This window comes from Elephas maximus, chromosome 4 (genome assembly GCF_024166365.1).
Source record: "Elephas maximus indicus isolate mEleMax1 chromosome 4, mEleMax1 primary haplotype, whole genome shotgun sequence".
In the NCBI taxonomy this organism is placed as follows: domain Eukaryota; kingdom Metazoa; phylum Chordata; class Mammalia; order Proboscidea; family Elephantidae; genus Elephas; species Elephas maximus.
In genome coordinates this window covers 42,882,602-43,026,780 of record NC_064822.1, presented here as the reverse complement: position 1 = coordinate 43,026,780, position 144,179 = coordinate 42,882,602, and positions in this window count along the sequence as shown.

Here is a 144,179-nt window from a genome sequence, read left to right as displayed (position 1 = left end):
TCTAAAACGTACTTACAAATTGTTCATTTTTTATTAGAAATATTTTTGTTGCAAATATTTGTAATAAAAATATAAATAAAGGTATGAGATGGTAAATACCAAATTCAGGATAGTGCTTACCTCGGAGAGGAGGCATAGAAAGATGCAATTGGAGAAGGTACCCAGCGGCTTCTACTGTGTTATCAGTGTTTTAGTTCTTACTCTGCGTGATAGAGAGATCTATGTTCTTTATATGTTTTTGTATGCCTGCAATAAGTCATGATAAATAAAAACATTTTAACAAATTAGTCATTTTACATAAAACTCAGCTCTGCTTGGAAACTCTTTGATGGAAACCTTTGAAGCTTTTATAGGCTCTTAGATGTCCCTGGACGCAGCTCGTAAACCTGAGCATGGGACTTGCCTGATGATCTCATTGGGCTTCTCTATAAAAAAAGGCACATTTATCCCCTGTTAGTCTATCGAGAAGGAGCCCTGGTGGTTCAGTGGTTAAGCGCTCGGCTGCTAGCTGAAAGGTTGGAGGTTCAAACCCACCAGCTGTTCTGTGAGAGAAAGAATGTGGCAGTCTCCTCCTGTAAGGATCACAGCCTTGGAAACCCTATGGGGCAGTTCTACTCTGCCCTATGGGGTCGCTATGAGTCAAAATTGACCCGACGACACACAACAACAGCAATAAATCTATCAAGACTTTTCATGAAAACATTAGTCAGTAAAGCAGAACAAACTTTGCTGCACTCTAGATAGGTATTTTCTTAAAGCCGATACACTTTTATTAAAGGATTTGGTTTTACTGCTGTTGTTGGTTCACTTGTCTGATAAAGGAAAATCTCCTGGATATACAGCTAAGGGACACAGTTTCACTGACAAAACTTGCCAACCCTTGAAGCCTAGGAGTTTAATGTTGGAAAGCTGCAGCAAAAGTCTAAACTGAATCTAACATGGAGTTGCAAAACAACTCCCAGTGTGCTCCCTGGAAGAGGATCAGAACAGTCTACTTAGTGGTCATCCGTTGATTTCTCCAAGGTTGTGGGACCTGCACCTTTCACAGAGAGCCTTTGAATCTTCTCCGTGATTCCTTACATATCTCTGCACCCAAAAGGAGCCCGGGATCTACTGTTATCTGACTCGCTCTGCATTTTTCTTACCGAGGAATTAGACCATTGTTATCTGCATATCACACTCAGAATACCACCAACCACAATAAAAATTTGGAAGACGTTTGGTGTAATGGAAAGAGTGTGGGTTTTGCAGTCAGATAGGAGTTCAGATCCTGGCTTTTAATGCTAGAGCATCACACCCCAAAAGTCAATGGCAGCAGTTGAGACTGGACAGACAGGCACAGGTCTGATTATGAAGGGCATTGGATACCATAAAACCAAAACCAAACTCACTGCTGTCAAGTTGATCCTGACTCATAGAGAATACCATAGCAGAGAGTAAAGTTTTTTTTTCCCCCCCTAGGCAATGAGAGCAGTTAGAAAAGAATTTTAAGAAGAAAGATGACATGATCAGATTTGTTTAACAACAATAGCTCTATCAGCAATGAAATGACAGATTAGAGGGAGTGAGCCTTGGATTCCAGAAGCCCAGCCAGGAGACTATAGCAATAATTTAATCAAAAGATAGCCATATGCTGGGGAGATTGGAACTCTTGGCCATTGCTGGTGGGACTGTAAAATGGTACAACCACTATGGAAAATGGTATGGTGCTTCCTCAAAAACTTAGAAATAAAACTACCTTATGATCCAGCAATACCACTCCTAGGTATACATATAACCTAGAGACCTGAAAATAATGACAAGAACAGATGTACACACACCCATGTTTACTGCTGCTATTTTCACAATAGCAAATAATGGAAACTACCAAAGTGCTCATCAATGGATATAAATGGATAAGCAAATTGTGGTACATACATACAATGGAATACTACACAACCATAAAGAACAATGACGAGTCTGCGAAACGTATTATTACGTGGATGGACCTGGAGGACATAATGCTAAGTGAAATAAGTCAAGCATATAAGGCCAAATATTGTATGATCTCTCTTGTAAGAAGAATAGATATATATACAGAGATCAATGTTCATTGTGGTTACCAGGGAGAGGAGGATGGGAGGAGAAAGTACGCTTTAGATCATAGAGACTTATTATTTTGGTAATGGGGAGAGTGACACCAAATGTGGACATAGTGAACCAAAGTAAAAATGAGTGAGCACATACGGATGGGTATAAGAATATTGGTGCACAGGTAGTGACAGGTGTATACCTAGGTGAGAACAGATAGAAGTATCTATAAAAACCAAACCCACTGCCGTCGAGTCGATTCCAACTCATAGCGACCCTATAGGATAGAGTAGAACTGCCCCATAGAGTTTCCAAGGAGTGCCTGGCGGATTTGAACTGCCAACTTCTTGGTTAGCAGCTGTAGCACTTAACCACTATGCCACCAGGGTTTCCAGAAGTATCCATAAAAAAAAAGGTATGTGTAAATAAAATATGTGGGCACAACCACACGTATTCACTGAAGACACAAATACGGATACTCCTCAGACATAACGAAACACCTTCCAAAACTGGTTTTCTGGATTTGAAAGCTTAGGACCATAGTCTCATGGGACAAGTCAGTCAATTGGCTTAGCATAGTTCAGAATAATCATGATTTGCATCCCAGTGAAGTGAAATAAGTAGCGTCTCTTTTTTTTTCTGGTCTTAAAGGCTTGCAAGCGGCTATCTAAGATAAAACTACTGGTCTCTACTCATCAAGAACAAAACAGAAAGAAGGTAACCAAAAGCTCAGAGAGAAAACAAGTCTACATGAGCCACGACCTCATCTACGCTGAGACCAGAGGAACTAGATGGTGCCTGGCTACCGCCATTGACCATTCTGACTGGCGTCACAGTAGATGGTCCCAGAGAGAATGGGAGAAAAATGCGAAATAAAGCTCAAATTAAAAAAAAAAAAAAATAGGAAAAAAAAAAAAGCCAGACAAACTGGAACAGTAGACAACAGAGGACTATCACCCTGAGATACTCTTTAAACCTAGAATTGAGGCTATCCCCTGAGATCATCTTTTAGAGAAATAGAGTGGCACACGAAATAAAGGATATTACGGGGTTTCCCATAAGATCAGTGCACTATTTAAAAACCACCTGTATGATACCAAAAGGTCAACAATTACTCAAAAGCAAAAATGAGAAGATAAGGGGGCAGGGAAACTAGAGTAATGAAAATGGAATAAACAGAACTCAGTTAAATTAACACATTGTGATAAATGTAACTATCGTTACTGAGCAATATGTCTGAAAATTGTCAAATAGGAGTCTAGCTTGCTGTGTAAACTTTCACTAAAAACTCAATAAAATATTGTTTAAAAATATATATATAGCCACATGCACCAGAATTGTTACCACATGGATGAAGAGGGAGGGACAGATACAAGATATATTGAAGAGTCGAAATAACAGTAGGGGAAACTAATTGGATGTGAAGACTAAGGCGAAAAGAGGAGGATGTAAAGACCCTGAGTCTCCCTGGGTGGTGCAAACTGTTAAAGTATTCAGCTGCTAAGTAGAAGGTTGGTGGTTTTAGTCTATCCAGAGGCACCTCAGAAGAAAGGCCTGGCAATCTACTTCTGAGAAATCAGCCATTGAAAACTCTATGGAGCATAGTTCTAGTCTGGCACACAAAAGTCAGGGCCAACTCAACAGCAACTGGTTTGGTTTTGGTTTGGTAAAGAGCCCAGGTCTCTGACTTGTGTGCCTGGATGGAGTAGCTTTCCATTCAGTGAGATAAGAGACATAGACAGAGGAGCAATTTGAGGGGGAAAACAGTGATTTCGTGAGTTAAAAATGTCTGTGGATCATTCAGGTGTTGATGAAAAAAACCAAACAAAACAACTTGGGTGTGTAGCCATGAAACTCAAGCGAGAGGTCGAGGCCAAGGGTGGAGATTTTGGAAGCCTCAGCCTAACAGGGGTCGGCAAGGCCAAGAAACTGACGAGGTTGTTTGGGGAGAGTAGAGAAAAACGGCCTTTCAGCTGAGCATGCCACTACAAAGAGTGCCCTGGTATCTGCAACAACTAGCTAAAGAAAATCCCAACAGGAATGCAATTAAGCAAAGCGGAAACTCTGAATCCATGCTTTGAATGGCAAAAAAGAGAAAGTCAAGACTAGTGTTGAATTGAATGGGAGAAAAGTGTAGTAAACAACCAAGTTAACCACTTAGTCCTGCTCGGTTCCTCCTTTGTCCCACACCAGCCCTTTGACCTGACCTTCTGTCCCTTCTGGACCATGGCCATGCTGAGCTAATTCATTCTTTGTGCGTGACCATCAGTTTGAGTATGGAGGTCGAAGCACTCCAGGCATTCATCCCACCAGATATGCTTGTACTGGAGACCCCAGGCTGTGCCAAAATCCCTATTATAAAATAGCACTAGGGGAGAGACTACATTGTCAAAATAAGCTGCAAGGACTGCAATTGCAATTCACCAGTATTAGATGAATTCCAGCTTTATGGCTTTTATAGTCAGGGTCAATAAGTGAGTGAGGACCGCCCTGTCCAGGGGAGTGGCCACTAACCACATATGGCTGTTGAGCACTTGAAACATGGTCTGAATTGAGATGTGCTATTTTTTTTTTATAAGTATAAATGAAGACTTAGTGTAAAAAAAAAGAAAAGAAAGCGATCTCACTCATGATTTTATATTGATTACATGATGAAATAATACTATATCGAATATATTTGGTTATATTGTTACAATTACTTTTGCCTGTTTCCTTTCACTTTTTCTTTAATGTGGCTACCAGAAGATTCAAAATTACCGACGTAGCTCACATGGTGGCTCGAATTATATTTCTATTAGACAGCACTGAAAGAACTTACATACTCTTTACTCTAGGCATATATGATGGCATATACGAGGCATGTGTGGAAACCCTGGTGGTGTGGTGATTGAAAGTTATGGCTGCTATCCAAAAGGTAGGCAGTTGGAGTCCACCAGGCGCTCCTTGGAAGCCATATGGGGCAGTTTTACTCTGTCCCGTAGGGTCTCTATGAGTCCGAAACGACTTGACTGCAATGGGTTGCGTTTGGTTTGGTTTTATACTAGACATATGTGCAATGCTTCATTGTCTTATTTATCTCTAAAATTCGAAACAGGAAAGCAACTCAGAGTATGTTTTAATATCCTTCGAAGCTAACCATGATAAATATACCCTAACCAAGAGCTATCCATGATTTACTCAGCCTGTAATCTGACTTAAAATCTGCTTTGGAACCTGTTGAACACCCAGGTGATGAAAACAGTTACTGTGCTTGTCTGCTAACCGAAAGTCTGGATGTTTGAGTCTACCCAGAGGAACCTCTGAAGAAAGGCCTGGCGATCCGAAGGATCAGGCATTGAAAACCCTGCGAAACACACTGGAGTCGCCATGAGTTGGAATCTCCATGGAGTCTGACTCCATGCGTCAACGAGAGACTGAATCGGCTCAACCACAACTTGTTTAGAGCCTGTCGGGTAGCATGTAAATGCTGCCCCAACCCCACTACATGTTCTAGCATAACTATTGGAATCCCCTTCGAAAGCATCAGCTTTGAAAGTGAATGACAGCTACAAGACACACACACACACACACATACACACATATACATACGAAGGCTAAATATGAATTTTCACACACAATTTTTTATAGTGAAAAGCAAAATCGAATGCCTGTGTATGTACTTGTGGCTAGCCTAGTCATCGAGACTAATCCCTGTAAGTGAGGGCATTGGTCTTTACCATGTTTCATCCTATACTGCATTTTCTAAGCTGGTTTCCCTAGTGTTAAATACAGTGCTTAAGCTTTGAAATATTAAGAAAAAATGACTTAATTCCAGTTGCCCCATTTATAAAAAATGCCCATGTTCACGCTCTTTGTGTAAGATAAAGGGGGCCTTATGAGGCTTAATAGGATCCTCCTTAAGGCACTTTCATCCCTTCAAGACACTAGTTTTTACCATTAACATAATTCTTTTGAATATCAATGTGGAGTTAATTTACCCAATTGCCCTCACCCATTTGTGTTAAAAGCATCACACTTAGCAAAAAGTAATGCGTCCATTGGAAAAATTATTTTCTCCTGCTTCAAGCTCACAGAGCTTGGGCGCTGATTTGTTTTTAAGAGAAAGTGATTGGCTTGCTTTATCTTATTTGTGGGCCCTTCGTTAACACTTTTCTTTTTGTTTGTAAAATCTTGACAGAAGGAACCATGTTTATAGGCGGACACTTTCTATAAAAAAAAAAGCACTTAATAAATCCTTGTGGGATGAATAAGTAAATGAGAGAGAAGATCTCCCAGATTATTTTGCCTTCTCAACATCTTTGCTACAAGGAGTTATCTTTCCCCCTTTCTTGGGATGTAGCAAACAGGTCTGACAGGAAAACGAACAGAATTACCACAAATAAATCAAATCCCCAATTTAACACACAACAGAAACCCTCATCTTGTCCCTTCCCCCCGCCCCCATTGCCTTACATTTACCCGCCACATTCATAAGCCAGTTCACTGTAAACATGAGGTCAGTGGCTTTGGGCTTCTCATCCTTTTTCTTTTTACCAATCGAAAATCTCCCTCTGCAAGTTTAGCTTGGTGTTCCAAGTCCTGGGAGTGGCTAGCTGGGGCCCCATTATCCCTGTCTGATGATGCCAGTGGCTCCTGTATTCTCTTGTTCCACAGAGGAATACAGACAGCTTCCACAGTGACTTAAAACAGTCTTCTGGGCCCACAGGATTTTTGATAGCTTGCTTTCTTTTGCTATAGCAAAAGCTTTCAACTAACCATGCTTCAAAAACCGGTAACCATGTTGGCACTCGTGGTCTGTTCCTGGCTCTTTCATCTACCTTCTGGGGCCTAGAACAAGCCTTGCACCCTGTATTTGCCAAAGTCTAGTCTTCAGGTAGAGTCCCTGGGTGGTGCAAATGTTTAACATACTCAGCTGCTAACCAAAATGTTCGTTTGAGCCCACCCACAGGCACCTTAGAAGAAAGGCCTGGCAAACTACCTCCAAAAAATCAGCCATTGAAAACCCTGTGGAGCAGAGTTCTACTCTGACGCACATGAGGCTGCCATTGAGTCTGAGTTGACCCGATGGTTTGGTTTGGTTTTTAGTCTTAAAGCACTAAGAGATCTTAGGGGGTGGAGGTGGGAGGCGTCCCTGCTGGGATTCACTGCCTCCTGCCTCTTCTTCCTGCTGCTCTTCTTCCCCACAGTCTGCGATGAGCCCCGCAGGGTCCTGCACCCCAGGTAATTCTGAAGCCAGCTTCTGCAGCTCCTGTAATGTGGTTTTGTCAGGAATCAAGCTATTTCAGGATTCACATGGTTAAAAATTAATGAACAGATAGATTTAACAGTAAGCTAATATTGCACATTTCAACTTCCCATTGTTCCCAGTTTATAATAAGGTGATGGAATAGCTCAGCTCTCAGCCTGTTTTCTTCTTTACTCTTCACTTCTAAGTTGGGTACAGAGGCAGTGTGGGGATGGCGGGAGGCTAAAGTAGGGGAGAGTGGGCCTGGAGCCTGAGAGCTTTGGGCTCATATACTTGCCTTCCCCACTCAGTATCTCTGCAGCTCTGAGGAACTCAGTCTCTTGGAGGCTCTGTTTCCTCAGTGATAAAATGAGCTTTGAAAATTCTTATAAGGATTGGAGATAAACTACCTTGGCTTTATAGCAAATTCTCAATAAATGGCAATTACTACTTAAAATTATTAAAATATTATTATATTATTCAATATATTACATATTAATATTTTATAAAAATATACCAATATATTATGTTGTATTGATACACTATGTTAATGGTTATGACCAATACCAATATCTTATAACCAATACATTAAATTGCCACATTAACATATTAAAAAAATACAAACAAACAAACAAAAGAACCATTGCTGTTGAGTTGATTCTAACTCAGCAACCCTATAGGACAGAGTAGAGCTGCCCCATAGGGTTTCCAAGGCTGTAATTTTTACGGATGCAGACTGCCACATCTTTGTCCCACAGAGTGGCTGGTGGGTTTGAGCTGCCAACCTTTTGGTTAGCAGCCAAGAGCTTAACCACTGCACCACCAGGGCTCCTTTCTAAAATATATATACTATAACATATATTCAATATTACTATATTACATTAAAATATAGTAATCATATTTCAATATAACTATTATAAAAATTATATATTATTATTATTGTTGTTAGTGCAAAGTTAACTTCAAAATATTAATATTGTTTTGTAACCAATGCAAGAAATTTACTTGCGTTTTTCATTTTTAGGTAGTTTACTCTCCCTATTGAGACACATTGGCAGTACACGAAAATAAAGTCAGCATTTTTTCCCACTTGCCTAGGAAAAAACACAGGGTTGTTTCACCTGGAAAAGAGTCACTTGCAATGAAAGCAAAGTTGTTAAAACGTTTTGGAATCCAGAGTTCTGAATACATGTCAGGGATAACAATGGACCCAAAGTGAAGTCAGTGTTAACGTTTAGTCACAGTTCTCTTCCGGTTAGAGTCTGTATCAGGTTAGAGATGCCCCAGAAGGTGCTGACTTGGTGCTTACTGGAATGCCATAGCTTGGCAATTAAGAGTCTGGCTCTGGAAACAGATGAGCATGGGTTAGAGCCCTGGCTACAGGTGACCTCCGGAGTATGATTAAAAAAAAAAAAAAAAATGATTAGCCTCTCTATATTGCAGTTTCCTTTATCTGTAAGACAGTTTCTCTGTCTGTACCTATCTCAGAGGGTTGTTTTGAGGATTAAATGAAATGTATATGAAAACCTCCTAGTCCTGTCAGCTACTGAAACACTCGGCCAATGTTAGCCATTAGCACTAACCAGGAAAGCCTGGGTAGCAAAAAAAGAAAAAAAGGCAAACATGACCTAGCCAGTACTCGCCTCTGCAAATCCTGCCTTAGAGGTCCCACCCTGTGGAATTTGCCCGTGCTTCTCCATTTTTTTTTTCCTCGATGGGCTCTAACCAACTACCCTGACTGCCTGATGTCGTCTGCTCATTGCCCAATATTTATTAAATCTACATGAGTTTGTCAGGAGAGGCTTGCGCATTGCTAAGATGCTGAGTAGGTTTCAATGGCGTCTTCTAGACGAAGATGGACTAGGAAGAAAGGCCTGCCGATTTACCTTAGAAACTCAGTCGGTGAAAACCCTATGGATCACAATGGTCCGATCTACAACTGATCATGGGAATGGCACAGGACCGAGCAGCATTTTGTTCTGCTGTGCAAGGGGTTGTCCTAAGTCAGGGACCAACTGGATAGCAGCTAGCAACAACAATGAGACCTTAGCTAACATATAACTGCTTTGCTTTCATGCATTGAGTCAATGAATATGGACAATTTTGCAGACACCCTGCTATGTCCTAATGTCCTAGGCACAAGAATTAACAAGATACAGAGAAGCCTGTTTCAAGAGGCTCACAGTCTAGTGGAAATGGCAGCAAATAAACGGGTGGTTACACAAAGTGTAAAGAGCCCTGGTGGTCCAGTAGTTAAGCACTGTAACTGAAGGGTCAGCAGTTCAAACCCACCAGCCGCTCCATGGGAGAAAGATGTGGCAGTCTGCTTCTGTAAAAGCTTACAGGCTTGGAAACCCTACGGGCAGCTCTACTCTGTCCTATAGGGTCACTATGAGTCAGAATCCACTCGGGCGGCAACAGGTGTGTCTTGGTTTTTGGTTACACAAAATGTGAGGAATGCTTGGACCACAGTAAACAGAGCAGGCTATGGACACTCAACCTAGTCTCGGGACTTCAAAGATTCCTCAGAGGAAGTAGTATCCAACCCGCAACACGGGGAGTAAGTTCGAGTCAGCCCGGGGTGCATGGTGGTAGAGTGTATCAGCCAGAAAGGTCTGGAGAGTGAGAAAGCACAGGATGGTCAGGGATCTCCCAGCCATTCCCTGTGGCGAGGGAGTCCACGGAAACATGGTGAAAGGATCACCTGTTTCCAAGTCTTCCAGCCTTTTTTTTTTTTAATGTTGGTTTGGGGGCTCCACCCCAGACTTGCTGAATCAGGATCTCTGGAAGAGAGGTCCGAGAATCTGTACTTCAAACACATTTGACTGATTTGAATACTCGCCGAGGCCAGAGAACTGCTAATGTTGAGTATCAGAATGAAGGGAAGTGGGGTGGAACAAGTGAGTGAGGGTCAGGTCATGAAAAGCCATGTAAATCCAGGTAAGACATCTGGAATTTCTCACGAGGGAAACTGGCAGTGGTGTGCTGGTAGATGGTGAGCAACTGGCTCTCAGAGTGGGGCCTGGGGGAGCCCCGATTTGTAGCTTGCTGAATTCTGGGTTGGAACTACTGTCGTGAGGGTCACATGTGATAATGTAGGTCAGCATTAGTCTGCAAGACATAAAGCACTAAAGAAAGAAAAGTTGTTATTCTTTTATTAAGGCGTGAGTTAGGAGATGACAAAACCAAAGACCGGAGAAGAAAAGTGATTTCCTCAAGGCAGCTGAGAAGAAGCCTTTTTGGCTTCGGCTGAATGCACAGTCTTTTCTTCTCAATGCTAGACCCACCTATCATAATTATTTGTTGTGAAAGGCGTCACTGTAATGAGGGCTCATGAATGCTACAAAGGCATCTGTTGGATTCCTCCCTCTCCCAGCTCCACCTTGACAGGCAAGGACCTGACTTGACAGGGATCTCTGCAGGCAGGAGGAGCTTTCCTGGAGTTTCAGCATCTTCAAGACAGTGTCTGCTTGTATTCATGACTGTGACATTTCCCCCCAACAGCGGTAATGAGATTTGCATCTCTCCATTTATCATTCATACACCCGTTCATACAAGTGATAGTTAACATTTATTATAGTGTGCTAAGACTTTATAGGCATTAACTTATTCTCACAACAACCTATGAAATAGGTCCTATTATTTTTTGCATTTTACATATGAGGAAACCATGGCTCAATAAAGTTACAGTATAGTAAGTGGGAGTGGAGCTAGTATTCGAACCCATGTAATCTGATAGGCAGGAGTCCCTTGGTGGTGCAAACAGTTAAATGCTCAGCTACTAAGCAAAAGACTGGAGGTTTGAGTCCACCCAGAGGTGTCTTGGAAGAAAAATCGGCCCTTGAAAACCCTGTGACACGCTGACACCAATGGTGTCGCCATGAGCTGGAATTAACTCACGGTAACTGGCTTAGTCTCACTGGGATAGGTTATAGTACCTCATACATCTTTTTTCATTAATCAGATAAATTGTCTTACAGTCCCCCTTCCTTCCCACAACTTACAGATGCTTTGAAAGGGAATATTTTGAAAAAGAATAAAGTTGCTTCCTGTTTGTACCTGAGTTCAGCTGGTTCAATAAATACATTACAGTAGCTCTTTGTAAGAAAAGCTGATGCATGCTTCACGAACAAACCTATTTCTGGTTTTATTGGCTTTATGGTAAAAATTTCACGGCACTATAAAAATATTGGGTGTCTTCACCAGCTCCATCTGGCTTCTCAGGTAGGCTCATGCTTACCTGTCTTAGAGGCCTCCGGATTAGAAACGGTCTCAACCTTGCGCAAGAAAACATTTCAATGTCAAGAAACATTTCCTTGAATTTAATCTAAACCTGTCATGCCTCAGCTCCACCAAGTTTCCTCTTAGCCAAGCCTCCATTAGGATAAAACATAGCCTGTCATCAGCTTGTGCATAATCTTGGGAATAGTGATATTTAATGTATTTGAAAATGTTTGTCAAGTCCCCCTTCATCTTACTCTCCTCAGGCTAAACAATTCTTTAGCCCTTACTGATTTCGGTTCACAGAACTCTTTAAAAGGAAGATCCAATGTTTTACCAAAATGCATGTGTAAAGCGGAAACCCTGGTGGCATAGTCATTGAGAGCTACAGCTGCTAACCAAAAGGCCGGCAGTTCAAATCCACCAGGCAATCCTTGGAAAGCTTGTGGGGCAGTTCTACTCTGTCCTATAGGGTCGCTAAGAGTCAGAATCAACTTGACAGCAATGGTTTTTTTTTTTTTTTTAACGTATAAAGTAGGTGGAACATGATGGATCATTTCTGGCACTATTCTCCGCGGAGTCCTGGCAAAGTTTCAAGCAGATTTCCCATAATTCTAAGTGATTGTAAGGTTTCTGCATACTGCATGATAAAAAAACAATGATAAGTGATCTAGAGAGTTATAGAGACTTTGACTGGATTCTTGATCCTTTTGCTATCTATATTGTCTGTAATTTTATAATTTGGACATCTTACTTGCAATGAGCAAGACTTGAGCTAACTGTAGATACCTGTGACATGTGGCAGGTATCCCAGGGTACACAAGACCTAGCCTCACAGGACACAATTCTTGTGATAGTTTCAATGAGCCTTCTCTATAAGCTGAACTTCCATTTTCCCTTAAGCATCCCTTCCATGAAACGGCCTGATCCTTTTGGAAGACTTCCTTGGAACAGTTTCTTTATGTCACAACAAGAAGTCATTCCGTTAAAAAAGTAGCTGAAGTGCAGTTAATGACACAATGTCTTTGTGGCAGAAATAAGACAGGTTCAGACAGATAAAAAGAATCTTTCCTGATGAGTTCACTAATTGTAAGCCAAAAGCAACAGTAAGGATATTCTAAAAATCCAGCTAGCACACAAAGTATTTACTGAGTTGAGAAATTAAACTTTTTTAAAAGTTCATATGTCATTCTTTCTAGAGTGGTTAATTTCAATCTATTCTCCAATTATTGCACAAACATTTGGTAAAAAAAAATCTGTAACCCTGTCTAGATATGAAAGATGGACATTCAACCAACTCTTCTTTCCTCTATTCTCCCCTCCCCTCACTTCCCCTCCTCTTCTCTCCTCTCCTCTCTTCTTCCTTCCCTCCCTCCTTCCCTCCCTCCTTTCCTTCTCTCCCTCCCTCCCTCCCTCCCTCCCTTCCTTCCTTCTCTCCCTCCCTCCCTTCTCTCCCTCCCTCCTTTCCTTCTTTCTCTTCCTCCCTCCCTTCCTCCCTTCTCTCCCTCCCTCCCTCCTTCCTTCTCTCCCACCCTCCCTCCCTCCTTTCCTTCTTTCTCTCTCTCCCTCCCTTCCTCCCTTCTCTCCCTCCCTCCTTTCCTTCTTTCTCTCCCTCCCTCCCTCTCTTCCTTCCTTCTCTCCCTCCCTCCCTTCCTTCCTTCTCTCCCTCCCTCCCCTTCCTTCCTTCTCTCCCTCCCTCCCTTCCTTCCTTCTCTCCCTCCCTCCCTTCCTTCTCTCCCTCCCTCCCTCCCTTCCTTCCTTCTCTCCCACCCTCCCTCCCTCCTTTCCTTCTTTCTCTCCTTCCCTCCCTTTCTTCTTTTCCTTCTTCTTCTTCTTCTGATGTTAGCTTCTTCAGAACACAATCCTTACATCCTTAAAAAGTAAAGACTTGGCTTGCTTTCACAAGGCCTTAAACAGGTGCTCTTTACAAATTTTGCACAGGCATTGGCAAGCAGGAGTCACAAGAAGCTGAAAATGAGGGGAATTTCTGCCAGCCTCAATCACTGGAGGCCACGCACAGAGGATTAAAGAGAATTATGAAGTTGGAGGATTAAAAATCAAATTAAAAAAGAACACATTTAAAAAGTGCACAAAGATGATTAATTACAAATTCTTCTCTTCATGCTTAGAGGAGAAATGAGTCAATTGGCTTCTCCCATTTTTCCTTCTTTTTTTTTTCCAGCCTTTGAAACATCGTTTGTTATGGTTAGAATCCCAAGGCCTGTGTCGTGGCCTGCCAGGAGGCCAGTCAGAAGTCTATTCATCAGCCTGGAGACTCTTTTAGATTGCATTACACATAAAAGGAAGAGTAAGTAGTGTACCCAAGTGCATCCAGCCAGAAGCCAAAGCCGTGCCCAGCCCGTGTGTCACTGACAACACTCTGACTGTGATTAGGGGAGGCCAGCTGCCGCCCTGTCTGTTTCCAGGCATGTCAAGTATGGCCACCCACCCAGGAGACAGAGCGAGCTCAGGTAACCCTACAGCAACTGCCTTCGTTTTAACGCTCACGAACATCTTGCCATTTCCAGTTAATCTCATGCATATTTATGTGCCAATTATGCAAATCCCAAGATAAAAATGCATTAAGCACCCATGATTTAGACTGGTTAAGTCTATTACATGGCATAATGAAATTACGGCATGATGTCCAATTTACCTCAACACTTGCTTTAAACTGTCAGTAAGTTAAGTAACCACAGCACACCAAAATTTAGCTCTAGGAAGCTTCCTTTGTCGAACTCATCATGATACCAGGAAATCAGAAACTTCAATCTAACTGCCCACCAAAGAAGGAAAATTCTATATAATAGACTTAACTAGGCATAATGTGGGTCAAAGTTTCAGAATGGCAATGCATTGTCACTGATATAAGTCTTTGGATAAATTAAAAAGATCTCTTGGTAATTTCAACCACAGGCAATAGCAGTTTAGGAACTAAGGCTCAGTCTCATCAATGGAATTCTCACAGTCTTACGCAACCCGGTGTTACTTCCTGAGTCGTGCTGTTATTGTAGGTTACCAAATTCAAAGGTAATTTCAGTTTTTAATATGGAGGTAGCAATCTCCAGAATCATAAATAGAAGGATTTACAAAAGAATTCACAGAAGTAGTTATTTAAAAAAACACAGGTCCCTTGAAACCTAAAAACTAACGGGTTGACATGAGAGTCATTTTTCTATGTAGAAATTTGATGTTTGAACTCTGAGAGGACCTGAAATGCATAGTTTTGATGTCCATTACACTATACCATGGTAAGTAACAAGCCATGATAGGAATTAAACCAATAAATATAATTTATGAAAAGTCTGACCCACTGACATCCATTTCTCCCTCAGCTACTAACTGAAAGGTCTGCAGTTCAAATCCACCAGCCACTCCATTGGAGAAAGATGTGGCAGTCTGCTTCCGCAAGTACTTAGAGCCTTGGAAACCCTGTGAGGCAGTTCTACTCTGTCCTATAGGGTCACTATGAATTGGCATCCACTTGATGGCAGTGAGTTGCTTTTTTTTTTTTTTTTCTATAGCAAGCCATTTTAATCGACTCAGAGGGTGATTTACACAGTGCCTGGGTCCTAATCTATTTGCGTAGGGAACGCCCCTTGAAGTCTGTGTGAGTTTTACTTGACTGAGGCGATGAGCTCAGACCCATAGAGCTGTTGGAGCCTGAGAGTGCACAATACCAGAATAGTTTGCCGGAGGGAGTAATTTCAGGAGGTGGGCAAGTGAACAGATTATAATCCCATCCCCTAAAACATTCAAATGGCTGCCTGTCGATAAAGGGATGTAAGAATCCAGTGCCATTTTCTTTGCTGTGCTAGAAAAGGTAGGAAACAGTACCTGCTGCTTCCCCAGCACCTTGTAGGGGAGTATGCTGTCTGCATGCCTTACTACTTCAGCTGTACACTCTGCAAGAACAAACCAGTCACAGGGGGATCTTGCGGGAGATCAGACATCCCGTCAGCCAAGGGGCTGGGATTAGAACCTTTGGTGACACGCTCTCACTTCAGGCTATCCTTCTAATGAACCACCACAAGACAATGGGCAAACAGGACAGAGAGATGGGAAATTCTCCCAAAGAACATGGGATACTTTCATCCTTGAGGTTCTAGTTCTGATATTCTCTTCAAACATTGTGGTCACGTTCATTAACTAAAATGTTCAATGACAAAAGAATCTATTTGGGTCTGAATCACTAAACAGGGCATAAAAGAGATGAGGTCAACCCAAGCTTTGCCCTATTTGCCTTATGTTTTTGGAGCTTTTATTTTTCCCCTGGAAATTCTTAATGAAGAAGAAAGTAATATTTCAAGCATTATCGAAAACTTTTGACCAACCCTTTTAGACTTATAGGTGGATAGGGCTGGTACTATACAGCCCCGCATCATCTGTGTCTTTAATAGAAAGCCACAGTAAACACCCGAACTCCAGCCAGGGAGACAAGTGCTCAGAGTTCAGAAGATTTTAAGCAGTTGCCCACGAGTGTTTCTAAACGTTACAGGACCGAGTTCACTAGTCAGGTTAGCCCAGAGCTCTGAGAGCTTTTCCGCATGTCTTGTGGTGTTCTGGGGACACCCTGGCTTGTGGAATGCATTAACCTACTTTCCACACAGAGGTTCTCCGGGTCCTCCCGCTCTGAAGAGGAGGAAAGAACGTATTTCAAGCGGGAGCTGGATATGCTTTTTCCCTTAAATGTGTTACTCTGCCTGCTAAAACAGCAGAGCAGCCTGAGAAATTGGTACTTCCTCCACCGAACAGCTCCGAGGGTCGGACAGCCCCCAAGGAGGAGTGACTGGAAATCCTGCTAAAATATGGCTGTCTACTCAACCGAGAGGCCAACTCCTGTCCTAAGACGCCCGTTGTCCGCACTGACAGATGGTTCTCTTCCCCCCTGCTAGCCCCTTCCCACCGATCGCGCTGCTCTCAGGCAAGCCTATTCTTTGAGAGATCGAGTTGCATTCACTAGCCTAGTTCTGAAATAAGACAAAAGCTCCGCGAGCCTCCCATTCACAGCGGCCCCGGGCACCTCTCCTGCCTTTTCCGCACCTCCACGGACAATCAAAAGAGATCAAGAGGCACTCCCTTACCTTCGTCCTCATCGGAGACAGGAGCCCTTCCATTTTGGCTGAATCCTCATACCAGTTTCTCTCTTCTCCAAGTTCCTCTCCCAGCGAGCCGTCCTTAAGCATCCCACACGAAGAGAGCCATGGCAGGAGCGCGAGGGGCTCCCCTCTCCCGGCGGGCGCCACCACCCCGGCACCGTCAACCTGGAGAACTTGAATCCCCAGTGCCTGGAAAGCGCCGTTCCTGGAGAAGCCTGCTCCTCTCCTCGCCCTCTTCTCTCTTTCTCGCTCCTGGCTCTCTTTCTCCTCCCTCTCTCTCCTCCCTCTTTCTTCCCCTAATCTGCCTACAGCTCCCTGTGTACCATGCTTACTTGACAAATGATCCTTGTCTTAGGTTACTCGTTTGAGCCAAGAAAAGTGATCTGAACCAAATCACAGGGGCAGATCATCCAGGACAGGAGGCAAAGGGGCTGGCTTCCTGTGGCTTTCCAGATTGAATTCTGTAGCTTGTTCTCTCCAGCGCTGACAGCTAGAGGCACCCTTCGTTCATTCATTCATTCATCCATCCATCCTTCCTTCCATCCATCCATCCATCCACCCATCCATTCATTCTTTTTTTTTTAGGAAATGGCACCCAAACAGATCCATTTGCCACATACCACCAATACTCAGCTGGTTTTCTGGTTTGTGTGCAAAAAGCAGGAAAAAAAAAATCCCACCAATTGGATATTTGAATACCCATTTGCTTAGCCTAGTGTTGGTATAACATCTGGATAGTTAACCGGATTTTTTGCTGTTTGACCAAATGTTTAGAAGCATGTAGGCACAGCCTTTCTTGGGGTAAGTTTCAAAAACAGATTTATGATCTTGATTCCTGAATAGCTGAGCAGTAAATAATAAGTGTGTGTGCTGCCCGGAACTCCAAATAAATCAGAATTGACTGTTTCATTCAGCATTACTGGTTACTTTTAAAAAGCAGGCCATGAAAACAACCTGCAAAGACCTGAGTAGGAGCATAATGAAATTAGAAAGATGAGATTTCCTGAGTTTTCTTATGCTTGAGAAATTCTCTATGTGGAAATAATTCAAGTACTCGATTTCAATTGGTGACTTCTTAACTGTGGTGAAGAACATCTATGCCATTAAAAAGGTATGAAGAGACATTCATGTATGTTATACACACACACACCATATATGAACTTACCAAGGATATTGAAGGTTGGTGTGTACCTGTGCCCTATACCTTACACAGAATTTGTTCCTTCTATATGTTGCATTTATACCTGACCCCCCAGTGTATTTCCAAGAGGGGGCTGTCCACATGCTGTCCTCCAGATGATACCGTAGACTGGCCCCCTTGCTCTCTTCCTTCATTGATGCTTTTCATCCTTGATTAACACACTTTTTTCTCCTCCAGTTCACACAGCTGCATTCTAAAGAACTTCAGAATCACACCATCCCCTTGGCCAACCGCCAGCCCTCTATACTATTTATTTATTTATTGTGTTTTGGGTGAAAGTTTACAAATCAAGTCAGTCTCTCATACAAAAAGTTATACACACCTTGTTATGTACTCCTAGCTGCTCTCCTCCTAATGAGACAGGACATTCCACCTCTGCACCATGTATTTCCTGTGTTCATTCAACCAGCTCCTGTCCCACTCTTCCTTCTCATCTTGCCACCAAACAGGAGTTGCCCGCGTAGTCTCAAGTGTCTACTTGAGCCAAGAAGCTCACTCCTAGCCAGAATCATTGTCTGTATTATAGTCCAGTCCAATCCCTGTCTGTAGGGTTGGCTTTGGGAATGGTTCCAGTCTTGGGCTAACAGAAGGCCTGGAGACCACAACCTCTGCCGTTCTTCTAGTCTCAGTCAGGCCATTAAGTCTGGTCTTTTTACAAGAATCTGAGGTCTGCATCCCACTGTTCTCCTGCTCCATCAGGGATTCTCTGTTGTGTTCCCTGTCAGAACAGTCATTGGTTGTAGCTGGGCTCCATCTATTTCTCCTGGTCTCAGGGTGATGAGGTCTCTGGTTTATGTGGCCCTTTCTGTCTCTTGCAGTCTTAACCTTTCTGTACTACACCTTAGGCTCATGACAGCAACCTCATTCTCACTTAATGAGGTATCTGCTTTCTTTGAGCAGAGTCTTACATTCTGATAAATCTTCAGTAGCCCAACTTATTGAATGCAACATACCATTCTTATGTAAAAGATCCTTGTCATTTCTGGGAGCCTCTGGACCCTGTTAATCTTGTTATTGTCTTAAATATTAGTTTTTGTTTAGTATCCTAGCTTTTGGGGTCCCCTAGCCTTTTGTTTCACTCATTCAGTTCAATTAATATTTCTGATATAACTTCTGTGTGCTAGGACCTGTTCTAGTTTCTGGTGATACAGTGGAAAAGATGGCAGACAATGCCCCTGCCCCTTCCGCCCTTATATTCTCTAGTGGGTTGGATGTTAAATTCAGCCAACTCTCTAAACCCTACTATCTGTCATCTCATTATTTATATCAACTTCTACCCATGTTATTGAGTTTTTGTATAAGATCTTAAACCCTCTGATGAGATTCCCACTACCACTAAAGCTCCACTCTCTCGTGATTCCAATTCTACTGAGGCACCATTATCAGCTTTTTCTGAAGACGCTAAAAACTAATTGTCTCAGCAAGAATTCCATTGCTTCACCTCCATTAGTAAGTCTATTTCCTCTACCCCAAACTTTCCTCTATCCCATCGGCTAACTCTCAAAGGCTTTTTTTTTTTTTTTTTTTTTGGTGGTGGGAGGGAGCAGGTAGGAAATAACTCCTGTTTATTCAAGACAGAGATGTCATTCCTCTTCTTCCATAGTTCCTGCCCCTAGAACATTAAAACTTCCTTGTTATTCAACTTATTGATGAGGAGGTTAGTTAACGAACTCTCCAAATACCCTTCTCCTTTTCACTCTGCCCCCCAACCTCAGCCTCGGCTACAGGTATTCACTTTGATTTATAACGTAAACATCAAAACATATCGCAGAGAAAATTTCCACTTACTACATGCTTAAAGGAAAGTGCTTAATGAAAATTTTGATTTAATACCCAAGTGACTTGAATTTATGTTGTGTGCACGTAAGAATAAGCATTCTCTAATTTACTACCATACTAAAAGTTGGAGAAGTCCCTAAGTAGCACAAATGGTTTGTGCTCCACTGCTAGCTTAAAGATTGGTGGTTCAAACTCACCCAGTGGTACCAAAGAAGAAAAAGTGAAAGAAACGGCAAAAGAAAAGCAGTATTGTGGAAGAAAAGAAAACTGGATAGCAATGGACAGTTTTTAAAATGTTTCAAGTGTATTTCCTCTCTAAAATCTCCTAATAATCCTGTTAGGTGTGGCAGGTACTAGTTTCCATTTGACAGGGTTGGAGAGGGGAATAGAAAGAAAGTAATGCTTACTGTGTATCAACATTGTCCCAGGTCTTGAGCTAAATAGCTTTAAGTGCCATCTCATTTAATTATCAAAGGCATTTTATTATTCCCTTTTAATAGATGAGAAAACTGAGATTAAGAAAATCACATATTATGATGGATTACATCATTTGGTCCCAACTATGTACACATTTGGTGATCCGTGCCATTTGCCCTATAATTTTGCATGTTCTCTTACTTTCTCTGGGCATGGCTAGGTGATTTGTTTTGACCAACGAGATATTAACAAATGTGATGTAAACAGAACCTTGAAAATGCTCGCATGATTGGGCTTTTCCTTACTCTCTAGCCTCTGCCCTCCCCATGGAAGGGACACATCCTGGGTAGTCGTTAATCCCAGGGGGAGAATGACAGCAGGCCCAACCCACAGACCCAACCAAAGCCAGCAAATCGCAGATGAGCAAGCTCGGCCTAGATCAGTGGAACTCTCTAATCTCTTGGAAAATTAATATTTACTATCGTGTGGCACCAGGTATGGTGGTTCTTCGTTGTGCAGCTAATGAACATAGTTTAACTACTCCAAAACCACGCAGTTCCTAAATAGTACAACTAGGATGAAACCCCAAACATAGGTCTTCTAACTCCCAATTTCTGGTTCTTTTTACTTTACCACAGCTCTTAACACACCATGCAGGGTAAGGAACTGTATGATCATTAAGGTATTTTCCACACACACACGCTGGCACTTTTATGTTATTGAATATCAAGTATAGGACTAACAACGTTTGTTTCCTCCAATGTCTTCCTTCCAAAATGGTGGGCGGTTGGGGAAAGAGCAGTGCTAGATTCTACGTTTTGGTTGATCAGTCATCTTGTCTTTATGGCCGTTCAGCTTCTCTGCCCCATTTTCTGAAGAACAGTGATTGCCTAAAGTTATCAGCCAACAGTACAGAAGTTAATTGGAATCTAGCCCTGGGAGGCGTCTTCCTTCAGCAGTTCTTGTCTTTCTGAAAAAGAGCCACACAGGGGGAAACATAAAACTGCTTGTTTCATTATGATGCAGACTTTTGATAGGAGTAGGTTTCTACCCACCAATGTGTTTTAAGAAAAAAATATAAAGAACAGAATGACGTTGTTTTTTTAAAGTGTTTGAAAAGAGGTAATTAATTTTTTCTTTCTTTTCCTTGAGGTTTTTGGTTTCAGTGCCTTTGTCAACAGGGAGGAAACCGGCAGCTGTCGCGGCCCCAGATCATTGCTCCAATATTTCCTTAGAGGAGCTTCGGGAGCACAGACGGAGAGAAAGCAGAGAGGGGCAGCAGCTAGAGGAATCGAGGAAGTTGCTGGCACCATCCTTCCTTCTCATGTCCACGGAAGGGGAGGCAGTTGGACCTACTTTAATCCTCTGTCCCCTGCAAAGATGGCATGCTTGCCAGGGTTAGCCTTTTTAAGGCCTCCTGCTTCTGTTGGGCTGTTATTGTTAGTTGCCCTCCAGTCAGCTTCAACTTTTGGCAACCCTTTGTACAATAGAACAAAATGTTGCCCAGTCCTGCATTGTCTTCATGATCTTAGGTATGCTTGAGTCCATTCTTGCAGCCACTGTGTATTTTACCCAGAGGGCTCATCTTCAGCACTACAATATTCTGGCGTGACCCATAAAGTTTTCATTGGCTAATTTTTGGAAGTAAATCACCAAGACTTTCCTCCTAGTCTGTCTTAGTCTAGAAGCTCCACTGAAAGCTGTCCAACATGAGTGACCCTCCTGGTATTTGAGATACCTGGGGCATAGCTTCCAGCAACATAGCAGCATGCAAACCACCACAGTATGACAAACTGACAGACAGGTGGTGGTCTGTTGGAGTAATTATTGCAAAGCTCCAAAATAAGGAATTGTGCTGGAGGAAATTATGTAGGGAGACATTTCTTCTGGACGTTTCTCTCAAAATGTTCAGAAAGGTCAGGACTTAGACAATCACTTTCAAAAGTTTTGTTTTCTCTTTGAGAGGAAACCCCAAAACTACCACCAAATGGTCTGGTTAATTGTTTATTAAAAATGTGGCAAAAAAGGATAGTGATTGATAGACATAGGATTGTACAGTTTCTGCTTCTGAGACTTCTTAAACCTTCAAGCTGTGTAAACAGAATAAGAACTTTCTTCTTCCGTGGGCCTATCCCACACTTTGGGGGTGTGAAAAAGACCTTTATTGATCTTCTATTCAAAAACCACCTCATTAACCACTGAGCTAATCAAAATTTGGTACCGAGTTTCATCTCACATGCTGGAGGTTTCTTCAAGCCACATGCATGTGTTGAGAACATTTTATATATTAGGGCCAGCCAGAGTCACTGCCCTGAGGCTACCTAGAAGAATAATACCGGTCACTGCTCTTGATGAATTCCAAGGATGGACTCCTGTGGATGAATTATACTGAATGAGGACTAGCAAAAAGGGTTGGATCAACTACAAAAAAAAATCAATCAAACCTGCTGCCGTCGATTCCGACTCATAGTGACCTTATAAGGACAGAGTAGAACTGCCCCATGGGGCTTCCAAGGAGCACCTGGTGGATTCAAACTGCCGACCTTTTGGTTAGTAACCATAGCTCTTAACCACTATGCCACCAGGGTTTCCAGATCAAATACAGTGGATCCAAATTGGGGGAGAGGGTACTGATTTCACTTGAGATCATTGATAAAGGCTTCATAAAGCAAAAAAACCACACCAGTTGCCATCAAGTCAGCTCTGACTCATGGTAACCCTATGTGTGGCAGATTAGAACTTCGCTCCATAGGGTTTTCAATGGCTATAACCTTTCAGAAGTACATCACCAAGCCTTTCTTCTGAGGTACCTCTGGGTGGATTTGAACTGCCAACGTTCAGTTAGTAGTTGAGTGCTTGATCATTTGCATCACCCAGGGATTCCTAAGGCTCCACAGAAGGGGCTGTGCTTGAAGCTGGCTTTTGCCCACATAGAGAAGATAACTACATTGGGGCTCTGGGTTGTCAAGATGGTGGGGTAAGGGTGGGAAAATGTAAGGATTGAAGAGAGGGTTCCCAGAATAGAGATCAACACATGCAGAAAAAGTACAGAAACACGAAATAATACTTTTGAGTGCAAAAGTAAGACCACTGTGGTGTGCAGAGTGCTGGTAATGATCGCTGGGTTATATGATCTCAGACGCTATTTTTCCTAATTTAAAACTTAACTATACCTCCACTTGTGTGAAAAAATCTATACACCGTACACAAATAAAAAAAAGATGCAGGTACAGTTTATACCATTGGTTCTCTCTTAAAAAGTTGAATATTAATTTATTTTCAAATCTGCAGAACATTCTTTTATATTCATAATGCTCGTTCTTACAAGTTACTTAATTTTACAAGCTACAGTGGGCATCCCTGCACAATACCCAATGGTCTCTTTCATTAACAGCAGCAGGTCACCGAATAATGGAATTATGTTTAGAACGTGGCCTTTGAGACAATAAATGTGCCATAACGTGCATGATTTCCATAGCTCTGAGGAGTTCTGAAATCCATCCTGCATCTTAAATTTCCTGGGCCGTTTTTGTCCTGAGGCTCAAAGAAAAATACTTGCTTGATTCAATTTCTTACTGTGTCAAAACAACGAAATTATTGATAGATATTGCAATAAATGATAGGCATCTCTTATCCAAAAACCTGGAACTGCACTCCATTTTGCAATCTGTATCTTTACCTTGATATCCTAGTATAAGCCTGAAAGGTAACACTACGGGCCTTTTCTCATAAACAAAAGAAGAGATGCCAGTGCCTGAGGTAAAAAAGCCAGTATGCTTTTGATCAGACTTGAGGAATATTTCTGCCTCAATTCCAAGAAAACATGATTTTGTTTTTCCTTAGAATCTCAGGCTGAACCTGAGAAGCCAAACTTTGAATATGTGCACTACTGACTTTAAACATAATGGTAATTAATCCTAAGAACCAAAAGGAATGATGAGATATGGAGCATAGCTGTAGAAGGAAAAAAAAAAAAAAAAAGCTTCATTTTACAACTCTGCCATGGTTTCCAAGTGTGTTTTACCTAGTTATGTTCTGGGAAAAGCAGCTGGGTCGCTAAAGCTATTATGTTGTTGTAGTTGGAATTGAGTCAGCTCCGACTCATAGTGACCCCACGTACAATACAACAAAACTTAGCCTGTACCCGCACCATCTTCATGACCCTTAATACGATCAAGCCCGTTGTTGTGGCCACTGGGTATTGTGAGTGCCCTCCAACCTAGCGGACTCATCTTCCAGCCCTGTACCAAGCAATATTCTGCTGTGATTCACAGGGTTTTCCACCAATCGTTTCATTGGCTAATTTTTGGAAGCAGATTGCCAGAGCTTTCTCCCTAGCCTGTGTTAGTCTGGAAGCTCCACTGAAACCTGTCCACCATGGTGACCCCGCTGGTATTTGAAATACTAGTGGCATAGCTTCTAGCATCATAGCAACAGGCAAGCCACCACAGCAGGACTGTGATAGAAAGCTGTTAGAGCTGAGTCCATGGTTCTCTGCCTAGCTTGTTGAGTGACGTTGCTTATTTACCTAGCTTCTCTTAATCAGCTTTCTATTCTATTAAAATGTAAGATCAGAAAACTACTACTTCGTGAAATGTTGCAAAGTCTTGCTAAAAAAAAAGTTGTTTTTTGTTTTTCCAACTTAAGGGAATTTATTCACTCAACAAAGACTGAAGGGCTTTCAGCAGGGCATCATGTCTGTCTCTGGAGGGGTCCTGCTTGTTCACAGAAGCGCGTGTCCAGGCTGGGCACAGCATAGCTTCCTTTCACCTCTCAGTGAAATTGATCTCCCAAAGCTTCATTTCAAAGAAGCCCAGATGTGCTGCACATGGGCTAGGTGTCAGCAGGGAAAGGAGAGGTTTCAGGGATAAAGGAGCATTTTCTTTCTTTTTTTAAAAGGAAATGCTGGATTTCCTGACCATATCCCCATGCAAGGATTGCCAGTGTTCAACTTCACTGGCTCCAGGAGCACAAACAAACGAGGCCGCTAAAGCAGTTCAGGGTGTCTCCCTTTCATGTCTGAATGTGTTTGGACAGTTATAAAACCAGAGAGCTTGGAATGAACAAAAACAATGCCCAGGAGAGAGGAATGCTTTGAATCTGGGCTCCTGGGCCTTGGCTTCACTTACTTTTTCTTTGATAAACCAACCCAAGGACATTGCAGGTGCTGATCGTTCGTTGTCAGAGTCCATGTCTGAACAGGTTTTTGGGGGTATTCAGCTCAGAAATTACCTTCTGTTCTACTTTTCTTATTATATGTATAAGATGTTGTAGTCCGAAGTCACTGTGGAGTCGAAACGGTATTTTATTTCAAGAAGTTCTAAAGACCCCACTTACTTTGTGGGAGACCCTAGAATAAGATCTAGAGACGGGTTCTTTTTATTTAGTCCTAGACATCCACAAAAGAGCTACTGAGGTCAGAATATTGTGGCAAAAGGCAGCCATGAGAGCCCCAGCAAATTCTGCCATGCTGTGGTTTTCCTGATCCAGTTTTACCTCTTGAGGGTATAGTTTAAATCCATCGAGGCAAAGACCTAGATCACTGAAAACTCAAAGATGCCTCCTGGTGGGAAAAGAATAGATGCAATGTTTGGGGAGGTGATGTATCCCACCAGTAAAAGTTTCAGGGGCCGAAGTTAGCTTTAGATAGAGGTGGGATGATTGTAGCAGTCACAGCATTGATGTTGCAATGCCTATCAGCAAAACTTCTAACAGAGAGGTGATAGGGAGGCTATGGGGTTGGCAGAGCAGAAACCAAACTTTGAGCCTGTATATAAGTGGCAGGCAGCATCAGGAAATGGCAGCCATGGTGGAGTATCTCCAGAGGCAAGACGAGAGCAGTAATAGCAGTAGCAGCATTAGGGAGTGTCATCTTCAGCATTTCCAGGGGGAAGTGAAGGTGGCAGCGATAGAGAAAGCTGGTACTTGATGAAACAGCAGGAAAGCATAATCAAGACAAGTCTTGGAAGGCATGAGGCTGAGCTGGACTGGACTCACAGATGAAATAGTGGCCATGTTCTGTGTAGACTGGGCAGAGAAAGGCTTACCCACAGTTCCAAAGAAGCACAGGTCAGAGTGCAGGCAGAGCAGAACCATTTTAGGTCAAGGGTAATGGCAAGAACAATCCCAGAAAGTCAGCTGTGCGTGGCCCATGGTCAGTGGAGCCCTGGAGTACATATGGTTGGGACTACTGGGGTCAACATGGTACAGTCAAGAAGACATAATGGTCTGGGGATCCTGTTGCTCTTTTATTCAACCTTATGCACATGTGACCCTCCGAATAGCTATGCATCTTCCTCCCTCTTAACTATATTCACATGCTCATGAGATAGTGAAGCAGGTTATTCAGTCTAGAGGGTGCAGCTGTTAGGTTGAGTCTGTTGGGCTGAGTCTCAAGATTTTTGGTTAGCAGATCAAGCAAACAAGAAATGTGGCCTTAGACTGCTCAAGGTGGCCCTGGACTTAAGTTGCACCCTAAAGAATAGTTTGCAATAAGAAACAGTTTACATTCTATGAATGTCATGATGCTACTTCTTAAAGGCAGTATAAGCCCAGCTCCATGATATACAGTCCTAGAATCTTGTTGTTGTCAGGTGCCATCGAGTCATTTCCAACTCATAGCTACCCTATGTACAACAGAAGGAAACACTGCCCAGTCCTGCGCAATCCTCACAGTCATTGTTACGCTTAAGCCCATTGTTGAAGCCACTGTGTCAATCCATCTTGTTGAAGGTATTCCTCTCTTTCACTGACACTCTCCTTTACCAAGCATGATGTTCTTCTCCAGGAACCGGCCCCTCCTGGTAACATGTCCAAACTACGTGAGATGAAGTCTCACCGTCCTTGCTTCTAAGGAGCATTCTGGCTGTACTTCTTCCAAGACAGATTTGTTTGTTCTTCAGGCAGCCTAAGGTATATTCAATATTCCTTACCAACACCATAATTCAATGTTATCAATTCTTCTTTGGTCTTCTTTATTCACTGTCCAGCTTTCATATGCCTCTGGGGATGCATATCATGCAATAGAATATTAGAGTTGAATTATATAACAACTACTGTGTCCACTCATTTCACAGATAAGTAAAATCTCAGGGAGTTCAGTGACTTCCCTAAGATTACACAAGTCCTTCTAATTCAAAGTTCTTTCTCCTCCAACATATCGTCTGCTATATAAGTGGCTATATATGTCCTTTGTAAATAAAGAGCCATTAGAAATGCTAGTGAAATGACTTAGAAAAGTCTCCATGGGCATTTGCTTTGATCTGTCTCCAACACATTTCTCCACTCACCGTCCAACGCACCTAGGGGAAAGGACAGCCAGGTGTGGATGGAAGTGATAGGACATGAGCCTGTCACAGAGAAGGCACTCCATAAATACATGCTGAATGACATATGTTGGGTTTAGAAATTGACTAAGGGAATTTGGTATTTATTTCATTTCATAATCTACGGCAGGAAAAGAAAAATATAAAAAGAAAGCTAAAACAAAGAAAGGAGGAACTAAATTAAAATATGTGGTTCACATTCCCCCAGGATACTAGCCAGAAAATGAAAGCCAGGTACAATTCTGCCCCAGCCATTACGCAGAATTCCATGATGCCCAGGCAAGAGGCAGTTTCCAACAGTGGCTCATTTCTGAGGAGAGAGTATAAATATGCCATTAGCCTGATGGGCCTTAGAGTTGTGGGCTTCTCAATTCCCCCTGAAGAAGGTGGTATGGGTTCATTCAGGCAGCTCCCACAATGCAATGCTCCCATCTCTAATCTATTGGAGGAGAGACGTCTCCATCTGCTGTAGTCCCCTTAGATTTAATACATCCAAAACTCAACTCTAACCAACTTTCCTCCAAGTGAGCTCCTTCCCCAGGCTTTCCAAACACTGTCATCAATGGTAGTCATTCTTATATTCATTCTTGACTCTGTCTCTCCTCCTTTGACAAGGTCCCATCACATGATGTCTGCGCTATTTCAGTGGTCTTCTGTTTGCTTTCCTCAGTTTTGAGTGTTTTCAGTGTTAAACCCATCGCCATCGAGTCAATTCTGACTCATAGCAAACCTACAGGGCAGAGCAGAACTGCCACATAGGGTTTCCAAGAAGTGGCTGGTGGATTTGAACTGCTGACCTCTTGGTTAGCAGCTGTAGCTGTTACCGTCTTATTAGTCTGTTAACAGATTAATTTTCCTAAAACATCATTGGGTACATAAAATTCCCTATTAAAAAATTTATAATGGTTCCCCATTACACATAAATAAAGTTCAAACCCCTTAATTTGGATTTCAGAATCATCTATCATCTTCTTTCTTATTTACCTCTCCCCTTGCCAAACTCAATATTCAGCCACTCCCAATTCTAAGTCACCATTCCCACCTTTCCATTTTTATTACCTTATCAAGAATGTACACCTCCTTCAGTGAGATAAAGCAAGTAAAAAGCCTACCAAATGTCCATCACTTAATAAGCATTCAACAAATAGTAGCTGTCTTTTCAGTCCACATTAATTCCTCTTCCCTTCGGGAAGCTTTCCCTCAGCTATTTCACTCGCTTCTGCTTACCTTACTACTTTATTTGGCATTTAGAATAAAGTACCTGTGTTGTCATCTTTTAACTTACAGTCATATTTTAACCCTCAAGTACAGGGTCTTATAGCTCTTTGTACTTGCATATATAATTTGGATATGTATATATATATACTCTTGTAGATAGTAACAACTTAAAACTTTGCATTAATGATGCTGATGTAGCATTGCTAGAATGTTATCCTTAGCTCTAAATATGCTTATATCAATGGCTCACCTTGTATACTCCCATAGGAAAATACCAAAAATACAAGATTTTTAGGTGGATAAAGAGGTGTGGCGTGATGGATCACTTTTGTGTGGCCTATCTAGCCATGGTCTTGTAACTCCCACTCAAGTGATAGGGTAACTGTAGCCCACCAAAGGGATTGGTCAGTTTTGCTATCTCACTGGGCTTGAAATGAGCCCCCCTTCCCCGCCCAGAGTCAGGAAAGAGAATCCTACCACCACCAAGGAAGAACAGCTAGGAGTCAGCACGTCCTTTGGACTTGGGATCTCTGCGCTGAGAAACTTCTGGAACCAGGAGACAGAGAGAGAGAGAGCTGTAACACTTAACACTAAAGGCAGCAGAGATCCAGCAGAAGAGACCCAGGAACAGAGGCTGTGCGGTGGGCTTCCTGGCCTGTGGAGCTAGAAAGCTGAGTATCTTTGGGCAGAGGCTGAGGGCCAGGGAGAGCACAGCTGTGAGCACAGCTGGGAAGAGGCTGTCCTGATGAGAGAACTAAGTATTCCTGAGCCTGATTGCAACCTCTTATTTCCCTAATAAACCCTATAATCATGAATATTATCTGTGAGTTCTGTGTGGCTATCGCAATGAATTATTGAAGCCAGCAGAGAGGTAGAGAGTGCCATGGGAGGGACGGTTGGTGTCAGAACTGGTAAAGATGGCAAGAGAAGAGGCATGACTGACCTCTGTCTCATAGGAATCAGGCCTGGGCTGTTGGTCTTGATTCTCCTTCCCCCTTGTGAATTTAGAGGAGGTCAGACATCGCCCCAATGCTGTTTTTATAAGAGGTAAGAGAAGGGGGAGGATGGGTATTAATTGACTACCTTCTATGTACAAGGTGACATTCTCTGTTCTTTTATAAATGTCCTTTCATATAAATAATAATAATAATATAGAGGAGTGAATTGATTCAGCCAGGATAACAAACGTTAGTGTCATTGTTTAGGACTAGAACACATAAACTTTAGAATCTCACTGAAAAACAGCCAGTGTCAAGGTGAGTTTACATGGATCTTAGCTCAGCCTGAAGCTCATTTATGAGAATGACGGTAAAGGTGTTGGGAGCTCGAGTCTGCCTCAGTTAGAAAGCCCTTATAAATTTAACAAGAGCTCAAGAGAGGTTTCTATGTGTCTTACTTTTTTTGCTTGCAAGCTTCATGGTATTTTCTGTTACCCTAGGTTAAGACACAACCGTCTGGTCCTACCTCTCATACTTAGACCTAGGCAACTGGACTTCTTTTGACATTTGCATCATCTACCAAAACATGTTTGACAAAACTTCTCTGAATGTTTTATAGACATTACCCCTTTGAGTCAGAAAAAGGCTTTATCACTTCTATTTCATAGATGGGAAAGCTGAGGCACAGACCATTACGGTGACTTGTCTAATATTTCATGGCTCAACAGCACATCCTACCCTAATAGGCTAGTCTATTGCTTATCTTGGAGTAAAAATGGTAGACTCTTCATGGCTAATGGCTACCACTCATATATTTGATAGCAATTTCTAAGACAATTGGGCATCAAAAGTAGAAGGGGTCCTCTACCTGAGGATATTTTATCTAAATGGACAGAGAATTCATGAAACAATAACAACACTGTGGTGAAGCAGTGTTCAATGAAGACAAAGGTTAACACCCAGTGTAAGTGCCAGCTCCCAGAAGAAAGGTTATCACTCAGTGGCCCTAGTTTATAAGGCCCAGGATCAATCCTTATAAAAGTCCTTCACAGTAGCCCCTAGTCTCTGAGTCACTAATTAGGAGATAAAAATTCACTGCTTCTCTATATTTCCTATGCAGGGCATCAGGCATCATGTGACTACACAGAAGAACAAAAAGTAGCATCGACTGTTGCTATGGAGACTTAAGAACCATCTGAATTGCTATGGCATCATACAAGCAAAATTCCGATCATCGGTCTTAACTATAGGGCTGTTGAAATCTATCTCATATTTTTAGAATGTGTGACATTTAACACATTGATAAATATTCCTAGCTTTAGAATACACTCCCCGCTTTCACATTTAGATGGAATTTTTCAGTCAACTGGTTGGATTTTTTTTCTCCCGGTAAATGCTCCATTTTCCTTATTTTCTAGATGTTGCTTCATTCTCACTTGATTTTTCTTTATTCTAAAATTAAAACCATTTTCTCATTGGCTGCCTATCTCCACTTCGACCATGCTTCTCTTTCATATCCCTAGTTGAAATTCTCATCCAGGTCTTCATCCCCACTTGTCTTAACTGATTACACTGAATCAATAGTTGCTATTAATCAACAGTTCTGAGCTTCAGCAAAAGGTGCATACTGCTTCCCTGGTGGTCTTTTACCTCTGAAATATCCATCTTGTTATGATCCAAGGCTATCACAATTTACTGACTTTTCCAGAAAACCAGTTGCCATTGGGTCAATTCTGACTCATGGCGACCCCATATGTGTCAGAGTAGAACTGTATCCCACGGAGTTTTCAGTGTCTGAATTTTTGGAAGTAGTCACCAGGCCTTTCTTCCATGACACTTCTGTGTGAACTTGAACCTCCAACTTTTTGATTAGCAGCAGAGCGTGTTAACCATTTTTAGCATCCAGGCACTCCCTGACATTTCCAGACTTTGTATAAAATCTCCCTTTTGGACCTGGAATAATAGCTATGTCAGCCTCCATTTATTCTCTTAATTCCAGAATTTTGTTTAACTCTGTATACACACACATACACACACGCATGCATGCACTCACAAATATCTTGTTTATCTTATTTGAAAGATGTTAAAAGGTATTGATCAGTCTCTTAAAAATAATACCTTTTAACTGAATTAACTTAGAAGGAAAATGGGAAATGAAGAATATACAGTCAGGAAACACAAATTCACATAATAAAACTCAGCTAAAAGAAACCTGCTAGGCTAGTGCACTGCTATGTGATAAGTTTTCTCCAAATTCTTTTCATTCATTCAGCACCAGCCTCTTCAAATCTTCTGGTTTACGTAAGAGCCTTCTCCTTTGAGCCTCTTATGAGAGCTTCAGGGTCTCTTGGCCTTATTTGTTTTCTTCCCCTCTTTAAACCTCTCCAAAGAAGAGCCTTCTTCTCCTCCCCACCAGTATTAGACAATAAACTCAAGTATGCTGGGGAGCGTGGCAGGACCAAGGTGTGACTTCCATCCTGAGTTTCCAGGAGCTGGCACTTCTGCCTCCACATTACTGACTGTGAAAACACCATGAATTCTTTGAACGAGTTTTTAATCAGTTTTGAATCAACTTTTTCTTCCAGAGGTCACCAAAGGATGATGCATTTATTCACCATTACATTTATAATCAGTCCAAGAGGCTGAGGTTGTCAGTGCTGTGTACATAGCAAGGGGAACTAGGTATATTTGCACAGACAGTAATACAACAAAAAGAAATAAAGAATAACAGTCTGGATTTGCTGACTCCAGCATCAAGGACTACACTGTTATCCTTGTCAATATCTAGGTCAAATAAAATACTGTTTTCAGGAATTCCAGTCTGGGCCAACCATGGCTAATTCTGTTCTTTGTTTGAACAAGATTTCGGGCGTTTACAATCCAATGAAGAATACTCTCTTACTTCAGGTGATTTTTCAACATCTTTGACTGCCTGTAAACCAATGCATAGTACTCTACCTTGCTTTTTCCCCTGATAAGTTGCCTCTTAATTAGCCAATCAATCATCCAAGAATAATGCATGCACCAAACACCTGTGATGTGCCTCGTGCTGTGAAAGGTACTGAAGAGGCACAGGAGAACCTTTCTGACATTTTTACTTAACTGTTTCAGGTCTGGAGACCTTGTTTTATCAACAGAACCTAAACTCCTAGAAAAGAAATTCTCATAGTGCATTGCTTTTTAACCTCCCACTAAGTGTACAATAAGGAAACCCTGGTGGCACAGTGGTTAAGGGTTTGGCTGCTTACCAAAAGGTCAGCAGTTCAAATCCACCAGGTACTCCTTGAAAACGCTATGGGGCACTCCTACTCTGTCCTATAGGGTGGCTAAGAGTTGGAATCAACTCGACACCAATGGGTAAGTGTGCAATAAGGCCTTGGGTGGCACAAACGGTTTGCTCTCAGATATTAACCTAAAGGTTGGTGGTTTGAACCTACCCGGCAACACTGTGGAAGAAAGATCTGGTGATCTGCTTCCATAAAAATTACAACCAGAAAAAACCTATGGAGCAGTTCTACTCTGGAACACATGGGGTCACTGAGCAGGAATCAACTCAATGGCAATGGGTTTTTAAGTGTGCCATAAAAACTTGTGGAGTGAGTGAAAAGCCATAGGAATAAATGTCAAATAAGACTTGACCCAATCTTCAAAACCCACTGCCCTTGAGTCCATTCTGACTCGTAGCAACCCTAAAGGACAGAATAGAACTGCCCCATAGAGTTTCCAAGGAGCTCCTGGCAGATTTGAACTGCCAATGTTTTGGTTCATAGCCATAGCTCTTAACCACTCTGCCACAAGGATTTCCACTCAGTCTTGAAATTTAGTTGGATAGCAAAGTGGCACGGAACCATTCATAAATAATAAAAGATAGCCTGTAAAGCCATGTGAAATCATGGAGTGGAGATCAAAATGCTATAGGATACAGAGAGCTGAGAGGTCAGTTGAAAAGGAAATAGTCAGGAAAGAGCTCCTGGCTTGTAGGTAGTATGGTCTGGAATTTCCAAATTAGGCAGAATCTGGAGAGGCAGAAGCAGAGAAGACTAGTGGAAGGGTGTTAGGAGCGCAGAGAAGATGACGTCAAAGGATAGCCATACGCAAAGCAAGAGTGACAGAAGCATCCAGAACCAAATAGTCCTGGCTTAGACGCCATTGCACTGGGGCACTGCTTGTCCCAAATTGTCACTTGGATCTCTATGCTTCTATTTGTCTCTTCAACAATAACGGGTGGGGTTCTTAAATCCGAGACTTTATGAAGGCAAAAGGATTCATAGTGAAAAGCTGAATGCCATAGAATGAATGATATAAAACTTAGTAATCAGTTATCTTAAACACACACACACACAAAAAACATAAGCTTATTAATAATCAACAAAAAATTGTGTCTGACTATATAGATATGATATGATGTAACAACATAGTCAGAGTTATATATTACTATTCTATTTGTAATTTGTTGAATAAACATGTAAATATATTGCTATAAATTCTACTGTCAACTCCAGTTTCTTCTGTCTAGATAACTGGCTCAGTTCTGAGCGAAATGTGTTGAGCGAGGAAAGGTCTAAGTCCTCTTTCTGCTTTTTCTCCATTAGTTCCATTTTGAACACTGATCCTCTCTAGCCCACGGCCCATGTTAATCTGAAATCTTCTACGTGTCAAGATTGATGCACATGGACTGCAGAGAATTTCCATTTTTTCTGCAATTCCTTGAGGATAAGACTTTAAAAACAGAATTTTTATGAGCTAGACAACAAATAAGGAAGACCAAAGAAGAACTGATGCTTTTGAGCTCTGGTCTTGGCAAAGAATATTGAATATACCATGGCCTGCCAGAAGAACAAACAAACCTGTTTTGGAAGAAGTACTGCCAGAGTGCTTCTTAGAAGCAAGGATGGCGATAGTTTGTCTCGCATACTTTGGACATGTTATCAGGAAAGACCAGTTCCTGGGCAAGGACATTATGCTTGGTAAAGTAGACGGTCAGCAAGAAAGAGGAAGACCCTCAACAAGATGGATTGACACAGTGGCTACAACAATGGACTCAAACAGCAACGATTGTGAGGGTGGCGCAGAGCCGAGCAGTGTTTCATTCTGTTGTATATAGGGTAGCTATGAGTGGGAACAAACTTGATGGCACCTCACAACAACAACAGATTTTTATAACTAGCTCTCTGTGTTGGTGAAGGCACAAACTTGTAAATGAAGACCCCGAGGAGGTTCATGCCCCTCCACTCTGCACTCTGAAGTTATTTGCTGCTGGTTCTTCCTATTGATGCCCAGGGATGGCTCCTGCTCACTGTTGTCCTTCAAAGGTTTGTGTGTGTGCACACATGTGTGTGTGCATGTACACGTGCACACATGTGTATGAGTATATTTGCATGTAAGCGTGTGTGTGCGTGTGTGTGTTGGGGCGGGGGTGTCAGTGAAGCCTCTGGCCTTTCATGGGAAGGGCATTACTTCTAGGCTGTGAAGCTCCACAAACTATCCTCTCCCACTATTCAGAGGAAATGTTGCTTCCTAGTTCATCTGTTTCACCCAGAGGTACCTCAGGAAAAAGGCCTGGTGATCTGCTTCCAAAAAATCAGCCACTGAAAACCTCATGGAGCACAGTTCTACTCTGACACACATGGGGTCACCATGAGTAGGGGTCGCCATGAGTAGGGGTCGCCATGAGTAGGCGTCGCCATGAGTAGGCATCCCCATGAGTAGGCGTCGCCATGAGTCAGGGTCAACACAAAGGCAATTGGTTTATTTCACCCACTCACTCACCCTCTTTAGCATTTCTGTTAGGCTTCTTCATCCCTACCAGCTGCCAAAACCTCACGTTTTGCTGTTAAGCCGCTTTGCGCTCACTGAGGTATGTGTGAGTGCTGTATCTTCACTCTGTAAAAGAGACTGAGTTTCACACAAGCATTTGGATTTAAGTTGGAAAACACGGGGAGTCCCAAGAAAGTCTCATGCAGATTTCTAAAAGCTCCTCCCCTCCACACCCCAGCAGGTGAACAGGAGAGAACTGACAATATTGCCTGACAGGGAGAGACAAGTTTTGCCTCCTCCAATAAAACAAGCAGCTGTGGGCAGAGGACACAAACAGGCTAAAGGAGAAACGCAAGAGGTGAATCAACAAGTGAGTGACAACAGCAATAATCAAAGAAACACAGGTACCCACTTCGGCAAAGTGAGCCAAGAGCTTGATAAGTGTCTTTTTCTTTTTACAGCTCCAAAATTATCGTAAGGAAATCATCCAAGGGGCACAAATATTTATATAAGAGGAAATCATGGCAGAACTATTTTAAACAGTGAAAACTTAAATATCAAACTCTACCAAAAACCCAAAAAAACCAAACCCACTGCTGTCAAATCGATTCCTACTCATAGTGACCTTACAGGACAGAGTAGAACTGCCCATAGAGTTTCCAAGGAGCGCCTGGGGGATTTGAACTGCTGATCTCTTAGCTAGCAGCCATAGCACTTAACCACTATGCCACCAGGGTTTCCAGTCAAAATCTACAGGTAAATTTAATTATAGCAAAGTACAGCCAATCATGTTTTTAACAAGATTTTTATCTGAGAAAATATTCACAATAGAATATTAATTGGAGAAATAACCAAATCTACATTTATATTATGATGTCGAACTGTAAAATTATATTATATACTTATATACAAACACCCATATATGTGTGTATGTTTGTGTGTGTGTTTGTGTAAATGCAATGAACAACTGAAGAGGCCACAGTATTTACAAAGGGATCATCTGTGATTCTATTTTCCTTCGTATATTTATTTGCATTTTCCAAATTTCCTACAATGAACTTCTATATCAACAACAACAACAACAAAAAGTTGGGGGAAAAAACCAGCAAAGCACTGAGGTGATGTCAGAATATTCCCTTATCTATTCATTAACTCACCATTCTATACATTTTTTCGTTCATTCACCAGCCACATATTGAGCCCTTTTTTTTCTCACAGCACTATGCTAGGTGTCATAGGGAGGGGGTGGTGGTTAAAAAAAAAAAAAAAAATGAAGGTTCCTATCTTTAGGAATTTTCAAATTCTGAGAAGTCAAGAGGACAACCTTTTGAAAATTCATTGCCATTGAGTCGATTGCAACTCATAGCAACCTTATAGGACAGAGTACAAATGCCCCATAGGATTTCCAAGGCTGTAATCTTTACAGAGGAGGCCTGGTGGCGCAGTGGTTAAAAGCTTGGCTGCTAACCAAAAGGTCAGCAGTTCAAACCCATCAGCTGATCCTTGGAAACCCTCTGAGGCAGTTCTGCTCTGTCCTATAGGGTCGCTATGAGTCGGAATCAACTCGACACTGCACAACATCTACAGAAGCAGATCGCCACATCTTTCTCCCACAGAGTGGCTGGTGGGTTCCAACCCGTGACCTTGCAGTTAGCAGCCCAGTGCTTAACCACTGCACCACCAGGACACCTTTAAGAGAATGAGGTTTCTGAATACTTTATGATACTTTACCTTTTATCTTCTTAAATAAAACTTAGGGGTGTTTTGTTAAAAAAAAAAAAAACTGACTATATTTCAAATGTTCTTTGAAAAATGTACAGATGCCATTCAATGAAAATTGTGAACACATTCAGGTTTTGGGGAAGAACCGCCTTCCACTCCACTTCAGATTGGTCAAAGCATTAAACAGTCATTTCTTCTCTCACTTTAATTTTTCACTCAATCCCTAAAAACTAGACAGCAATCCTTGTTCTCAGGGCAGGTATAAATAAAACAATGAGAATTATTAACAGTAGTCTGTGTTATCTCTTCTATGACATCAAAAATAATCTTCCATCGTTTCTTGGCATTCCTTTTATGTAGGCTAGATGTCCTAATTCCAGAAGGGTTAAGGATATTGCTTATTTACAATCCAGCAAATTAGAATTGGAATAAGAAACAGAAATCACATCTCCAAAATTTGGCCTGGATTTCTCAAATTTAAAAAGAAAAACATACCTGGGAGAGAACTGTATCTGCACGAGATTTAGTAAGCCCTTCTGACAATTTTTTTTTCTGACAAAAGTAAAAAGTCTCCCCCTGTGTTTTCTTGCATATAAAATTAGTTGTTACCAAGAGATAGCAGACAGACTCGAGGCTGCAGTTAAAGACTGAAAACTACCTGTAAAAATTATTTCCCTGAGGTTCCCCATTTATGCCTCTCTCTCTTCAGATGATAAATAAACTTGCTCGGTTTTCAATATCCAGCCCAACTCTGCTTGCCGCGAGACCTCCAGGTGTTCCCTGTTACAGGAGGACTCAAGCTGGGTCCAGTCAATTCCTCACATGATTGCCAGGCATGAAAGTGGAAATATTCATGACTAAAAAGACCAGGGTGAAGCCAGCTCCTTTCCTGATGCCGCATGCCATTACGAAATTAACAGCAGTCACTCCTTGGATTAGGTGCATCGAATCTGCCAGGAATACATGAATACATGGGCATCGACACGGCCCAGGAAAGGTTAGACAGATGGAGGTGGCAGCTGCATATCCTGTCATGGTTTCTTGGTGGCCACGTTAAAAATATACAGACTAAGAATTTGAACTAGGTTGTTCTTTGCCACTTCACAACAGTCTGAAATCTTTCATTCAGCGTATTCACAGAACAAAAGTCCCTGATTGGCACAAATGGTTAAGTGTCTGGCTACTAACTGAAAGGTTCGCAGTTCGAATCCACCCAGAGGCAGCTTTGAAGACAGACTCGGTGATCTACTCCGAAAGATCACAGGTATCGAAAACCCTGTGGAGCACGGTTCTACGGTTCTACTCTGACACGCTTGGAGTTGCCATGAGTTGCTATCAATTCAACTGGAACTTTTTTTTTTTTTTTTTTAATTCACAGAGCAGCTATTATATACCTTTAGCATTTTGTGAAAGATGGTGGAGGCCAAGACTTGCCCAAGGAAGGTGAGTCAATTAAAATGGCCAGGAACTGCAAAAACAAATTCTGATGCCCCTGGTAAAACTCTTCCAGCATCACCACGAGCACTATGTGTGCATACAGACACACATTCACACACACACACACACACACACATTCTTGCACACACACAGCCACAGGGGGATGTAGTAGGAGTCCCATTAACAGAAACCTTGGATACCTGAGGCTGAGTTGCTGTGTGCTGTAGTGTTGATTCCAACTTATAGTGACCCTATAGGACAGAACAGAACCACCCCACAGGGTTTCCTAGGTTGAAATCTTTATAGGAGCAGACTGCCACATCTTTCTACCACAGAGTGGTGGGTGGGTTCAAATAACTAACCTTTCAGTTAGCAGCTGCATGCTCAACCACTGCACACCAGAGCTCCTTGAGGCTGACTCCCAGACCAGACCCGGCGCCGTTGAGTCAATTCTGACTCATAGAGGCTGAGGAGGAACAGCAATTAAAATCTCCTCAATCTTGAGCTACTCAAACTTGATCTTCCCTCCAAGGAGTGAGAGTCTCTAGCCAAGCTCGCCTGCATCCATAAACCCACAGCCCAAGTTGCAAGACTTCTAGATAGGCTGCAAAACCTTAAGATGCACCCACTATTAAACAGCTCATATGAATTTAATTTAAATCATTCTGAAGGCTAAATTTATATAAAAGAAAAAAAAAATCAAGCCCAAAATCAAGATACTGTTTCCTATGTAAGTCTTGGATATAGATAGGCTGTGACCTCAATGTGGTCATAGGTGGTGCATTGCAACAGTGTCTACAGTGAGCTCTGTACACCCATTCATATTTATTTGGTATTTGATTACGAATGCTTTTCTTTTTTTTTTATGGTGCTTTTAGATGAAAGTTTACAGAGCAAATTAGTTTCTCATTAAACAATCCATACACATATTATTTAGTGACAATGGTTGCCAACCTCACAATGTGTCAACGCTCTCCCCTTTTCAAACTTGGATTCCCCATTACCAGCTTTCCTGTCCCCTCTTGCCTTCTATCCTTGCCCCTGGGCTGGTGTGCCCCTTTAGTCTTGTTTTGTTTTATGGGCCTGTCTAATTCTTGGCTGAAGGGTGAACCTCAGGAGTAACTTCATTACTGAGCTAAAAGGGTGTCCAGAAGCCATACTCTCGGGATTTCTTCAGCCTCTGTCAGACCCGTAAGTCTGGTCTTTTTTTGTGAGTTAGAATTTTGTTCTACATTTTTCTCCAGCTCTGTTTGGGACCCTCTATTGTGATCCCTGTCAGAGCAGTCAGTGGTGGTAGCTAGTCGTGCTAGACTCAGTCTGGTGAAGGCTGTGGTAGTTGCGGTCCATTAGTCCTTTGGACTAAGCTTTCTTGTGTGTCTTTGGTTTTCTTCATTCTCCCTTGCTCCCTTAGGTGGCCATTCACAAGCTTTTAAGACCCCAGACGCTGCTCACCAAAGTAGGATATAGAGCATTTTCTTTAGAAAATGTTATGCCAGTTGAGCTAGACGTCCCCCAAGACTATGGTTTCCAGCCCTCAGCCCAGTCATTCGGTCGCTCAGGGAGTTTGGATATATCTGTGGAGCTTCCATGACCTTGCCTTGGTTAAGCTGTGCTGTCTTCCCCAAGAATGGTTTTCTTAATGTAAATTGCTGGCCCACTGAAATTTCTCAATAAATCTTAAGTAGACGGCACTGGGTTGGGTTATTGTGATTATTAATGCTAACTCTGATAACTTAAATTTGAATAGGAAATGATAGAAAATTAATTTTCATACGCTTTGTGCAGTCCTACCTCTCAAAATGGGGTGGACTGAAGTTCTTATCTTGGGGAGAGATGATGTGAAAGGGAGGCCGAAGCCATTTGGGAAAAGACAGACAATCCTGTAGGATGGGCCCATGCAATCCTAGTAGTCTCCCAGCTCAACCTTGCTGAATCAGCAACCAACTAAATGGGGTAGTCCTAGAATTGCTACCACTGTCCTGAAAGTCCCAGCTGGCCACAAGACCGAGAATTGTCCCTATGGATATTTAAGTCAGCTCAGGAAGCTGCCACCAGGTGGCGCCAAAATAAAATTGGGACCGAGACAATTTGGATCAAACTGGTTCCCGCTGGCTATTAGCTCGCTTTTTCAATTCATTCACCTCAGAATAAGGGAACCCCACATTTTATATAATTGATAAATTGGGACCCCAGTTATTGTGTTAAAAGAGCCTTGTGTCACCGTGACGAAGTGCTCAGCTGCTAACCCAAAGGCCGACGTTTCTAGCCCACCAGAAAGAAAAACGTAACAATCTGCTTCCATTAAGATTACAGCTTTGGAAACCCCATAGGGCAGTTCTTCTCTGTCCTATAGGGTCGCTGTGAGTCAGAATCAGCTCGATGGCAAATGGTTTCGTTTTTTGGTTTTTATTTTGTTATGGCTAGGATGACCACTTGATAACTTTGAGAATGAAAGGAGACATTACTATAATTATGTTGGGGCAACAGATTTTAACCAAAATTATTCAGGGCAAACAGGATGTATGATCACCACAGTTATAACAAGGTTTTACTACATTATTATTGTTATTATTATACACCATTATATTGCCTAGAAGTTATTTGTAATAAACACTAGTGCCTAAAATATGAACTTGGCACTAATGCCTAAGAGTTTCTCTATAAAAAATTTGTCTAGAAAACTCAGCATATCAAGTACTCAATCCTTGAGAAACAAATACCCCAAACCATTCAAACTGGACGCAGAAAAGACCTACTTATTCATCACCCACCACATGTTGTGCCATCTCCAAGGTGTCGCCTAAATTTTTCTGCTCTGCTTCTGTGATGAGTTAGGAGTGTGCATGACAGACACAGCCACTTTGGTTGCTTTCCAGTGTTTACCCTCAGTCTAGCCAAGCACATCCTATTAGGAAATGCTCCTGAATTGTCTTCCCGGAATGGCTGGAATTAAAAAAAAAACAACTCTCCCAAAGCTTAAGAGTTGAGATGGTGGCATAGCTCAAAACAATAGATGCCAGTGGGGAGTGGCTGCCTGGATACAGAAGATCTGTTCCTTGGGGTACCCAGGTATAACACAGAAGCAGATTTCTGCAAGGACTGCATTTCTTCCACAGCGTGGAGTGCTGGAGTGACAGAGACGTGGCTATTAATGCTAACGTGATCTCATTTGTGCCCACAGGTTGGTAGGCATAGGGTGTTCAGGTAACTGTCATGCAATTATGATTCGGCCCCACGTAGGCCCCTGAAGGGCTCAGGTCTACTTCTGAGGACCTCCTTGCTAGGCAAGATAAAAGCAGGCCCTGATGACGGGGCCTGTGCCATTTCATTAAGGTGAGGCAGAGGGCAGAGGAAAGGTTCAAGACTCTTTGTGAGCAGGGTACTGGATGACAGGCGAGTGAGGACTCTGTGGAGGAAGCCACTTTCACAGGGGCTTTATTAATTCCCCAGATCATTGATTTACTACTTTTTTTCTCTCGTTTTTCCTTTATCCTCCTTTCTGATTTTGCTGATTTACTTCCTCATTTTGTTTATCACGGCACTTTTTATTGAATAAATCAGTATCTCAGCATTATTTTGGAATCTCACCAACAGAACATGTACGGATTATTTTAAATTCATCTTTTTCTGTTTCCAGTGTGTACCATCTTATAGCTTTCCTACAAAACTTGGACTCTGCATCTAACAGGTCTAGCTGAATTTAAATTTCAACTTCATAATTTTACTAGCTGGGAGAATGATGTAAGTCTCAGTTTTCACATCTATGAAATATGGAAATAATAAGAGTACCTGCCTCATGGGACAATGGTGAGGGTTAGAGCACTTATACAGTGCCTGTATTCATTCTTTAAATGTGTAACAAGTAGTAGTTATTACTTGCTACTACATTTAAGCTCTTTGTTTCTACCTTACTTTTCCAAGTTTTTTTCTTATCTTTAAGTTAATTTAAAATTACTTTATTTCTTATGTAATTAATTTCTCTTTGCCTAAATTTTTTTTTTCCATTTTACTAGTTTTATTTTATTATTTTTTAAAGGAGCCCTGGTGGTAAAATGGATAAACACTTGGCTGCTAACTGAAAGGTCAGTGGCTCAAACCTACCCAGTGGCTCCATGGTAGAAAAGACCTAGTGATCTGCTCCGATAAAGATTACAGCCTAGGAAATCCTATAGGGCAGTTCTACGCTGTCATATAGGGTCATTATAAGTCAGAACTGACTCCACAGCACCTAACAACAAGTTTTATTTTTAAAGTATTACCTACCGAATTTACATTTTGTCTTATGCTGCGTTAAATTTCATTTTTAAAACATTGAATTTCGCTTATTTTTAGTGATTTGTTTTAATGTTCATTTAGTTTATTTATCTTTTATCATTTTTTATGAAATTTAATGTTAGATTTTAACTTTCTTATTTTTAAAACTTCTCTGTTCTTGTTTCTTTCAATTTTTTTTTTTTTTTACCTCATCACAATTTTTAATGTTAACCTCAAAATTTCATTTTTTTAAAATTATCTTATGCTGATATGGAGGAGAGATATTATTTTTGACCAAAAAAAGAAAATGTTGTATAGTCTTCCTCCACCTTCTAAGGAAGAGCCTGGTAATGTTTGTTGACAGGGTGGTGGGGGTGCAAATTAGACACTGAAGAGATATTCAATGGGGATTTAATTTGAGGGATAAGGAATCATAAAATGCTGAGCTCTATGCAATATAACCTTCCTCCTCAGACTCCTCCACCGAACACTCAATAAAATTTGTATGACTCACTGTGCCGGTAATTTTCAATCCTGTCCTTCTGCACACTTCCTGTGATGCTTGGGCCGCTTTACTTGGCTGCTTGGCCCCTGCTTCTCTTAGGCTCGGCCCACAGGGGGTGCTGGAGGGAGATGGGAAGGCTGGAGCAGGAAGACAGGGCTTACTCTTTCCTGTTTGCCTCCTGCTCCTGTCTCCATCACCTCGGCCTGGCTTCTTCTCCCTGGCAGGAGTATCTAGCTCCAGCAGCAGCAGGTGAATCCAGCTTGCAGTCTTTTCAACACTGGCAGAACCAGCCTCATCACACTCCCTCACAGACAGCAGCACCAGCTGCCATAGCCCTCCTCAGAGATCAGGGTCCAGCACACAGGCCCCTCCTCCCAGCTCACAGATACCAGCACCAGACCAGCAGCGACCTTCCCTCAGAGGTCTGAGTTTCAGCTCTTCGGGGCTCTTCCTCTAAATGTAATAATTCCAACCTCTTCCCTTTATTCTCTTAGCCCTAGGAGTGGTAACTCCGTCCTGCAATAGGTGCCTCTGCGGTTCCTTGGTTTTCTGTCTTTGCCTTATCAGGTATTCAGTTAACAATTCCTTATATCAAAATCTTCGTGTTAAAATAATGGGTGAAGGTTCTGTTTCCTGACTGGACCCCACCTGATTCACTTACTTATACCTGTCTGAGTTGTACTGATATTGTCTTCCCCCTTCTATTCTTTGCATTTCCTTAGTTATTTTTCATAATTGAACAAAAAGTGTGATCCCAGAGAAAAGAACCCACTTGCCAGATCACGGAGACTCCTGCTCTTCTCAGCTGCTAGTGAAGCCACCATTCAGAACTCCTCACCCCGAGACACTAGGGAGACTCACAGGCTAACTCACCCTTCCCAGAGCATAATTTTCTCCCTACAGGTGGTACACTGCTTTATTGCAGTGGGGTTGTTTCCCAACATCTCACACTATCCATTCTTTATACACAGGCCTTCGTGTTTTTAAAATCCATGCAGACACATTGGATTTTGGCAAACCAAGTCAACAGTGCAGCAAGATAGTGGTGTTGGGGAGTGTACACTATGAAAAAGCCTTCCTGACTGCGTCCTGACGTTGGAGGAAGCAGAACGTGGTGATAACCCCATCAGATGGGAGAAGACACAGTAAAGAGTCTCTGAAGAGTCTGTGTGGGCATAGCCATCCTCACCCCAAACACCTGGTTAGTTCTAATGTTATGGTTACCAAGAGTCTCATAACTGGATGTTTCTCACTTGGCAGTGGCTACTAGATAGTTCAGGGTTAAATTTGTACGAGACACCCCTATAGCATGCAGAAACATGGCATACTAAACATTTACCGGCCACCCACTTTACTTTCCTTTTGCCTCAATTTCTTCACTTTTTTAGTGTAAATTTTTATTGCAGCATATATATATTCATAAAATAAATTTTATACAATAGTTATTTGAATATTTGGCATAAAGTATATTTGTGGTTGAATTGCGTTTCCCAAAAAGATATGTTGAAGTTCAAAGCCCTGGTACCTGTGAACGTGAACTTGTTTTGGAAATAGAGTCTTTGAAGATGTTGTTCATTAACATGAGGTCATCCTGGAGTACAGTGGATCCTAATCCAATATGACTGGTGTCCTTATAAGAAGAGAAGAGACACAGAGGGATGCAGAAAGGGAAGATGGCCATGCAAAGATGGAGTCAGAGATTGGAATGATGCGTCTACAAGCCAGAAAATACCAAGGATTGCCAGGAACCATCAGAAACTAGGAACAGACAGGGAAGGATCTTTCCCTAAAGCCATCAGATGGAGCACGATCTTCCTGACAGCTTGATTTCAGACTTACAGCCTCCAGAACCATGAGACAATACATTTCTGATGATTTAAGCCATATCGTTGGCGGTACTTTGTTATGGCAGCCCTGGTAAACTAATACAATGCAGAAGAAATTGATAACTGATCTAATTATGGTCACATTTCCCATCTCAATATGCGGTAGGGATGGACTCTCGTAACATGGCCTACATGAATAAGCCACGTTCATGTAGTTAATGTATAATGTTTCCACAATACCATATGCATGAAAGGGGCATTCCCTAGACATTTGACTTAAGATAATACCTAGATACTAGAAAGTAGACAAGCTGATGTCAGTTAATTATTAATAGCAATGACAGGTGTCCTTTGCCTCTAATAAACATAAAGAACACATTCACTTACTCTTACTTCCCCATGTTGTTGTTGGGTGGCATCAAGTTGATTCTGACTCATAGTAACTCCATGTGACAGAGTAGAACAGCCATGTAGAGTTTTCTTTTTAATTTTTATTGCGCTTTAAGTGAAAGTTTACAAATTGAGTCAGTCTCTCATACAAAAACTTATATACACCCTGCTATATACTCCTAATTGTTCTCCCCCAATGAGACAGCACTTTCCTTCCCTCCACTCTCTATTTTCGTGTCCATTCGGCCAGCTTCTGACCCCCTCTGCCCTCTCATCTCCTCTCCAGACAGGAGATGCCAACATAGTCTCATGTGTCTACTTGATACAAGAAGCTCACTCCTCAGCAGTATCATTTTCTATCCCATAGTCCAGCCCAATCCCTGTCTGAGAGTTGGCTTTGCAAATGGCTCCTGTCTTGGGCTAACAGAAAGTCTGCGGACCATGACTTCTGGGGTCCTTCCAAGTCTCAGTTAGACCATTAAGTCTGGTCTTTTTATGAGAATTTGGGGTCTGAGTCCCACTGCTCTCCTGCTCCCTCAGGGGTTCTCTGTTCTGTTCCCTGTCAGGGCAGTCATCAGTTGTAGCTGGGCACCATCTAGTTCTGCTGGTCTCAGGCTGATGTAGTCTTTGGTTTATGTGCTCCTTTCTGCCTCTTGGGCTCATAATTACCTCGTGTCTTTGGTGTTCTTCATTCTCCTTTGGTCCAGGTGGGTTGAGACCAACTGATGCATCTTAGATGGCTTCTTGCTAGCGTTTAAGACCCCAGAAGCCACTCTTCAAAGTAGGATGCCGAATGTCTTCTTAATAGGTTTTATTATGCCAATTGACTTAGATGTCCCCTGAAACCATGGTCCCCAAACCCCTGCCCCTGCTACGCTGGCCTTCGAAGCATTCAGTTTATTCAGGAAACTTATTTGCTTTTAGTTCAGTCCAGTTGTGCTGATCTCACCTGTATTGTGTTGTCTTTCCCTTCACCTAAAATAATTCTTATCTACTGTCTAACTAGTGAAAACCCCTCTCCCTCTCTCCCTCCTTCTCCCCTCGCATTACCATTAAAGAATATTTTCTTCTCTGTTTAAACTAGTCCTCCAGTTATTATAATAGTGGTCTTATGCAATATTTGTCCTTTTGCAACTGACTGATTTCACTCAGCATAATTTCTTCCAGATTCCTCCATGTTGTGAAATGTTTCACGGATTCATCATTGTTCTTTATTGATGTGTGGTATTCCATTGTGTGAATATACCATAATTTATTTACCCATTCATCCATTGAAGGGCACCTTGGTTGCTTCCATCTTTTTGCTATTGTAAACAGTGCTGCAGTGAGCATGGGTGTGCATATATCCATTCATGTAAAGGCTCTTAATCCTCTAGGATATATTCCAAGGAGTGGGATTCCTAGATTGTATGGTAATTCTATTTCTAGTCTTTTAAGGAAGCACCAAATCAATTTCCAAAGTGGTTGTACCATTTTACACTCCTACCAGCAGTGTATAAGTGTTTTAGTCTCTCCACAGCCTCTCCAACATTTATGATTTTGTGTTTTTTGGATTAATGCCAGCCTTGTTGGAGTGAGATGGAACCTCATTGTAGTTTTGATTTGCATTTCTCTAATGGCTAATGATGGTGAGTATTTCCTCATGTATCTGTTAGCTACTTGAGTGTCTTCTTTAGTGAAGTGCTGTTCATATCCTTTGCCCATTTTTTAATTGGGTTATTTGTCTTTTTATAGTTGAGTTTTTGTAGTATCATGTAGATTTTAGAGATCAGATGCTGATCGGAAATGTCATAGCTAAAAACTTTTTCCCAGTCTGTGGGCAATTTTTTTACTCTTTTGGTGAAGTCTTTGTTGGTCGTATTCTTTACGGAAGCAAATTGCTAGGTCTTTCTCCCACAGAGCCACTGGATGGGTTTGAACTGCCAACATTTCAGTTAGCAGCCAAGCACATAGCCCTTATGCCACCAGAGCTCCTTTATTTTCCCATTGTCCTCATCATTTGGGTTTTGAGTCAGTCAATGCTTTCAACAGAGGCCGCCTACATTGTTTTCAGCCTGTTATTTGTCTCTGTACCATCATCACTAGAAATCTTAGAATTTTCCCATTCTCCTGTTTCTGTAGTAACTAGCAGCAGGATGAAAATGTTCCTTCTTGACTTGCCACATAATTGAAATTTCTCTCCCTTATTATCATGCCCCTCTTCAGAAAGCACTCGCTCTGGTTGTGTCTAAAGTTATTACAGCTCTTCTGGTGTATTATCTTATCAGATCTTCCTTGCTCTTGAGCATGATCTATTGCCTGTCGTAGCTTGGCCAGCACTGAGCCACTGCTACTCCTACCACACTTGTCACAACTCTGTTACATGTGAAGGACTTCTGTGAAATCCACAGAAGTAGACAGAAGAGTTCTTTAGTAGGTGTTAGGAGAGCCAGTGTTTTTCTTTGGATAGTCAATTTTCTTATTTAAATGGGTGCCTTTTACCAAAGACAGAAGAGAAAGATTAGTTCGAATGACTGGTGGACCATAAATACTACAGCCTCCACCAGACTGAGTCCAGCACAACTAGATGGTGCCTGGCTACCATTAACAACTACTCTGACAGGGATCACAATAGAGGGTCCCAGATAGAGCTGGAGAAAAATGTAGAACAAAATTCTAACTCACATACAAAGAGACCAGACTTACTGATCCGACAGAGACTGGAGAAACCTTGAGACTATGGCCCCCGGGCACCTTTATAGATCAGTAATGAAGTCACTACTGAGGTTCACCCTTCAGCTAAAGATTAGACAGGCCCATAAAACAAAAGGAGACTAAATGGGCACACCAACCTAAGGGCAAGGACAAGAAGGCAGGAAAGGATAGGAAAGCTGGTGACTGGGAACCCAAGGTTTAGAAGGGACAGCGTTGACATGTCGTGGGGTTGTTAACCAATGTCACAAAACAATATGTATACTAATTGTATAAAGAGAAGATAATTTGTTCTGTAAACCTTTGTCTAAAGTACAATAAAAAAAAATATATAAAAAAAAGCGTGCCTTTTGCTTTGAAAAATTCGTGATAAGGAAGAAGGCAGGGACTCATTTAAAGATATTACTATGTCATTCTTTAAATAATTATTAATTAGGATAAACAGAATTCATGTACTCGAACTCACAACAGACCAAAATATGTTAAGTCAAGACAAATTGCCTTACCAAAAACCAAACCAAACCATTGCCGTCGAGTCTATTCCGACTCCTTGAGACCCTATAGGGCAGAGCAGAACTGCCCCATAGGGCTTCCAAGGTTGTAATCTTTATGGAGCAGCTGGTGGGTTTGAACCGCCACCTTTCAGTTAGCAGCCAAGTACTTAACCACTGCACCACCAGGACTCCTGTCCTCATAACTGTAAAATGAACAGAATAGAACCGACTTTACCCAAGAAAAGGATAAGCAGCACTTGGGGCCCTTCTATACTTTTTGCAGGGCCCTTTCTTTTCTTTATCAAGTGCAATTTCTCTATTTTTCTATGTGGGTGCATCATAGAAACCGTCACACTTTATCAGTGTCTGAAGAGAGAGATGAAAGTGTCCCGCTCACATCTGTGTGGCTGGAACGAGCAGAGAGAAATTGAAGAGATTAAGCAGAGGGCTTTCACAGCCCGAGGTAACCCAGCTGTGTGAAAAATCAAGCCTATTGAACACGGAGGCACTGAACCACCAAAATAACCGCTTTAACTAGGAAGGAAAGGAATAAAGGCCCAATAAAACACAGAGAGGGACACACGCTTGTATTGCATTTCAAACAAATTCATTACTGCTGTCCCCACCCTCAGTCACATGCCTCTGCCTCGCCGTTCATCACCAGTGGACTGCTGGCTCATTCTTCTCCTTTGAATCACTACTGCTTTGAAGCTGTATAAATCCTGAAGTTTATCTAAAATCGGATTGAGCTTTCAACAATGTTAGCCAATTCAACTAAAAATAACCAAAACAAAACAATAAACAGTTGCCATTTAGTCAATTCTCACTTATGGCAACCCCGTGTGTGTCAGAGCACAACTGTGCTCCACAAGGTTTTCATTGGCTGATTTTTCAGAAGAAAATCACCAGGCCTTTCTTCCAAGGCACCTCTGGGTGGACTTGAACTGCCAACTTTTCATTTGGCAGCTGAACGCATTAACTAACCGAGCATGTTAACCGTTTACACCACCCAGGGACTCCAATTAAACTAAAAAAGGGTTTTTATTTTTGTAATCCCTGTGCTATCCAGTACAGTAGCTACTGTGGCATGTGACTATTTAAATTAAAATTAAATAAAATTTTAAAATTCAGTCCCTTGGGCGTACTAGTCACACTTGAAGTACTCAGTGGCCACATGTGGTGAGTGACTACCGTAGAAGAAAGTTCTCTTGGACAGCACTGCCTACAAAGCAACGAAAGGACCGCAGAACTCAGCTTCATTGTGCAAATTTATTTATATCCCTACAAGGTTTCTGAAACTCTGACAATCTGCGTAAACTTCTTCCTGATTGAGCCCCTGATATTACCGCTAACATGGACTACACTGCCAGCAATTTGCCAGGATGAAATCTACGTGACTCAGATTTCAACTCAGGCATTGCTTAGAAATTGTGTTCAGTCGTACAGGCTACCAGGCTCCTGCTTAGTTTGGGATGCAGAAGGAGATTTCTCTTCCTAATCTTTAAAGTAACCTCCCATGATCGCCCTTCTCATCAAGTGCATGGTTGTGTGAGATACTCTGCTAACGCCTGCTGAGGAGCTAAACCATTATTCTGTCCTGTCGTCCTCTCATACACAATGCACACCCAAGTCTCTCTCACCCTGCAAAGGGCCTACCTCCTGCCACAGCATGGGCTGAGGCCTAGCTTTGGTGAGTGATCACTCTGGAAAGGAGGAGTCACACATCCACTCTCTTAAACGCAACCAAGATAATGCCCAGCTCAGGATGATAGATAGAGACCCGTGGGGTGGCCAAGCCTTCTGCTTGATTCCCTGGGGGGTGGAAGTATGTCTCTGACTCGACTGATCTGGTCTGGGCTGTTGTGGGATCCCCTGTGATGCTTATTAGACAAGAACAATGACTAACGCCAGAACATGTCACTTCTTGAGACTCATTTTTGCCTGCAATTTATAGTATATTCTGGAGGGAATGGGTTCAGACAGACAAAAGCTGCCTCTCCACTTTGTTTTCCCAGGGGCCCACCCTCTCGCCAGTGATCCGAGCTGCCTCTCCATTTGATTTATAGCAGGTGCAGCTAGAGCTACTCTTAATGAGCAGTTTATTGGGTATTTTCAAAGCTAAATATTCACAATGAGCTAACAGATACTTGAAGAACCACCCGGACCCACGAGCTCTCACAACCTTCTCAACACGAAAGTTCACGCTTCTTTCTATCTTGGCAACAAACTGACAGCCAGCTAGCACTTAAATGGGAAAAAAACAAAAGAATTAAAAGAAGTATCCATCATCCAGAGGTATGTGTGTGTGTGTGTGTTTCCTTCAAAGTATCACAGTTGTCTTCTCCCCTCTAGGGCCCTGGGTTTTGAATTTTAATAGATAAACCTTCGGCTGCACTCCTCTCTGTTGCTCCCTATTGTCCTCTTTTCTTTTCACTGCCTCTTATGTACAGACTTAGATGTTTCATAAAGCAAAGCTATTTTAAAACTCAATCTTTAAAAGAAGGAAAAGATTTTAAAAATGTGTGTAAAATACTGGAGGTGAGATGAACAGACTCACACATCACCAACAGGAATGCAAAATAGTCCAATATTCCCAAAAAGCAATTTTATCCATACCAATCAATGCCTTTAAATTATTCATAATCTTTACCCTAATGTGTCTACTTCTAGCGAGCTAGTCTAAAAACAGCAAATGATAAAATAAAGTTATTGCTTAAATGCCACAAGCTATATTGCAGAGGTCATAGGTGACGGTTGTAGTCATAACTATCCAAGAAGGAAAATTTGAACAGGCTGCCCCACTCCACATCCCCTCCAAGCTTGCTCTGGTGAGGGATAAATAAAAAAAACAAACCTATTGCCATTGTGTCAATTCCGACTCATTGCAACCCCATAGGACAGAGTAGAACTGCCCCATAGAGTTTCTAAGGAGCACCTGATGGATTCGAACTGCCGACCTTTTGGTTATTGGCTGTAGCATTTAACCACTACGCTACCAGGGTTTCCGTTGGTGAGGGATAGCACCTCCATAATAGTGAATTTCATTAATATAGTCCCACAGATAGTCCCACAAAGATTTATGCGAAGGATGTTCATCACAGTATTACTTATAATGCTGGAGAGGGCAACTGAAATGTCCCAAAGAGGGAAATGGTTAGCTTAGCTAAGGAATACATTTATAGCCTGGAATGTTACACCACCATTCAAGAGCGTGCTTTCAAAGAATATTTAATACCATGAAAAATGACCACATTATTATCTTAAGTGTCAAACACACAAAATAAAGCCATATATAAAATGAGTCCACAACTAAGGCCTTAGTCTCCTCATCTATCTCATCTATAAAATATTAATTACAGTACCCCCCTCCACAGGTTTTCTGCAGGGGTTCAATGAAGTAAGCCTTGTGATTTGTTTAGCATAATGCTTAACAATTGGTAGGAAAGCCATATATGTGAACTATTGTCATTAAATACAAATATGCATGTGTGTCTATGTGTGTGTGTGTGTCTCATACATACATATACATATATGTGAAGGAAGAGAGAACGAAGACTAGAAAGTAACATTGAATATCTACAGGCAATGGGTTTGCTGGTGATTTTTATTTTCTTCTTTGAGTTTTCAGTATTATCTGATGAGTATATATTACTTTTGTAGCCAGGAGACAGTATAAACTTCACCTTAATATAATAAAATAAAGTTATTGCTCAAATATCACAAGCTATATTGCAGAGGGCATAGGCGAGGGTTCTGATAAAAACCGCCCAAGGAGGAAAATCTGACCAGGCTGCCCTACTCCACACCCCCATGCTCTGGTGAGGGACAGCACCTCCATAATGGTGAATTTTTATTAATGCACTCCTAGTCATACTCTGGAAACCCTGGTGGCGTAGTAGTTAAGTGCTACAGCTGCTAACCAAAAGTTGGCAGTTCAAATCCACCAGGCGCTCCTTGGAAACTCTATGGGGAAGTTCTACTCTGTCCTATAGGGTCGCTGTGAGTCAGAATCTATTCCACGGCAATGGGTCTGGTTTTTTTTTTTAGTCATACTCAGACATTCTCACTTTACCCGACCCCCACCCCAACCCTGCCTACCTGCTGGCCCTGTGGATGCTGCTGGGAGGAGTGGAGTTCTTTTCTAGTTAGTCCTAGCAGCCTAAAAGAGTTGGGCTCCTTGTAATAAATTCTGCCTGGGGGGAAGGGTCCTCTGTGAACCTCCTAAATGGGCTGAAGGGAGGTTACTTAGCTCCCTGTCCCCCCATGGCTGACCACTCAGCCCTCTGCTTGCAGACTTGCAATGCCAGGGCCAGAAGGAGCTTAGGTGATCCCTGAGTCCAGAGTTTTCCTTCTACAAATAGGAAACAGAGGCCTTGAGAAGTAAAAGCAGGCTGACACCCAGCCAGCACATGAGGGAACTGCTGAATTGGCGCTAAAATATTGAAATACTTCCAGAGTAGATGGAAAATACCTAAAGAGCCACAGCCCTGAATGTTCCACTCCCTGCTGCAGCCCCTCCTCTAGGAGTCCCCACCACCCAGGAATCAAGAGCAACAGTCAAGGGCTTCCAGGGCCCTGAGTCAGCACCACAATTGGCCTCTGCTCTGACCGGAAGGTGCCTCGCTGTGCTGTTTGGTAAATGAATCCCTCCCCCCTTATCAGGGCAAGCAGGTGACTTAGGGCCATCTAGAGGGAATAGCATGGAGTTCTTGAGTAGTGCAAATGGTTAAGTACCGGATTACTGACCCAAAAGTTGGCAGTTCAAACTCACCCAGAAACACTTCAGAAGACAGGCCCGGCAATCTGCTTACAAAAGGCCACAGCCTTGAAAACCCTATTGAGCAGTTCTATTCTGCACACATAGGGTCACCATGAGTCGGAATCTCAACACAACTAATGGTTGGAGGGAACAGCACCTCTTGGGAGCTCCAGTTACTCTCTCTGGAAGTAGGGGCACCACCCTTTGTTCCTCCAGCCCTCAACGGTGAACTTTAAAAATCTTCTTAAAGAAATTTTTTTTAATTATTTAAAAATGGGTGACTTAATATAGGAAGCCACATATCTCTTTATTACAAAAATCCTATATATTTTTGAGCTAACTCCTCTTCCTTTTCAGAGCAGGGATGCTCTGTGACACCCTTTCCTCTCCACCAAGTACACAGGATGAAAGCTAGTGATTTATTTTCATGCCTATGTTCTTCATTAGATTGGAGGGAAGGTATATAACTCTTTTGTCCCTTCTGTGCTGAAATTTCCACAGTAGGACTTCACTAAATGCATAAAGAATGAATGAATCCATGAACAAATGGAGTAAAGGGTTCAGGACCCAGGCTGGAAAGTTGTGCATGAGGACGAGTGGGTGTGCCTCTGGGTGGGGGAGAGGCTGCTGGGGCTGACTTGGTGCCCATCTGCTCTGCTGTAATTACTTGTTATTTTGAGTAGCATCACAGGCTCTGCCCTATTTGATTTGAATCCTGTACTTACTAGTTGCGACTGTGTTACCTTGTGTAAGTTACTTAACCTCTCTGTGCCCATTTCTTCACGAGTAAATTGGGGGTAATAATACTACCTACCTCAAAGGATTGAGTGAGGATTAAAAGATTAGAAGAATAACACTCATCTCTGGCCAGTGGTATGATTTACCCAAAGAAAGGCTCTTCTCGTCCACATGTATCTGTTCTGGGTCCTGTTCCCAGATTCCTGGAAGGCCTTTGTTTGGTGAGATAATGAACTATAATGGGTACCAAAAGACTCCGTTGCTTCCCTGACATCTTCCCCCTCCCAACCCTTAAATATTTAACAGGAATTTCCTTGATACTCTAGAAAGGGTGGTTCTATCACGCAGGTCATCGAGGGAGTGGTGGCAGGAGAGGAAGCTGAGCACTATGTACTTCCCCTACACCTACAAATGGTCCAGATTGTTTGGCATAATCATTTATTTCTTGGTGTCTCAGTGTACACTGGGGTTCTTAACACCCCTGTAGTGGGTTGGATGATGGTTCCCCCAAAAGATATGTCTACTAGGAACCCATGATTGTGAACTTATTAAGGAAAAGAGTCTCTGCAGATGTAACTAAGCTAAGGATTTCTAGGTGAGATAACCCTAGATTAGAAAAAAAAAAAAAAAAAAGATTAGAGTGGGCCCTAAATCCAATGAGCTCATAAGAGAAGAGAGAGGAGAACACAGGCAGAGGACATGTCCACAAGCTAAGGACCACCTGGAGCTGCCAGAAACTGGAAGAGACAGGGAAGGATTCTCCTGAGGAGCCTCCAGGGAGGAACTACCCTGCTGACACCTTGGTTTCATAACTCTGCCCTTCAGAAAAGTGAAAGAATAAATTTTTGTTGTTTTAAACCACCTAGCTTGTGGTAATTTATTACCACAGCCCTAGGAAATACAAAAACCCCTAAATTTCAGACAGCCTGGACTTGTTGGTCCTTGAACATGACGTGGAACTTCCTGCCTCCTTATATATTTGCTCATTCTCAACAGTATTGTCCTTAATTAACATTTACTGAGCACCTACATTGTGCCAGGTGGATGCTAGGGATACACAGAAGGATAATTCAGGGCCCCAGCTCCTAAGGAGGTCTGCATATCTCCAACACCACTTATAGCACTGATGTAGGACCTTGGACCATCATTACTTGTATTGTAGGGAGGTGTAATTGGAGCCCTGGTGGCGTTGCGGTTCAGAGTTCAGCTGCTACCAAAAGGTCTGCAGTTTGAATCCATCAGCCGCTCCTTGGACACCATACGGGGCAGTTCTCCTCTGTCCTGTAGGGTCGCTATGAGTCAGAATTGACTTGATGGCAACGGGTTTGGTTTTATTATAAAGGGGGAAGAAGTGGATTTTATCTCAAAAGACCTGGGTTCATATCCAAGCTCCATCCCATGTCTCAGACTCTTTGCTAGGTACTTTTGCAGCATTAACAACACTTAGTTCTCTGCCCACCTAGTGCCTACCACAGTCCCTGGTACATTAGTATTGGCCAAATGAATAAATTTATAATGTTCGAGGATATTAATAATGCTAATAGGTAATTGTTATTAAGAACTTGCATTGCACCAAAGCTATTGGGCGGGTGAGAAAATAGAAATTTGAAGTTTTATGTACCTCATTCATGATTCCAGAGCTGGTGAGGGGCAGATCTGGAATTCAAAGTAAAGTAGTCTGGTCTGTTTATCGTACTATGCGGTTTGCATGTTGCTATGATGCTGGACATTATGCGTTGCTATTTCAAATACCAGCAGGGTTACCCATGGTGGGCAGATTTCAGTGGAGCTTCTAGACTAAGACAGACTAGGAAGAAACGCCTGGCAATCTACTTCTGAAAATTAGCTGATAAAAATGCTATCAGTCACAAAAGGATATTGTTGATATAGTGCTGGAAGATGAGCCCTCTAGGTTGGAAATCACTCAAAATGCACAGTGACCACGACAATGGATTCGAGCATACCAACCATCTTGAAGATGGCACCAGACCAGGCAACATTTTGTTCTGTTGTACACGGGGTCGCCATGAGTAGGAGCTGACTTAACAGCAATTAACAACAACAGCAGTCTGGTTTGGGGTGAGGGGGGTATGCTCTTAATTAGTGTGTTCTACAATAGCCCCTTAAAGAATCAATCTCTATTTCATGGACAAGGAAACTGAGGTTCGTAAGGTACTTCTACAGAGCTGTGATAGAATCAAACCAAATTACACGTGTTGTTTGTAACGAGTCAGCTACTATTATTTCTCTTGAATGCTGTCCTTCCCTCCCCCACCATGATAAGATCTTTAAGGGACACAGATTACATTTTACTCATCTTGGGTCTCCCTGCAGCTTTATCCATTTTCCCCAACAGACAAAGTATCAACTGAGTGGGTATTACAGGTCAGGCTGGATCAAAATTAATTTCAGTGTTCCAAAGACCAAAGAGTGTTTGGGGCTGAAATTTAGCATTTAAGTAAGCATCACAAGACTAGTTCGTGGTGAGTGACTGGAAAGACTGACATACAGTGTCACAGATTATAATCCAGCTTCCTAATGGAAGTTGTACAGGGGCGAGCATGAGAGAGATTTAAATTTGAAGTGCTCAAAAGCCCTGACTATATCTCAATGATGCCTTTAAAAAAAATTGCCATCAAGTTAATTCCAGCTCATGGTGAGCCCATGTGTGTCAGAGTAGAACTACACCCACAGAGTTTTCAATGGCTGATTTTTTGGAAGTAGATCTCCAGGCCTCTCTTTCAAGGTGCCCCTGGGTGGACTCGAACAGCCAACATTTTGGCTAGCAGACAAGTGCTTTAATCATTTGTACCACCCAGGGACTCCGCAATGATGCCTTTGTTGTTGTTGTTATGTGCCATCGAATTGGTTCCCACTTATATTGACCCTATAGGACAGAGTAGAACTGCCCCATAGGGTTCCCAAGGAGTGGCTGGTAGATTCAAACTGCCGACCTTTTGGTTAGCAGCCCAGCTCTTAACCACTGCACCACCAGAGCTCCTAATGATGCCTTAGCAGAAGTAAACGGATGGCCAGGTTATCCTCGCCTCTCTTTAGTGGAAATCTATGTGGTATAATGAAGTAGAAACAAGCTCCAGAATGATGGCCAGGGTATAAATACACTTCTGCTTTAATGCTTAGAAACAATAAGTTTTTGTTTGGGCTAAAGAGAAAGTGCCCCAGGATAGCTCCAAATTGGCCCTCCTCTGTGAGGAAGAGAAAGGGGGAGGACCCTGCTCTTCGGTACCACCCTCTTGCCTTCCCAATGGGATCCCCACTAACAAGGGGCTGCTCAGCAGCATCCACACCTTAATTCAAGCGCTGAGCCTTTTGTATCAGCAGCACTGGGAAAAAAGGCTTTGGGAGAATATTAATTATAAGAAGATGGCATAGCATTACCCTTTTGCCTCTTTGCTTCCAGTGAGAGGTGAGTCTGCTACAGCTGTGCTTCCAGCTTCGCTTAAATGACCCCACCCCAACCCCTGACTTACCAGAGAAGAAGGGGACTATAGCAGATGTTTGCTCTGGGCTCCTAACATCTGGTGATCTTATTTCCCCAGTAACAGAAAAACAGATCTACACTCCTGATACTGAAAATCATTTAGTCCAAGTGATGCGAGCCACCAGCTCAGTTGTCCTGCTCTGGACATTCAGGCTTCCTGGGGAAAAAATATTAATATAATATATAGTATGTCATTGTTGTTAGTTTCCCTTGAGTTGATTCTGACTCTTGGAGACCCTGTGAGTGTAGAGTAGAAAGGATCCATAGTATTTTCAAGGCTGTGACCTTTCGAAAGCAGATCTCCAGGTCTGTCTCCCAAGGCACCTCTGGGTGGGTTCGAACTGCCAGCCTTTTGGCTAGTGGTCAAAAGCTTTAACCGTTTTCATCACCCAGGGACTCCTAATACATATGATAAAAAATATGTAATACACACATAGAAACACATATATATCCTTAAAGCATATGGGATGTCTTGAAACCAGGGTAAGAGGTCAGGAGAATAATTCTTGGTAATTTGGTTTCTGATACTTGTCATTGGCAACATGATGAGAAGGTGTTTCAAAATCTGAAAACTATACCTGTCTTAACATCATTTGAATGAATTGCATAACGTTTTATGGTCAGTGATGGAAAGGTGCCATACGTGGTTTGCTCATGAATGCATTTTCCATGATGGCTCAGAGACAAGTTCACCTTGTCTTCTTTCTCTGCCTTTCACTTTGCCGACATTAAGAAGAAAGTGGAGAAGATTTACTCAAGGCCATAAAGTCCTCAGAGGGATCGTTCAGGGGATAGGTTCAGAAATTTAGGGTGGTTAAAACACTAGACATTTATTTTATACTTTTTTTTTTTATAGACCAGGTGCTCTGGTAATTGCTTTATAAGAATGGTCTCATATCATTTTCACAGAGAGGTTCAGTAGCTTGCCCAAGGTCACGCAAACAACAAGCAAGCCCTGGTCAAGCTTTTAGCTATGTCGAGGATTCTTGAAGTGACCAGTCCTCGAAGTGACAACCTACTGATCTGAGTAGATCACCCCTCAGGGGTGCCCTGAGATAAAGTGGCCTACACAACAAAACCATCTTACAGGACAGTAGAGCCAGAGGGTGTTAAAGCACCCCAAATCCTGAGGAGCAAGTTGGAAGTCTCCAACACATGAGCATTTCATGTTCTCTGCCTGTATAAATCCTACCTGTGGCTTGGAGTGTCTTCCCCTCTAGCAGGGGGTCATGAGGATCCATGGGAAAGGCATCTACTAGAGATGTACAGTGTCCAACCTGCACAACTGTACCTGGGGCCCTATATGTGAGTGAGTCTTATATACCCTTCAAAGCTCAACTCAAATCTTCTGTATGCTGTAAAGCCTTGCCTGATTCCTCAGCTGGAAATGAGATAAAGCAGTCATGGTAACAAAGTATGAGGCTGGAAGTTAGTTGACACTGGGTCTTGCTTTGGCTCTGCTACATACAAGCTGGGGAGTCTATGCAAGCTATTTAAATTTTCTGGGCATCAGCTTCCTCTGTGGGAAATAAAGAAGTGAGATTCGATGAATCTTAAGTTCCTCCTAACTCTAAAATTCTGTAACTTATCTCCTTTGAGCTAAAAATATTTATAATTCAATACTTAACCTACATTACCTTTTACAGCTTTGTTATTCTCACATACCTCTATTTCCTTTTATCGTGTTTCTCTAAAAATCAAGAGTTTCTTGTGTACAGGGACCCTCTAGACTGTCAATCAATAGTTACTGATTTTTGGTCTTCAGAGCCCCATTGTCCACAGACAAACCAGTATCTGACATATTTTCCACTTGCCTAGAAGTGTGCCATCGTTGTTCGACCTGGACAGAAGCAAAATTGTAGGACTCTGAGAAAAATAGAAAGAAACCACCTCTGACTTTAAAAAATTTGCTTTGTGTTGTGCCTAAGTGTAAACAAAGAATTACCTAGGTAATGGTCCTCTTGCTAATTTACTCTTTAATATCATAATCTATAAGACTGAATCACACCAATAATGCTAACAAGGATGTACTAAAAAACACATTATCACAATTTTTTGCAGTTTGTTATTGTGGCTGAATTAAAGCATGCATGATGAACTGGGTCACCTTAATCAGATTAGATTTAAGATAAAAAATGTGAAATTAAAAGATACCAATAGTTGGACCACTGAAATGGTACGATAGCAGCCGGTTCAGTGGGAAAAATGTAGACGCCATCAACTCTAGAAGCCATTGACATTAATGGGAAACCCAGGGAAAATAAATACGTTGCAGAGGCTCAAAAACGTTATTTTAAATCCGTATGTAAACTTAAAGGAAAAACAATTCAGGCCCTAAAATAATTAAAGCCATCGATATGTACCATTCAGGTTTGAAAGCTCCCAATATTTCTTACTCATAAAAAATGAAATAACGTGTGCAATTTGGTTTCTTTGCTGTCTGCTAGTTGAATTGCAAGGTGTTGTTAAAAAGTTAATTTGCCATTAGAATATAATTGTTAGGACTATACAATGCCCAGTCTTTGCTAAAGCATTAAAGAACAGCTTTCTTTTTTACCGTAATTTTTTTTTAACTTTACAAACTAAAAGTATCAAAAGTGATTTCACACTTTTTTTGGCTCCCACACCCCCCCCCACCTTTTTTTTTTTTTTTAAGAGAAAAAGAGCATTAAGTAAGTGGAGTGTGGGGGAGGAAATTTAATAAAAGCAAATGTGATAATACGTTGCCCTACGGAATACTCCACCAAGGTGTGCAGCTGTTTCTCCCACTCATGTTGAAAGCTTTTCTTAGAGGTTCTATTTGAGGAGCTTGGGGAAAAGCTTAAAAGAATCTTATAAGCATGGGAGCACAAGTCTATATTAACCAATCAGTCAGTAAATACACCAGGTTTTACCCAAGAACAAGGAAAGCCTACTGTGAAATTCAGCATTTTACACTTTTTAAAAACTTGGCCATGAGCATCTCAGTTGCTGTTTTCCTTGCTTTGTAGCTAGCTGCCTTGCATCCCCAAGAGGGGAAATCATAACCAGAAAAGCTTGCTATCTGAGCTGGTAATTGCATTTTCTTCTTGGAAGAAAAAAAGGCTTTGATTTGTTTTCCTCTTGAAAAATCTGTGAGCTGAGGTGGCAACCCCCTTGGGAAAGAGGTTCATCTCTGCTTTTTCACAGTGGCGCCTAAGGTCATGGTCTCCTGCTTTTGGACTTGAACTCTAGGTGAGTGTAAGGAACCCCACCAGCTTTGCAAAAACTGTGATCATTTCAAAATTCCCTCCAGTATTCTGAGATTTGCCAAATAAGTCTTCATTCACGCCATCCTTACCAATTATGAATAGACTTCAAACATATTGAAACTCAGTTCCATTTTCTTTCCTTTCTTCCTAAGCACCCTGACATCTTGGTTGCTTTATTTTATTTACTTATTTTTGTAGTTAAGTGACAGGAATATCACTCCCAATTCCAAGTACGAACACTCCCTGGTACTGCCCAAAAGTAGAATGTTGGTTTTGATTTAAATGCCTTTGGTCACTGGAAGAGGATAATTTAAATCCTCAGTGTTGTTAGTTGCCATGGAGCCAGAGCCAGCTCATGGTAATGGCATGTATAATAGATGAAACACTGCCCAGCCCTGAACCATCTTTATGATACATTTGAGCTCATTGTTATGGGTATTGCATCAATTCATCTCGTTGAGGATTTCCCTCATTTTCGCTGACCCACTACTGAAAAATGATGTCTTTTTCTAGCTACTGGTCTCTCCTGATAACAATTCCAAAGTAAGCAAGATGAAATTTTGCCGTCTTCACTTTTAAGGAGCATTCTGGCTGTACTTTTTCCAAGACAGACTTGTTCCTTCTTCTGGCAGTCCACAGTATATTCAGTATTCTTTGCTAACACCATGATTCAAAGGCAATATTTCTTCTTCCGTCTTTCTTATTCATTGTTCAGCTTTCACGTGCCTATGAGGTGATTGAAAATACCATGGCTGGGTAAGGTACAACTTAGTTCTCAATGTGACATCTTTGCTTTCAACACATTAAAGAAGTCTTTTGCAGCCGATTTGCCCAATGTAATATGTCATTTGATTTCTTGATTGCAGCTTCCATGGGCGTTGATTGTGGATTCAAGTAAAATGAAATCCTTGACAACATCAATCTCTTCTGGATTTTTCATAATGTTGCTTATTGGACCAGTTGTGAGGATTTTTGTTTTCTTTATGTTGAGGTATAATCAATTCTGAAGGCTGTGGTCTTTGATCTTCATTAGTAAATGCTTCAAGTCCTCTTCACTTTCAGCAAGCAAGGTTGTGTCATCTGCATAATGCAGGTTGTTAATGAGTCTTGCTCCAATCAGGATGCTCTGCTCTTCTTCATATAGTCCAGGTTCTCAGATTATTTGTTCAGCAATCAGATTGAATAAGTACGGTGAAAGGATACAACTCTGACACACACCTTTCCTGACTTGCAGTATCCCCTTGTTCTGTTCAAACAACTGCCTCTTGGTGTATATACAGGATCCTCGTGAGCACAATCAAGTGTTATGGAATTCCCATTCTTCCTGATGTTATAATTTGTTGTGATCCACACAGTCGAATGCCTTTGCATAGTCAATAAAACACAGGTAAACATCTTTCTGGGATTCTCTGCCTTCAGCAAGGATCCATCTGACATCAGCAATGATATCCCTTGTTCCACGTCCTCTTCTGAATCAGGCTTGAATTTCTGGCAGTTTCCTGTCGATACAGTGCTGCAACCACTTTTGAATGATCGTCAGCAAAATTTTACTTGCATGTGGTATCAACGATATTGTCGATAATTTCTGCATTCTTTTGGATCATCTTTCTTTGGAATAGGCATAAATATGGATCTCTTCCAGACAGTTGGCTGGGTAGCTGTCTTCCAAATTTCTTGGCATAGACGAGTGAACACTTCCAATGCTGCATCCGTTTGTTGAAATAACTCAATTGGTATTCTGTCAATTCCTGGAGCCTTGCTTTTCGCTAATGCCTTCAGTGCAGCTTGGAATTCTTCCTTCAGTATCATGGGTTCTTGATCATATGCTACCTCCTGAAGTGATTCAACATTGACCAGTTCTTTTTGGTACAGTGCCTGTGTATTCCTTCCATCTTCTTTTGATGCTTCCTCTGTTGTTTAGGATTTTCCCCAGAGAATCCTTCAATATTGTAACTCAAGGCTTGAATTTTTTCTTCAGTTCTTTCAGCTTGAGAAATGCTGAGCATGTTCTTCCCTTTTGGTTTTCCAACTCTGCACATACCCAGTGCTGTCGAGTTGATTCCGACTCATAGTACATGTCATTATAATACTTCACTTTCTTTTCTCAGGCCCCCCTTGGAAATCTTCTGTTCAGCAATTTTACCTCATCACTTCTTCCATTTGCTTTGGGTACTGTACATTCCATAGCAAGTTCAAAGTCTCTTCTGACACCCATTTTGGTCTTTTCTTTCTTTCCTGTCTTTTAAATGACCTTTTGCTTTCTTCCTTGATGTCATTCCACAACTCATCTGGTGTTCTGTCATCAGTGTTCAATGCATAAAATCTAGAGATGGTCTCTAAATTCAGGTGGGATATACTCAAGGTCATATTTTGGCTCTCAATTTTCTTTTTTTAATTAATTTTTATTAAGCTTCAAGTGAACATTTACCATTCCAATCAGTCTGTCACATGTAGGTTTACATACATCTTACTCCCTTCTCCCACTTGCTCTCCCCCTATTGAGTCAGCCCTTTCAGTCTCTCGTTTTGTGCCAATTTTGCCATCTTCCCTCTCTCTCTATCTTCCCATCCCCCCTCCAGTCAAGAGTTGCCAACACACTCTCCAGTGTCCACCTAATTTAATTGGCTCACTCTTCATCAGCATCTCTCTCCCCCCAGCTGACCAGTCCTTTTCATGCCTGATGAGTTGTCTTCGGGGATGGTTCCTGTCCTGTGCCATCAGAAGTTCTGGGGAGCATTGTCTCTGGGATTCCTCTAGTCGCATTCATATCATTAGGTATGGTCTTTTTATGAGAATTTGGGGTCTGTATCCCATTGGCCTCCTGCTCCCTCAGGAGTTGTCTGTTGTGCTCCCTAGCAGGGCAGACATCGATTGTGGCCGGGCACCAACTAGTTCTTCTGGTCTCAGGATAATGTAGGTCTCTGGTTCATGTGGCCCTTTCTGTCTCTTGGGTTCTTAGTTGTCGTGTGGCCTTGGTGTTCTTCCTTTGCCTTTGCTCCAGGTGGGTTGAGACCAATTGATGTATCTTAGATGGCCGCTTGTTGGCATTTAGGACCCCAGACGCCACATTTCAGAGTGGGATGCAGAATGTTTTCATAATAGAATTATTTTGCCCATTGACTTAGAAGTCTCCTCAAACCATGTTCCCCAGACTCTCAATTTTCTTAAGCTGTTCTAATTTTCTTAAGCTTCAACTTGAACTTGCATATAAACCATTGATGGTCCATTCTGCAGTTGACCCTGGCCTTGTTCTGACTGATGACATTGACCTTCTCCATCATCTTTTTCCATAGATGTAATGGATTTGATTCCTGTGTATTCCATCAGATAAGGTTTGCATGTATAGTTGCCATTTATGTTGTTGAAAAAATTTATTTGCAATGAATAAGTCACTAGTCTTGCAAAATTCTCTCATGTGATCTCCAGCATCATTTCTATTACCAAGGTCATATTTTCTGACTTCTGATCCTTCTTTGTTTCCAACTTCTACATTCCAATCACCAGTAATCATCAATGCATTTTGATAGCATGTTTGATCAATTTCAGATGGCAGAAGTGGTAAAAATCTTCCATTTCTTCATTTTCAGCTTTAGCTCTTGGTGTGTAAATTTGAATAATAGCCTTATTAAGTAATCTTCTTTTACCAGCATATGAATATTGTCCCATCACTGACAGCCTTGTACTTCAGGATGAATCTTGAAATATTCTTTTTGATGATGAATGTGATACCACTCCACTTCAATTTGTCATTCCTGGTGTAGTAAGCCATCTGATTGTCTATTCGAAAAAGCCAATGCCAGTCCATTTCAGCTTACTAATGACTAGGATATCTATTTTTCTACATTTCATTTCATTTTTGACAACTTCTAATTTTCCTAGATTCATACTTTGTACATTCCATGTTCTGATTATTAATGAATATTTGCAGCTGTTTCTTTTCATTTTGAGTCGTGCCACACCAGCAGATGAAGGTCCTGAAAGCTTGACTCCATTCACTTCATTAAGGTCAACTCTGAGGTGGCAGCTTTTCCTCAGTTGTGTTTGAGTGCTGTCCAACCTGAGGGGCTCATCTTCTAGCACTGTATCAGACAGCGTTGTACTGCTTTTTGTAAGTTTTTCATGGGCCAGTTTTTTAGAAGTAGATCACCAGGTTCTTCTTCCTAGTGTGTCTTGGTCTGAAAGCTCCACCAAAACCTGTTTACCATGGGTGACACTGCTGGTGTATTTGAAATACTGGTGGCATAGCTTCCAGCATCACAGCAACACACAAGCCACTACAGTATGACAAACTGACAGAAGAGTGATGGGCACAGAATACATTTTTAAAATAAATATGCACCATCTCTTATAGACAATTTAAAGAAAAAAATAATAAAATAATCCCAAACATTGATCTTTAGAGGACCCCATGGTTTCTACTCTGGCCTCCTGAGCAGGGTTGATAGGTGGTGGCCCACACAAGGGTACCGGATCAAAGGGGTAATGGGGCTGAAATCCAACTAGCTGACTGTATCCAGGCCACCTGTGCTGTGACAAGGCTATTTCCACCTGTAGAAAGGGCCACCTTTGACAAATTCTCACAAAGGTACTAAATAGGCTAGCAAGGTCCCTTCCAAAAGAGTAGTCACTCATTTCTACTCTCTCCTGCTTTTCTTTTGCAATCCACATCCAAACAGTCCCCAATTCCATGATGATTCGGTCTTTTTAATTGGTGTGGAATACAGTTGAAGACTTTCCTAAAGATTATGCACACAGATTTCTTCTTAACCACGTGCTCATTCACACCAGCAGGGAATTTAATTGATTAGTTAGGACCGATTTCTTCTTTGACTCAGTAGGCGTAAGTGGTTTAAATGCTCATTAACTGCCCAAGATTGGAACTCAAAATTGCTGAATTATTATCCTCAGGGTTAACCCACCGGGTTTCAGTCATAATTCAAGCATCATTCATACCACCAGCATCATAATCTCTTATAGGTCTGGAAGACTTTACAGTTTATGAAGTTCTTTTGTATATAGAATCTCAGGCCAACTCCTGAGGTTGACTGAAGTTGTAACAGGTCATGGGGTTGGGAAGAGGAAAATAAGAAAGGGGACCAGCTCAGAAGGAAGTGAGGGGAAGCCCAGAAATAGGCAGGAGAAAGCCAGGTGTACACGGCTCAGTCTGTATGATAAAGAGATATAGAAATAATAAAGCCATCCCAAACACCAGTGTTTCTGTTTCATTTTCCATTGTCTGAGCACAAGGTCAGTTCTCTTGTCGCCTTGAGCACCTCAAGTCTCTGAATGCCCTTTTTGAGGGGCAGCCAACTTCTCTGTTTGAGGACATCCCTTCTGTCCTCTCTGCCTGATGCTTTTGATAAGAACCTGGTGTAGTAGAACCTGTATCAGGACTGATGTCTGTAAAATTAGCTAGTTCACAACATTCCACAAATAATGACTGAATACCTATTACATGCCAGCACGTTTTAATCTTTCCACAAGTTTGCAAAGTCAATATTACTATTCCTATTTCACAGATGAGGAATGTGTGTCTCAGAGACACTAAGACATCTATCTGAGGTCATAGTACTTGACAGTGGCTGACCTGGGACTCTATCGAGTCTGACGCTACAGGCCTTTGCTATTTCCACTGAGTTGTGTCGTCCCATATGATTCTGACCGTCACCAAGGAACTATGTTTTGTTCTGTTTTTCAAGACCTGAGAAACACACAGAAACAGCTGAGGCAAATGGAATACCTTCAAACAGGGGTTCAGAGACCTTCAAAAGGACCAAGGGAAAGTGAGTGAGTACCTGTGGAGATCCTCAGTACTGACTCATTTCAGGAACAAAACCCGACTATGGGGAGAAGAAATCTGGTTTTGGCCAGGGCCTGATATTTTAAGATGTTTAATCATGAACCACATTATTCCTGCTTGAAGCCCTGAAATGTCTGCTGTCACGAGTGATGAAAGTTCTCCTCCTTTGTTTCAAGACCATAAAGGAATTGTTGATATTCCTTGGCCCGGACTGCAGCAATCTCTGTGAAGCAACGGCTTTCAAGCCAGGCTGAAGCCTGTCCATGATGACCCTGTGGCCCTGAAAATTCTGGAAATAGATTCTCCTCTGCTGTAGTGCCAGAATTTATGCTCTGAAAATTCACATTGTTTTTGTGTTAGCCTTATAAGTAATAAAACTGTCCAATTATAATTTATCATCCTCATCTAACAGAGGCCCCCAATTACCAAGTCAATGTGATTTGACTTCACCAAATCAAGCCTCAAAATGCCCTGTTTAGTCTACCCTATCCTACCCTATCCTGGGAAACAATTTAAACTTGTTGTTAATATTGCTAACTTGTCATCCCCATTCAAAAAGAAAATCTGTTGCTGAAGTGAATTCTTTATCTACTATTATTTTTTAGTTCATCAAGATTGTATATCTTTTTTTATTGTACTTTAGATCAAGGTTTAGAAAGCAAACTAGTATCTCATTAAACAGTTAGTACACATATTGTTTTATGACATTGCTTAACAAGCCCACAACATGTCAACACCCTCCCTTCTTGACCTTGGGTTCCCTATTACCAGCTTTCCTGTCCCCTCCTGCCTTCTAGTCCTTGCCCCTGGGCTGGTGTACCCTTTTAGTCTTGTTTTGTTTTAGGGGCCTGTCTAATCTTTGGCTAAAGGGTGAACCTCAGGAGTAACTTCATTACAGAGCTATAAGGATGTCTGAGGGCCATGCTCTAGTGGTTTCTCCAATCTCTGTCAGGCCAGCAAGTCTGGTCTTTTTTGAGAGTTAGAATTTTGTTCTACATTTTTCTCTAGCTCTGTCCAGGACCCTCTATTTTGATCCCTGTCAGAGCAGTCAGTGGTGGTAGCCAGGCACCATCTAGTTGTACCGGACTCAGTCTGGTGGAGGCCATGGTAGATGTGGCCCATTAGTCCTTTGGACTAATCTTTCCCTTGTGTCCTTAGTTTTCTTCTTCTCCCTTGCTTCTGAAGGGTGAGACCAGTGGAGTATCTTAGATGGTCACTCACAGGATTTTAAAACCCCAGACACTACTCAGCAACGTAGAACAGAGAACATTTTCTTTATAAACTATGTTATGATAATTGAGCTAGTTGTTCACGGAGAACATGGTCCCCACAGTCCTCAGCCCAGCAATTCGTTCCCTCAGGGAGCTTGGATGTGTCTATGGAGCTTCCACAACCTTGCCTTGTGCAAGTTGCGCCAGCTTGCCCAGTATTGTGTACTGTCTTACCCTTCACCAAAGTTACCACTTTTTTATTGTCTATTTAGTGTTTTTACATCCCCACTTCTCCCCTCCCTTGTAAACACCGAAGATTGTTTCTTTTTGTCTGTAAACCTTTTCATGAGTTTTTAACAGTAGTGGTATCATACAATATTTATCCTTTTGTGATTGACTTATTTCAGTCAGCATAATACCCTCCAGATTCATCCATATTATCAGATGCTTCACAGATTCATTATTGTTCTTTACCGTTGTGTAATGCTCCATTGTGTGTATGTACCATAGTTTATCCATTCATCTGTTAATGGGCATCTAGGTTGTTTCCATCTGTTTGCTATTGTAACCAATGCTGCAATGAACATGTCTGTTCTTGTGACGACTCTTATTTCTCTAGGACATATTTCTAGGAGTGGGATTGCTAGATCATATGGTATTTCTATATCTAGCTTTCTAAGGAACCACCATATTGTTTTACAAAATGGTTGTATCATTTGGCATTCCCACCAGCGTAAGTGTTCCGATCTCCCCGCAGCCTCTCCAATATTTGTTATTTCTTGTTTTTTAATTCGTGCCAGTAACGCTGGGGTGAGATGGTATCTCATTGTGGTTTTGATTTGCATTTCTCTAATGGCTAGTGATCGCGAGCATTTCCTCATGTGTCTGTTGGCCGATTGAATGTCTTCTTTGGTGAAGTGTATGTTCATATCCTTTGCCCATTTTTTAACTGAATGATTTGTCTTTCTGTTGTAGAGGTGTTGGATTTTCTTATAGATTTTGGAGATTAGACTTGATTTGTAATAGCAAAAAAAATTTTTCTAAGTCTGTTGATTCTCATTTTACTGTTTTGGAGAAGTCTTTTGATGAGCATAAGTGTTTAATTTTGGATGATCCCAGTTATTCTAGCTTATCTTCTGGAGTCTGTGTTGTTGGTTATGGTTTGTATCCTGTTAATGCCGTGTATTAGGGTCTATAGCATTAATCCTATTTTTTCTTCTATGAAATTTATAGTTTGTAGCTTTATATTTAGGTCTTTGCTCCATTTTGAATTAGTTTTTGTATATGGTGAGCGGTATGGATCCTATTTCATTGTTTTCAGATGGACATCCAGTTTTGCCAGCACCATTTGTTAAAAAGACTGTCTTTTCCCCGTTTGGTGGATTTTGGGCCCTTGTCAAAAATCAGGTGACCATAGGTGGATGGATTTACATCTGGGTTCTCAATTCTGTTCCATTGGTCAGTGTATCTGTCGTTGTGCCAGTACTAGGCTGTTTTGACTACCATAGGTGTATAGCAGGTAGTGCGAGTCCACCTACTTTATTCGTCTTTAATAGTGCTTTACTTCTCCAAGGCTTCTTCCCTTTCCATGTAAAGTTAATGATTAGTTTTTCCATCTGTTAGTATTTGGATCAGGATTACATTGTATTTGTAAATTACGTTGGGTAGGATTGTTGTTTTCACAATGTTGAGCCTACCTATCCATGAGCACAGTATGTTTTTCCATTTATGCAGATCTCTTGGTTTCTTGAAGTAGTGTTTTGTAGTTTTCTTTGTATAGGTCTTTTACATCCCTGGTTAGATTTATTCCTAAATTTTTTTTTTTAGAGGGTATTTTTTTTTTTAAGGGGGTATTATAAATGGTATTGTTTTCCTGATTTCTTTTTCATCATTCTCTTTATTGCTGTAGAGGAATCCAAATGATTTTTTATGTTTATCTTGTTACCTGCATCTCTGCTGCATCTTCCTATTAGTTCCAGTAGTTGTCTGGTGGAGTCTTTTGGGTTTTCAATGTATAGTATCCTATCATCCACAAATAGGGACAGTTAAACTTCTTCGTTACCAATGTAAAAAAAAAAAAAAAGTAGATGTCCTTTATTTCTTTTTCTTGCCTTTTTTTCTTGCCGTATTGACCTAGCTATGACTTCCAGCACAATGTTAAATAGGAGTGGTGATAAAAGGCATCCTTGTCTTGTTCCTGTTCTCAAGGGGAATGCTTTCAGCCTCTCTCCATTGAAAATGATGTTGGCTGTTGGTTTTGCATAGACACCCTTTCTTATGTTGAGCAATTTCCCTTCTATAACTGTTTTATTGGGAGTTTTTGTCAGGAATTGGTGTTGGACTTTGTGGAATGCCTTTTCTGTGTCAGTTGAGATGATCATGTGATTCTTTTCTTTCCTTTTATTCATGTGGTGGATTATGTTGATTGATTTTCTAATGTTGAACCATCCTTGCATAGCTGGTATGAATCCTACTTGGTTGTGGTATATTATTTTTTGATATGATGCTGAATTCTCTTGGCTAGAATTTTGTTGAGAATTTTTGCATCTATATTCATGAAAGATGCTGTTTGTAATTTTCTTTTTTTGTGGTGTCTTTGCCTGGTTTTGGTATCAGGGTTATGATGGCTTTATAGAATGAATCTGGAAGTATCCCTTCCTGTTCTGTGTTCTGAAATAGTTCAAGTAGTACTGGTATAAGCTCTTCTCTGAATGTTTGGTAGAATTCTCCAGTGAAGCCATCTGGGCCAGGGCTTTTGTTGTTGTTGTTGTTGTCGTTGTTGGGAGTTTTTGTTTGTTTGTTTGTTTTTTACCTTTTCCATCTCTTCTCTTGTTATGGGTCTGTTCAGATTTTCAACATCATTTTGTGTTAGTTTAGGTAGGTAGTGTGTTTCTAGAAATTTGTCCATTCCCTCTAAGTTTTCAAATTTATTGGAGTATAGTGTTTCATAGTACTCTGTTATAATTCTTTTTATTTCAGGTGGGTCTGTTTTAATGTCCCCCATTTCATTTCTTAGTTATTTGCATCCTTTCCTGTTTTTCTGTTGCCAGTTTGGCCAGTGGTTTGCTGTTTTTGTTAATCCTTTCAAAGAACCAACTTTTGGTTTTCTTGAATCTATTGCTTTTCTATTCTCTATTTTGTTTATTTCTGCTCTGATTTTATATTTCCTTTCTCCTGGCGGTTTTGGGCTTTTTTTTGCTGTTCTCTTTCTATTTGTTTGAGTTGTGTAGCTAATATTTTGATTTTGTCCCTTCTTTTTTGATGTGTTCATCTATTGTTATAAATTGACCTCTGAGGACTGCCTTTGCTGCATCTCAGTGGTTTTCGTATGACATATTTTCATTCTCGTTTGATTCTAGGGATTTTTTGATTCTCTCTCTGAATTCTTCTATTACCCATTGGTTTTTAAGCAAGATGTTACTCAGTTTCCATGTAATTGATTTTTTTTTTTTTCCCTGCTCTTTCTGTTGTTAATTTCTACCTTGATGGTGCTGTGGTCAGAGAAGATAAAAAAAAAAAGAAGATACTTTGTATTATATCAATGTTTTGGATTTTGTTGAGGGTTGCTCTGTGGCCTAAGATGTGGTTTATTCTGGAGAATGTTTCATGTGCATTGGAAAAGAATGTGTATTTTGCAGCTGTTGGGTGTTCTATATATGTCTATGAGGTCAAGTTGGCTGATTGTGCTCTTTAGCTCTTCTGTATATTTGTTGAGTTTCTTTCTAGATGTTCTGTCCTTTACCGAAAGTGGCATGTTGAAGTCTCCTACTATTGTTGTGGAACTGTCAATTTCTGTTTTCAGTGCTGTTAGAGTTTGTTTTATATATTTTGGAGCCCTGTCATTGGGTGCATAGATGTTTATTATGGTTAAGTCTTCATGACGGATCACCCTTTTAAAAATTATATAGTGCTCTTTTTTGTCTTTTATGGTGGATTTTGTTTTAAAGTCTATTTTATCTGAGATTAGTATTGCCACTCCCTCTTTTTTTTTTTTCCTTTGTAGCTCTTCGCTTGATATGTATTTTTTCCATCCTTTTATTTTCAACAAATTTACAACCTTGTTTTTCAGGTGTGTCTCTTGTAGACAATATATTGATGGGTCCTGTTTTTTTATCCATTCTGTCACTCTGTTTCTCTTTATGGGTGCATTTAGGCCATTTATATTCTGTGTAATTATTGATAGGTGTGAATTTATTGCTGTCATTTTGTTGTGCTTTTTTTGTGGTACTGACATTTTGTTCCTCTTACACTCTTTTGCTGAATTACTTTTGTTTGTGGATTTTTTTCATTTCTTTTGTTTTTGCAGATTTTGTTTGTACTGAGACTTTATGTTTTTCTTCTTTATTTTGATGAGCATGTTTGTTAACTTTCTTTGTGGTTACTTTGAAATTTATCCTTATCTTCCTAGGTTTGAACCAGTCTATTATTACTTGGTATCGCCTTGCCTTCCTCTCCATTAGAAAGTTCTATACTTACACTGTTTATGCCCTCTTTATTGTTCTGATGTTGTTGTCATTTACCGATTAACCTCTCAGGTTCCCTGTTGCAATTGTTTTGGTTTTGGATAGTCCTTGACAGTTTACTTCCTAGGTTGGTATCTGGCTGGTACAATCTTGTGTCCTAGACTCAGGCTGTGGTCTGATAATGTTTGTTTGTAGACCAAAGGACTCCCTTTAATAATTCTTGTAAGTTTGGTTTGGTTTTTACATGTTCCCTTAATTTCTGTTTATCTGGAAATGTCCTAATTTCACCATCAGATTTGAATGAAAGTTTTGCAGGATATATTATTCTTGGTTTACAATTTTTTTCTTTCAAGGTTTTATATATGTCATCCCATTGCCTTCTTGCCTGCATGGTTTCTGCTGAGTAATCAGAGCTTAGTCTCATTATTTCTCCTCTGTATGTAACTTTTCATTCTTCTCAAGCTGCTCTCAGGATTCTTTATTTGTCCTTGGTTTTAGCAAGTGTGATTATGATATGCCTTGTTGATTTTCTTTTAAGGTTTATCCTATATGGAGTTTGTTGAACTTCTTGGATGATCAGCCTTTCAACTTTCATGATATTAGGGAAGTTTTCTGTCAACAATTCTTCAATGATCCTGCGTTTTCCATTTTCTCCCTGCGTTCTGGAACTCTGATTGCTTGCAAATTTTTGCTTTTGATTGCATCCCACACATTTCTCAAGGTTTCTTCATTTTTCTTAGTTCTTTTTTCTGATTTCTTGCTCGAACAAAGCTGTATCCAAGTATTTGTCTTCGATTTCGCTGATCCTGTCTTCCATCATTTCAAACCTGTTCCTTAGCCCTTCTATGACACTGCCCATTTCTGAAATCTTGTTGTTTATCTCTTGGATTTCTAACTGTTGTTTTTGTATGATTTCTAGTTGTGAATTTATTCTGGCATTTTGTCCCTGTATTATTTTCCTGAGTACTTCCACTTTTTGTCTATATTTTCCATGAATTTGTCTATTTTTTTCCCTCATTTTTGTCTGCTTTTTCCTTCAACTCTTGGATAGCTCTGAATATTAGATTTGATTTCCCTGTCTGGTAGTTCTAGTGCCTTTTCTTCTACTGGAAAGCCATCTGGTGTTTTATTTTGGACACCTACTGGAACCATCCTGTCCTTTTTTTTTTTTTATGTTTTGATATTATCTGCTGTCTTTGGGTCATTCAGTAGTTATTTTCTTTGTTTATTGATTGTAGATTTGTTTGTTTCATCCTGCTTTTTTGTTTTATATGGTTATGTCTGAGCAGGTGAGCTGTGCATTCTTTGTTGTTTGCTTATCTGTGGGCACAATACTTTCTACCTCCTTGTCCAATGGGCAGGGCCAGTAGTTTAGCTATGGTGCAGCAGGGCAGCTCCAGCTGAAGGGGAGGGCCTGGGATGGGTTTTTTGTGGCTCGTACTAAGGCCAACAGGGTGGGCCGGGAAGTAGTGCAGGGCAGGTTCTGGTAGGCCATGCTTGTGATGCTCAGGGGTGCAATGTTGAGCATACAGTGCAGGTAGGCAGGAAGGAGGGGACAGGTTTTGATGTGTGGAACTAAGATGAGTATGGGAAAGAGGAGAGACAGGAGAGAGAAACAGGCGCCAGAAACAAAGTGCTAATGGAGCTTACCATTGGAGTGGAGAGATGAGAAACTGAGAAGCAGGGAAAAAACAAAAAGGGAAAAAAAATAAAATTAGAAGAAAAGAAAAGCCCCAGGGATTCCACCAGTGCAGCTTTGGGACCAGGGAAGTGCCTCCCAGGCTGCATAGTATAGCCTGGCTAGAAGGGGTAGAGATGCCACACAGAGCCAGGTATTCAGGAGACACTAAAAGAAGTTAAGTATAGAGAGAGGAGAAACTGAGAAATGAAGAAAGACAAAAAGAAAATGAAGAAAAAAGAAATGCCCCCAGAGATTCCACCAATGTGGCTGTGTAGACTGGGGAAGTGGCTCCCAAGCTACACAGTACATCCCCGTTAGAAGGGGCTCCCAAGTCACAAAAAGCAAAAGAAAACAAACAAAATAAAACAAAAAAGCTTTGCTGATCCAACCAATATGGCTGTGCAGACTGGGGAAGCAGTTCCCCAGTCGAGCAGTGCTTCACAGCCTTTCAAGAAGGAGCAAAGATGGCATCTGGAGCTATGCGTTCAAGAGAAAGTAGCGGGGTAGTTGTGAGAAGCACAGAAGAAACCAAATGCAGCAGAAAAAAGCAACATCAGCAACAAACAAACGGCACTCCAGGAGACGGCCAGTGTAGGCGGGGCGAATCCAAGCAGCAAGAGGCTGAAACCAGTCCCTCCCAGCCAAGAGACTTTGGCCAACTGGAAGCAGAGAAGGCCGAGCAGCAGGGGGGAGAAGGATGGGGGGTTGGGAAAGTGTATATCGCTAGCTACCAGTTACTCTGTCTCCCACTGGGAGCTCCTTGATGCTGCTTTCTTGTACTCCCTATCCGGCAGTCTCTGATGTGGGCAGGGCGAATCCAAGCAACATGGACCCTGCACTTCCTGGCTGGCCAAGCAACCACAGCCAGCTATGAAGCAGGGGAGGTCGAGCAGAGGGAAGCAGGATAGTGGGTAGGAAAGTGTATATCGCTGGTTACCAGGTGTTCCATCTCCTGCTGGGAGCTCCATGAAGCTGATTCTGCATACTCCCTGTCCTCTGATCTCTGGCAGAATTCCAAATGGGGAATTCATGCTGCATTAGCTGACAGGGGACCTCCGCATATATCTCTCCTTGCTGTCTGTTCTCTGTCAGTTCCTTATTCCATTCAGTGCTTGGCTGAGTTTTTTATCTCTTCATTTGACGTTTAGGGTTCCAGGATTGACATGTGTCTCTGTTTTACTTAGTTTTTTGAGTCTTTGCTGTGGACGGTGGTGTGGTGCTTCCGTTTATAGCACCATGTTGGCCAGAAGTTGACAGGACTCTTTTCAGTCCACTCTGGAATGGCAATGTGAGCTTGGCTTCTAGGAGAGCAATACTCAATTAATCATGTCCCTGCCATACTTCAAAGCAGGAGTTTTTAGACCAGTAACGGAAGTTTTTAAATATGTGTGCTCTACCTGAAATTCTGCACCTTGCTGTACTCTCCGAAATTCCACCAATTAGAAAATCACTTGTCCTTAAAGCATCCTGATTCTGAGAGTAAATGAATTTTAAACTCCCTGGAATCAGTGAGATGTGGGCATGTCAGAACTAGAGGTCTTTCAATACAGGACAAGGCATGTGAGAGGGGCCTGAGTCAGGAGTGTGGCAGTCCCTGGCCCAAAGGAGGTCATCAGGTAACTGGAGAGGCAGCTCAGTTGCGTGGGGGCTCCCATAGCCAAGAGGCAGGCAACAGCCACTAGTGACATGCATGTGCTGTTATCAGGGAGCAGGAACACTGACATGTTGAGTGGAATGAGGTGCAGGAAGACTGATGAGAGGCATCCTAAAGAAACCATGGCTTTGAACTGGTTAATCATGGCTGACAAAATCAAACTGGAACAGACCTGAATTTTTAAAGTTTGGGTGATCCAGAACCATAACTGGAATGGGAAAAATTACTACTAGTCGAAGCCCTGGAATGGGAGATTTGGAAGAGGCATAGTGAACCCTTTCAGGAGCCTAATGCATGAGACTTGATTATTGCCAGGACTGAGGACAATGACACACATGCAAAGTGGCCTAGTCAACCACCATCTTTGAGTACAGTATCACTATTTTCAACCCTGCACAAAATCCCACGGGCAAGAGATTTGGTTGCTATGCAACATATATGCTGCCTTTGTTTTATAATAGGGAGATTAAGTTTCTAGTAGGGTTTTGACCCCTAATTTTTCCCGTTCTGGTCATGGTTCCAGTTTACCCAAATTTTTTAAAAGTTTGGGTCACTTCCTTGGCCGTGTTTGAACTGGGAAGAATTGGTTTAAAGCCCTCGAAAAAAAACAACTAGGGAATCACATAGAAATTGGTGACAGAGCTTGGGCAAGGGTAAGCAAGGTGCTGGCCCACATTCCTAGTGAGAAGGAGCAGAGGAAATCAGATCTTGATCTAATGCTGGTGCTAACCTACTGACCTGAGAAGCCTCAAATTCTTTTGACTAGATCAGTCCAGGGTTGGCGTGTGGCCCAGGGCTTGTCCTATACAGGTCAGGGACAACAAACAGCTCCATCTACCAGGAGTCTTGAGTGGGGAGCCAGGTGGGGCATTGAGTTAGATATGGAGCCGACTTTCATAGTCTGGAGAACTGTGAATAAGGAAACCTGGAGAGTTGGATGCAACACCTCAGAGAAGGCTGTGTTGTGCAGATGCCAAGGATGAGCTCTCTTGTCCGTGTGCCAGTGCTAGCCCTGGATAACCTAGTCTGGGAGGTGAATCGCAACACTTTCCTCTCTTCAGAACAAAATCATACACCAATGTTCATTGCAGCACTATTCACAATTGCCGAAAGGTGGAAACAACCTGCAAGTCCATGAACAGAGGAATGGGTAAACAAAATATGACGCAAACATACCATGGAATATGTTACTCAGTCATACAGAGAAATGAACTTCTGACATGTGCTACAACACAGATGAACCTTGAGAACATTATGCTAAGTGCAATAAGTCAGGCACAAAAGGAAAAATATTGCATGATCCCACTGATAGGAAATATCTAGAATAAGCAAAAGCGTAGAGACAGAAGCTGATCAGTGGTTACCAGCGGCTGGATGGAGGGGAATTGGAGAGTTGTTGCTTAAGGGGTACTACGTTTCTGTTTGTGGTGATGAAAAAACTTTTGGAAATAGGTCGTGGTGAAGGCTGTACAACATGGTGAATGTTATTGAATTGTAAACTTAAAAAGGGTTAACATGGCAATTTTTTGTTATACATATCTTACCCCAATATAATTAAAAGAAAAAAAAATTCAGTTTGTTAGAGCCATAAAGTCATTACTTTTTAAAAGATTAGTAGACAGCTCTGGCTGTATTTGCATTTCTTAATTATGGTGTTTCCATGTCAATAATTTTGTTTCTGGACTTGTCTGTGTTACTGGAGGGGGCACAGGTGGGTGCTGAGTAGTGAGAGCTAGGTTCCTCTTCTAGAGACCTTGGTTAAAAATGATTATTGCTTCTCTCAAAGGTAGATAATTACTTCTTGTGGATTCTGCTGTCCCAGCCTTCCTAGCAGAGAAAATGATTGTTCTCTGCCCACTAGTACACGCATGCCATATGTGTCCAATGTTTCCATTTTAGTTCATCAGCGAAGTATGAAATTATTTTAAAATGACATATCTTTCAATATTCAAATGAGAATCAATTTGGCAAGGAAAATTACATGATGCTAATTATTCTTTGTGCATATAAATCAGCTGTGAAATCATTTGAAACTCTTGTGTGTCTGGGTTCTTTAATGGTGATGCAAGATAATTATCGACAAACCTTAGCAAGCTTCACTTAGCAAAAGGTCTCATTATTCAATGTGAGCACAGGTTTGCACTTGGACTTGAGATACTCCTTGGCATGCAAAATACATACCTAAGCTCATGGCCACTACTGAGCATACCTAAAAAGGGTGAGTGATAGTTATCCAGTCATCAGGTAATCAGAGTCATCTTTTGAGAGCAGAAGCTATGAGAACCTGATTTGATTAGAGGAAGAGAGATAGAGAGAAACTAAGCCATCTGTAAGAACGGATATTTCAAGCAGGGAGTAGGAACAGATACTAAGAATAAGAAGCTACTTCTTATAATGACATTCAAAGAGTGGTTCTCAAGTCACATGCCATTCCTTCACATTCAACTATTCGTCCCACCTTTAATTGCAGACTTAGACCACAGCATTGAAAGAAGTCCATGAGATAAATGGAATGAAAGCACCTTGAAAAGCCAAATATTATTTATTGTTTTCTTTTTGCTCTCAGGTGACACTTTTCTGACTATTGATGGTTGCAGCGAGGTTCTGAAATTAATAAACTAGTGAGAACCATTGTCACCATTGTTGTTAGTTGCCATCAAGTCAGCTCCAATTCATGGTGACCTTATGTATAAGGGAATGAAACATCGCTGGGTCCTGCACCATGTCCATGATTGCTGGTATGTTAAAGAGCATTTTTGTGGCTACTATGACTTTCCACTTCCCTTGGGATGAGGGCCTCTGGATGGAGCAGGTAGAGTTGCTCACTGATGCAGCTAATTCCCTCTCCCTAGCACCACAGACCTTATCTTTCCCTCTACTACCAGGGAATTCATGACCTCCAATGGAGGTGAGCAAAGGAGAACCTTCTTCCTTCCTTACGCAAGCATAGCTGGAAGGCCGAGTCCATGCTTACCTCCAGGAGGAGTTGGGGTCTGGAAGGCAACAGCCTACACGGCCATTGGCTCTGGTACATTTTCTTTGGTTCTTGGAGAAATGATGAAAAGAGCCCAGTGCAATGAATGGGCAGAAGCAGCTGTAATGAGGAGGGAACACCTGGCAACCCTCTACCTCCCTGTTGTTGAACCCCTTTGTGATGACACTGACTGTTTTTCCCTCATTAGCTAATTCTGACTAAGGGACAAGCTGAAAAGATTTTAGGGGACCCCTCTCTAAAATCGATAATTGGCAACAGGGAATTTTGCCCTGCGGTTCTCTCAAATTGGTCCCTTTGGTAAAACTCGCCTTGTGGTCAGGGAACACTCATGGTCCATTGTTTTGCTCACAAACAGAACAGGGTGGCTCTGCCTCTCTAATCCATGCCCCCACAAGTGTGCAGGAAGCCAAGACCACTGAACTAGTCCAGTGCCCGAGGAAAACAAAAGCAAACCAATTACCATCGAGTTCATTCCAACTCATGGTGACCCCTTGAGTTACAGAGTAGAACTGCCCCATATAGTGTTGTCTTGGCTGTAATCTTGATGGAAGCAGATCACCACGGCCTTTTCTTCTGCGATACCACTGTGTAGGTTCAAACCACAAACCTTTAGATTAGTAGATGATCACAAAGTGTTTGTGCCACCCAGTGACCAGTTTCTGAGGAGTGCCTTAAGAATCAGGGTCCTGCACTGAGCTCCTGTTAAGGGTGATGGAAAAATCTGGGAATGATTAAGGGTGAGGGTTGAACAACATGATGTATATAATTAATGTCACAGAACTGTACATGTGAAGACTGTAGAAATGGTATATTTATCTCAATTTAAAAAACAATCAAGGTCCTCATCTCTAAATGTGCTGCACATACCTGCAAAAGGGGCTCCACCCTCTCAGCGATCTCTCTGCAGATCCCTATTCTTCTGCAGCAGCTTGTGTGCCTCTAAGGGCATTTGCCACAACGTAATGGTGGCGCAATGATTAAGCATTTGACTGCAAACTGAAAGGAAGGCAGTTCGAACCCACCCAGGGGCTCTGTGGGAGAAAAGACCTAGAAATCTACTCCTATAAAAATTACAGCCTAGGAAACCCTATGGGGCAGTTCTACTCCACCCTATAGGGTTGCTGAGTCAGAATCTACTCAATGACACCCAGCAGCAACAACAATGGTTACTTGCACATGCTTCTATCAGCTGGGGAGCTCTATGGGCACAGAACCCCTGTTTTAGACTGCTTTGTCTTTCTTCCCTCATTTCTACCCCTACTCAGCCCAAGAAGAAAGATTTTGGTTCTAGCCAATTAAAAGGCCAGACGATCTATTTACCAGGGAAGAATTTTCAACAGTGCAGAGTGTTTGCACTTTGAGTACGTTCTGAAATACTTTTCCAGCCAAGAGCTTCAAGGTGTCAGCTTCTTGCAAGTGAGCCTCCGTGGATAACATTCCAACTGCAAGGTTCGACTATTCAGGGCCCCACCCAAATCACCACCCTGAAGCAGCAAAAATAAAAGAAAGGAAACCTGAAAGAGGTATATGTTTATCTCCTTAGAGCATATGATTTTCGATGGCAGGCTGTGTTAACAGCAGTATAACAGCAGGGACTTGATTCATTTCACCGGCCTGAAGCTGTACTGTTTGTCTTTTTGCAATTAACAACTGATGAACAGAAGCTGCAGTTGTTGTTAGCTGCTGTCACGTCCACCTCCAACCCAGGGTGACCCCGTGCACAGCAGAATAAAACGCTAAACAGTCCCGTGTCATTCCCATGATCAGTTGTAGGTAGGACAGTTGTGATCCATAGGATTTTCATTGGCTGATTTTTGGAAGCAGATCACCAGGCCTTTCTTTCTAGTCAGTCAGTCTGGAAGTGCTGCTGAAACCTGTTCAGCATTGCAGCAACATGCAAGCCTCTGCTGACAAATGGGCGGTGCCTGTGCATGAAGTGCGTTGGCAGGGAATGGAATCTGGGTCTCCGGCATGTAAGGTGGAAACTCTACCACTGAACCATCACTGCCCCCCCTCCTGGTTCTTAAAAACCAAGAAAACCAAACCAGTTGCCATTGAATCGATCCCAACTCCTGGAGACCCCGTTGTGTGCTGAGTGGAAACATGCTCCATAGGGTTTTCAAAGCTGTGACCCTTTTGGAAGCAGATTGCCAGGGCTTTCTTCTGAGGCACTTCCGAGTGGGTTTGAACTGCCAAGCTTTTGGTTAAGTAGTCAAGTACTTAACCATTTTCATCACTCTGGCTCTTACAAGATGTTAAACAGCATTGCTAAACATTTGTTGAAAATAACTTCATAATTGCTTTTCTAACAAAGCTTCCTGATGAGAAATTTTAATCCAGTGTGCTTCAATTTACATTCAAAGTAGTCGATAATGTTGGAAGATGTCTACTATTATTTTAGTTGCAAATCTCATGGTCTAGGAATTAAATTCTATTTATATACTGGCAGAAAGTAACAATGATAGTAATTTTCACAGAAGTACAGAGAGGGTATGTGTCATTTGTCCGCCACCATCTGATGTAAGCCTGTTGTCCCAGTGTAATTATTAATAACGTTCCCATCCACTCTCACAAGCACGCAGGTTTGGATGATTAATTATGCGTCACCTTCTTATAAACCAGCTTGCAACGTTTAATTTTGTTGATAAAAATAGTGTTTTACTAACCCTGCTTTCTTAACGGAAGATGAAGAGCTATGGTCCAAAATCTAGAATGTTATTTGAGAAAATGGGGTTCAGAAACAAGAGACTGATAGCGGCTAAGGAGTCCTGGTGGCGAAATGGTTATGTGCTCAGCTGCTAACCGAAAGGTTGGCGGTTTGAACCCACTCAGTGGCTCCGTGGGAAGAAGGCCTGTCCATCTGTTCCCATAAAGATTATGGCCTAAAAAACTCTACTGGGCAGTTCTGCTCTGTTTCATGGGGTCAATATGAGTCAAAATGGGCTTGATGCACCTAATAACAAAAACAAGGGTAGGTAAAATGCAGACTTCTGACATGATGTAAACAATGACACAATGAGTTTCACCGAGTCAATTAAATTTGGGTCAACTTGTGATCAACATGACAGAGGATCCCTGTGTCTAGATTAGAGCTCTGGATTGAGTTAAATGAGACAAGGCTCGGAATTGATGACAATCACCAATTTCTGTTTGTTTTTTTAGCAATTGGAAATACATCCTGTTCATTTTTGAATTTAGAGAAATTATGGCCAAGTATCCACAGCTCAAAAACAGAAACACTGAATGGAGATGCTGATCAATTTTCTAGCGACTCCTGAGTCAGGGCTCACAAGGTTGCTTTGTTATTTAGTTTCAAGTTGGAATATTCCCACAACACCATGGCATAACATCAGCGCAAAAGGGTACTTCATAGCCTAATACAAGTGCTGTTGGGATTATATGTTTAAGTAGCTTTTCTTTGCTTTTGTTTCATCCTCTTTCTATCAGCACCAATACTGAGAAATGTTTTTATGATACAAGTGAAACATTTGATTGTTTTTTGGGGGAGGGGGGAGGCTGGGAGACATGGATTCCTTTCCAGGATAATAATATCTCGTCATCTTTTCATGAGATAGTTAAAAAATTAAATGCATATTCAGGGGAATATGTTCTAAGAGAGCTAATAAAATGAAGACTCACTGCATAAGATCAGCACAGAGTTAAACATGCTAACTGAAAGCCAAGTTGGTTGCATGAGTCGATACGCGTGTGCACTATCTGCATGTCTACACTATCATTTAAACTCATGCTATTAAGTCACTTCATTTTAAGACTAAAATCAGGCATGGAAATACAGCAATTAGAGAAACTTATACTCTTGTACAATGAATTTGAATTTCCCATTCGTTTGTTTTCAAGGCCAATTACATGTGGTTGTCCTAGTATATCACTGTAATACACACACATATGTACATATACATGTAAACACACACACAGGCTGTGAGAGAGAAAGAGAGATTTTTATTTCAAAAACCAAGCAATTTAAATTCAATACATTCTATTTAAAACATAAAACTAAAACTCTGACCCCTTGGAGTGACCACGTTGAAACAGAACACTATACAATCTAGCTAGCCTGTTCTCTTGATGTAGGGTCATTCTGCCCCAAATCAAAACTTGAATTGTCCTGTGAACTATGAAAGTTGAGTTCATGCCCTTTGAGAACTGGTAGAAAATCCAATTTGTCTCATCCTGCTCCTGTCTACGGAGGACAGGCTGATCTAATTATAAGAGCGGTTTCAGTTCTCAAACGCTCAGGGGCCTTGTCATAAACAGAGCGACTGCCCCTTATTTAATGACACATTGCATAGACATCCCTGAGTAAAACACAGGCAAGCCATGTTCTCCTAAGCATCTGCTGTCGTTACTTACCGTTGCTCATTTCCCAAATTGTAAATGCAGGACTCTCATCCCCCAGGGGTCATAGAACAAAACACCTAATTTAGGGACACTCTTGCCAGTTGTTGTCATTATGAAGAAGTGGCTGAACACTTCAAATCTGGATATTGTAGACCTGAGTCTAAAGCTTACCTCTACAAATTATGTATCCTTGAGCAAGCTTCTTTAACTAGCCTGGCTTTCCATTTCCTTGTTTATAAAGTAGGAATAAAAAGAGCATCTAAATCACAAAATTGTGGTAAGAATTAACACACACAAAGTACTGGCACCTGGCAAATGCTCGATAAGTATGAGTTGCTATTTTTTTTTTTTTTGCAGCTATTCCTAATTCCACCTGTGAGAGGTATCACTGGTATACCCACGCCACCTACAATAATTTTAATTGTACAGATAGAGTGGTATTATAGACAAAATATACGTTTTATGATCAGACAGACCTGTATTCCAACCCAGCTCTGACACCTACTACTTGTGTGACATGACCCTCTGCTGTTTTCTTAACTCATTTGAGACTCAATTTCCTGACCTGTAAGATGGTGGTAATATCTAACTCACAGGATTATTATGAAGTAAACATGATGTTGTTGTTGAGTGTCGTCAAGTTGATTTTTGTCTCATAGAGGCCCCATGTGACAGAGTAGAACTGTCCTCTAGGGTTTTCGAGGCTGTAATGGAAGCAGATGCCAGGTCTTTCTCCCAAGGAGTCACTGGGTGGGTTCTAACTGCCAGCCTTTTCGTTAGCAGCTGAACACTTAACCACTGCACCACCAGGGCTCCTTATGGTGCAACAGTTAAGCTCTCTACTGCTAACAGAAAGGTTGGCAGTTCGAACCCACCCAGCTGTTCAGCAGGAGGAAGACCTGGTGATCTGCTCCTGTAAAGATTAAAAAAAAAATTACGACCTAGAAAACCCTACGGGGCAGTTCTACTTTATCGCTTGTGGTCACTGTGATTTGAAATTGACTCAACAGCACCTAATAAAAACAACAAGGATGAGATGTATAAAGGTATCTGGGGAAGCACTCATTAAATAGTTACTGTTGATGTTATTTGGAGCCCTGGTGGCATAGTGGTTGAAACGCTTGGCTGCTAACCAAAAGGTCCGACGTTTGACCCCATCAGCAGCTCTGTAGGAGAAAGATGCGGCAGTCTCTTCCATAAAGACTGTTGTTGTTAGCTGCTGTCAAGCCGATTCTGACTCACAGCAGCCCTGTGTACAAGAGAACACAACCCTGTGTACAACAGAACAAAACACTGCCTGGTCCTGTGCCATCCTCATGATCGTTGTTATGCTTGAGTGCGTTGTTGCAGACACTGTGTCAATCCATCTCGTTGAGGGTCTTCCTCTTTTTTGCTGACCCTCTGCTTTACCAAGCATGATGTCCTTTTCCAAGATTACAGCCTTAGTAACCCTATGGGGCAGTTCTACTCTGTTCTACAGTGTCGCTGTGAGGCGGATTGACTTGATGACAACAGGTTTAGTTTTGGTTTGAATTGACATTATTAGTTTTTCTACCTCCACTGAGGAGTAAAAATATATGTGTTCAAAACCATTTGATCCCATGGGAGTACCTTAAAACAAACAACAATCACCTTGGGCACTTTTGTGACCCTAGTCAGTATAGAATGTAAGAGCTTTACAAATGCACAAGAACAAAAAGAGACTAGAAAAGATCAAAGGTGAAAGAGACCCACTGGCTTTTCTTCCCTACCAAAAAAGAAAATGCACGGAGCCCAGTTGGCAGGTAACAAGAGGCAGGGGTGGTGGCAGTTGGGGTGCATGGCCATGCAGGTGACTGGCTTTTGCAATCTGGAGAGCTGAAATCAGACTCAGAATTTGTTTCAGATTTTAATGCAACATTTAGAAGGCTGAAAAAATGTTTTTGAAAGTGAATCTGAAATAATAAATCAGTGTGACATAGGGAAATGATCCTTAATAGGCAACATTTTGCTATTGCTGAGAATTCAGGCATCTCTTCTGTGCTGTTGTGCCAAGATATGGATTAAGAAGAAATCCCAAGCTGCTGGCATTAAAGCAAACATGTTCCTCCTGAGACTGAACACTGAACACTACATACTTTCACTGTGCTCAGCAGCAGACAAGCAGATAAATGAAATGCATCTTTGTTGTCTGAGCTCTTGGCACAGCGTCTCTGAAGATAAGCATCTAGTATATTGATTCCCTATTCGCTAAGGTTGTATCCTTTCACCATGCTTATTCAATCTGTATGTTATGCAAATAATCCAAGAAGCCAGACTATATGAAGAAGAACGGGGCATCAGGATTGGATGAAGATGCATTAACAATCTGTGATATACAGGTGACACGACCCTGCTTGCTGAAAGCAAAGAGGACTTGAAGCACTTACTACTGGTGAAGATCCAGGACTGCAGTCTTCAGTATGGATTACACCTCAACACAGAGAAAACAAGAACTCTCATGACTGGACCAATAAGCAACATCATAACAAAGGGAGAAAAGATTGAAGTTGTCAAGGATTTCATTTTATTTGGATTCACAATCAACGTCCGTGAAAGCAGCTGTCAAGAAATCAAACGACGTATTGCTTTGGGCAAATCTGCTGCAAAAAAACCTCTTAAAGTGTTAAAAAAGCAAAGATATCCCTTTGAGGACTAAGGTGTGCCTGACCCAAGCCTAGCATGTGAAAGCTGGACAATAAATAAGACCAAAGAAGAATTCATGCCCTTGAATTATTGGTGAGGAATACTGAATATACCATGGACTGCCAGAAGAACAAACAAATCTGTCTTGGAGGAAGGACAGCCAGAATGCTCCTTAGAAGTGAGGATGACAAGGTTTTGCCTCGTGTGCTTTGGACATGTTATCAAGAGGGACCAGTCCCTGGAGAAGGACATCATGCTTGGTAAAGTAGAGATCAGCTAAAAAGGGGAAGACCTTGACAAGATGGATTGACACAATGGCTGCAACAATGGGCTCAAACATAGCAACGATTGTGAGGATGGTGCAGAACTAGGCAGTGTTTCGTTCCGTTGTACATAGGGTCACGATGAATCAGGACCGACTTGATGGCACCCAACAACAACAACAACAACATTCGATAGGACTTCGGGGAAGGGGAACATTTTCGCCACTGGTTCAATCAACCACTGCGACCCTGTGTTTCTGGATTGAGTTGTGTTAGTCCCTGGTGAAATGTCTGTAAGTTCCTAAGCAGATCATTACACTAATCAAAACATCACAGATAACTCTGTTTTACCTCTGTGTTTAAATGAAGTTCTTATCAGCAACCTCCTCTTCCCTGCTATCACTCTAGGCCCCTCAGAAGTAACCCAGGTTGATGCGAAATTAAGCACAAGGGAATTCCTCATGGACAAGTGTGACAGTTAATATGTGACAATGTGGCTACACCATGGTGCCTAGTTATTTGGTCAAACACTACGCTGGGTGCCACTGTGAAGGCATTTTATTGATGTAATTAACATTCACAATCAGTTGACTCTAAGGAGATTATCTTTGATAATGTGGGTGGACCTCATTCAATCTGTTGAAAACCTTGAGAACAAACACTGAGATTTCCAAGAGGAGAAGGAATTCTGTCTCAACCCAGAAATCCTGCTGGAGTTTCCAGTTTGTCACCTGGCCTGAGAATTTTGGACTTGCCAGTTTCCACAATGGCATGAGCCAATTCCTTAAAATAAATCTCCCTGTCTCTCTCTCTTTCTCCTTGATTATAAATACACGTATCATGCATATATATGTTGTTGTTCGATTCCATCGAGTCGATTCCAACTCATAGCGATCCTATAGGACAGAGAAGAACTGCCTCATAGGGTTTCCTAGGCTGTAATCTTTACAGGAACAGATCACCAGGTCTTCTCTCCCATGGAGCCTCTAGGTGGCTTCTAACTTCCAGTTAGCAGCCAAATGCTTAACTATTGGGCCCCCAGGTCTCCTTATACAAATACCTACACATATAAATATGTACCTCCTGTTGGTTTTGTTTCTCTGGAGAAACTTAACACAGAAGATGCTCAGAATGGCTCCAGAATGGAGCCACAGAGGCTGGGATGGGGCATTCTGAGGGCTCATTTGGGTCAAAGCAGGTCTCTGTGGCAATGGGCTACAGGGTCCTGGCCTTGCTCTGAAAACATAACCTTGTAACTACAGTGTGAGCTTGCTGTTAAAGACTGATCCTTCCTCATTAGGAGAGCTGAAACTTGTAGCCAAACATAGTTATGGAAACGTGCCTGTGTTTGGCATGTGGGTCTTCTCCCTTCGTGAGTAAACTCTGCACGCTTCACGTCCACTAGCAGCCCCTGTGGATCTGTGTTAGAGCAGTCACTTCCGTACTTCACTTAGGGACCCAGGGATTACCGAGAATTTTTAGCACCACACTAAAATTGCTCCAGTCTCAGACTTTAAAGCCTTTATCTTTGACTGGGCTCTTGTTACTTTTACTTACTCTCACTACTTTTTTTTTTTTTTTGCTACTGTATGCGTATGTGCAGAAAGGTGTAGCTCTCTTCCAGTACTGCAGTTAGGCCACCTGCAGTTGGCTGTGCACGCCACGATGTAATATTTCCTGGGCCTGTGCTGCTTTGATGGGAGGGCTTTATGGGGGCGGGGGGTAGTTCAGTGCAGAATCCTCACCTTCTATCAGGGGGAGCAGAGGTTCAGTTCCCAGTTGTCTACTCATGCACAGCCACCACCTGGAGGCTTGTGTATTGCTATGATAGTACCCAATTCCCAAGGTTTCAGCAGGGCTTCCCAATTAAGATAGATGAGGAAGAAAGGCCTGGCAATCTACTTCCAAAAATCAGCCAGTAAAAGCCTCATGGATCATAACCATCTGACTCACAGCCAATCATGGGGATGGCGCAGGACTGGGCAGTGTTTCATTCTGTTGCACATGGCATCACCATGATTTAGGGGCTGACTTGGGATAGCTAGAAACAACGACCTGTCTTTTGGCAGCAATCCCATCTCTCCACACACACACACCACCTCTGCATTTCTAGGAAGTCCTTGATTTTGGAGTTACTTCCTGTATCACACTATATTACATCTTCTAGGCTGCGGTTAAAAACTGCCCATTTGTTGCCTCAGTGAGGTTTTCCTTTTGCACTTGTTGTGCCTGTTACGCATGTATTACAGGATCAGCCCATGATACGTGCCCCATAACTCAGCTGCCTCCCGATGACTCTCCAGTTCACCGAGGCTGCTGTGGCACTAGTTGTTGCAGAGTTCATGAAATGATCTGAGGATCCCCAAGTACAGCAGAGTGCTTCCCGCTCTTGGGACTATTTGCTGGTTTTGTCACCTTTTTTTTTTTTCAGCAAAGGAAATCATTAGCATGGAGCTGCCATGACTTTCTAGGCACTTTACAGAATAAACACAGACTCTAATCCCCATTCTGAGCTATATTCACGTATGAATCAAGAAGTAAATCCAATCTTTGACATTTGAAGATGCAACAACCCAGGCCAAAAGGGACTATCGAATTGAGCCTCATCCAACCCCATAGCAAGAGTTCAGCAAGGTCTGGAAGAAGGTGAAGGGACTCCATGTAGCCCCATGCACAGGGTCAGCCCCCATGGGGTCTCTTTGAGCCTTTCTTTCATATTTATTGGAGTTCCTGGGTGCTGCAAATGGTTAACGTGCTCAGGTCATTTTTAACTGAGAGGTTGGAGATTCAAGTCCACCCAGAGGCACTTTGGAAGGAAGACTTGGTGTTCTACTTCCAAGAAATCAGCCATTGAAAACTCTAGGGAGCACAATTCTACTCTGATGCATATGGAGTGATCACGGGTCAGGATAGCCTTGATGGTAACGGTTTGATTTTATTCTTTTTTTTTTTTTCTTCATATTCATTAGGATCTTCTAAAAGGGATCCACTTGCCTTCAGACCAATGGTAAAGGTGAGAAAAATGGAAGTCCCATCTCGTTCCTCAGCCTTGCTTCTATTTATAGATCTTTAGGGAGACGTTTCTTCCCTGTAGAACACCCCTCAGCAGATTGCTGCCTGAATTTCTCAGCAGCAAGGTGAAAGGTGTTGGTTGTCATTCAAAGAGAGAAATTCTGGCTGGTACAAGCAGAAGAATAATTATCGGAAGAACAGGAGTTATTGGAAGAATAGAGCGGAGCTCACTGAACTGTCAGGGAGGCTGAGAACCCGAGTCAGACAATGAGCAGGAGCCAAGGAGTCTAGGTGGCGGAGGAGACAGCCACGTCCCCACCACAATCACAGATGAGGGCACTGCTGATACCCCTCCCCCACCACCAGTGCTTGAAGCTGCCACAGAAACCTTGACCATAGAAACCTTAGCCACTCTGGTAACCTCAGACTGCCCCCGTGCTGTTGCACCGCCTCTCCAGATGCAGACAACCAGGCAGGGACATCCATCAGCTGGGCCCGGGTCACAAGCCCGTACCCAGCTGCCAGAGGCTGGGAGAGAGAACATCTGGCCCCGCTTGGATTCCATACTGGGAAGCAGGACTCTGCCTTACATATTTGGTGAGAGATTCCCCTAAGTAGGCAGGGGTCAGTGATGACCATCCAACAAACAAATGAGCAATCCAATCAACAAATATACAGAACAGGCAATGCTGAATGTTTCAAAGAAAATCCATCTTAATCCTATGCGACTTTAGGCAAATTACTTGGCATTTTTGTGCCTCAGTCTACTCATCTGACAACGCAGAAAATAAAACCTATAGTTCAGCAGCTGCTGTGAGAATGAGAGGCACTGTCCATAAAGTGCCCAGAGAAGGAGTTCAAAACATGTCAAGATTATTAACTATTTCTTATTATTCAAACACGAGAAATGACTTCACTGAAGAAGGTGATGGTAAGAAAGGAGTCAGCGCTTGTTTGCTTCATTTACTTTTCCTGGAGGACTTAGGAGCACAATCACACAATCCAAAGGTATAAAAACCTGGCACATGCTACTGAAGGGAGGAGCTGGGAAGGGAAGGAGAAGGAAAGGATCAAGGGGTTCGGTAGTATGTTTTCTTACACAGTCAAGTATGTAGAAGGAGAGCTTGCTGAGCTGGGAGGTTAGAGAGAGAGCAGATGTTTGTGGGCACAGGGAAGAAGGCAGCCAGGGAGCACGGCTGAGGTTGTCAAGGGCAGACTTTCTCAGCAGACTTTGTAACCCTCAGTAAGTCTGGTGTTGAAGTAACAGGCAAAGCAAGAGCTCTGAGCCTGGGGAGGAGACGGGGGAATGCTTGCAGGGTGTAGGGGTGTGAGCAGATGGGACTGAAACCTCAGCCAGACTAGCAGAGGGCAGAGACCTCTTTCAAGGAGTGTCCGGAGAGCACTGAGGAGCCCTGGAGTCTACAGTTTTGGTCCCAACCAGGGATGGACCTACCTAAGAATCACTTAGAGGTTGATAGAAATGATTTTCTGGGCTTCCTTCCAATTAGGGTGACCAACAGTCCTGGTTTTCCTGGGACTGAGGGCAGGCCTTCAGGAAGTGGGGCTTTCAATGGTAAAACTGGGCAAGTCCTGGGAAAACTGGGACAAGTTGGTCACCCTACTTCCAAGACTAGGCTGGGTCACAGACTGAAAATGGGAAGAGGAAGCCAAGCAAAATGGGGCAGGGACAGAAGGGGCAAGGAGGAGGGAGAGAGTAGTAATCCTTCCTTCCTGGGTTGTTTTGACAGAGATGAAACAGAAAACGGGGTAGAGCTGGAATGCTTCAGAAACCTCCATTTCCAGGAGCAGATGGGGGGAAGAGCGAGAGAACACCATCCTTCTGGTTCCCGTAGGAAGTAGGAACTTTGTAATGAAGGCTCCCCCAGTAGCTGTAACTACTATGTCTGGCTTATGGTTGGTTGGCAGCCATGCTTGCTATAGTTGGGAACACCTTGGCCTTTTCCACCCTGAAGAGGAGCCCCATGCACCCTGGGGGGCTCTCCTGTTGAGAGAACTGTCAGGGGTGATTCACCAGGAGCACCTGTTTTATGCCGAATGTTGCAGGGAGTACTTCAGTGAGACCCCTTCCTTCTCGAGCTACACCTCCTAGATTTTTGCATCAGCCCCACGGCTTCGAATGGCACAAGTCAGCATGTTGATGTTGCCCAGATTCACCTCTCCAGCCCAAACCTCTGTCCTGAGTGCTGGACTTACACATGCAGCTGTTTGCAGAATCACAACTTGGATGTCAAACGGGCATCTTAGACCAATGCAGAGCTCTAGATTGTTTTTCCTCCTTTATTCTTCTAAACCTCCTCTTCTACCTTGTTCAGGAAAATAAAGAATGAGCACAGGAAATTACAAATCCTAGGTGTTACTAAAACACTTTGTATTGGGAGCCTACCATAAGGTGAATTTTTTTTATTTTTGAGGTATTTGTACTTTATTAGTTGGGCTCTGCTCCACTTGGAGTCTCTGGGTGATGTAAACTCTTAACACATTCGGCTGGTAACTGAAAGGTTGGCTGTTTGATTCCACCCAGAGACATCTCAGAAAAATGGCCTGGTGGTCTACTTCTGAAAGATCAGCCATTGAAAGCCCTATGGACCACAGTTGTACTCTGACACACATGGGGTCGCCATGAGTCAGGATCAACTCGACAGCAACTGGTTTCCTGGTTATGCTTCATCTAGCACTTGGAGCCCTCATAAGCTTTAGTGACACTTATGGATCATAATAGAACATCAACTTCATTGGAGACTGGCCTCACACTTTTTATATCCTTTATTACTTAGTTTGGCAAGAAATATCCATAGGTATCAATGAGCTATGAGTAGTAATAGTTCCCACATGTATCACATTAAATGAGCTACAAACATGAAAACTACAAGAAAACAGGCAAGTGTTTTAAACCTTGCAGAGACTGGCTACTAGACTGTAACTCCACTGAGCAGGACTTACCCTAAGGAAAACCTGATGAAAAGATTTGGCCACTGAGTACAGAGTAATAAGATTTCTGAAATTTTATATTTTAAGGCATTATGTATACACTTAAATTTCCTAAGGTTTTATCCATCATTGTCATAATACTTAATGTGCCTTCAATGCTGAATTAAAAAAAAAAAAAAGTTGTCCCACTAAGTGAAATTCAAAGGAGTGGTAACTTATTTTTAATACCTAGCACACGAATAAGATATTGATGGCATTTCTTTTTGTATTGACACATTTCCGATAGGCAGCGTTTATACCTGATCAAACCCCTGGGAGCAGAGAGTACGCAGCAGAAGCTGACGCTCCTCGTTTCTGAACTTGAATAAAACAACTTTTTTAATCCCCATACATAAGTAAAAGAGGTATTCCTCTAACAACAACAACTTTCACTCAAAGGTTTGTACCCTTTAATGTTTCAGTATCCATTCGTATTTAATTGCTGTCGTTAGTTGTTTCCAAGCTGGTGCCAACTCGTGGAGATCCCATGTACAACACGATGAAACGTTGCCTGATCCTGCAGCATCTTGATGATCATTGGTGTGCTCAAATCCATTGCTGTAGCCAGTGTGTATTTTGAGTGCCTTCCGAGATAGGGGCCTCATCTGTTGTGATCCATAGGGTTTTTAACGGCTAATTTTTGGAAGTAGATCACAAGGCCTTTCTTCCCAGTCTGTCTGAGTCTGGAAACTCCACTGAAACCTGGCCATCATGGGTGACCCTGCTGGTATTTGAAATATTGATGTCATTACTTCCAGCATCATATCAACATGCAAGTCACCACAATTAGACAAGCTAACAGATGGGTGGTGGATAGTATTTAATTATCAAGGAGATAAAGATAACTCAGGAGTCCCTGAGTGGTACAAACAGCTACTAACCAAAAGGTTAGTGGTTCAGATCCACCCAGAGATGCCTCAGTAGAAGGCCTGGAAATCTACTTCCAAAGAAATCAGCTACTAAAAACCACATGGAGCACCATTCTGCTCTGATACACATGGGGTTTCCGTGAGTCAGAATTGCTCTACAGCAAGTTATTTGGTTCTTTTAAAGATGACTCAGACCAAGTATATTAGGTCTCAAAATTCTCAACTATGGAGTGATTTAACGTACGTATCCTTTCTCATAGTAGTAATTTATCAATTATTTTCGAGTATGCACTATGTGTTGAGCTCTGTGTTAGGTATTGATATGCAGTAGCGTCTGAGGTATGTGGCTGATCCTTGTCTTCATGGTGCTGTAGAGAATGCAGACAAACCCCAGCCAAAGACAGCTCAGAGTAGGAGGGAAGGCTCTGACAGGTCAAGTTCAAGGGGGCAGAAGACCTGTCAGAGCCTCAGTGCAGGGGTGGTCAAAGCAGAGACCTGCAGGAAGAGAAGAGGAACCAGACCAAGAGGGCTGGAGGTGAAAGGAGAGGTGGGTGGGCTGGCATCAGCAGGCAGCAGGCAGCAGGTTTAGGGCTTGGTACTCACTAAGCAGAGTTCTTGTCACTTTCTTCTTCCCTCTCTTTCTTTTATTCCCCTTCCCACCTGCTAAAAGTTAACTAACACTTGTTTTGTTCTCTTTGATTTTCCGAGCACTTTTGGACCTATCATTGCCTTTGTGTCTACAACAACCCCATAAAATATACATCTTTATTTTCATAACTCCTTTTTTTTACAAATGAGGACCTAAGGAACTCATCATGTGACTTGCTCGTGCCCACACAACAGGCAAGAAAAAGAGTCTGGACTTGAACTCAGAATTCTAACCCCACATCCCATGCACATCCCACTGAGTAAGGATGAAGAACTGAGCTAGGTAGAGGGGACCAGATCCTGGAGACCAGCCCTCCCTGATCTAAACAGTGGTCCTTGCCAACCTCTCATCCAAAGCTCTGTGACAGGAATTCCAACAGGGAGAGAGCAAACGCCTGCTTTTTATATTTCTGTGTGAATCTAGCAAAGGGAATTGACTGGATGGATGCAGAAGGGGGCACTGAGCGGTTCTCTGCCACAGCTTCTACGTGGGTAGGGCCACAGCTAAAGAGCAGCAAACTCACAAGGACAACGGCTACTTGGCTCCACAGAAGGCAAACCCATTTAGCAACCCACAGCACGAACAAGTCTTCCCTTTTCCCTGTTGAATTTTGAACCCCAGCAGAATACTCTTTGTTTTCCAATTTTACGAAATTTACAAAATGAGCAGCTTTGAATATTAAAATGGCACTTTCTTAGTGATATCGCCTTTGTCCTTCCTGGCTATAAAAGCTTTATATCGGTTTTAGAGCTTCTTTGTTAAAAGTGTACAAAACTGTCTTGGCTTGGGTTCTCAGGAATCCAGGGTCTGTAGAGTGTAAGTAGTTTATTTGAGGGAATCCTAAGAATTAGCAATGGGAGGGCACAGAAGTGAGATGCAGAAGGAAGGAAAGCCAAAAAGGGTTTATGACTGAGCAGATTACTGCTGTGAGGAACTGGCTCAGTCCCATTGGGTACACTCTAAGGACCTCTGTGGAATGTAACTCAAGATTGCCCCTTCCAGGACTGGAAGCTGGAGGGTTTATTCACCAACTCCTACCCACACTGGTTGAGGGCTGCCCCCAAGGGCAGTAATTTCCCCACTTCAGTGTCAAGGACTTCCTGCAGATGGAAAAACAGAAACCAATGTACTGTTCCCAGGGTGAGTCTGTCCACGTGTAGGGTGCTGGCCCCACAGCTGCACTGAAACTACAAGGGGCAGGGGAAGTGACATGTACACAACAAGCCCAGCCTCCTAAGTCAAGATTCTAGAATGCGGGATTTGGGTCAGAAGACCTGCACTCTGGTCCTAATTCTTACGTTTCTCAGGCTGACTCATGTAACCAGTGGCAAGCCACATCTTCTGAGCATCAATTTCTCTTCTGTTAAGAAAGAAACAAAGAGAGCAAGAGAGAGAGAAGAAAAGAATTCCAGTCCTATTAAAGTCATAGAGCTGTTGCTAGGATCAAATAAGATAACGTGAGGAACTATAAAGTGTTAGGCAAATGCTATTCATTATGTCAACCGCTTAAGGTCCCTTCAGGGAATCCATTATTTACTCTGGGTCTGTGATCACTGAACACTGTGAGGCCAAAGAGGTTGCTGGGAAAACACCGCTTCTGACAACCTCTCCAAGCAGCCAAGCAACTTCGCAAGGCTTGCGACTCTGGTTTCTCCTCTTAGGAGTCAATTGTTCCCAGCTCCACTCATGTCATTCCAGTATCCCACAGTGGGTCTGTGCCATTGGCAGGGCCCTTCCAACCTGTCCTTCAGCTCAGCATCTCTGATGGGAGAGGCAGGCAGGAGCGCCGCTCCCTACATTCAAAAAACACCTCTCCCTTCTGGAGTTTCTGCCTACCAGTGTCTTTCCCAGCAATTCAGCAGTGAAAACAAGGCATCAACCACACTTTAGCTCATGTCTGTTGCAGGCTTGCAGTGTGCCAGTCATTATACTGAATGCCTTATCTACTACGTGTCATCTAATTCTCATGATAACTCCGTAAGGTAGATGTAATCATTGCTCCAATTTTATAGAAGAAACGGGCTCACCTACAGAGGTGCAGGGGAGGCAGTGGAAACCAAAATGAGTTCAGACCAGGCCCCAGAGCCAGAGCTCCTAACCACTGTGCGATGGTCCGCCCAAAAAATCAGATTGCCACCCACTTTATTTCTTCCTTAGCAAAATAATTCCATACTCTAACCCACCACTTCTCCACTAAGTCCCTTTTAAATATCTGTTTATTTCCTCCCTTCTTTTTTGCGCAACATTTACCTGCTCTATTCGTTGATCTATTTCTACTCTTCCCTCCCCCTGAACTCTAAATGTGTCTTATAAATGGAATTCTAATATCGGGAACACAGAAAGGCAGATATGTCATTTCTCCCCGAAGCTCCTGTCATTTGAATGATCTGGCGTATCCACAGAAAGATGTAAGGGAGACGCCTGTCTTGTCTCTTTATTTGTGCAAATACCGCTGGATCATTTAAGAGCTGAAATCTCTGAAGACGGACGTGCTGCTGAGGTTTCATAACTATAAGGGATGAATGAATTCATAAACCTCCTTAATTCGCTCTAATTAAAAATGGCTTTTTAATGGATAGAAAGTCTTGTTGAGAGTTGTTTCTTTAAAACCAGCAAAGGCAGGGCAGGGCCAGGCAGGTTCCTACAGATCTACAGCTCAACTAATCACACCGCATGGATCTCAGCCCAACCGCTGAGAGTGCACAGATCGACCAAGCAAAACAGGAAGAAAAAAATGAAAAAAAGGAAGATGCTGCTCCAAGCATTTGTCCAACCCCAAAGATGGCGTGACTTTTGGAGACACCCGCTTTGCCTCTGATTAAACCAGCACTAGGTGCTGTCAAGTCGAGTCCGACTCATGGCGACCTCATGTGTGTCAGAGTAGAACTGTGCTCCGTGGGGTTTTCAATCGCTGACTTTCTGGAAGTAAATTGCCAGGCCTTTCTTTTAAGGAGCCTCTGGGTGGATTCGAACTGCCAACCTTTTGGTTAGTAGCCCAGTGCTTAACTGCTGGCACCACTCAAAGGCACTGATGACGTGTAGCTAATTTTTTCAATTACTGGTGGGGATGTATTTGCTGCACCTCAGAGATGAATTACATCATGAGATACGATGACTCTGTAAACCAAATCCTCTGTTGATTTAAAGGACGCTCTAAACGTGTGCTCCGCCAGGCTGTATACTGGTGATATATGGTACGACGTTGATTGTTCCTGGAGTCACAACGCTGATACTGATGGAGCAATGACATCTTCATTATGTCTGGCCCACCGTATCTTTCCTTCCCCTCCATGCGTCCAATAGAGACGGGATGGCCACACGGTTAATCTAATGTTGTCATATAACTGAAACACCGTGTTGGAAGTTTTTGTCAGAACCACACAAGCAGTGTCGCGATACCTGCTGCATGACGATTGTTTATGATTTCCCAGACCCTCCCCAAATGCTTCCCTTTCTCAGCATGTGCAGGACATTTCTGTCATGTGGCACACTCAGTGTACATGTCAGGCCTTTCCCTAAGCAAGGCTGCTGGTGTATGATGACCAACAGTGCCATGGTCTGCAGTGATTCCCACTCCTCTACAGGCTGGCAAAGGTCGCCTAGCAACTGTTGTTACGGGCAACACGAGCACGTTTAGTTTAATTCGGTGGCAACAGGACTGCTTTGGTCTCTTGAAGGAGGTTCAAATTTATGCCCCGGAGATTTGGACTCACACGCACACACATACACACACAGACCAGTTATAACCTCCTCGCGCGTGCGTAAGGTTTAACCATTATGAGTCCATTTAACATGATCAAAATTGTCATTCTGAAGCTGTCACACCTTTCACACAGGCAGTGGGAAAGGGCTAGTACCTGATTTTTAATAACAAGGAAGCAGCTTGGCCACACTTCCTTCCCCACTTAATATTCACAACATCAAATTCAAAATGGTTCCGAAACTATGAAGCCTGGTATTAAAATAAAAACTAAAAAAAAAAAAAAATGAAGTCCTTTATTAAGCCCCTGCTAGAATGCTTTTCTCTTTACTGCAATTCAAAAAAAAAAAAAAAAAAATCCTGAACAATCTTTCATGCAGATGCATCAATAGAACCACGCCAAAAACGTCTGCATTTGTGGATCACACCACCCCCTACTGATTCGGCATCTTAATGGACAGCATTTTGCAAATGAAGAAGCAGTTAGCCTGTTCTGTTGGGTATTAATTCAGCCTACATACGCTTCTGCTGGCTTAATGAGAACAGAATACCTTCCACCCAAATTCTCTCCTTTCAAGGTACTTTCATAAAATAGCCCAGCTAATGTAAAATGTAATTTCATGTCACCATATTTATAAAATAGCCAGCAAGACTTCATTCAGAGAAAAAAGAATGTATACCAGGCAAGACCAGCTTTGACCTGAGCTCTTTATATAAAACAACTCAATAGTAACTCATTTGGAACTATCCGAGCCTGTTATTTAAAATAGTTACTAGATCCTTTTTGCTACTGTCAGCTTTTCACAGGACAACCTTGTGTTCAGGTGAGGCTGATTACTCAACAATAATTAAGATTCCTATTTAGTGTAAAAGGAATTTCAATTAGGAATTTTTCTTTTTTAATTTTGGTTTTTAGAAAAATTAGTCCTCTATTCTTAAAAGGCGAACATACACAGTTTGAAGGATACCTGTGGGTTCAGACACTTTTCTTCAGAATTTTATTTAATTTACATTTAAATTCCATTATTAGCCAACACAGAATTTCCCGGAGATGCTAATCCTTCTACAGAGCACTGGAGGGGATTTGTTTTTCCTTTCCTAAAAACCAACTGAAAATTAAATAGAGATATCAGATACTGAAACTGCACACACACACACGCACACACACAAGCAGAAGAAATGTCGGAAGAAATGTTTGCATATGCACCTTGCATGGATGGGTGAAAAGATGGAATCAGTGGCTTCCTGTGCACCTTAACCACCATGCACACTATAGATTTCTGCGGCGAGTGAGGAAGCCTGAGACCAGAATTTGGGTATCTTTTGTTATCCTAAGCGTGTGTCACTACCAAGCTGCATTTCTGGGAATTCTAAGGACCCAGGCAGGAGGGCACCACTGCCTGCTAAGACAGGGCTGATGGAGAGCTGGTGACTGCAAGACTAGGTATCGGACTGTAGTGGGAACTTGGTGCTGTCATTTCTATACCCCTCCACAAAGCACTTGTTCCTGCTGTCACATGCCTAAGCATACAATCTTGGACAATTAGAGCCCCCTCCAGCTTGAGACCTAAGAGATGTGGAAGAAGTCACTGTTTCGACAGGGAAAACGAGTTGGATTATAATGAGAGAACAGAGATGAATTCCACTGATAGGGTATTCGTTACCATGACGAGTGGTGGAGGGTGGGGACGGGGAGAACCTTCACAGATTTAGCTCTATTCCCCATGCGTTCTTCCCATGCAGCAGTGTGCAGTCAGAGGTATGGAGTACCTCTACAGTCAGACACTGACTAAATATCAAAAAAAAAAAATATCAAAAGCAGTCCTCAAATTAATTTTCTCCCACAAAGCTCTAAAGGACTGCATTTCTCTATTAGATTTTGCAGATATTTCATACACGTAGTTGTGAAGGATTTTGAAGAAATGCAGTGATAGATAGCCCACAGGTATATGTAGTATATTAGTAGTAATAAAAAATGACAAAAGTCCAATAAAGACACACAAAGGATAACTTCTCCATTCACGTGTCCTTTGTAAGGATTTAAAGTATAACCTACGCCTCTAGCACATGACCTTCGAACAAAATGACAAAGTAAAACAAGGATCAGGAGGCAATAAATGCCAATTTACGGCATGAGAGATGGGAGGCAAGAGGGACTCTTATCCTTTCTGCAAGTAATTTGAAACAAAGCAACTAATACTCCAAGCTTTTTGTGGCAAGGCCAAATACGAAGCTCAAATTAAAAGGGAGAAGTCAGGACAGATGCAATCCAACTATAGTAAAACCTGACAAAGCCAGAACCTGTGTAAGGTGGAAACCAGTCAGAGAAGGAAAACTCAAATATTTTCCACTAGTAAAAAGATAGAAAAGACTGCACCCTGTCAAAGGCAGAAAACTCACTAGACCAGGAAAAACAAGGCAGTCCTGTTGAGTTTCGGCTCTCACAGTTTTTGCTGTACATTAAGGTCAGTGTTAAAAAGTAATATGGGCCCTCGGTTGTGCCTCTAACATAAAAGCAACCATCTTTGAGTTTCATTTCCTGCCCAAGACGCACAAACGCTCACACAATGTCACGTAAGCACAAAATCTTCCCAATCTGTGGTCGAAATGCCTTCTTTTTATACATGAATCTACACAGCTCACCACGAGAGCTCAGAGAATAACAGTTGTCTTTGGCTTATTCACAGATAATTTTTCCCAAGTGTGAGGAGGCAAGAGGGCACACAATTGAGTCAATTAGTTCACCTAATTAGTATTAATTGAGGCTGGCTTGAAAGGGAGCAAATGGAACAGAATATAATTGCTTTAAGGAAAGGCAGGACGAGTCATAATAATGATAATAAGTCATGCAAGTAGACGATAATAAGTCAATAAACCAAAAAAAGAAAAAAAAGTGTTGCCCTCAAGTTGATTCTGACTCATAGCGACCCTATAGGACAGAGTAGAGCTGCCGCATAGGATTTCCAAGGAGTGGCAGGTGGATTCGAACAGCCAATCTTTAGGTTAGCAGCTGTGCTCTTAACCACTGCACCACCAGCAAATATTAAGTAAATGTAAGGTGTTTCCTGAACAGCTGCTCTGTACTAAGATAGTATCTCCACTGCTGTTTACTGACTAGTTCTGGCACGCGCCTTCCAGACATGTGGTGCAGTTGTGCCTCCTGCTCGCTGGTGGTTAGGCGGAGCATGAAGCATATCCGACTAGGCCTGGCCAGTGAGCTATGTGCAGAAATGACTTGTGTCACTTACAGATGGAAGCACTCCAAACTAAAACACCCTCCTCCGACACCACTAAACCTGACCCCTTGCTAAGAAAGGCTCAAGGACTTACCTTCCTCCTCAGGACCCAGTCATAGACTCTGGTTGTGCAATGTCTGTGAGCAAATTTTTATGAGAGTGAGTATTCAGGTTATTATTACTCCAGCTTTACAGCTTGGGTACTAGGAAGTTGAGCTTTTCATGCAAGAGCCTGTATTCAAGGGATACAAGACCCCAGTAGGTTTCTGCTTACAGGGAACATAGTTCGTCTGGGAAGATTGTGCTGATTCAGAGGATAATAAAGTGAGGCAGAGGAACCATCTTTTTACTTCAGGGAAACAGAACATTACAGACATTTAAATGCCAGGAAATGATTCATAACAGGTCTTGACGGCCAAACTAAACATGAATGCTAAGGGAACATTAAACTACAGTAGCAAGAGCACTGTTTTGGAATCAGATGTATCTGCATCTGATCTGAAGTGTTACTTTAGTGGATTTGAGCTCTTAGCCTCAATAGCTTCATCTGAAAAATGGGTATATAATACCCCTTTGCATTGAGCAAATGTGCTGCAAAAGACTTCTTTAAAATTTTAAAAAACAAAGATGCCACTGTGATGACTAAAGTGTGCCTGACCCAAGCCATGGTCTTTTCAATCACCCCCTATGCATGCAAATGCAAATGCTAGGCAATGGAAAATGAAGGCAGAAAAAAATTGATGCTTTCTAACTGTGCTGTTGGTGAAGAATACCATGGACTGCCAGAAAAAACGAACAAATCGGTCTCAGAAGAAATACAACCAGAATTCTCCTTAGAAGCGAGGATGCCAAGACTTTGGCTTGCTTACTTTGAACACATCATCAGGAAAGATCAATTTCTAGAAAAGGATATCATGTCTGGTAAAGAGGGTCAGTGCAATAGATGAAGCCCTCAATGAGATGAATCAACACAATAGCCGTAACAATGGACTCAAGTATACCAATGATCATGAAGATGGCACAGGACCAGGCAATGCTTCATTCATTCAATGTTTCATTCCTTTGCCATGAGTTGGAGCTGACTTGGCAGCAACTAACAACAACAATACCTCTTAGCAGGGTCGTTGTAGAATTATAAATGATATATGCAGAGTGCCCTGATCAGTGTCTAGGTTGTCTTCGTTTTAGTAAAAATAGGTTAGACTTAACTGCAGTAACAATCTATTCCCAATCTTAGCAGTTTATAACTGCAAATATTTACATCTCATATGCTATGTCTACCCGTGACTCCTCACTCTGAGAGAAGAACTATCATCTCAAGCATTGCCAGTCACCAGGGAGCTCTGGAAAATCTTGCCCCAGTAGTTCAGCAGTGACTTCTCATTGGCCAGTCCTAGTCACATGGCTCCACATACCCACGAGCAGAACATGAAGTACAAGCACACCACATGCCTGGAAAGTGGGCATCAGGAGTAGGTGGTGGACTGCAGTAATGGCACTACCCCAGCATAGAGCAGGTGTTCAGGAAACACCTCACGTTTACTTATTATTTGGCTTATTTATAATAATATATAGCCACATACTTTTTGACTTACTGACATATTAGCATAGACTTAAATGGCTTATTACCATTATTATGACTCATCCTGCCTTTCCTTAAAGCAACTGTACACAAAGTACAGTGGCAGCAACAGCACAAGGATTTGAGAGCCTGGGCTCTGGAGTCAGGCCTCTGGGCTTCATCGGCCAAGTACCATCTCTGAAGTGTGAACAGTTTATCCATCCTCTCCTCAGTTTCCTGTCGTATAAAGTAGGGAAAAAATTCATCCATACACATCAAAGTCCCAGGTAGTAAGTTGGAGAACATTTAGGGTCAGTATTTATGGCATTAGGAGAGGAAAGTGCTTTCTAGAAGGTGCACAAGCCCCTCCTGGTAATCAGTGGCTAGCCTCAAGCCTGTTGCTGTCAAGTCAATTGCAACACATAGAGACCTTGTAGGATAAAGTAGAACTGCCTCAGAGTTTCCAAGGAGTGGCTGGTGGATTTGAACTGCTGACCTTTTGGTTAGCAGCCAACCTCTTAACCACTCTGCCACCAAGGCTCCTCAATGGCTAGAGCAACTCTGAAAACCTCATTAGGTACTGATGCTAGAAAGCTTATCAACTGGCTTTGCCATAGGCCAGCCCAAAGTAAAACACAGCAGCATATCAGCCAAGGAGAACCTCCTTGTCTCATCTGCCCTTGCTGTAATCTTCTGCCCTTGCTGTAATCTTCTGCCCTTGTTATAATCTTCTGCCCTTGCTGTAATCAGCCGGTGAGCAGAAGCAAAGGCGGCTTCAAGGGCTATCTGACCTACTACTGCAAGAGTCTCCCTAGGGACTCTCCCAGATCAGCTCCCCAATCACGGTCTTAGTCATCTAGTGCTGCTGTAACAGATGGCTTTAACAAATAGAAATTTATTCTCTCACAGTCTACCAAGCTAGAAGTCCAAATTCAGGGTGCGAGCTCCAGGGAAAGGCTTTCTTTCTCTGTCTCCTTCTTGTCATCAATCTACCCCTGGTCTAGGAGCTCCCCTGCACAGGGACCCCAGGTTCAAAGGACACATTCCCCTCCTGGTTCTTCATTCTTGGTGGCACGAGGCCCCTCTCCTCTCTGCTCTATTCTTTCCTTTATATCTCAAGATAAAATCTAATCCTATAAATTAAGTCCTGCCTCATTAACATAACTGCTTCTAATCATGTCTCATTAATCTCATAGAGGTTAGGTTTTACAACACATAGGATAATCACATCAGACCAAAAAATGGTGAACAAACACAAAATACGGGAAATCGTGGCCTAGTTAAGTTGACACATATTTTTGGGTGACACAATACAACCGTAACGCTCACCAAAGACTGATGTGGTTCCAGGTTCAGTAATAAGCTTCTGGGTAAATTTTTTGCTAATGCTTCATTCCTTGTTGAATCACCAGAATTTTCTCAAGCCTCATTAAAGAATTTTTTTTTTCATTAAAGATCAAGGTCTTCAATTTAGGAGAGTGACAGAGAAACGGAGGCAAAGTCAATTTACCAAGAAAAATTTTGTTATTGCTATCTGGAAAGTATACTCAGAGTAATTACTCAGGCCTGAGTGCTGGTCAACCCTGGTGGCATAGTGGTTAAGTGCTGCGGCTGCTAACCAAAATGTTGGCAGTTTGAATTCACCAGGCTCTCCTTGGAAACCCTATGGGGCAATGCTACCCTGTCTGATAGGGTCACTATGAGTCAGGAATCGACTCAACAGCAACAGGTTTGGTTTCACACACGGCGTTTATGACACTGATATAATAGGATGTAAGTAATCAACTTACTTTCACAAAACACCAAGTACACTAGGCAAAAGTGTTAACTCCATTCCCAAAGGAAAGCACGGTGCCAAAAAGCAAGAGAGGAGGTAAGGACCCCCCTTAAAGGGAATATGTGGAGACAATGAGGAACTGAAAACTTGGAGGAGAGGGAAGGTGCTTCAAGGGGTAAGAAGAGGATGGCAGGCAGGAAGGCGGGCACAGGCTTGGGGGCCAAGGAGGGAGGATCTGCATTGGCAATGCGGTAGCTTCCAGGGGGAGCTAGAATGGCCGTGATGTGAGAATAGAAGCACAAAGAAGAGACTCTCAGAGGGACTGTTTGGCCTTGTTTTGTGTGTGTGTGTATGTATGTGTGGTAATACACAACATAAAATTCACCATTTTACCCATTTTCAACTGTACAATCCAGTGGCATTCATCACACTCACAATGTTGCACAAGGATGTACAACCATCACCACCACCTGTTTCCAAAACCCTTTAATCACCCCAAACAGAAAACCTCTTAACCTTGAAGCAGTAACTTCCCACTCCCTCCCCACCGCCCCCTGCCCAGCTCAAGGTGACCACCAATCTACCTTCAATTTCCATTCATCTGTTTCTTTGAAATATTTCACACAAGCGGGATCTATCCCTTTGTGTTTGGCTTATTTCATATACAATGTATTACATGTATATAGTCTTCAGGGCTCATCCACGTCCTAGCATGCTTTAGAACATCATTCTTTTTCACGGCAGAATAATATTCTAATGTAGATTGGGCAGGCTTTTGGGGTATATTAAGCCCTAAAAAACTTTTCTTCAAAGAGGTTTTTCTAAATGATCTAGATGATGATGTTAGTTCTCCCCTTGACTTTATTTGTGTATAGGTAGCGGAAATACAAGGTCTCCTCTAAGTGGCAAATACAAGGTCTCTAAGTGGGAAATACAAGCCTTTAAGCACGTGCGCCAAAATGGGTCGGAGCATAATATAAACATCCTGCTCGGTTCAACCTTGCTGTTCTCCACTGGCAGCCTCATGTATAAAATCCTGGCCACACAGAGTCTAGTGTCCCAAAGAGACCAGTGGGAGACTGTCATAACCCTTTCCACGTTCACCCTGGCTTCACCCTCGTGGAAGTCAGTTTGCCACCTACACGGCTAGAGAGGACTTCAGAGAGGAGTTCAACTGTACTCCAAATAGTCCTCATTGCTACACTCTTTATGCCTGAGGGGCTGGATTCGAGCCTGAGGCTCTGGGATATAGACATTTACACAGCGCTCAGAACAATGGCAAATTGAAAATTCAGCTCATAGCGCCTGTCAAAAGAAGTAAGATCACATTAAAATTCTTGCCATTTCCTTTTTCTGTGAAACCAGCTAGCTTCACATGCAAAGAGGCCCTTTCGTTCGTTCTCTCTTCCTCTACCTGTCTCTCATTCTCCCAGCAAGAGCCTATTCTATTGCCACTCTGCAATCAGCTTCCTGCAGAGTGGCCCAAGGATCCATATGTCACAACCTGACAGAGGAGCCTGTTTTGAAAGACACTTTTATTCTCTTCCTTTCAAAATGGCTTGGGAAATTAGCCCTGTTTAAAACCAAAAACCAAACTCTTTGCCTTTGAGCTGACTTTGACTCATAGCGACCCAATAGGACAGAGCAGAACTTGCTCCATAGAGCTTCCAAAGCTGTAAATCTTTACGGAAGCAGACTGCCATATCTTTCTCCAGTGGAGTGGCTGGTGGGTTCGAACCACTGACTGATCTTTCGGTTAGCAGGTGAGGACTTTAAACACTGTGCCACCAGGGCTCCTTTAGCCCTGTTTAGGGAAGTTCAAATTACGGTAAGGGGAGGGAGTGGAATGCCTCAAGGAGCTTTGGACCTGCTCTGAATGTTTGAATACTCAACCTTTAACTCAAGCCCAGGCTCCACACCATGCTTGCATGTATTACCAGAGAATAGGGTACCTTGGCTGTAATTTTTAAAATGCTTCAAAGTATTTTAAAAGAGTCAGAGAGCTTTGCTAAATGGACCTTCACACAAAACAGCATTTCCATGAGTTAAAAAAAAAAAAATTTTTTTTTTTTTGGCAACAGGCAGCTCTACATGGCCAAAGCCTATCCTAAGCCAATAATAGAATAAGTCAACTTTACCTTCTGTCCCATCTATCTTCAAACCTCCTTGCTTCTCCCTATACCAGCACCCTACAGAGTGCTGCCATCTGACTCCCCAAGTAACGTGAGCTACCATTAATTGAGCACTTGTTATCTGATGTTTACAAAGTTCTCAGGCCTCCAGTACATAAAAAATAAAAAAAAAATTATTTTTTATGTACTGGAGGCCTGAGAACTTTATAAACATCAGATCTTTATTCTCACACAACTTTTATGCGTAAGATAATTAATACATCTGCCCAGATATAGGAAACCCTGGTGGAGTAGTGGTTAAGAGCTACGGCTGCTAACCAAAAGCTCAGCAGTTCCAATCCACCAGGTGCTCCTTGGAAACCCTATGGGACAGTGCTACTCTGTCCAATAGGGTCTCTATGAGTCGGAATCAACTCGAAGCCAATGGGATTTTTTGACCCAGATATAAGGAAACTCATCTTTTCTAATGAGAAGACTCCGCCTAGCTTTTATCCAATTGACTATATAAACTCTTAGGGATGTAGATAAAGTAAATATGACCTACAAAATTTAACTTATTAATTCAGTTGCACATATGTGTTTAAAACCACATACTATTTAGAGAATATATTACTGTAAAAATAGTGCCTTTTTTTAGTGACATAGTGTTACATCATTTTATTCATCAGTGTCTTCGTTCTCTCTAGAGCCAGTTTTTGAGTCCTTCTAGGACACCATCTTCATTTTCATCTCAGCTGTGTGAGGTGTAGTGCACTGTCACAGGGAATTTTATCCCCAACCACGTGACCCATTAGTCTAGCATTAGGACAGTTGTTTTATTTACTCATACTCCTGTGGTGGTTGTGTGCATGCAGTAGATTCCAACTCATAGTGACCCTATAAGACAGAGTACCACTGCTCCACAGAGGTTCCTAGGCTGAAATCTTTATGGGAGCATGTCACCAGGTCTTTTCTTCTGCAGTGCCATGGCATTCATACTGTTAACTTTTCTGTTAGCAGCTAAGCACTTAACCATTGCACCACCGGGGCTCCTTTTATTGATACTATAGGTGCATATTTGTGGTCTTCACAAAGTAGCCATTTACCTTATTGCTTTTTAAAGTAATCTCATTTTTTTGTCTTTAAAAAATATTTTATTATAGAAATTTGAAATGTGCAAAATAAAAAAAGAGAGAGAGAATAATGAGTCCCATGTCCCATCATCCTTTTTATCAATTTTGGAATTAAAGATTGCTATTTTCTTACCTGTTTATTCTGTTTTTCCCCCTCAAAATGTGCCCCCTTAAAAAACAAAGTGTGCCTAATCCGAAGGAATAGCTCCAACAGTGAGGATCTGGGGGCAAAGGAAACGTGCCACATGGAACAGGAGGAACACCTCAGTGAGAATGGTGTCTTGTTTTATAAGCCGTTGCCCACTCTACTTTCACAAAGGTGTTGCCCTGCAAAAGGATTTTCCAATTAAGAGAAGAAGATTAAGGTTGTAATCCTGGGAAGTTATCAAGTTCATGATCTGTTTGGTCTCTCTATTACAACCACGAAGGCATAATAGCCTGTCTTATAGATCCAGTGAAGTGTGTACACCACTCCGCCACGTGTCAGACCCTCTGCTGGGGCCAAAAATCAAGCTACTTCTCCTAGAGAACTAGCTAGTGCTCTTTAACCCAGTCCCTGGCTTCAGGGTTGTTCTAGGTGGGAAGTAACAGATTTAGCAAAAATGCCACATTCCCTGTCCTCAGGGAGTCCATTAATCCACGTAAGTCAGGCTAATGAAGACATGATCATAATGACCAGAAGGGGAATGGACACTCTTGAGGGGAGGCCCAGAAGTCATGGTCAGTTACTTGCTGGTATGAGGTGGAAATGTCCAGAACCTGGAGGGCTAATGATTCTGGACTGAAAAAGGTAATATGAGGCCAACTTGCACTCATTGCCAGGGAAAAGCAAGGCTGCTTCTAGAAAGGTACCATTCCATATTCCAATCACTTGGTTTCTACTGTATCCAAAAAAAAAAAAACGAAGCCTCTTTTAAGAGATCATTGTATCCAAAGGGAACAAAAATGTACACAGCTAATACTTAGATCCTGTAGTAGACAGCCTCTAAGAGGGCCACCTAGTATCACTCCCTAATGTAATCCCTTCCCCCAGAAAAATATTGTTGTGGTTAGCTCCCACCAGGTCCTATGTATAATGGAACGAATTGCTGCCTGGTCCTGTCCCATTCCCATGATGGGCTGCAGATCGGACCATTGTGATCCACAAGGTTTTTAATGCTGATTTTTGGAAGGGAGTCACCAAGCCTTTCTTCCTAGTCTGTCTTAGTCCGGAAGCTCCACTAAAACCTGTTCAGCATCATAGCAACACACAAGCTTCTACTGACACATGGGTGATATCCGTGCATGAGATGCCTTGGCCAGGAATTGAACCCAGGTGTCCTGCATGGAAAGCAAAAATTCTACCACTGAACCACCACTGCCCTCATGCCCCCTTGAGAGTTGGCTGGACTTACTGACTTGCTTCTAATGAGTAAAATATAGCAGGAATGACGGGATCTTACTTCTGCAAAGTAAGTTATAGAAAGATTGTGGCTTCTGTATTGAGGATGGCTTCTCTTACTCTCTCTTGGATCTCTCACGCTGGGGGAAGCCAGCTGCCATATTATGAGGTAGCTCTATGGGGAGGCCCATGTGGTGAAGGATGAGGACTGCCAACAACCATATGAGTGAGCTTGGAAGACTTCAGATGAGACCACAGCCCCAGTCAATACTCTGAGTGCAACCTCATGAGAGACCTTGAACCAGAGGCAGCCAGCTAAACTGCACCTGGATTCCCGACTCCCAGAAACTGTGAGATACTAAATGTCTGTTGTTTTAAGCCACTAACTTTTACGGTAATATGTTATGCAGAAATAGATAACTAATTTAAAAAAACATTGCCATCGAGTGGATTCCAACTCATAACAACCCTAGAGGACAGAGTAGCATGGCCCCATAGAGTTTCCAAGAGCGCCTAGTGGATTCAAACTGCCGACATCTTTGTTAGCAGCTGTAGCACTTAACCACTACGCAACCTGGGTTTCCATAGATAACTAATACAGACTCTAAATAGGAACCTCCAGAAAGGGATTCCAGATGATATTAAGGAGTTTGAAACAAGGAGTATTAAGGAGCTTGAATGGTGTCCCTGGGTGGTGCAAAAATTAATGTGCTCAGCTGCTAACCAAAAGGTTGACAGTTCAAGTCCATCCAGAGGTAACTTGGAAGAAAGGTCTGGAGATGTACTTCTGAAAAGGCAACCATTGAAAAGCCCTTTGGAGCAGTTCTGCTCTGACCCAGGGGTTGCCATGAGCTGGAATTGACTTGATGACAACTGGTAAGGAGTTTGAGCGAGGACTTGATTCACTGTGTCTTAGCACCGACTCAGGATCTAGACCCCTGGGAGTTCATATTCCACTTCATAGCCACCATTGACTAGCACGTGACTACAAGGAAATCGTTTAACCTTTCTGTACCTCAATATCCCGGTCTGAAAAATGAGAATAATAATAATACCTAGCTCGTAGGATGAAGAACTGATGAGTAAATACATACAAAGTGGTTGAAACAGTGCCTGGCACAGAATACATGCTATATTGATTATTAAAACATAATAATAGAAAGCAAAATGTCAATATCATATTTTGTATTTTATTGCTTTAAAATCTTTGTTTATATTTTATTTTGACATAACTTCAGGTTTACAGAAGAGTTGCAAAGATTGTACAAAGAATTCCCAGGTGCCCTTCCCCCAGATTCCTCAAATGTTTCCTGCGTTTGCTTTAGCCCTCTCCCCCTCTTTCTCTTTCATATTTTTTTCTGATTAATTTAAAATAAAGTTGCAACCCTAAGCACTCCAGTGTATCTTTCCATAAACCGAGAAATTTTCTCACATAACCACAGGAAATCATCAAAATCAGCAAATGAACAGAGGAGCAATATCATTATCTAAGCTACATACAAAGGAGCTCTGGTGGCCCCGTGGCCCAATGGTTAGGAGCGTGGCTGCTAACCAAAATGTTGGCAGTTCAAACCCAGCAGCTGCTCCATGGGAGAAAAGATCTGGTGATCAGTTCCTGTAGAGATTTACAGCCTAGGAAACCTTATGGGGTAGCTCTCCTCTGTCATACAGTGTTACTGAGTCAGAATCGACTCAATGACACCCAACAACAACAATCTACATATCTTATTAAGCTATTGTCAGTTAATCCCAGCAGCATCCTTTATAGCAAAAGAAAATACAAGATCGCGTGCTACATTCACTCTTTCACCTACAACATTTCTTGAGTCTTTCCTATATGTTATGATATTGATATTTTTTAAGAATACAGGCTTGTTATATTGGAGAACAGTCCTCAATTTGGCTTTGTCCAGTGTTTCCTCATGATTAGGTTCAGGTTACACTCTTTTGACAGGAATACCCCAGAAGTTATGCTGAGTTCTTCTCAATGTCCCATATCAGGTGGCACATGCTGTAATTAATGCCATTTCTGACAATGTTACTTGGATCAATTGATTAAAGTGGTGTCTGCCATGAATCACTACTGTAAAGTTACTATTTTAACACTTTGCAACAAAAAGTAGTTTCTGGGGATGCACTTCTAGACTAGGAAAGTATCCCTTTATTCCTTAAACTTTGATCCACTGTGCAAAAACTGGTTATTACTATGCTAATTCCATCATTCATTCTACTTTGGTTGGCCTTCTACTACAAGGAAGAGTTGTCTCTTCTGCCTCACTTATTTATTTATTCATCCACTTAATTATATCAGTGTAGATTCATGGATTCTTATTTTATTCAATAGGTAATAATCTTTTAGTATCCATAATTTGGACTGAAACCAAATGTAAAGCTGAATAGCTTTGAGTCTAACCGTTTACTTTGACAACATTTACTGACCAAGGAAAGACATATTTGCCTCTGAAAATCACAGGTATATTTTCTTTCATTAAAACATAGATTTTTCTCATGTTGAGAATTGTTCTTTGTCTTTGTTTATGCTCTGGTCAAGGTTAGTACCACTGAAGATCGAGAAACTCGGTTGACATCATTATTAATCATTCCTGTAGAACATGACAGCAAGATGCATTCAAGATAAATAGTGAGTGTCTCTCCTAAAAATGTTTAAAAAACTAGTTTTGTCCAACACTTTACCAGCAGTTTGTCAACAGATTCCAGTCTGACTTTATACTTTTATATAGATTTTTGTGAGAGGTTAATTTTACAGGAAGTGGACTAAATTCATTGGGTGCAAAATGGGAAGACAGTCATTTTGAAATCACAACCTTTAAACAAGTTCTATCTAACTTTTCTTTTCCAGCTCTAAACATAGCCTATACCTCCTTTATCAGAAGAACCTCCTTACAAGGCATCTGAAAGCCCAGTTCCAATAGAAATAAGCACTTTGACCTCTCATTCAGTTTAAAGTTTCTCCCCTTCTCCAGCTCAGAACAGACCATGAATTTTCTAAGCCTGCAGTGGGGAGAGAGGAAACGAGGTCTGTTTCACTCTTCCTCCACCTTGTTTTTCTTTCCCTTATCCTTCTACTCATTGTTTTGTCTTTGGCTCCTTTAAGGCCAAGGGTGGAGTTAGGAGTAGAGTAAGGAAACTGGGCGAGTAAGCAAGAATTTTATGTGACTGGTGATGTTGTGATTTAGATTATGTGCCCCCTGTGGGGCAGTTGCCCAAATACTGACTTTCTCTCTCTCTCATGAGATGTTTTTTTGGGTCCATTAAAGATGGCTCTTTTTCAGGGATCTCCAGCTTACGATTCCCTTCCTTAGGCTATTTACTTCCTCATTAAACCTTTATAACTCTTCCTCCTTACTTGGCTCCTCTGTTGGCTTCTGTGATACCCACTGGCTCTAGGTGAAACTTGATGTCTTTGCCTCTAAGCTCTGGAAATGCACACATCCACCCCCTCAACCCTTCACTGCACTTCAATCAACATTTTGCACTTAGAACTTATTCCAGGCAAAATCCATGGCACATTGCAGTACTTTCCTTTTACTCCCTACCTCAACTCCAGAGAATAAACATCAATTTTTTCAGAAACTCATCCCTATGCACCCTGGGGTGGGCCTATAGGTTTTCCTAGTTCAGTATGCATTTAATGAGGGTGATGTATCAATTTCTCCTCCTGGAAGATACCACTCTCTACAAGTGATCTTTTTAAGTGTGCTTTGCTTGGTTTGAGGTGAAAGGAAGAACATCTTTCAGGAAGGAAGACACATGACAGACACCCTGACAACTCTCTTCAGAGAAATCCTGAATCACCATCTCAGTGTCCTGCCTTCTACTGTATATAGGTGCCAAAGTAATTCAGTGGGGAAAAGAAAAACATAACAAATGGTGCTAAAACTATTGAATAACCACATGAATAAACAAACAAAAAGCATTAACCCTTACCTCACATCATATACAAAAATTAAAATGGATCAGAGATCAAAATATCAGAATGAAAACGATAATACTTTTAGAATAAAACATAAATTAAAATCTTAGTGACGCTGGGCTTGTAAAAGATTTCCAAAATAGGACACAAAAACACAGACTATAAAGACAGAAATCAATAAATTTCACATTATCAAAATTTACAACTTTTACTCTTAAAAAGACATGTTACAAAATAAAAGACAAGCTAAAGGCTGGGGAAAAATATTTACAAAACATGTATAGATGATAAGTGTATTTTTTTTCTAAGCTATATAAAGAACCCTCAAAACTTAAAAATAAAAAGATAAACAACCCAAATAAAAAAAAAAAAGGATAAATTATTAGAACACATACTTCACCAAAGAAAACATAAAGATGGCAAATAAGCACATGAAAAGATTTTCAACATCAATGGTGATTAGGGAAATATGAGTTAAAACTACAGTGAGATACCACTACACATCTGTTAGAATTGTTATAATTTGAAAAGACTGACCACACCAAGTGTCGGTGATGATGCGGAGAAACTGGAACTCTCATACGCTGCTGATGAGAACATAAAATGGTACAGCTACTTTGGAATGGTTTGATAGTTTCTTGAAAAGCTAAACCTACATCCACCATATGACCTAGTCTTTACATACTTAGCATTTACATAAGAGAAATGACAGCACAAGTTCACAAAAAGACTTGAACAAGAATGTTTCCACCAGCATTACTTGTAATATCCCCAAACTGGAAACAACTCAAATGCTCATCAACAGGTGAACAATAAATACGTGTATAACCACATAATGAAATACTACTTAACATTAGAAAGAAATGAAATATTGATATATGAAACAACATGGCTGAATTTCAAAATAATTATGACACATGAAAGAATCCAGAAGAAAAGGATATATTGAATTAATTCCTTTATATAAAATTTGAAATAGTGCAACAGAAAGTAGATCAGTGGTCGTTTGGGGCTAGGGAGGTGGTGTCAGGGAGAGATTACAAGGAGGCACAAGAAAACTTTTGGGAATGATGGATGTGTTCGTTACCATGATTGTGGTGATGATTTCATGACTGTATATATGCATATGTCAAACCTCTCATGCTTTAAATATTTCCAGTTTACTGTATATTAACTATACCTCAAAAAAAAAAAAAGCTGTCAAAAAATAGAATCAGAAAAAAAGTAGAAGACAATGGGAAAATATTTGTAATAACAAGGGAGTGTAAATGATTACTGTACTAAGCATAAAAAGTGGCGTTACAAATCAATAAGGGTGCATAAACACCTCAATAAAAAGTAGTAAAAAGTATAAACAAACGGTTCACAACTGAAAAATATACAAATGTCCATAGCTTTATTAACAAAAGTATTAGTTAAAATAATGATTCGCCTGCCAGTTTTCCAGTATAAAAATGACTTCTTTTTCATTTTTCATAATCAGTACCAGTAATGATACAGTGAGATGGGCATTCATGCTCCAGCAATGGTAATATAATTTGGAAAACTTTCCAGAGAAGCCATTTACCAATATTATTAAAATCCTCCTATCTATAAGTGTTGGGATTATGGGTCACTTTCATTTTCTCTATTCATTTTTTCACAATGACCATACATTTTTTACTTAGAAAAATGTATTCTCACAAAGGAAAATATTTGAATTAGCCTCATTTTACAAATTTATATGCACAAAGAATAGGTTGTGTCATCTAGGTTTCCCTCCCTGCTGAGGACTAGTTTCCTACATGGGGGAGAGGTGGGCGTTGTCATCATGGAATCCTCCTCTCTGTGGCTCAGAGGATGGACGGCATGAACACACAGGGTCCCGTTAGCATCTCCCAGCTACATGGCGCCACTTCCTTCTCTCACTTATGCCTTTTCTTCTTCCTAACGCCACTTATGCTTGTGTCAAGGGCCTTAAGTTTTTTCTTTTTTATTGTACTTTAAGTGAAAGTTTACAAATCAAGTCAGTCTCTCACACAAAAACTTATATACACTTTGCTACATACTCCCAATTGCTCTCCCCCTAACAAGACAGCCCCCTCCCTCCCTCCACTCTCTCTTTTCGTGTCCATTTCGCTAGCTTCTAATCCCCTCTACCCTCTCATCTCCCCCTCCAGGGGGGAGATGACAACATAGTCTCCAGTGTCGACCTGATCCAAGAAGCTCACTCCTCACCAGCATGCCTCTCCAACTCATTGTCCAGTCCAATCCATGTCTGAAGAGTTGGCTTTGGGAATGGTGCCTGTCCTGGGCCAACAGAAGGTCTGGGGGCCATTACCACTGGGGTCCTTCCAGTCTCAGTCAGACCATTAAGTCTGGTCTTTTTATGAGAATTTGGGGTCTGCATCCCACTGCTGTCCTGCTCCCTCAGGGGTTCTCTGTTGTGTTCTCTGTCAGGGCAGTCATCGGTTGTAGCCGGACACTACCTAGCTCTTCTGGTCTCAGGCTGATGTAGTCTCTGGTTTATGTGGCCCTTTGTGTCTCTTGGGCTTGTAATTACCTTGTGTTCTTGGTGTTCTTCATTCACCTTTGATCTAGGTGGGTTGAGACCAATTGATGCATCTTAGATGGCCACTTGCTAGTGTTTAAGGGGTCTTAAGTTTTTGAAGAAATCAAGATTAGCTTCACAAGGCCAAAAAAAAAAAAAAAAAAATCTCTACGGAGCTCTGTTTCGTAGATACAGCCCAGGAATGGCAAAAAAATAAAAATAAAAAAATTGCTTCCCCCCTTCCCCCCTTCCCTTGTTATCAAACATCCGTTTGTTCTATTAAAAAAAAAAAAAATAGGTGTCATTGAGTCGATTCCGACTCATGGAGACCTCATGTGTGTCAGAGTATAACTGTTCCATACAGTTTTCAATGGCTGATTTTTCAGAAGTAGATTGAAGGCCTTTCTTTGGAGGCACCACTGGGTGGACTCCAACTGCCAACCATTCAGTTAGCAGATGAGCACGTTAACTACTGCACCACCCAGGGACTTAGAAGGTAATTATTGCTGACATCATGCAGGAAGGAGAACATAGTGGAATAAAGGGAAGTGAAATGTAGTAGAGCTTTCAGCAAGTCAGAGATGGCCCCACCTCTAGCAGCCCATGGTCCAAAGCCCAATCACTACTCCCTCCCACTTCCATGCCATGTGGACTTCCATTTTCTTTTAGAGTAATTGGAGTTTTGGATGGGGATCTATTTATCTTTGAGTAAACTAATAAAGGCATTTTAGTCTGCAAAAGCAAAACCATCTAGGGAGATTGTCCAGTCTGCAAATATTGATACCAAAGAGCGATTGTGTCAGTGGATCAAACTGCAAAGCAGCTGCGATAACACAGGCAAACCATAAATGCCCTCTCAGGCTCAGGCTTCACACGCTGACCCTATCAGAGGATTATCTGTTGTCCTAAATACTCATTAAATCACAAGTAAAGAGTGTTTTCTTTCATGGCCTGATAGCTCAATAACAGTGTTGAATCATTTTTAAGATTAGAACTGAAGCCAGGGTGATCACCATTCAAGGCACATTCTGATCTTAACCACTTCAAATTGGCCACCCCGACCACCTCCAGTCAAGTGGCGGAACAGACAGAAACATTCACTACCATGTTCGTGAATTTGTTCTTAAGAGGAATACCCAGCGAGGGCATAACATAGATTTCATTAAGACCAACTATTCCTTGATCCTAAAAAAGATCCTAAGAGTTCATTAAATACGAAACATGAATGTTAGTGACAAGCTGGACATTCTCCCAAGTACCAAACAAGACAGACTGGCACAAAATTCAGGATGTTAGATTCCAAGAAGAGCCCTGGCGCCAGGCTCTGGCTCTGCCACTAACTTATAGGCTAAGTCACTGACTCTCTGGGTCTCAGTTCTCTCAAGTAGGATATTGAAGTAAATAATCTGTAAAAGCTTTGTGCCTGGCCACCTAGGGAGAACTCTAATGCAAGGTGGGATCTGGGCAACGAATGCATGGAACTGAGAGCCTGAGTCTGGCTTCAGGCATAGAGTGTCCATGGACTTTTTGTTCCAGACCGTCCCCAGTCTTTCCCTCCCTGGGGCAATATGCCTGTGACTCAACCACGGAAATAGATGGCTGTGTGAAGACATGACTGAAGGGAAGCATCAAAACATACTGGTTAAACATTTGAGAAGATAATCGCCATTATATTTGCTATAAGGAGCCCTGATGGCATGATGGTTAAGCGCTCGTCTGCAACCCGAAGGTCGATGGTTTGAATCCACCAGTGGCTCCATGGAAGAAAAGGTCTGGTGATCTGCTCCCATAAAGATTACAGGGTAGGAAACCCTATGGGACAGTTCTAGTTTGTCTTATAGGGTCACTGTGAATCACACTCGACTTGATGGCAAACAACATATTTGCTTATATGCTTGCTTAATTATAACTTCCGTATACATGATGGGCTAATTATACATTTGGTGAATGAATGAATGAACAAATGACCGAATGGACGAACAAATGAGAGAAATGTGAAGAATTCTAATATAAAGAATTAATGTAGATAACCTGCTCTTATCTACTTGGCATCAGCAGAAACCAATAAATGAAAGAACAGACATTTGAAAAGGAAAACGAGATCCTTAGTAAGTACCATGAAATGAGCACATTTAAAAAAGCAGGAGGCAATGGGCAAAATCTTTAAGGATAACATATTCACACCGTTCTTGGTCCTGGGAATTAAAACCTCTGCTACTTGAATCCATTATTTGTGTTTCTTTCATGATGCCAGCCTCCAATTAATATGTAGATCGTGTTGGCTAGCTGGGGCCCTGAATGTGTAACCAAGACCTTCATCCCAAACCACCCCAGTAAATGTTTACATCAACTGAGATATGAGGAAAGATTGGTATTATAACTGTGGGGCAAGGAAAGCATTTTGGTATTGTTGGGGCAAGTAGGGAGGTAACAAGGCGCAGAGTATGAGGAGGGCGGTATAACATCAGTTCTCCATCACCGTGGTGTGCTGGTTAGGAGGTGGCATCCAGGAGCAAGCTGCCCGGTTTGCATTCTCACTACCTATTAGCTGGGTAACCTTGGACAAAGTGTGTTCTGTGGGCTTCAGCTTCACATGTAAAATGGATGCTAATAGCTCTAGCCTGGCAGGGTTGCTGTGAGGAGTAAATGAGGTCAAGATCTCAGGGCACTTAGGAAAGTGCCTGCACATAATAAGAGCTCAATAACTGTTAGTCATTCTTATGACCTGGCCTCTTGGATTGAGCTTGAGCCCAAATCATCAGAAAACGGAAAGCAAGAAAAGGTTTTCAGGAGAGTCTTAATGAAGGTTTGGGCAAAAACTGACCCAATTTTTCTTGAAAAACATTGTGAAATGTCAGGTTCAAGCAGCTCCCTGAAAAGAAATGAGGGAGGGGGGTGTCCATTCTCCCCATTTCTGCAGAGAAACTAATCATGTTACAGCACCCTGAGAACTAGAAGCTTAGAGAACAACCAGGACAATGATCTTAGTATTAATAACAGTGAGCGTTTACAGAGCACTCACTACACATCAGGCCAGATTCTAGCATTTTGAGGTGGACAGGCTCATTTCAGCCTCAGCTTTGGTATGAACACTGGCCTTCCCGTGAAGGGGAGGAGCAGGGATGAAGTTGATCCAAGCAGCTCTGAGCTCAGCAACCTTTGGTGTGTAGGAGCAGGAGGGACAGATGGGTAGGTGAGACCATGTGAGGCACCCCTCTGAGGGAATTCCCAGGAACAACTGGAAATGATAATTTAGGGGAGCTAAGCCCATCAATAAAGCCAGTGGGAGCTTATGCCTTTGAAATGTGAGTATCAAAAAGAAGTGACCTGTGTTTAGTGACGTGAGGCTGGTGGAGCCATGCTATCTGGATAACACTTCTAAAAAAGTGAATTTACCTTCAAGCTTGCAGCAAGTGCCAACATACGCGCCACATTCAATTTCTCTAAGAGAACCTTGGACCACGTCATAGGCATGTGAAGGCTTTCCACCCACACCTGGCTTCTAACTCCACCTCTATATTTATATTTGGCTTGTTGTCCTTATTTTTATTTATTTAACAAGAACATATATGGATGTAGTGCTAACTATGTGCCAGGTACTGTTTTAAAAGCTTTACACATTTTTACTTATTTAATCTTTATTAACAATCATATGAGGTAGGTACGATTACAATCTCCACATTACAGATGAGAGAAGTGAGACAGAGAGGTTAAATAGAGATTAACTACAGGTTACCCACATAGTGAGAGACAGAGTGAGGATTCAAACCCAGGTAGTCTGACTTCCTAGCTCATGCCCTTAACCATGACACCAGCTCTGTGTCTCTAGGGGGAGGCTACTCCTTTTAAGTGTTATACTTCATGTAGTAGCCCCCTCTTAAAAGACAAGGGAAACCTGGCTGGAAGCCTGAAAGGAATAAACATCCAAAGGTGCCTTATAGACCGTGTCTGAGTACAGTCAGGTTCCGCAGTGATTTTATAGTAAATCCTTTTTCAGTGATTACTTTTTTCTATCACTGCTTTGGAAAATGATTAGACAATGTTATGACGTGGGCCCAGACTGGATTTTGCCACAAAACTGATCATCAGATTGTGTACCTTTTATCTCCCCATCCAGGCAGTCCTGAACTGAAAACTGGTCTCCTCACCAACGGCCCTAATGCCCACCTCTTCTCTTTTGAGGACCCAGACTAAAGCTGCCACTTTCATCACAGAAACAGCTGTCAGAAAAGCAGGTTTCCAACAGCTGCCATTTCCAAACATATGTCCTTCCAAGGAGCATGTCACCCAGTGCTACCCCGTCCCATTGCAACCTCATGGGTTCAGTCCCAGTGAGGGAGGCCAGACACTATGCACCAAGCATCAGGCCCAGAGAAGACCTGGGCACTAGTTCCAGCTCTGCCAATAGTTGGTCATATGACCTTGGGTAAGTCACTTAACTTCTCTGGACTTTTGTTGCCTCACCTGTAACATGAAGGAGAGGGTTAGGAGGGATCATTTTTTTCAGTACTAATGTAGAATTTATAAAGGTCTTGTAGTAGTCACACTAAGTCCTTTTGTGTACACTTGTGTCCAAAGCACAGTGTGGGGCAATGGGTTTCTCTTATGGGGCCTTTCTGGTCCTGGATTTGTAATTCTCTCAAAATGATTGGCCAGGCCACTATCTTGCAAATGATTGGTGTATATACTAATAAATATTTATTTATTGGCTTGTAGTCCACCCAATAGAGCCACACCTTGAGATTGACAGTATTCGTACATAAGGGCCTATCTCGCAGTTTTGGGGGACCTCATGGCTATCAAGATTCTGGAGCAGATTGTGTCCTTTGGACCTGGAGTCCCTGTGCTGAGAACCCCCTACACCCAAATAACAGATCTGTAATACGGGTCAAGGGCTGTCTTAGTCATCTACTCCAGCTACAACAGAAACACCCTTCCAAAATTTGAAGAGTGCTCTTTATTTCATAAGGGGAAAGAGCTCTGGGGAAAACCTATGTTTACCTGGCAAAACTTCAAAGACAAACAGATGCCATATTTCAGCCTTTGGCTTTCTCCAAATTTCTGCATGAAGACTGGCCTGAGGGCTTGCTTCCCCTAACACACCTTGCATGACTATGGCTTCTCTCGGCCCCTAACACTGACTAGATAACTATGGGCAAGTTATCCACCTTCTCTGAATCCTGGTTCTATAAAATGGGGTTAAGATACCTACCTTATGAGGTTGTTGCATGTTTTAAAGTTTCAGTAGATTATTGGTAATTATTACATGTAAATATTAATAATAATATTAGTAACTTTGTTTGTATGATGAAGCTTCCCCAGAAGGCTCTGGAATGTGAGCAAGTATGTTTCCGTCAGCACAAACAGGCATCAAAGGGCTGGAGTTGAGGGTCAAATCATCCTCACATCGTTGCCCTGACTCAGACCCTTGCCAGAGCTCGTGGTTTAAAAATACACAAAAGGCTCCTAGGTGGTAAGGAGCAGAAGGAATTTGGAATGATCCTCTTCTTCTCTTTCTTTGAGAAGTTGAGGGACAGATGATAATGGTCCAGCGACAGGGAAAAAATACAGACAGAACATCACACACCCGAAGGTGGCCATTTGGGGGCCGTAACCTCTGGGCTGTTTCATAAGGGCTTCGAGGCTGTAAGCATCGCAGTGAGGAGCACGTCTGTCTTAAAGTACATTTTCTCTTACGAGCTAATTAAACAAATGGAGCAGCGCACCAATTCATTGGGAACAAGGAGGGCAAGCCACAAAAGAAGTCAAGAGCCAGTACAGGCCGTGCTGTTCTCACTCTGTCATTCTGTCCTTCTGTCCTTCTGTCCTTCTGTCATTCTGTCATTCCGTCATTCTATCATTCTGTCATCAGCACAGGCAAGACAGGTAAGTAAACTAGCAGCCTGAGTCTCTTCTCAACCTTGCTCAGACGTTTCCTTCCAGAACAAATGGTCTGTGGAGGACACCAGTGTGCTACTGTCCAAAGGCAGCATTAGAGGAAATAGAACCATAAGGTTTGGACCAAATTTGATGCTAGAAAGCAGGAAACTAATGCCCACTTTTATGAGCTGGCATGGCAGCCCGATGGCCCAGCTGGGTTCCGTCCCTACCAGCATTCCCTGAGTGAAGTGCTTGCTCTGTGGTGTGGAGGCCCCGGTACAGAAACAGCATACGGCCTTCATGCCAGCCAGTGCTGGAGAGGGCGGGGGCTGGCCACATGAGTCACTTGCTTCCTCTGGACAGGTTTGCTGCTAAGAATTGTCCAAAACCTTCCATCTTCTTCCTCTGCGTTATGAAATGGATTTTTTTTGGGAGGGGGGAAGGGATTTTGGTTTTAGATTTTGATAAGTGGGTCCATTCCCTGTGCTTTGGAACTGCAGAACAGCGAGGTTGTTCATTATAAATCACCTTCACCCATCATTTGAAAGTCATCCCTGCCCACCTCAGCTGCTTTTGTGCTTTGAGATTGTTGATCTGTTCTCATATGTCAAACTGTCCACCCACTGCCCCAGGAAGATGCTGCTGGGACTGGAATAACAGAGTCGCCAGCAACCATAGGATCTTTGGATGCCGGAGTTGGACTCTCTAGGCTCCTTGGTGTTGTGGGGTTAGGGAGTAGGCAGGGAGCGGACACCGCTCAGGAGGCCCTGGGTATCACCACAAGAGCTATACGAGACATGTGACTTCTCCGCAATATGCATGCCTACACTTAATAAACCCACTGCAAACCCGAATAAGATCCTCCAGTGGCCAGGTCAGTTGGCAGTAAAGGCAACACCCAGAGGAAGGCATTCGGGAAAGGGAGGGCCTGGTGGAGCAAGCAGTCAGTGGAAATCAAAAGGACAACTGGTACAGGGCTTCGAACCAGTTCATTCTGGTTCGAACCCCTGCTGAGAAGTTGCATTTCTAACAAGTTCCCATGCAATGCTAATGCCACTGGTTAGGAACCAATTCTAGCAGAGAACCACTAGCAGAGCCAAAACAAAACACCCCAAGCCCATTGCTGTCTAATCGACTCCAACTCATATCGATCCTATTGAGCAGTGGTTCTCAAAATATATTATACATAAGAATCACCTGGAAATCTGGTTAAAATATAGATTCTGATTCAGTCTTTCTGGGGTAGAAATGCAAATTCTCAGCAGGGGTTTGAACCTGAACAAACTGGTTCGAGTCGCTGGACTGGTAAGAGCAGCACCAGGCAATTCTCCCCGAGTGAGCACCACGCACACCTCAAAATGCTGCTGCGTTAGTTACGTCTCCTCCTGGCTAAGGATTTGCTCCCGGAGCGGCTAAGGATTTGCTCCCGGAGCGGCTAAGAAAACTAATGAGCGCAATCATAGCACCTCTCGAGAACTTTTCACCTGCCAAGCACTTTCCAATATTAGCTCATTAATCTACACAGCCCTCTTGTGAAACTGGTAATTGTTATTATGCCCAGTTCAGAGATGGGGCGACTGAGCAGGAAGGAAACAGCTTCCTGGAATCCCTGGGCACATGGCAGTCCTGCTGGGGTCCTGATGCAGAGCACAGGGCTCTGAGCCGCATTACTTCCATCTTTTCTTTTATCCCAGTTTCTGTTGATATCGACATCCCTGAGGAGAGTGGGAAATATGTAGGCTGAATCTACATTCCATGCAATTAGTGAGTAACTTAACTTGCTAACTCATTGCCGTGGAGTCACTTCCAACTCTTGGCAACCCCACGTGTTACAGAGTAGACCTGCACTCTATAGGGTTTTCTTGGCTGTAATCTTTACAGAAGCAGATTGCCAGGCCTTTCTTTCATGGTGCTGTTGCGTGGGTTTGAACCACCAACCTTTCAGTTAGAAGCCAAGAACAAAACATTTGTACCACTCAGGGACCATAATTACTGATTAATTCCCCTTTAAAGCAATCACTACAAAAAGGAAAATTAAAAAAAAAAAAACACCCAGAAACAAACAAAAACTGTTATTCTTTTATAGCTGAGGAATTGTTAGATTCTAGCTGATGACGTATTTCTACATAAAACAATGATATAGTTAAATCAACAGATAGTTTTATTGAATGCCTTCTCTATTTTAAACACTATACCAAGCACTTTAAACCAGTAAACCAGGTCCTGTCCAGTCAGCTTTGACTCATGGCTACCCTATGCGTGTCAGATAAAACTGTGGGTCAGAAGGTTTTCAATGGTTTAATCTGAATATAGGAAATTTTAATAGAAACTTCCATGAAAATACCTATTGCTACATAGTCTCACTCCAACTTTTGCTTTCTCTAGATTTCATTGACACAGGAAAGAACTGATCCTTTAACACCGTAACCCCTTAACACTATCCTGAGTCTTGGAAAAGAAAGGAGCCTTTTGCTTGTCGGTGGCTCTGATCTTTTCCCACAGCCACTTCCACTGTTGGAGCAAGTAGGTGCATCTCCCTCTGGTTCCAAAAGTAAAGCAAGCATCCCTTAGAGAGGCATGATTCCGTGTGTCAAGGCAGTAGGAAACTTCTGGTTAGCCAGGGTGCAACTCCCCAGGGTGTCTGCTTTTGTTTTAGGAGGTAGATGTTAAATAAATTATCTGGTAAGTAATTTAAAATACCACCAACCATCCATCAGTTCATTGTACTGTGGTGGCTTGTGTGTTGCCATGATGCTGGAAGCTGCGTCACTTCAAATATCAGCAGGGTCAACCATGGTGGACAAGTTTTAGTGGAGCTTCCAGGTTAAGATAGACTAGGAAGAAAGTAGACCTACTTCTGAAAATTAACCAATGAAAATCCTACAGATCACAACAGAGTATTGTCTGATATAGCCCTGAAAGATGAGCCACCTAGGCTGAGAGGCACTCAAAATACACAATGAGCCCGACAATGGACTCAAACATACGAATGATTGTGAAGATGGATCGGGACCGAGTAACATTTTGTTCTGCTGTGCATAAGGTCGCCATGAGTCACAGTCAACCAAACAGCAATTAACAACAAAATAACAACAACCATTTAAAATACTAATTTTGTAATAAAACTAGCAAGTCCATAGTTGGAGCAAACTCAAGCACAAAACTTCAAAGAAATGTCAAGCTCCTTCAGCAAGCCCACTTCAGGACGAGCATGTAAGAGGTCCAGTCTGAGGGGTGTTAGGTGACTGTAAAAGCATGTGATTAAGAAATCCAAATCTGCTCAGATGGGTCAGGGTTCCAATCCCATATCTACCACTTATTCTTTGGGTGAGACACTTAATATTTCCAGGCCTTCAGTTTATCTCTGAACTAGATTAATAGTAATCTATTAATCTGGTAGTGTTTCATGAGGTGGTTGTGAGGATTAAATGAAATAATCCACATAAAATGCTTTGTATGCCTGATTCATGCTATTCACAAAATAAATGTAAGCTATTATGATTTTGGAGACCTGGTAGTGCAGTGGTTAAAGTGCTTGGCTGATAACACAAAGGTCAGCAGTTCAAACCCGTAAATTGCTCCGAGGGAGAAAGATATGGCAGTCTGCTTCTGTAAAGATTTACAACCTTGGAAACTCTATGGGGTCGCTGTGAGTCAGAATTGAGTAGACAGCAGTGGGTTTGGTTTTGTTTGGTTTATTATGATTTTAAGGAGCCCTTGTGGTGCAGTAGTTAAGCATTCAGGTGCTCATCCTGCTAACCGAAAGGTTGTCAGTTTGAACAACAGAGGCTCTGAGGGAGAAAAGACCCAGCCATCTGCTCACGTAAAGATTACAGTGCAGGAAACCCTATGAAGCAGTTCTACTCTGTCCTCTGGGGTCACTATGAGTTGGAATCAACTCAGTGGCAAAGGGTTATCATGATTTTGAACATTTAAAGTTCTACATAAGTATAATGAAATAATTTCATTTTCTCTTGTTTTTTTAATTTATCATTAAATGTTCTTAGCTTCAGGTTATACCTCATTAAAATGAACAGATAATGTCTTATCACTGGCTCTATCTGTAGCATCATGGGAAAAGATTGCTTTTTTTTTACCTAAAAGTTTCCATAGGGATTTGGCAGATATTCTTGGATTTGGCTATATTCAGAAAAGCACATTACTTCTTGGATTACAATTTTAAAAAGAAAATCAGGTTAACTTTGGAACAGGGACCCACGTTCATGGCTTTCTAAAAGCTAAAGGCAATGTTATAAACTGAAACTTGCCCCTCAAAAATGTACGTCAATTTGTCTAGCCCATGATTCCCAGTATTGTGTAATTGTCCACCATTTTGTCATCTGATGTGATTTTCCTACGTGTTGTAAATCCTACCTCTACGATGTTAACGAGGTAGGATTAGAGGCAGTTGCTTGGTAAAGTATAGGGTCAGCAAAGAAGAGGAAGACCCTTGACGAGATGGACTGACACAGTGACTGCAACAATGGGCCCAACAATCATGAGGATGGTCCAGAACCTGGCAGTGTTTCATTCCGTTGTACATAGCGTCGCTGTGAGCCAGAACCTACACAACAGCACCTAACAACAAAAACAATAACGTGTTAAGGAGCCAGGACTCAATCTTCAAGATTAGGCTGTATCTTGAATCAATCTCTTTTGAGATATAAAAGAGAGACATGAGCAGAGAGACAGGGGGACCTCATACCACCAAGAGTGAAGAACCAGGAGGGGAGCTCCTGATTCATGAAGCTCCTAGACCAGGGGAAGAACGATAACAAGGACCTTCCCCCAGAGTCAACTGAGAGTGAAAACCTTCCCCTGGAGTTGAAACCCTGAATTCAGATTTCTAGGCTCCTAGACTGTGAAAGAATAAATTTCTTTTTGTTAAAGCCATCCATTTGTGGTATTTCTGTCATAGCTGCATTAGATAACTAAAACAACCAATGAGAATATAATTTTTTTAAAAATCAGTGATTCTGAGGACAGAAAAGCAAAAATGAATACTTCTATAGTGATTTCTGATAATCCCAAAGGGATTAAAAATGAATGCTTAATTATCAACATGCCAAGAAGTGAGGGACAGGTCTAAGTCTGCTATAGAATTCTAGGAAGTAGAAATATTTAGATCTGCTTATTAAAATCACAAATCAGTCCTCTCAGGAGAGGTTGGGAATGTGGCTTCGCATATGTAAGTTGTTAGTGACAGGAGCAGTCAAGAAAAGAGGGAACCACTGACCATAAATCCCTCCTGGTGCTGCCCCATCATACCCTACTCATGTTGGGGTAAAGGCATGGTCTCTACTTCCCCCAAAGCCATGATCAACTCGTTTGTCAAATGGTTTGTTGAAGTGTGCTATGTCTGTCTGTACCTATTACTGCAACAGGAGTTATTTATTCAGCCTTAAAAAGAAAAAAAGAGTGAACACGATGAATAACGGACTCATAATATGCAGCAACTGAAAAAAAATGATCCAGGTCTCACCTGAGAGAAGAGCAGCAGTTTGATAGGAAGAGATGTAGAGGTGAAGTTGTTACAGACTTTAACAATACAGAAACGTGCACAGTAGTTCAACATCCCACCTGTTCAGTCCCCACCTCAGCCGGTCTCAAGGCTAGGTAGCAAAGAAAATAAACTTCAACTCTCCAATGTAAATACTGCTGGCTCACTGGAGCCAGGGAGCTGAACTGACTACTGCAGGCTGTGAACTAAAGTTTCACAAGCTTGGCACTATGACATATACCAAAAAAAAAAAAAAAAAACAACTAAATTCGTTGCAAGCAAGTCCATTCCAACTTACAGCTATGAGTCATAATCGACTTGAGGGCTATGAGTTTCGTTTTTGTTTGTTTGTTGTTTTTATAGGGCAGAGTAGAACCACCCCATAGGGTTTCCAAGGCTGTAATCCATACTGAGGAGCCCTGGTTGTAGTGGTTAAGAGCTTCGGCCGCTAACCAAAAGGTCGGCAGTTGGAATCCACCAGCGGCTTCTTGGAAATCCTATGGGGGAGTGCTACTCTGTCCTTGAGTGTCACTAGGAGTCAGAATCAACTTGATAGCTATCTGTTTGTTTTTGTTTTGTTTTAAATCTTTGTGAAGCAGACTGCCACATCTTTCTCCCAAGGAGTGGCTGGTGGGTTCAAACCGCCAACCTTTTGGTTAACAGCTGAGCGCTTAACCACTGAGCCACCAGGGCTGGATAATTCTCTGTGTGGAGGGCTGTTGTGTGCATTGTGGGATGTTTCCAGACATTGCCCACATGTCTTCTGGGAGCAAAATAGCACTTAATTGAGAGCCACTGCTTGTCTGTTAAGTAATTTCTCTCGAAGTCAGAAAAAGTTTGGAGAGGTGCCTTAAGATTACTAATACTGTTTTCTGGTAAAATGTCATTCAACTACTGAATTAAATGGCCCCATTTCTGTTCTATTTGATGGTTAGGACTCCTGTGTGTATGTGTGCCTGTGTGTGTGTGCATTTATGTGTGTGTGTGTGTAAGGCTATGCAGGGTTGTTTTACACAAACTCTCAGAGAAGCACAAAGCAGAAAAAGCTGTTTGAAAAATGTTCCTCCCTAAATAAATAAATAAATATGAAAAACGTTCCCCCCAAAATTAATGATGTAAAATAGGATATATTCATAAAAGAGGGGGGAAAAGTAGGGAAGTAAAAAGAGTAATGTTTTCACACTTGAGCATACACGTTAGTTTAACTGCCTTATTTTCTTTCTTATCATGAAGACTCCAAAAAATGTAATTGCAAATATAGTCAAAACTTAATTATAAATTATATCCTTCTACTGCTCTCTGGATAAATCCAGGACTTTTAGGATAAATAGATGGGTAAATATGTTGTATCATAGTCAATACACAATTTACATCATCGAGCTAGCATTAAATGTAATGAATTCCCACACTGTGTATTGGAAATAACCAAGAATAGAACCATTTCTTCTTTGGAATTCCTAAGACACATTTAAGTTTTAGTGTTGCTGGTGCTGTGTATTGACAAAACCCGGGTTATTCCAGAGACTGGGTGCCTGGGGCAGGCAGAGGGATGCAGTTAACAAAAGCACACAGAGAAGACAGAATTGGCTCGGGTTCTACAAATAGAGTCAGCAGCTGAACTAAGAAAAGAAGGTTAAAGAAGGTAAGAGGTCAAGACCTCAGGATTTTTTTTTTTAATTATCATTTTATGAATCACAGGTCTCTTTCAGATAAATGAGGCTCTGTGTAGACTGAGGTTACTGTGAACACACATCTGGAAGTTTAAAAGCAGGAAGAGAAGGCACAAGAAAAAACAGATGTAGCTAGTGAGGTATTGAATTGTGTCCCTCAAAAGATATGCTGAGGTCCTAACGCCTGATACCTGTTAGCAGGACCTGGTGTGGAAGTAGGGTCTGTGAGATGTGGTCAGGAAACATGAGGTCACAGTGCAGTAGACTAGGTCTTAATCTAACATGAGTGATGTCCTTATAAAAAAGAAGAGAGACAGACAGACAGAGGGAAGCCGGCCATGAGAAAATGGAGGCAGAGATTTGAAATTATGCAGCTACAAGTCAAGGAATGCCAAAGATCACCGGCCGTCACGACAAGCTGGGAGACAGGCCTAGAACAGGTTCCCCCTCAGAGCCTGCAGAAGGAATCAACATGGCTGACACCCTGATCTGGACTCAGAGCCTCAGAACGGGGAGACGATACCTTTTTCTGTTCCGATGAGCTACCCAATGTGGTACTCTGTCACAGCAGCCCTAGGAAACCACTATACAGCTCAAAGGTGCATCTTCATATACTGTCTAATAAATACCTTAAAATATCCGCGGGAGTAGGTGTTAATTGCCCCCTTTTAAAGACAAGGAAACTAGAGGCTCACTAAGTAACCTGCCCAATGTCAGAGCTGGAAAATAAAGAAGTCATAGTTCAAGAACGGGCCTGCCAAATTTCATGCTCCTACTCTTAGTAACAAGCCACCGTGTGGTAGCCTCTGTGGCCAAAATATCTATTTTTATATCCAGAATGGACCGTAATCTTTGTTTTCTTTCAATTTCTGCAGTTCTACCGATGAGGAATTTACTTAAGTTGACAAATACTGTATTTTTACGCAAAATACTGTGTGACTTCTACTTTCATTTGCTAATCATGTCCTCTCCACTCCAGGCATTTTTGTAAGTCCTGTTATACTGATTTTTTTTTTTTTTTTACATGTTCCCGTAAAAAAAAAAAAAAAAATTTTACTATAGTGAGCTAATTTGCATGAAAATACAGTAACCTCTTTTAAAATTACAAATAATGCTAGGTTATTATAAATCATGCATAAAAAAATCATGCATACATAATGTATATATTAATGTAAAACCAAACCGAACTATTGCCATCGAGTCAATTCTAACTCATAGCAACCCTATAGGACAGAGTAGAACTGCCCCATACAGTTTCCAAAGAGCAGCTAGTGGCTTCAGTCTGCTGACTTCTTGGTTAGCAGCCTGGCTCTTAACCACTGTACCATCAGGGCTTCACTTAAATCGTGTATACATCACTGTAAATAAGTTAATAATTGTAAATTACTAGTGTAAATAAATACAAGCAGATGGATATTGTCTTAGTCTCTTAGTGCCGCTACAACCGAAATACCACGAGTGGATGGCTTTAACAAAGGGAAATTTATTTTCTCACAGCTTCCAAAAAAAGCCATTGCCATTGAACCAATTCCAACTCATAGGGACCCTAGAAAACCAAAAAACCAAACCTGTTGCCATCGAGTCAATTCCGACTCATAGCGACCCTGTAGGACAGAGTAGAACTGCCCCATAGAGTTTCCAAGGAGCGCCTGGCGGATTTGAACTCCCAGCTCTTCGGTTAGCAGCCGTAGCACTTAACCACTAAGCCACCTGTTTCCAAGGAGTGGCTGGTGGATTCCAACTGCCAAGCTTTTGGCTAACAGCCAGGCTCTTAACCATTGTACAACCAGGTCTCACAGCTTGGGAGGCTAGAAATCTGAATTTGAGGTGCTGGCTCTAGGTGAAGGCTAGGGAGTAAAGTTACAGCTCCTGTAACTTTCTTCTCAGCATTCCTGGGAGATCTCCACATGGCATCTATTTTTCCCCCATTCAAGCTTGCTTGCTTCTGTGCCTAATCTGCTCCTTTTAAATCTCAAAAGCAACTAAAACACAGCCTACACTGAGATGACCTCATTACCATAACAATGAAAACCCTATCCCCAAAGGGGATTACATTCACAGGTATGTAGTTGTTGCTGTGGTTACTTGCCTCCAGGCGATTCCATGGACACCTCACGTGTTCAGAGAAGAACTACTCTACAGGGTTTTTAAGGCTATATAACCTTTGGGAGGCAGATCACCAGGTCTGTCTTCCGAGGTTCCGAGGTTCAAACTGCCAACTTTTTGGCTGGTAGTCAAGGGCTTAATCATTTGTGCCACGCAGAAGCTCCTCCACAAGGATAGCCATTAGGATATACAACACATATTTTGGGGGAACACCATTCAGTCCATAATAAGCATGTTGTCAGAACTTTAGATATGAGTCCTGTCTCATCTGTGTACTAGCTGTGTTCCCTGGAGAATGTCACTTAGCTTTGTGGAGACTCAAATGCCTTATTCATAATATGAATAAATGAGAGTAATAATTGTCCTTTCAATCTCTCACACTGTATTGTTGGGATAAATGGAGCAGTGGGGCGAGAGGGTTTTACACATTGGAATTCTCTCTACAAAGTGGTATATAAGAAGTTTAATTGTTACTAAACCTATTACCACCAATTATAAAAATGTCAAGCTGGGACTGCCTTTCCTCCTAACTGTAGCTTTGATTGAGAAGAAAATAGATCATTTACCCTTGAGCTCTCCAAGGAGTAAACTGAGGGAAGCCCAGAATATCAGGGAAAAGCAGAATGAGAGAGAAAAAGGAAGGGAGATGTTTACTGGTAATTCCATTCCTTTTGTGCCAGGCACAGGGGCTGAAACTTCACCTACTTGTCAATGTCCCTAAGTCATAGGGGTTGCTATTGTTGGCTGCCTTCAAGTCGATCCACTCGTGGCACCCTTTGCACAATAGAAAGAAATGCTACTCTCTGCAGTGCCAGCCCCGTGATCAGTTACAGATCATAGTGTTGCAATCCATAGAGTTTTGCTTGGCTGCTTTTCAGAAGTATACTGCCAGGCCTTTCTTCCTACTCTGCCTTAGTCTGGAAGTTCCACTGAAATCTGTTCAGCCTCATAGCAACATACAAGCCTCCACTGACAGACATGGAGTGGCTACCCTTGAGGTGCGTGGGCCAGAAATTGAACCCAGGTCTCAAACCCAAGTCTCCTGCATGGAGGGCGAGAATTCTAGCACTGAACCACCCATGTCCCCAACATAGATGTTCTATCCCTATTTTATAGATGAAGAGGCCAAGGTTCAAAATGGTTAAGTGACTTGCTCAGTCCTTCACAGCCACTGGGACATACACCCAGACCCCCTGACTCGGAAGCTGGTGCTCTTTGCACTGTGCCCCACTATTTACCCCAAAGTACCAAAGTCAGACTGAGCATATGTTTTAAAATTCTTGGTGATGCATCAAGGAAGGTGGGAAGAAATCGCCTTTCTCTTCCTTCTCCTCCCTCCTTCACCATCACAGTGTTCCATTCTCCCTCTGGTTGCTGTGGTGTATTATTTTATACCCACAAAGAATCGGGATCTTCTTTTTCTTTCAATGTCTGCAATTCACCCAACTAGGAATTCATTTCAATTAACAAATAACCTCTTTCGAACCACAAATAGTATGAGGTTAAGTGCTTATAAATCATTTATACATTAGTGTAAATAATTACGAGTAGATAGACAGGATATCAGAATTTTAGATTTGAGTCCAGTTCCTCTGTATACAAGATATGTCCCCTGGAGAATATCACTTAGCTTTAAAACCAAACCAAACCCATTGCTATTGAGTCAATCCTGACTCATAGTGACCCTATAGGACAGAGCAGAACTGCCCCATAGAGTTTCCAAGGAGCACCTAGTAGATTCAACCTGCCGACCTTTTGATTAGCAGCCATAGCACTTAACCACTACACCACCAGGGTTTCCCACGAGACACAAATGCCTCATTACAAGTTACAGAGGCTTTTGTGACCCAGCCTGGAAACCTAAGCACCACGTAAGGCTACTTTATAGGAAATAATGCATTCCCGATTGGAAAGAACTGATTTACAAATTTTAGGACACAACCCAGCTGTAAATGGAGGACACGTAGATTTTAATTATCTAGCTCCGGTTTAGCCGTTTGTTAGTGGGATAACCTGTCTAGATCCCCTAATTTGTAAAATAATATTTACTCCATCTACCTGATGATTAGCTGTGAGTATCAAACAGAATACTTGTTGTAGTGCTTTGGAATATGAACAGAAAGGTGTTATTATTACTAAGTGTGTGGTTGGGTGTGTGATTTTCAGCTAAAAAATGCAAATTAATTACTGAGTTCATAATAAAAATGCATATTTATTTTGTTTCAATTCTAAACTACAGCTGTCAACTCATAGCTACAAACTAAGAAGAAAACTATCCTTTTCAATAAAAAAGCTACGCAACAAAGGGAAGTTTCTCCCAACTCTCCAGGCCACTTGTGCTGCCTGCAACGTACATGACAGACCATTGAACATGATCTTTCAGTAGATGTCTTAAGTCTAATCAGTGAACACCATCGACTCCCTCACTCATATGCTTCAGCCCTAGATCTATTTATTTTCTGCAAATAGACCTAAACACTGCAATCGTAATATATCATAAGACTCCCTTGATTCATCTACTTTTTCATTCATCTTCATAAAGGAAAAGATGGCAATGAAATTGCTATAGCTCTTCATGAGCTACCTGCCTGCCAGGGCCTCCAACGAACTAGTGAAGATGAACTAACCTTTGAAGAAAGCCACTTAAAGTCTGAAATATATGATGGATTATGAAATCTACACCATCTCCCAATGGAAATACAAAGCGTTGTGACTTTTCATTTGCAATTCGTGTGCGTGCATGAGATGGGCAGAGACCATATTCTGCCCAAACTAAGCCAACAGCCAACAGAGCCAAGTCAGCACTTCCTGCAAAGTCAAACCATCCAGGTAGCCGATACTCATTTTTCAGAGTATCTACATATTTTGTGCTTATCCTCCATTTATAAATGCTCCAAATTACATGCCAAGTGCCTTAAAAAAGTAGCGCCATATTTGAAGCAACAATAGGGAAATAGTTGTTTGTTCACTAACACATCCCTTTGGGAGAACAGCCAAGGCCCACACCCAGTGACAAAACTTTTTGAGATTTGGGTAAAGAAATTAGACAAGAAGAATGGGGGAACCTCTCATATACTTCCATTTCGCTTTGTGTGATGACTGTGCTCTGAGCTGTGACATCATACTACAATACCTCTGTGGATGCCATTGATTGGGCGTGGCCATGAGAGGGGGTGGTGGTGCTATTTCTGAAGAGGTAATGGCATTAATATCACTGTTGTTAGGTGCCGTCGAGTCAGTTCTGACTTATAGCAACCCTGTGTACAACAGAATGAAACACTGCCCAGTCCTGCACCATCCTCACAATCATTGTTATGCTTGAGCCCATTGTTGCAGCCACTGTGTCAATCCATCTCGTCAAGCATCTTCCTCTTTTTCACTGACCCTTTACCTTACCAAGCATGGTGTCCTTCTCTAGGGACTGGTTCCTCCTGATAACTTGTCCAAAGTACATGAGATGAAGCCTCGCCATCCTCACTTCCAAGAAGCACTGTTGCTGTATTTCTTCCAAGATAGACTTGTTCGTTCTTCTGGCAGTCCATGGTATATTCAATATTCTTCATCAACACCATAATTCAAAGACATCAATTCTTCTTTGGTCTTCCTTATTCATTGTCCACCTTTTGCATGCATATGAGGTGATTGAAAGTATCAGGGCTTGGGTCACCTTAGTCCTTGAAGTGACATTTTTGCTTTTCCACGCTTTAAAGAGGTCTTCTGCAGCAAATTTGCTGAATGTAACACTTCGTTTGATTTCTTAATTGCTGCTTCCATGAACTTTGATTGTGGATCCAAGTAAAAAGAAATCCTTGACAACTTCAATATTTTCTCCATTTATCATGTTGTTGCTTATTGGTCCATTTGGGAGGGTTTTTGTTTTCTTTATATTGAGGTGCAATCCATACTGAAGGCTACAGTCCTCACTTTCAGCAAACAAGGTTGTGTTATTTGCATATCACAGGTTGTTAATGAGTCTTCCTCTAATAGGGATGCTGCATTTTTCTTCATACAGTCCAGCTTCTCTGATTACGTGCTCAACATACAAATTGAATAAGTATGGTGAAAAGGTACAGTCCTGATGCATACCTTTCCTGATTTTAAACCAGGCCATATCCCCTTGTTCTATTCAAACGCCTGCCTCGTGGTCTATGTGCAGGTTCCGCATGAGCACAATTAAGTGTTTTGGAATTCTCATTCTTCACAACAACACAGTTTTAGTATCTTACATTTTTATAGGTCAGAAGTCTGACAAAGGTCCCATTGGGCTAAAATGAGAGTGTTGGCAGAGCTGTGTTTCCTTCTGGAGGTTCTAGGGGAGAATCCCTTTCCCATTCCTTGCTTTTTTCAACTCCTAGAGGCCCCCCACATTCCCTGGCCTGTGGCCCCCTCCTCCATCTTCAAAACCAGGTAAGTAGCATCTTTCTGACCCTGTTTCCATTGTCACATTCCTTTCTCTTGACCCAAGTCAGAAAAGGTTCTCTGCTTTTAAGGATCACGTAATTATACTGGATCCACCTGGAAAGTCCAGGATAATTTCATCTCAAGATCTTTAACTTTAATTATATCTGTAAAGTCGCTTTTGCCATATAAGGTAGCGTATTCACAGGTTTGGAGCATTCGTGTTTGGATATCTTAAAACAAAGAAAGAAACAAACAAAAACAGTTGCTGTCAAGTCAATTCTGACTCATGGCAACCCCATATGTGCAGAGTATAGCTGCTCCATAGGTTTTCATGGCTGTGATCGTTCAGAAGCCAATCGCTAGGCATGTCTTTCAAGGCACCTCTGGGTGGGCTCTAATGCCAACCTTTTTGTTAGTAGTCAAATGCTTAACCATCTGTGCCACCCAGAGACTCCATCATGGATATCTTTGGGAGACCATTATTCTCCCTACACTGATGGTCCATGATCTGAAGATTCCCAATTCCTTTGCCCATCTGTCCACTTTAATGGACGCTTTAATGGAAATTCCTCCCACCCACTGCAGTGAGCCATCTAGAGACAGTTGGATCATAACTACAGAAGCAATTTGGCCTGCTGCATATTAATCCTGAGAACCCATTACTGTTATTAATCATTTATATAGCAAAATTTCAATGGCTTTCTGGACAGATGCCAGTGCGGTAACTGTGAGGATATAGCTATGTTCTGTTACCACTGTATTCCTAAGAATAACATCTTCTTACAATATTAGACTTCGGATAACTTTGCATTAAATAGTCTTCTTACTCAATGACCAGCATCTGTAAAACTTTTACGCTAACTGGGAAGACGCTGAGGCATTTTCCTGATGTTCTCTGGAGTGATTTGCATTTTTTTTTTACTTTTTTTTTGTGAGTTAGGTGAAAGTTTACAGGGCAAATTAGTTTCTCATTAAAGAGTTAATACACAAATTGTTTTGTGACATTGGTTGCCAACGCTTGATGTGTCAACACTCTCCCCTTCTCAACCCCAGGTTCCCTGCTTCCATTCATCCGGTTTTCCTGTTCCTTCTTGAATTCTTGTCTTTGTTTTCGGGCTGGTGTGCCCATCAGTCTCATATATATGATTGAACTATGAAGCATGTCCCTTGCATATGCTATTGTTGGCCCTATTTAAAAAAAAAAAAAAAAACCCATTGCCATCAAATCGATTCTGACTTATAATGACCCTACAGGACAGAGTAGAACTGCCCCACCAGGTTTCCAAGGAGCGGCTAGTGGATTTGAACTGCCAAGATCTTAGCCAATGTACCACCCAGGCCCTGTAGACCTGTCTAATCTTGGGCTAAAGAGTGAACCTCAGGAGTGACTTCAGTACTGAGTTAAAAGGGTGTCCAGGGGCCATATATATTCTTGGGGTCTCTCCAGTCTCTGTCACACCAACAGGGAGCTAGAGATGCTATGCATTTATTTTTTAGTGGTTGGGTGAAGTCGAAGCAGCCTGCCAGGCTCTGGAAACTCTGCAGCATAGCTAATATCATGGCATTTCTAAAGTCCTGTCAGTGGAACTCTTATGGCCTGCTTACTTAATACTTACCTTAATGACTACATTTATAATTAAATTTAACTAAAAATAATTAAATTTAATTGATAGTTAAATTAATTTTATTTGTCACTTTACCCAACCATCTCTGTTGGAAAATAAGAAAGAAACCCATTATATTAATCGGGCTAGAATAGGCTATGCTGCATCAACAAATAAACCCTGATATCTCAACAAAATCTAATAAAATAAGGATTTATTTTTTGCTCATGCAAAGCACAATGCAGTTCAGTTAACTGTCCTCCATCTTGGAGTTATTTGATCAGGAAAGTGTGGTTGCCAATGTTGCTGTGACCAGGAGGAATTAAAGGGAGAAGGCATATCACCTCTTAACTGTCTCAGCTAGAAAATGACACGTTACTTTGCTTCATAGACCATTGGCCAGAAGATGTCACATGATCCCAGCTTGACTTCAAAGGAGTCTGGGAAATATAAGGGAGTATATAGATCATTTGGTGAGGACTAGATGTCTTCCCACTCTATTCCCTTCATCCCTTTCTTTCACTTTCTTTGTCTTCTTATTGTGAAAGTTGAGCAAACAAATATAGAAATAAAAAGTGATCCGTTGCTAAATCAACCAAGGCACTCTCCATTCTAACACCTCCGTTAGTATTCTATCATTTTGCAACTCTGGAGTTTTCTGAAGGTAGGACCATTTCTTCTCTCTAAGACAATCTCTCAAGATCACCTAACACCACTAGTTTCCATTAAAGTCATAGCAAGTTCACCAACTGGCACTTTGAAGCCACAGCCTTTGTCTTTCCTGGCAATTTCCGTTTAAGGTGGTCAATAATGTTCTCTTGCTCAAAGCTCATTCTTCACAAAGGGACTTGAATTCCAGGTTATCAGATATATTCGAAGCTAATATTTGAATCAATTTAGTTTGCAGGTATTTTACTCAAATAGACATCTTAGCCTCTGAAACACCTTCTAGTTGCTCTTTCAAAGCATACCTTTCTGGGGACAATGGAAGAGAGCTATGGTGATTTGAAGTAACGAAGTTGAGAAATGCCAGTTTTCTGCGTTATTTGTTGACACATGTTTAAGCATTCAGCCTTCATCTCTGGGTCATAATACTTCCTACCAAATTCAAAAAAATGATTTTTTGCAAATAAAATATTAAAACAAGTGATATAAAATGTATCAGCCTATGTAGCTAGTGATTTTAAGTTACTGAAATTAGCAGTTTACCCTACTCGTCTTTTCAAATTAAAATGGAGCTCAGATTAAAGGTAGAAGTGAATTCTAACCTTTTTATAGACCTTCCAGACCCAATCACTAGACACAGATGTAGCAACAGTTATGATAGGTCCTCATTCTTCTATACCTGCAGCTCAGAGTTCTGGTGGTGGTCATTTGCATGAGGCTTCAGGTCCTCTGGGAAGAATGGGAACTGGGACTTTGGACCTTTGATAAAATCTCTAGATTCTAAGATGTTGTTGTTGTTAGTTGGCCATTGAGTCAATTCCAACTCATGGCAACCCAAACTGTGCAGAGTAGATCCGTGCTCCCTAGGGTTTTCAAGGCCATTACCTTTTGGAAGCAGATCACCAGGCCTGTCTTCTGAGGTGCCTCTGAGTGGGTTCAAACCACAAACCTAACAGCTAGTAGTTGACTGCTTAACTGTATGTGCCACCCAGGGACTCCTTAGATACCAAGGCTGCCTTATAGGGAAGGTGAGATTCAGTCTATCACTCAGTAAATACTTCTGAGCATTGTGCTGGAAAATGTTATATAACAAAAAAACAAGAAAGCCATCATCCCTGACCTTTCAAGGCTACAGTCTAGTGAGAAAGATGTTGCTGAGGGAGTTGGTAGAGGAAACAAACAGACTTCGATAAAATAATTACAAACAATGTTGTAATACAGAGAACGAGGAGCCCTGGTGGTGCAGCTGTTAAGCACTCATGCTGTTAACTGAAAGGTTGGTGGTTCAAACCCACCAGCTGCTCCACAGGAGAAAGATGTGGCAGTCAGCTTCTGTAAAGATTACAGCCTTGGAAACCCTATAGGGCAGTTCTAGTCTGTCCTGCAGGATTGCTATGAGCCAGGATGGATTTCTGGCAACAGGAATACAGAGACAACCAGTGGGAGGTGCTGTTCATAAAAGGGGAAGTCCTTTTGCAGAGAGGCAAGGACAACGGGCTAGGGCTCTGCTTTAGACACAAAGAGGGGTGCCTGGGGGTGGGTTGCCAGATGAGATGTAACTACCGGAGCCTGGACTGTGCATCTTAGAAAAGAAGCAAGCCATCAGCTCAGGCCCGAGGCAGCCGTAACACTTGAGCAGTTCACTGGAGAGGATACAGAACTCGCGGACCACCCTTGTGCCCCATCTCTTTGCAGATTATGACCATCACCAACACTTCTTGCGGACTGACCCCTAAACACTTTATATGACAAATTCAGGTAGCTGGTCTTATCTTCATTTTGTGGGTAAGGGAACCAACGAGCAGAGAGGTGAAGTAACTTGCCTCAGGTCACACAGTGGAAGATAGAGGCTTGCACTCAAGCTCTCTGTCTCCATGTCCCACCCCATTATCCACTCTGCTATACCACCTTAGGAGAGGTGTGGCTGACTCTGGAGAAAGCAGAAGCCTGTGGGGAATCCTGAACCTTAAAGGAGAAAGGAGCACTCAGCTGGTCAACTGAAAGGCTGTCAGAGGTGCCACCCAGGAAAACAATGTGGCTTTAACCAAAAGATTTTGATTGCAATTTATTTCCAACAGTGAAAAAACAAGAGCTGAAACTTAACCTGGGGTGCTGAAGAGTGGATACAGAGAAAGGAAGGCACTGAGGGAAAGGTTCCTCTTAGACATTTTAAAAACATGACGATCAGCGTGTCCCTTGGTCAATGTGCAATTTTCCAGTGCCTCCTGTCCACTCTGACCTCACACCATTGTAAGGCTTGGAAAACCCATGCATGGCCAACTAGGCAGGCTAGAGGTGCTCCAAAGAGGCTCCAGGAGTTCCAGGCATTTCCTTTTCCAGCTTCTCTCCCTTATCCTGTTTCAGTTTGGCACCTGAATCCAAAAATCTGTTCTTGCTCCAGCCCTCTGGCGCCAGAATTTCAGTTTTCAGGTTGATGTTTCTCTCTTCCTCCCTCAAGTTTTCGTCTGACTATTCTAGCAGCTCTTTTCTGTTTCTGACAGTTTCTGGTAGGGCACTTCCTGCCCTGGTCACCCTTCAAAACCCAAACCCTGACTCCAGCTGCTGTTCATGCCAGTGGGTTCCAGCCTGTCCCCATGAGGGGAGGGTCTGACTCCTGCTGTTTAATGCTCTCTGCTCTGTCTCGGGTACCCATCCAAAAAACCTATCGTCATCAAGTCGACAGAGTAGAACTGTCCCATAGGGTTTCGAAGGAGCAGCTGGTGGATTTCAACTGCTGACCTTTTGCTTTGCAGCCATAGCTCTTAACCACTGTGCCACCAGGGCTCCTGTTCTGGGCACATGGGGACAGTAAAGGAAGCTTCTCGCGGGTCACTGATCTTCCAGGACCTAGGATCAGGTCATGAGAACTAGACTTACTGAAAAACAGTCCCAGCAGCCAGTTAATCAGCCTTTCCCAGCAGGATTCAAAAACTAAACCCACTGCTGCTGAGTCAATTCCGACTCATAGTAACCCTATAGGATAGAGTGGTACTTCCCCAAAGGATTTCCAAGGCTGTAAATCTTTACCAAAGCAGGCTGCCTCATCTTTCTCCCACAGAGCAGCTGGTGGGTTCAAATCACCAACCTTTTGGTTAGCAATGAGCGATTTAACCACTGTGCCACCATGACTCCTTTCCCAACAGGATTAGGGGTGATAAAATTCACTTAAAATTTATAAGAAAGGTGTCAAAAATGCACAACATTGTATGGCAGAAATGGGCAAAACATACTGGGGAGTGTGAACAGCAATATCACCTTTCTTTTTAACCAAAATGTTCAAGCACAACTTGTATTCCCATAAGCAACCACATGTTGGTAGCCATCTGAATATTTTGAGCCTATGCAAAGACAGCTCACAGTACCAAGAAAGGGAGTATTGAAAGGACAAAGAAAAATGTTCAACAGCAGAGACTGAGCCAACTTGTACTGTCCAGATGAAATTTCTAAAGTTGTTTCAGTTCACTCTGAAGTTGTTGCCTTTTCTTATGTACTACCAGGCTGCCCTTGGATGAGCAAGATGGTTAAATGCAAATCACTCTTGAACTTAGGTAAATGTTAAAACCTTACTCATCAGGAGTCCATCTTTAAGAGACAAAATACCAGAGCGGGTCAGGAGGCCTACCTACTAGTCCTGCCTCTGCCAGAAGTTGACATTGGCCTAATCACATGATCTCTATGGGATATTTTTCCCCACAGGAAAAGAGTATTTTGTTTTAGTTTTTTTTATACGAATAAGGCATTGGTCATTCAGTGGTTGAATTCTCACCTTCTATGTAGGAGACTGGGGTTTGATTCCCAGCCAATGCACCTTATGCATAGCCATCACGTGGCTGTCAGCTATGTTGCTGAGCAGGTTTCAGCAGAGCTTACAGACCAGCAAGAAAGACCTGGCAATCTACTTCTGAAAATCAGTCAATGAAAACGCTATGGATCACTATTTGATCCCATTGTGATGGGGTCACCCTAAGTCAGGGCCGACTCAATGGCAGCTAGCAACAACAAAAGCAATCTGTAAGAATAATTTCAGCTAAAATTCATGCCTCAGGGTCAATGACTATCAAACATGGCCTGAAAATAGCAATCTGTTTTCAGGCCATGTTTGATTGCCGGAACATTGGCAATCCAGAGAGCACTGGGTGCTTTTGAGAGTTAGAGGAGGGCGCCTGAGAAGTTAAATGTGGCCAGCTTCACAATCTGGTGCAGCTTGGACTTAACTTGGAGTCCTCCCCTAGGAAACCACCACAAAAAGCCACTTGGCTCAAAAGGCCGCCCATCTTTGCTTCCCTGTCCACCTCTCAGAAACCAATGCAGGGGGAGAGCCCCCTCCAGAATCTCGTAACAAGAAGGCTGTCGTTTTCTGGCCATTCAGCTTAGGAACTGCATGTCCCCGTTTTCAAGGTACAATTTGCCGGTTTGGCCCTCTGCCTCTGGCTTCCATTCCTGCACAGAAAAATTGGAAGTTTTATAAAATAGTGTGAGAAAAGAAGGCCCCTGTGTCATTGGCCCCACAGGCAGAAGAAAAAGGCTAGAAATCGTCACATCGCCAGAGCCAGAGGAGGATTTTTTTCCCCCCCTCAGTTTATTTTCTCTTTGGGTTTAAAGCTTGACCTTCCTTTCTGCTGTGACCAGCAGGGTGTCTTTCCGCCTCCCAATCTTCAACTTTCACATTTATTTAGGGCGTTGAGGACCTGCCTCTCCCTACCTGATGACAATCTGAGGAGAAGCCATCACAGCCATCAGGAAGGAAAGTCCAGACCTGAATCTGACCCCCAGGAAGGATGAGGTAAATTCAGGTTCGGAAACTTCTCAAACTAGGAGGCAAGCCCTTCCCACACACTCTTACTACACCCTTGGTCTGGTCTCCTTTCCAGGCTCTCTTCCCCTCATGCCAACTTATCTACTGAGGAACGCTCTGTGTTTGTTACCTAAGTTCCTTGTCAGTAAAGGGGCCCCCGGCCTGGCAGAGCCCAGGCCCTCAGCCCAGGCATAGAGAAGCTCCGGCGTTCACTGACTTCTCAAGGGCATTTCGTCCCAGTGGCCTGTGCTCCTTTTGACTAACTCTGTGGTACAGTTGCAAACATGGCAGTTTAAATTCAACACGAAGGGACAAAGTTATGACATGCATTTTTTTTTTAATGGTATCTGTCTTAGTTATCCAGTGCTGCTATAACAGAAATATAACAAGTAGGTGGCTTTAACAAACGGAAATTTATTTTCTCACAGTTTAGGAGGCTAGAAGTTTGAATTCAGGGTGCCAACTCTAGAAGCCTTTCTCTCTCGGTCAGCTCTGGAGGAAGGTCCTCTTCTCTTTTGAGCTTCTGCTCCTGGGTGATCTTCATGTGGCTTGGTATCTCTCTTCCCTGTCTCTGCTTCTCAATTGCTTGTTTAATTTCTTTTATATCTCAAAAGAGATTGACTTATGACACACCCTACACTAATACTGTCTCATTAACATAACAAAGAAAACCTATTCCCAAATAGGATTACAGCACTGGTATAATGGTTAGGATTTATAGCACATATTTCTGGGGGACATAATTCAATCCTTTGCAGTGCCCAATTACCTAGTACACGTTCCTCAGCTAACACCTGACTTGTCCTGCCAACCTAGCTTCCAGCAACCGGACCCTCCTGCATAATGTCAGTCACCTTTTTTGATATTCTAACTGCATGTGCCTCTCTGACAGGTTGGGGCCCTACATTTCAAATAAGCGCATAGAGATGGGCTTGAAATTGGGGACCCCCTGGGCATAGGTCCAACCTGTTGTGCCCTCATTCTCAGATCACTTAGTAACCAAGTCCAAGGCATAAAGATGAAGAACAGTCCATACTTATAACTGCATTTGTAGGTACCTGATAGATAAAGGCTAAAGGATTTATTTCCGGATTTCTTTTTTCACTCTATCCTTGTCCTGTCTTATGGGCAATTTCCAAAATTAAGGCTGAATTTCACTACCACACTAGTATCCCCAACATCCAGATAGGTCTCCACATTCCCCAGCTGGGCCATTGGAGCTAAAGCTTTCAATATGGTTTTGAATACACTTAGCAACAACAACAACAAAATTTTGGCTAGTGTTTTGAACATTTATCTAAGGTCACACAATTCAACATGGAAATTCAACAGTCTCTCACATTCATAGAAGGCTACACTTTAACTCTCCCCCAAACACCTTTGAAAACTTTTATTCTTGCAAACTTTTGTGAAAATAGATAAATAGGACCAGAACTCTTTTTCTTAGAAACAGCAAGAAAGCCCGAAGAAGTGACATGTGTCGAGAGGATCTATGGATGAGGTGAGAGAAGAATCCCTCCAGACCCTGGCCCGTGGTTTTAATGGGGCCATTCTCAGCTGGCCGCTTGAAATAGACTATGCAGTCTTTACATCTCACAGAGTCTTGTGCTGGGTCTAATGAAGCTATCGATTTCATCCTGTCTGACAAATGCTACAAGGAGAACGGCAGGCAGGAAAGCATGAGGGCAATCTTTTTTTTTATTTTGTACTTTTTTACTCTTAATTCTGTGTTCTCTGGATGAAATGCATGGATTTTTTTCCCCCTTCTCATTAATCACAGCAAGGAGCCCTGGTGGCACAGTGGTTAAGTGCTTGGCTGCTAACCGAAAGGTTGGTGGTTTAAATCCACCACCCGCTCCATGAGAAAAAGATGTGCAGTCTGCTTTCATGAAGATTATTGCTTTAGAAACCCTATGGGGCAGTTCTACTCTGTCCCATAGAGTCGCTATGAGTCGGAATGAACTCAACGGCAATAGGTTAATCACAGCTGCACTGTTGTTACTCTCTCCTTTCCCTCTAGTGCTTTGGTTTCCTTGGTTCATTGGCCAGGGAAGCCATGGACATCTCTATTTTCTAAAGTATCTAAAAGGGCTGGAGTCTGTAGTGGGTTGAATAGTGTCCCCCCAAAATTCATGTCCACCCAGAACCTCAAAATGTGACCTTAGTTGGAAATACAGTCTTTATAGATGTAGTTAGTTATGTTAAAGATGAGGTCATACTCAGCTAGGGAAAAAAAAAAAAAACCCATTGCCATCCAGTCAATTTCAACTCATAGCGACCCTATAGGACAGAGTAGAACTGCCACATAGAGTTTCCAAGTAGAGGCTAGTGGATTTGAACTGCTGACCTTTTGATTAGCAGCAAAACTCTTAACAATGTGACTAGGATAGACCCTAAATCCAACGGCTGGTGTCTTTTATAAGAGAACGAAAAGGAAGATTTGGATACACAGACACAGGCCATGTGACGATGAGGGTAGAGATTAGAGTGATGTGGCTACAAGACAAGGAGCACCAAGGATTGCTGGCAACCACTAGAAGCTAGAGGCATGGAACAGATTCTCTCTCAGAGCCTCCAGAAGGAACCAACCCTGTCGGCACCCTGATTTCAGATTTCTGGCCTCCAGAACTGTGAAGGAATAATTTCTGTAGTCTTCAGCCACTGAATTTGTGGCAATTTTCTACAGCAGCCCTAGGAAACCAATGAAGACCCCTTCCAGGGCATGCTGAGTCGCCTGGCCTAGACTCCATGGCAGCAAACCCTCTGATGTTTATCTGTAAGTCAACCCA